The following is a 144179-nucleotide window of genomic DNA, read 5'->3' as shown; positions in this document are numbered from 1 at the left end:
GCAGGTTGTAATTCAAGAGGAGCTAAAAAAGCTTAATGCTGCTAGTGCTTTCATTGAACCGTCATCCATGTCAAGTGATGAAACTGATTGTCCTATTGTGGCTGATTCTCAAACCCGTCGATTATCATCTCAGTCACAAAGAGTAGTTGAAGAGACGACTACATCTTCATTGTCAGATAGCGTACATTTGTCAAGTAGTCAACAAAGCAAAGATCAAAACCTGACCAAGACTGAGGCAAATGCGGTGCCCTCGTGTACTGCTCTGCCCATGGATGTATTAAGCCCCCCTAGCATGCAGAGAGTTGTAGTCGAACACATTGTGCGAGCTACTGATGCTGTTTCAACTCAGTATGTTCCAGTGCGCTTGAGGTCATTTTCAGGGAAAATTCCCCGACCAGCTAATGAACCCGACTTTGATACCTGGAGGGGAAGCGTAGATTTTTTGCTTGATGACCCATCCATTTCTGACTTGTCTCGAACCAAGAAAATACTGGACAGCCTTTTGCCGCCTGCGGCTGATGTTGTAAAGCACGTTGGCCCTCAAGCATCTCCAGTGGTATATTTAGAGCTGTTAGAGTCCGTCTATGGGTCAGTTGAAGATGGCGACGAGTTGTTGGCAAAATTTATGACATTGTTGCAAAACCAAGGTGAGAAACCCTCTAATTACTTGCATCGGCTGCAAGTCATGTTAAGCGCGGCAGTGCGTAGGCAAGGCATTCCAGAAGCAGAGCGTGACCGCAGTTTATTAAAGCAGTTTTGTAGAGGGTGTTGGGATAACCGTTTACTTGCAAATTTGCGTCTTGAAGAAAGAAAGAGCAACCCCCCTTCATTTGCTGAGTTAGTAGTGTCTGTTAGGGCTGAGGAGAACAAGCAAACTTCCAAGGAGGAGCGAATGCAGAGCCATTTAGGGATGAGTAGACTTAGCTCACACCCTTTTAAGGCAAAAGCTACCGTACATCAGTTGTCCCCTAATGCTAACGAGTTTAGAGGTGAAGAGATCGCTCAAATGGAGCAGGTAAAAAGAACAATGTCAGGCATTCAATCACAGTTAACTTCTCAGAAGACTTCAAGTTCTAAGAAGGAGCGGGCTGATTCCCAGGAAGCAGCAGAGTTCTCAAAATTAAGAGCAGAAGTAAAAGAGTTGAGAGTGCAAGTCCAGGCTATAGAGTCCGCTGTGCCTAAAACAAAATTTTGCACTGACTCGAGTACTTCAGAACTTGCAGAGCTAAGGAAGCAAGTAGCTGCATTAAAAGCTCAAATGGTTACGATTGAAGCACAGAAAAGTCCAACACAAAACCAGTTAGGGTCCCGTGGAAATTTTGAAAAGGCGTGGCCCAGACCATTTGAGTCAAATGAGAGTGCAGCAGGTTTGCCCCGACCTCGTCCAGGGTACTGTTTTCGCTGCGGCGAAGATGGGCACATGGTTGCCCAGTGTGAAAATGACCCAGACCCTTCCAAAGTAGCCAGGAAACGGTGTTTGTTGAGAGAGAAACAAGCCCAATGGGACTTGCAGAACCAGGGGAAATCGCAGCAGGTAAACTCCAGGCCGTTTTTGCAGAAGGGCATGTAGAAAACGGCTCTGAGTTTCAATGCCCTAAAAAGAGCAGGGAAACCTTTGACATTTCTTCAAAAGGCAGAATGTTTAGAAGGTTGCCAAAAGGATTAATTGGGACAAAATGCACTGCCCAGTTGTGCATTAACGGGATAGATGTAAATTGTTTATTAGACACTGGGTCCCAAGTGACCACAATTCCATCCTCATTCCACAAGGCACATTTAGCAGATCATCCAGTGAAGCCGTTAGATGCCTTGTTGGAGGTAGAGGGGGCCAATGGGCAGTCTGTACCCTATTTAGGGTATGTAGAACTTACTTTGACCTTCCCTAAAGAATTTCTAGGATTAGAGGCTGAAATTGACACTCTAGCTTTAGTGGTTCCTGACTTGGTGGGAGTGCAACAGATTTTAGTTGGAACAAACTCTTTGGATACCTTGTATGACACTCATGCTCAAGGAGGAGACATTGAGCTCAAACCATCTTTCAATGGGTATCGAGCTGTGCTTAAGGTTCTGAGCGCCAGGCATGAGGAGAGATGTGCAGAGACTTTAGGGCATGTAACTTTGGGTGGAGAAAATGCTGAGATGGTGCCTGCGGGTGGTAGTACAGTGTTTGATGGTGTTGTTTATCTGAACAGCTGCCTACCCGAGAACTTAGCAGTCATTGGGCCATCTGAATCATCTAACTTACCTGGTGGTTTGGTCATTGCCAGTGGTTTACACACCCTTCCCAGCAGACGTTCCGTTAGTGTGCCTGTATTGGTTAGAAATGAAACCCATGCCGACATCGTGATTCCTCCTAAGACAGTGTTAGCTGAAATGTATTCGGTTCAGAGGGTGATTGAGGCACCTCAGGACATTTACTCCCCACAAGCCAGAGCAGAATCGCAAGAAACGCAAATACACATTGATTTCGGTAACTCACCTTTGCCTACGGAATGGAAGAGTCGGATTTCTGCCTTGTTGAGTGCAATGCCTGAAGTTTTCGCTTTGCATGATATGGATTATGGTCATACTGACAAGGTGAAACATCGCATTAGACTCAGTGATGAGACTCCTTTCAAACATAGACCCAGACCAATTCATCCTCATGATGTCAATGCAGTTAGGAAGCACTTGCAGGAGTTGTTAGATGCTGGAGTGATTAGGGAGTCTGAATCGCCTTTTGCTTCTCCCATCGTTGTAGTAAAAAAAAAAGATAACTCTGTACGGCTTTGTATCGATTTCAGGAAGTTAAACGCGCAGACCATTAAGGACGCTTATGCCCTTCCAAATCTTGAGGAAGCGTTTTCGGTTCTTATGGGCTCCAAATGGTTTTCTGTTCTCGACCTGAAATCTGGATACTATCAGATTGAGATGGACGAGCAGGATAAGGAAAAGACGGCCTTTGTGTGTCCCCTGGGGTTCTGGGAGTTTAACCGGATGCCCCAGGGTATAACAAATGCCCCAAGTACTTTTCAGCGGCTCATGGAGCGTTGCATGGGGAACTTAAATCGAAGTGAGGTTCTGGTCTTCATCGACGACTTGATTGTGTTTTCTGAGACCCTTGAAGAGCATGAACGCCGTCTACTACAAGTCCTTAATCGGTTGAAAGAGTACGGCTTAAAACTTTCTCCCGAGAAGTGCAGTTTTTTTCAGACATCTGTACGGTATCTGGGTCATGTTGTGTCCCAACATGGTGTGAGTACTGACCCAAATAAAATAGAAGCCGTAAAAACCTGGCCAAGACCACAGAATCTTAGAGAGTTGAAATCCTTTTTAGGATTTGCAGGGTATTACCGTAGATTCGTACAGGACTTCTCCAAGATCGTTAGACCCCTAAATAGTCTCACAGCCGGGTATCCCCCAGTTAGGAGGAAAACTAAGTGTAAAGAGGTAAATCGGCCCTACTTTAACCCAAAAGAGCCGTTGGGGGATAGATGGACTGTTGAATGTCAAGAAGCGTTTGAAACCACTGTGAACAGATTGACAACCGCTCCAATTCTGGGTTATGCTGATCCAAGGCTACCTTATCTATTGCACACTGATGCCAGCACCACCGGGCTCGGTGCTGCTTTGTATCAAGAGCAGGAAGGCCAGCTTAGGGTCATTGCGTATGCAAGTCGAGGTTTGACTCGCAGTGAAGCAAAGTATCCAGCTCATAAGCTAGAGTTTTTGGCGCTTAAGTGGGCGGTTACCGTTAAGTTTAGTGACTATTTGTATGGGAGCGAATTCACAGTAGTGACCGATAGTAATCCCTTAACGTATGTCCTAACTTCAGCAAAACTCGATGCCACAAGTTACCGGTGGTTGTCCAGTCTGTCTACTTTCAATTTCAAAATCCAGTATCGAGCAGGTACCCAGAATCAGGACGCAGACGGATTGTCTCGACGTCCGAATGGTCAGCTCAGAGATGATTTGGAGTCCCAGAAGGAACGGGAACGCATAAGACAGTTCACCTTAAACCATTTAGGTGAGGCCGAACAGGGACAGCAGGTTATGCTTCCTGAGGTAGTGAGAGCTATATGTGAGCGGAATCAGATTCACCAACCTTCTCCTGTAGCTTTGGTTGAGTCCTTAGTTGTGACTGCAGATGTGTTACCTCAGGCGTTTATGGATGAGTGCGACCATGGGTTACCTGCCATTCCTAGATTGTCTGAGGATGACTTGATGCGTAGACAGAGAGAGGACCCTGAAATAAGAGAGGTCATTGAATGTCTAGAGTCTAACGAAAAACCACACAGTGTGAAAGGGAAGCCGTTGGAAATGGTTTTGTGGTTTAAGGAATGGAATAAGTTTGAACTGAGAAACGGATTGTTGTATCGTAAGCGTCTGGACCAAGGAAAAGTGCAAAGACAGCTAGCATTGCCTAAAAATCTCAGGGAGATGGTACTTACCTGTTTGCATGATGATATGGGCCACCTAGGTGTGGAAAGGACCCTTGATCTTCTTCGTTCCCGGTTTTACTGGCCACGAATGGCAAATGCCGTGGAAAGAAAGATCAGGACTTGTGAGCGTTGTGTCAGAAGAAAGTCTCCTGTACAGAAAGCTGCTCCACTAGTAAACATACAGACAAGCAGGCCATTAGAGTTGGTCTGTATGGACTTCCTGTCAGTTGAACCCGACCGCAGCAACACTAAGGATATTTTGGTCATCACGGATCACTTTGCGAAGTATGCTGTCGCTATTCCCACTCGAAATCAGAAAGCTCAGACAGTTGCTAAGTGCCTCTGGGACCAATTTTTAGTACATTATGGGTTTCCAGAGAAGCTACACAGTGATCAAGGGCCAGATTTTGAGTCCCATACCATCCGGGAATTGTGTAAGATCGCTGGCATTCGCAAAGTAAGAACGACGTCGTACCACCCTAGGGGAAACCCAGTAGAGAGATTTAATAGAACCTTGCTGCAGATGTTGGGTACTCTAGAGAACAAACAGAAAGCTCACTGGAAAGAGTATGTCAAACCCCTAGTGCACGCGTACAATTGCACCAGAAATGATGTTACCGGCTACTCTCCTTATGAGCTCATGTTTGGAAGGCAGCCTCGGTTGCCAATGGACATTGCGTTTGGCATCTTGAACGACGAATCTTGTCAATCCCACTCAAAGTATGTAACCTCTCTAAAGAATAGGCTAGAAGAAAGCTACAAATTGGCTTTGGAAAACAGTATGAAAATAGCTGAACGGAATAAAAAGAGGTTTGACAGAAATGTAGTGGTTTCCAGTTTGGAAGTGGGTGATAGGGTTTTAGTTAGGAATGTCAGGTTGAGAGGCAAACAGAAACTGGCAGACAAATGGGAATCAGATGTTTATTTGGTGTTGAAGAAAGCAAAAGATGTTCCTGTGTACACCCTTTGTCCGGAAGGGAAAGAGGGTCCTGTCCGTACGCTGCACCGAGACCTGCTCTTACCCTGTGGGTTCTTACCTGGTGTGGAGGCAGATGAGACAATTTTACCCAAAGTGCGTCAAAGACGTCGAGCAAGGTCTCAGTTGGGTATGGAAAATGCTAATGAGAAGGGAAATTCAAACGATGAAGAGAGTTCTGAGAATGAGTCTAATTGTTTTTTACCCAGAGATGTAGTAGAAGTGGTTACACGTTACATACCACCTGAAAGTTCTTCCTATAATTTGGGGAATTTCCAAATCACAGACACTGTTGAAGTTGAATCGGCAGGAACCAGTCAGACAAATGTTGATTCCCTGAAAGAAAAACAGTTTGAGGTTAGTGAGGTAAACGAACAAGTGTGTGACGTGAATGAGAACTTGCCTGTAAGTGATGGAGTGAAATCTGAGAATATGGATGTTGATCCTGGAGAAGATAGAGCAGATGACACTGTAATAGTGTCTGGGGAGGATGATTGTATTAACCATGGGTTGGTGAATAAGTCGCTGGAGGATGTAATCCCGAGTCTATTTGAAGATCTGAGGGTTGTTCAGGATGAGGGAAATTGTCCTAGACCTGGTATAGTTCCTGAAGAGGGTATGTCAGAGGAAGATGACCCCCAGTCTGATGGTGTTAGACGTTCCTCAAGGCAAACCAAACCCCCAAAGAAGTTTCATTATCCTCAATTAGGAAATCCTTTAATTTCAGTAGTCCAGTCCTTATTACAAGGACTAAGTAATGCTTTTGATCAATCCGAAGAAAATTCAAATTTGATCTGGGGTAATTGTGTCATGGTACCGGGTGACCCTTTGTCAGTGTTGACAACACAGCCGTATGCATGCCCGAGGACGTGCATAAGATCAACAGGGGGAGGGTGTAACCCAGGTTAAAAAACCAGTATTAACAAAAAATTAGAAAATTCAAATCCTATATATATCCTATATAAATTCTCTTTTCATTTCATAAATTATTTTCATGCGTTTTAAAATAGCCAATTAAAATTAGTTTTATTTGGGAGGATTGACCAATGAGAGTGCATTTCTGTTTTCCATATTACGCACGCAGTTAGAGACCGCGTTCTTTTTGATTGCAATCGCAGACGAGAGCAGACGTCAGTTGAATCTCTCCAAAGAAATTTGAGAGATAAGTTATCTTCTTTGAGAAACTTGATGTGAATTACATGTATATTGTTCCAGAGACGATGTAGTGGAAGAGAAGTAAATTTGATATGAAAGAGATCGAGAAAAAGAGTTAAATTGATTTTATACCGTGTGACGCAGTTACGGAGAAACCGCATATGTGACGCAGTTACGGAGAAGCAGCCGTTGTAACACAGCGCGTTCACAAATTGAGGTTTATTTATTGAGAAACAGAGACTTGTAATACGAATATATTTTTGAGTGAGGAAGAGAAAAGGATTTTTCTGAAGTTGTAACCGTTCTTCAAACCTAAAAAAAGGTTTATATTCAAGCTCATCTGGTCTTGGTCAGGTTTTTTTGTTTTGTTTTGTATTCTCTCTGTTTTCTTCTTGTCTTTTTCTGATTTTAATTTTTCATCGTCGTCGAGTGTGTGCTGAATTGAGTTGATGCTGCTGTGAGATCGAATCTTTCCGGATTGGAGTTCCTGGATTTTGTCTTAACTCTCATGTTCGCGGAGGGAGTCGGGACTGGCGAGCCGCACGAGTCTAACAACGAGTATTGATCGATTGCCTGAAACTGACATTATTGTTCCCGAACTGGATGGTAGGAAATTGAACTAACAGCTCTCACACTTTTCACTGTTACTGGGAGGAATTTCATTCACGAGGAGAAACGGACAAAATCATTGTTATTACCCATTTCAGCCATAACTTCAGAGACTGCACAACTCATGTCGAAATTGAAAGGTTAAATTCCTAAAAAAAAAAAAAAGAATTTAAATGTGAATTTATTAATTATTTGTTTTATTTTGTGTTGCTTTATCAAAGGTAATTGTTTTTTTTTGTTGTCCATTCTTTTATTTTGTTTTAAAAAATTAGAAGATAAGAGAAGAATTTCAAAAGGAATCAGATTAGGTGTTTAGATTAAATTCTAAATTTTATTTTATGTTTATTTTATTTTCCAAAAGAACCACTGAAATATGAGTGAAACCTAAGAAGTTTTAAACAAAAGTGTTTAAAGAAATTAATTTGTTGAGACGCACACTTCATTGTATTTTATTTACTTTTCTACACTGTTAGAAAAATCTGTAGAAATTACAGTATTACTGGCAGCTACTTGCCAGTAACTTACTGTAGATTTAAATTGATGTTATTTACTGGCAATAATTTGTTTAAAATTAAATGAACATTAAACATTAACAAGTCTTTATCTTTACAGAATAAAACTAAAATAACATCCTCATGCAAAGCATTCTGGGAACCAAAATCTGAAGGAAAAAAACAGAAAAAGGTTGATGAAGATTTCTGGTTCCCAGAATGCTTTGCATTAGATTGTTATTTTATAATTTTATTCTTTAAAGACAAAGACTTGTTAATGTATAATGTTCATTTAACTTTGAACAAACTGTTGCCAGTAAATAACATAAATTTAAATCTACAGTAAGTTACTGGCAAACAGCTGCAAAACTACAGCAAATTTTTTACAGTGTATTTCCTGTATTTTATTTTATCTATCTCTGTTTTTCTTGAATATCTGAAATTCTTGAATACAAATTTTTTTCATTATACTAAATCAGTCACAACTTAAACCTTGTGTGAGTGACTCATTATTGTTGGGACATCCTATTCTCTACAGGCGAATTCTAGGCTTCTGATTTGACTGGTCCATACGCAGACATTGTCTGTATCAAATTTAGTGAAGGGTTACACAAGGCAAGCAGGCTAGTTTTCGGGGTGTTATGGACAATTAAAAATGTGAATATTCACGTTGCACTAGCGGTGGACTTTCAGCGAGTTTATTTAAACATTTATTTTTTAAAGAGCCGTTTGTGAGTCAAAAGAGCCGGCTCTTTCAGTGAGCTGAGTGAAACGAGCCACCGCGGTCAAGTGAGCCGTCATCTGGAAACGCTCGGTCAAGCCAGCCGCCGCCTAGATGTTGATGTTCGTCTATTTGTGGAATTACGGTACGGAAACATGGAGGTGCCAAAAAGCTGAGAAAGATCTGTATTTCAGCGGTTATTCTCCGAATTGACCGAACATCAAGTGCAACCTATTGAACTATTTTCAGTTTAACTATTTTCGCAGATATTTTACTGTGGAGTTTTAATGAAAATAAAGGCAAAGTCTGTCAAAATACATTATTACATTTGCTCATGTCTTGCATTTTGTACTGCTGTTATTAAAATTCCTATATTGACATGCCATTTTCAATAGTTTCTTTTTCTGGATGACCATCACTCTGTCCACATCAATTTTCAAAGGGTTTTACTTTGGCGTTTTAGAGAAAAATAAAGGCAAAGTCTGTCAAAATGCATTATTACATTTCTCATTTTTTGTATTTTGTACTGCAATTATTAAAATTCCTACAGATTTGACATGCCATTTTCAATATTTTCTTTTTCTGGATGACCATCACTCTGTCCACATCAATTTTCAAAGGGTTTTACTGTGGACTTTTAGAGAAAAATAAAAAATAAAAACGTATTTTCGGTCCATATCAATATTTACTGTAGAGTTTGAGGAAATTACAGAAAGACCATAAAATGAAATACAAAAACAGTCTACAATATTGATATCTACAAGTTGTTACAAGAAAAGTTTAAATGGTTGAGGTTATTATGGTCAATGATGTTCAACGAATTTCATTGTTTAATATAGTTGGACAAGTTGGAAAAAGTGCAATTTGTAATAGTCAAAAAAGACAAAAATGAGAAGTGCTTAAGAAAGTTTATTAGAAAAAAATAGGAATAAAAAAAAAAACTAATTGCTACACAAACAGCAGTCCCAGGATGTGTTTTTTGCTTCTTCTAGCTGTACTGTGTTCATCTGCACACACTGTGCATGGTACCACCTTGTACAGCTGTCACACTGTATCTGGAGAGGGACAAATAGAACACTTAACTTGCAAAATAAAGACTTTCATTCAAACACAGATTTTCTGCACAAAAGCTATTTTCAAGTCTCCCAAGTTTACTAATAGTTCGCCAACTGTTACACTACTGTCACACAGTTTTCCATTTATTATTTAGATTACTTGGCAATCTGCAATAATAGTTCTTAAAATGAGCTTGACAGCTGCCAGAGGGCAAGTGCAAGGAAAAGAGCAAGGTGTAGAGATAGATGCATCATTTTGGCTTTTGACAAATCTTAAATGACAAATCTTGATGATCTCAAAGACTGCAATGTACTGTGAAGCACTGATAAAAATCAATAACATGTATAAACACTAACTCCATTGACAACTCTAGCAAATCAACATAATCCCTGAAATCTCTGAACTGTGCAATTATGTTTGTATATGCACATCATTACCAATCTCTCTATACCCTTGTTTCCTAACTAATGTCCACTTTCTGTTCAAGCCACAATATGCAAATACAAAACAACCAATTATAAACACCTTACCCAGTCAGTCATGGAAGGCCCCGGACTTGGTGCTTTAGACGCGGAACACATGGAGCAGTTTCTCTGTGCATTGAACACTAATGGAAATGGAAATTTTAGACTAAGTATTTAAATATGGCAATCGGAACACATATGAAAAAACCTGCTACCTGATGCTTGAAGTATTTGCAGTGCCAAAGCCTTGCGTTCCCGGACCATGTCTTTTTTAGAGGTCCCAAAATCCATGTTTGGCAATTGAGGAAATGCTTCCATGACTGCCTTTGCCATCTAAAAAAAAGGGAAAAAGAAAATAAAGACTGGATAAATATGTTGGCTAATCATTTAAATACTGTAAATAGCTCTTAACCAAATATGGGGATAGGCTATGCACAAACTGACTCAAAATATAAATGCTAATTGATTCATATCATTGTCAGAATACAAGTATTTCACTAAAATAATTATTGTACCATTAAGACGATCACACCACAGCTAAAACCATCCTGTTGAAATGGGTGTTTCATAACAGCTCCTTTGAACTGAATATTCACCCAGTCTCTTGTTCGGTGGTGGATCGTCCTGGTTTGAAAGTATTCACTGTGTGACAATAAGATGTAACATTATAAATGTTAATATACAATTATTCATAAATCTACATTGTATAGTTTTTTTAAATACTGCCAACTACCCATACCATTTCTGAACAGGATGTCCATTTCATAAATTGTATGAAAATTATATGGTTCAGATGATCACACAGCATTTTGAAATGGAAGAGTTTGTATGGTCACCAATGGAGCCTGGATATGTTATTTAGTGGAAAGTTTGGTACTGTGCCCAAACAAAAGCTTACTGAAAGCTTATTTTTTAGATATCAACCTAAAATGTGGATTACAAATTTTCTTGAATAGAATAAAGATTTAAGAAGATTTTTTTTAACTGGTCCTAAATATTACACAAGGAGGAGAAGAGGAGGGATGCTGAAAGAGTTTATATGCTGTTGGAATGTGATAGGTTGGATTAAATGACTCCTCCTGAACTTTATCTGCAGTCGCTACCACTGCTACGAGTATCTATCCAGTGTTTAGGGCTGGTTTTCAATAATTGTAACTCTGTTTTGACCATTGTCTCTATAGTTAAACTTTTACTGTACACTCTGCCCATCTCTCTACAGTCCTTTAATGCCTGCACTAGAATTTAGACAATCATATAGTGCATCCCATCTCGGTTTATGGATAATAGCTGAAATTGCATAAGTACCAGAACTTATGGGCAGCAAGTTCTGAATCCGACTGCTCTGCAGAGTTTGGCATTGGATCAATGAAATAGACACAGCTTTCTGCTGCATTGATGTACTGTAACCACAAGAAAAATTACATTATTTAATACATACACAACAACAGAAACAATGTGAATGTACATAAATATAAATTGTTAAATAAACAAACCAGAAACTTCCAGTGCAATTCTCCAACATTAACAAACGATACAACAGCCTTGTAATCATCAAAGTTAACCTGTTGCACATAAAAATTACTTCAATAATATATCACAGAAATGACTTAAATATTTATTCACATTTAAATTATTATGAAACACGTCCCCATTTGAACCTCTCCCAAATAGAAACAAGATGTACCTTTGACAAACTTTGTCGTCTTACTTCTGTTCTATCCCCAGTGAGGATCACATTGGCTGTGTAGTGGTTCATCATGTATATGGTTTTATCCAAACCAAGTTCATTAATAGTGTGATGCATGAGACATTCGATGATCTAACATGTTTAAAATTCAATCAGAGAGAAACATCAGAATTCATTACATAAGCCTATTTTAAATAAAACATTTGTTTTAGCTTGGACTGAGAGCTTGAGTCGGGCTGCAAGGACAACCCTTTCATGCTCAAGTGACATTATTTTGTAATGGCTCATTCTGGCTTAGACCAATTTTATAATTGTTGGCATTTGCATTAAAACTTTCCCAGTTGACAAATATTTAATGATTTAAATTTATCTTAGGGCAACATAAGTCAAGTCAAGTCAAGTTTATTTATATAGCGCTTTTCACAATACAGATTGTATCAAAGCAGCTTCACAGTGATAAATTAAAATTATACATCAATGTTTGTTTCTAGTGGAAAACGTCCACGTTCGGTAATGCTGATCAATAGTATCGTTGATTGATTAATTAAATTAAATATCCCCAAATATCACACGCATAACACTTCTATTACATCAATGTGTTAAGTTAATTAGAAATAACTGCAACTGTGTTCAATGGAACTACATTTGTCCATTTTAAGTGTATTTTAATGATAATGCTGCTGTATTGTTTGGCCTACATACCTCGCCTGTGAACCATCTGTGAGGTTTAAGTGACCGGAACTCACTGTGGTGGACTATATAACTGTTCCCTCTTATTTGAGAGGGAATCACAGAAATTACCACTTCCGTGTCTTTTTTTCTCCACAAGGCTTTTATCTGAAGGTCAAGAAGACAATACATTTATTTACTCAAGATGTGTGCATGTATCTGACAATTACGGTTACATAAACAGCTACATAAATGTGCTGTGATGTAATGTTGGATTTACTGTCACACAAACCTGCAATACTGTATTTAATAAAAAAGTATCTTCTAAAAGTTTACAGTTTAAATAAACTTATTTAAAAGTTTACAAACTTTTAGAAGCTGACAATACATTTATTTTATTAAGATCACCTGTGATGGAGCATCATTGATGGTACCCTTTGTGTCCTCCTGATGTTCCGTCATAGTGGATGTGGATGTGGATGGAGCATCACATGTGACTATGTCTTGTGAATTCTATTTATAATGGTAAATCAATTTTTTTAAGTGATAAACTTTTAGAGTATTCTACATCACACATCTGAACAATTACTCACTGACCTGACAATACATTTATTTTATTAATATCACCTGTGATGGAGGATCATTGTTGGTACCCTTTGTGTCCTCCTGATGTTCAGTCATGGTCACATGTGATGATCCATCCACATCCACTATGTCTTGTGAATTCTATTAATAAAAATGGAAAGATTAATGTGCCCTTTCTATTGCATATTTTCACATCACAGAAAAATAAATTATAAAAAAAATAAAATAATGTACTATAGATCTTGAATGCAAAACTTGAATGTAAAATACGGAAGAATGAAACCATTTAAGAGTGTATATAACAATATAATGACTATATCTAATTTTACCATAATAAAGCATGCATATAATACTTATATTAATATTATATTTTATTAAAGAGTTTAACTAAAATAACCTGTGTTTGGATTACTTCAGGTTGTCCATGAAGTAATGGAGTGGAGAGTGGTGAGTTCTCTCTTCTTTTCTGTTAAAAAAAGATTTGAGGTGAAATTAACTAAGCATGACTGCAAACAAAATACTGTATAACAAACAACATCTGTTGAGGCTATTGTTGTCTGACCGTTACTTCAGTAATTTTATATTCTAAAAAGAATAAAAGACAAAATTAGAATGTGCCTAAAATCATAATGTGTTTATGTATGTCAGCATCATTACAGCTTTTAATAATTACCTTAAATGAGAGGTCCATCACTAATGGTGAAACGTACACCCCTTTACGCTTCCGGCTTTTCTTCCACACCTCCATTTCCACTTTATGTGACTGGGAAAATATATATTTTGTCAAACACAAACCCACATATTTGGACATTTTCAATATATCTGTAATATGCAAATGTAATATGCTGTAGTATACAAGCATATCGGTGATCAGGGTAAACTGCAAAGTTAAGTGCTTTCACTGAACTAATGTTAAGTAGCATACTTTCTTTCTGCATCTTTCCACATCTGCATACTCGAGGATCAGTGCATCGTGCATCTTTTTGTAGATGGTCACAAAGTCATCCAGTCTTTTTAACCTCCTCCTCTGGAAACGGATTTTCTTCAGGTCCCATTGACTCTTCTCCATAATGCCTTGGGTGCGGTTGTCTTGAGTGAAGTTCTGAAAATTTAAGGTACACCTTATCTGTTCACAATTTAAGTCCAAAAATAAAGCTATGGCTACACATTTCGGATGTTTCTTTCAGCAATTTACCTGTTTTTTTGACTGGCTAACTTTGTTGTAGACTTTACTGAGTTGCTGGTACACAGGGCCTGTCCCGTGACGTCCTAGATCCCCTAAAACCATTTAAACCTTGTAAAGAACTTGACAAAAATGCTATATTGAATAATTAGTTCTTAACTCAAAGACTTAAACCAAACCTACCTAGCATCATTCCAGACCAAAGGGTGGCATGTGGCAGAAAATATTTGGCCAAACTGGACATGAAAGTTGGTGCATAATAAATGTTGCATTTACCATTAAGGTCTAGCAATGCACCATTTATTGTTCCCCGGAAATGAGTCATGAGGGGTGTGGTACCGACATCATGCTGAAAAGCAATATTCATATGTCAGAAAAATTTCAAATGTTTATATCAGAATGCATTATTAATAATTTATTCTGTTTAACACCAATCTCACTCAGCTCTGCCTGTCTGACCTGAATTGAGATGCATGATATGTCCTGGAGAGGTGTTGAGTTTAGTTTATCGATAGTTCATATACAGAAATCAAACTTTAACCCTTTTGTCCACTCTGCTGCAGCCATAAGATTTTTCAGCCAGAGGGTTCACTGCACTAACCAATAATACCAAGCAGGTCTGGTTGGTTTTTATTATACAGTATACTAAATTATTTACAAATGTGAGGCCATGTGCTGATTTATTTCTATTATTAACATTTAATACCTTGTAGTCTTCAGCAATGATGTTTTCCTCATCCAGATCAAATGTCTGCCTTTGCTGCAAAAGCAACTGCAGATGTTTGTAATGCTTTGCAACATTTGGTCCATTGCAGGGACTGCAAAAGAGGACTGCTGAACTATGAAGCACCTCGTCCATCTCTCTCAGCGTTGTACAACATGCAAGAAGACCAAATATATGCATTGCCAGCTTGTAGTGTTGGGGACTTCTACAAAGAAAGCAATCAAAAACAAAGATTACTATAATCATACATTTAAATTCAAACTGAATATAAAGTAATCATACTAAATAATATATATATATGTACTGTTTCTTGCAAAGATCCTTGGCATTCTTCATTATGTGACTTAAACATCTATGAAGAATGGGGAGGTCAAATGTGTCTGCAGGATATTGCCCACTGATGAGCAGAAAGTACTTTTGCAAAAGATCCTCCAGACCTGTTCTGCAGAATGCAATGGAAATGGACTGCATGAGCACAAGGGAGCCATCACATGTGATCATAGCCGGCCTTTTGTTTGCCCCATTACCATACATTCTGACAAGATCTGTCTGAAAAGCCTGGAGGAAGTAGGTCACAGATGATGTTGTGTGGTAACATGTCACATAGGTGGCCACAGGTAAAGGTGATGCACCCTTGGAGGGATTTCTTACCACCAGTTCATACACATAGTGGGGGGGACTTTGTGCTCTTTCTTTTGGAATGATACTCCCTGTGGCGTCCAGGTACACTATGTCCTCCTTGCATCTTTTGTAGAAGACAGAGAGGGTCTTCTTTGACCAGAGCATTATTCCTTTTGGGTGCATCATTACCCTCTGCAACACATCATTGTCTGTGCCATGTTGTTCGTCAATAATAGTTTTTAAGCTTGTAAGCTCATCAGAATGACGTCGGGTTTTTTTCCTTTCACTCCACGCAATGTTCTTCAGGACTTCTTTGGATGGAGCATCATCCCTGCAGCCTGAATCAATGACCATTGGAGGAATTTTTTGTATTGACTCCAAATACAAACTCCGAGGTAACTTGGTTGCAAGGACTTCTGCTGCTGATTGTCGTGCACCTGCGCGCACTGGTCTTCTGCGCAGTTCTTTGGTGTTGTGGTACACATCACCTCCAGAGAAAACCACTACTGCTTTTAGTGTGTGTTCATCTGCAACTTCCACATGTACAGTGACTGGGCAATCTTTGAATCGGCAGTAGGCCATACATGTAAAAACTGGTGCCAGTGTCTGTGACCGCAGGGTTTTCACACTGTGTCTCTTAAAACCAAAGCTGCAGTAGGGATGAACAGACTTGATGCCCTTGGCAATGACATTAGTCCACTGAAGACCTTGAAAACGTCTGCCTTTCTGGTCTTTTCTTAATTTTTGCCACTCTTTTTGTTCAATGAAAAAGAAACAAGGCTGACATGGCAAAGAACATGTGAAGTATGTGTAACCCGCACAAGGTTACTGGAGTGCAACCCTCTATTCCGCCAGAGGGTGGCGCGTACACCCCCCAGTGAATCTTTTAATAATAAACAATACACCTTTCATCTGGTGAAGACGCTGCTAGAAAGCAACAAGGACTGGTTGAAAGTTGAGAGAGAATTAAGCCGCATGTCTTTGCGAGCTCCTCGAGAAATCTCCGATTGGTTTTTGAAAGGGATAAACCATCTGAATCTGACCCTGGTGGTCAGTGGCGAGCCAACCGCAGAAGTGAACGAACCAAGAGCCTGGTGTGGCCAGCCGTGGCATCTTTGGAACCATCATCATCCTGTGCCTTCATTTGAAACTCAGATAAGAACACACGTAAACCTACCCGGGTAGTGAAAAGAGCATACACACTCCAAGAAACACACACACACCAAGAACTTCCATGGACTCTTCCATTTTGTTTGAGTTGTTTATTTTGGGATTTTATTGTGCACTGTGCACTCAGGAAGCCGGCTTAGATAGGCAGGGAATGTAAATAACTGTCTTTAATTTTGTATAATACATTTCTCAAATTTACCTGTTTTGTGTTGTCTGTTCTCTGCTGACCTTTTACTATTTCAGGCTCCGTAGTCGTACCTAGACCTTCTGATAATAGCCAGCTTTAATTCATAGCTACTTAATTTAGTTATCGGTTACACTGACCTGAGACGTGGGTTACAATTGGCGAGCCAGCCAGGAGTCTGGTTATGTGTTAGCAGTGAACCACATTACACGTGTGTGAAACTATTTTCTAGTGTGTGAGCTCTTTGTTATCTTTTTATAGATCACTCTTTACTAAACATGGAGTTCATAGCAAGCTCAGGTATCAAAGTCCCCAATGCAGTAATGGTGAGTGGTTTGCTTGAATCACCAGAAGATGAGGAGATCATAGACTTCCTCAAGAAGTATGGCTCCATGAGACTTGTCCCAGTTACTGACATTAACTCAGAGTTCTATAAAAACCTGATTATTGAGTATAAAGATGGTGTTGCCATTGAAACCTTAGCCCCTCTTCTGCCCTACACACATGAACTTAAGGACCGTCCAGATGTAAAGTACTATGTTCAAGCTCTGGCAAGTGTGTACACCACTAAAATTGGCTGCAGTGTTACCAAAGCCTACCTCGATGAAATAAAGAAGTTAGCGAAACTGAGTGGACGAGGCTTCGAAGAGGTGCTGAAAGACATGATGTCAGAGATCAGTGAGACAATCGAAACTGATGGCAGTGGTGATAATGAGTTTGGAGCCAGACAGCTCAGCACGCCTCTTGACACCTTTGAACCCACACACCCCCAGCTGCTCCCAGATTCTTCTCGGGAAAGGTTCATACATAGTGGTGCTGAGCCATGCCCACCGGCTGATGTGAAGCGAAGTCTGTCCATTGTGGAGAGCGACCTGAATCCACCTGAAATTCAAAAGGTCATTGTTGAGCACATTGTGAGGAGAGATGAATTAAACACACATTCACACTTTCCCATCAAGCTTCGTTCATTCTCAGGCAAGCTCCCCAGGCCCAATAGTGAGACAGACTACGACACATGGCGTTCACATGTTGAGCTTCTCAGGAAAGACCCCACCCTGTCTAATCTTCAGAAATCGCGGAAAATATTTGAAAGTTTGCTCTCACCTGCAGCAGACATTGTCAAAAGATTGAGCCCTGAAGCTACTCCTGAAACCTACCTTCAACTGCTGGACGCAGCCTTTGGAACTGTTGAGGACGGCGAGGAGCTTTACGCCCAATTTATGAATACTCTTCAGGATCCCGGTGAAAAGGCCTCTGCTTACCTCTGCCGCCTTCAAGCTGCCCTGAACCTTGCTGTTAAGAGAGGAGGAGCTGCTGCTGGAGAAGCAGATAGACACATCCTCAAACAGTTTTGTCGCGGGTGTTGGGACAACCCTTTGCTCTCTGACCTCAACCTCGAAGATAAGAAAATTCACCCACCAGCATTTTCAGAGCTCCTGTTATTAATCCGCACTGAGGAGGATAGGCAGGCAGCTAAAGCTACACGTATGAAGAAGCACCTTGGCTCACACCGGCAGCGGGCTATGGCAAGTTCTCAGAGTGCATGCGTCTGCAGTCAACAAGCAGCATTCCAGCCTGAGTCCGATCCATTGACAGAGCTTAAACAGCAGGTGGCGTCTCTGCAGAGCCAACTCACCACGCTGATGTCTAAGAAAGTTAAGAAAGCCCCGAAGACGAAGGGGAACACTGAGCATCCATCAGGTGGGCCAGCATCTAAACTTGACCCTAGAGCACCAAGTTGGAAACCTACCAACTTAAAGACAAGCACCCAGCCGAGACCTTGGTATTGCTTCAACTGCGGCGAGGACGGTCACATCTCCTCAGCTTGCAGTAACAATCCAAACCCCACTCTCGTCAATGAAAAAAGAGATCAATTGAGAGAAAAGCGGCGCCTCTGGGAGGCTAAAGAACACTCACCAGATTGTAAGGATTTTTAGATGGAGTCTCAGTTGCAGGGCAAACTGAGGCTGAAGCAGTTCACCAACGCCCTGCTAAAGATAAAAGTGATGCCAAGCCCAAGTTCAGTGCTGCTTTGAACCAATCTAATGTTAGAAAACACCCCTTCAGAGTCCCGAAAAAACTTATAGGCACAAAAACTACAGGCCTAGTTACCATCCAGGGCAAACAGTTTAACTGTCTCCTGGACACAGGTTCGCAAGTAACCACAGTCACCAAGTCCTTCTATGACGAATACCTACCTGAGCAACAGATCGAACCACTCTATAACCTTCTTGAAGTTGAAGGGGCCAATGGTCAATCTGTGCCCTATCTTGGATATGTCAAAGTCACAATCACCTTCCCAAAACAGTTTCTTGGAGCTGAATATGAAGTCCCAACATTGGCCTTGGTTGTTCCAGACAGCGGCACTTCAGGGTACAAGATACTGGTTGGTACAAACACACTCGATGTAGCGTATGGTATGTGCAGAGAGAAAAGTCCAGCAAGCCACCATCCTGCCCCAAACGGCTACAGGACGGTGCTGAAAGTACTTCAACTGCGACAGGAACAAAGTTATGACAGTAACATCGGACTGGTGAGGATGCAAGGCAGAGACAGAAAACTCATTCCAGCTGGAGGAACAGTTGTTCTGGAGGGAGTGGCATCAGTTAAAGAGTTCCATACTGAGAGGTCTGCAATCATGGAGTATCCTTCATCCTCTTCTCTGCCTGGGGGGCTGCTAGTAAAGTCCTGTCTCGTTGATCTACCAGGCAGACTACCAGTTGTGGTCTCAAATGAGTCGGAACACAACATTATTATCCCAGCTAAGTGTGTGATTGCTGAGCTCAGTGCAATCCAGGCCATTCAGTCTCACAAACAGAGCGTGACCAATCCATCTGAACCCGAACGCTCCAAGGCAGCTGACCTAGCCTTTGACTTTGGTGAGTCCCCGGTCCCTCCAGAATGGAAAGACAGAATTACTCGAAAATTAAATAGCATGCCTGAGGTCTTCGCCCAGAACGACACTGACTTTGGAAGGACAGACAAAGTCAAGCATCACATCAAACTGTCCGATGAAACACCATTCAAACTCAGAGCTCGGCCGCTTCACCCACACGACGTAGAAGCTGTTCGTCAACATCTTCAAGAGCTTCTCGATGCTGGGGTGATCCGTGAAAGTGAGTCTCCATTCTCCTCTCCAATCGTTGTAGTCAGGAAGAAGAATGGCCAGGTACGCCTCTGTATTGACTACAGGAAACTTAACCTGCAGACGGTGAAAGACGCCTATGCACTTCCGAGGCTGGATGACAGCTTCACAGCACTCTCCGGTTCCAAGTGGTTCAGCGTCCTCGATCTAAAGTCTGGCTACTATCAGATCGAAGTTAACGAGGTTGACAAGCCAAAGACTGCCTTCGTATGCCCACTTGGTTTCTGGGAGTTTAATCGCATGCCTCAGGGAGTGACAAACGCCCCTAGTACCTTCCAGAGACTGATGGAAAAGTGCATGGGAGACATGAATTTGAAGGAAGTTGTCGTTTTCCTGGATGACTTGATAGTCTTCTCAAAAACTTTAGAAGATCATGAAGCCAGACTCACCAAGGTCCTCAACCGCCTGAAGGAGTATGGGCTCAAGCTGTCCCCGGAAAAATGCAGATTCTTTCAGTCCTCAGTCCGGTACTTGGGGCATGTGGTCTCAGAGCAGGGGCTGGAGACCGACCCGGAAAAGATTGCAGCACTAAAGACCTGGCCAGTCCCTCAGCATCTAAAAGAGTTGAAAGCCTTCCTCGGATTCTGTGGGTATTATAGGAAGTTCATTAAAGGCTATTCAAGTATTATGAAACCCCTGAACGACTTAACATCTGGTTACCCACCTCTAAGGAAGCACCCAAAGTCCAAGGAAAGGAGTGGCCAATACTACCACCCCAAAGAACCATTTCTGAACCGTTGGACTCCCGCCTGTCAACAGGCATTTGAGATAATCATCGGCAAGCTGACAACGTCCCCAGTTCTGGCCTTCGCAAATCCTGCACTCCCTTACATCCTTCACACCGATGCAAGTTCCACCGGCCTCGGAGCGGCCTTATATCAGGAGCAGGAGGGACAGCTGCGTGTCATCGCCTATGCAAGCAGAGGGTTATCACGTAGTGAGTCCCGTTATCCAGCTCACAAGCTTGAGTTTTTAGCGCTGAAATGGTCTGTAACGGAGAAGTTCAGTGACTACCTCTATGGCAATCAGTTCACAGTAGTCACTGACAGCAATCCCCTTACCTACATACTTACCTCAGCCAAACTCGATGCAACCAGCTACAGGTGGTTAGCTGCTCTCTCTACCTTCTCCTTTAAGCTCCAGTACCGCCCCGGAAAGCAAAATGGAGATGCTGACGCACTATCGCGACGTCCCCATGGAGACCTGCGTGATGACCCCTCATCTCGAAAAGAGTGGGACAGGATCCGCCAGTTCACACAACACCATCTATCAGATCCAGATAACATTAATGCTGTGGATCAGGGGGTTGTTCATGCCATCTGTGAGAGACAACTTATTTATTGTACCAATGATGGAATGGGCGGAGATGGAAGTATTTCCATCGTCGAGAGCCTTGCCATCTCTGGAGATGCTGTACCTGACAGCTTTGAGCAGGAAGATGAGCTTGGAGGGCTTCCCATCATCCCACACTTATCAGAGGCAGATCTCAGAGACAAACAGAGAGCTGACCAGTGCATTAAACATCTCATCTCCCAGATTGAGCGTGGCGAGAAACCACCACCCACTGTGAGAGCTTTGCTTCCAGACCTACCTCTGTTGTTGAGAGAGTTGACCAGGCTTGAACTGCGGAATGGCATCCTCTATAGAACACGCCAAGAAGAAGGCCAAACACAGTACCAGCTAGTCTTACCTGAAGAACTTCGTGAGACAGTCTTAATGAGCCTGCATGACAACATGGGTCATATGGGAAAAGACCGCACGCTGGACTTGGCCAGAGCCAGATTCTACTGGCCGAGGATGGCCTCTGACATTGAGAGGAAAGTCAAGATGTGTAACAGGTGTGTGCTCAGGAAAACCTTACCTGAGAGGGCAGCACCTTTAGTGAACATCATGACAACAAGACCGCTTGAACTGGTCTGCATGGACTTCTTGTCCATTGAACCGGACAGAAGTAACACGAAGGACATTCTCGTGATCACAGATCACTTCACAAAATACGCAGTGGCTATTCCAACACCAAACCAAAAGGCTCAAACGGTTGCAAAGTGCTTATGGGACAATTTCATCGTCCATTATGGTATTCCAGAGAAACTGCACAGCGACCAAGGTCCTGATTTTGAGTCGCGGCTAATTAAACAACTGTGTGGAGTTGCAGGCATACAGAAAATTCGAACAACTCCGTACCACCCAAGAGGCAACCCGGTGGAACGTTTTAACCGCACTCTGTTAGACATGCTTGGCACTCTGGAAAACCAGGATAAGTCACACTGGAAGGACTTCGTGAAGCCTTTGGTCCACGCGTACAATTGTACCAGAAGTGAAGTGACTGGGTTCACACCGTATGAGTTAATGTTCGGACGCCAGCCACGCCTGCCAGTCGACCTTGCATTCGGCTTACCTGTCAAAGAAGAACAACAGAAGTCACACTCCCAGTACGTAAAGCACCTCAAATCCCACCTTGAGGAGAGCTACAAAATAGCTACAAGGAGTGCTGCTAAGGTAGCTGAAAAGAACAAAACAAGGTTTGACAAGCGTGTGACTCCTTCTGCTCTGGACATTGGAGACAGAGTACTTGTCAGGAACGTACGCATTCGTGGAAAGCACAAGCTCGCTGATAAATGGGAGTCCACCGTCCATGTGGTAGTGAGGAAAGCTGGAGACCTCCCTGTCTATACAGTAAAACCAGAGACCGGAGAAGGCCCATGGCGCACGCTGCATCGAGACCTCTTGCTCCCATGTGGGTTCCTCCATGTAACACCAGAAGAACAACCCAAACCACTTGAGCGCCGCAAGACACGCCAGACCATTCAAAGTGACCCAAGAGAAGTTGATCAGTCTTCAGATGAGGATGATATCATTCCTGTTACCTGGTCCCAAAAAGAACCAGTTCCAGAGGTAACCAGATATATTGTCTCGCGAGATGTTCCAAGACACCATGGTTCAAGCCATTCTAAAGAGAATCTGACGACAAACCTCAACAGGGTGACTGATGATGCTCCAGCAAATTCGAATAGCCTACTTGATGTTACTCCAGTCAACCAAGTAACACTGAACCTGAACTTACCTGGAAATGATCCTGTGGAAATAAAAGACCTACCTGGAAATGAACCTGTGGAAAGAGAGACAGACTCACCTGGAAATGACGACCTTGTGAACGGCTCAGATGAGGACTATCCTGAACAACTTCCAGTCCTCTCCGACATGCCAGAATGTGATGAGACAAATGTCCTTGAAAATGAAGGAGAAGATGAGATTAAGGAGACAGTGGAACAACCAGATACTGATGACCTGATCAGGAGATCTGAGAGGAACCGTCAGCCACCTAGGCGGCTGGACTACACTGAACTGGGAACCCCCTTAGTCACAGTGGTGAAATCACTCTTTCAAGGGCTGACTACTGTGTGGGACGACATCATGAGTGAGATTGATGCGTCAGCTCATCCCCCTGTTCTGTCCCCTCCGGTGATAACCGTTTGAACATTGCCATGCACAGGGACGTGCATAAGTTTGGAGGGGAGAGTGTAACCCGCACAAGGTTACTGGAGTGCAACCCTCTATTCCGCCAGAGGGTGGCGCGTACACCCCCCAGTGAATCTTTTAATAATAAACAATACACCTTTCATCTGGTGAAGACGCTGCTAGAAAGCAACAAGGACTGGTTGAAAGTTGAGAGAGAATTAAGCCGCATGTCTTTGCGAGCTCCTCGAGAAATCTCCGATTGGTTTTTGAAAGGGATAAACCATCTGAATCTGACCCTGGTGGTCAGTGGCGAGCCAACCGCAGAAGTGAACGAACCAAGAGCCTGGTGTGGCCAGCCGTGGCATCTTTGGAACCATCATCATCCTGTGCCTTCATTTGAAACTCAGATAAGAACACACGTAAACCTACCCGGGTAGTGAAAAGAGCATACACACTCCAAGAAACACACACACACCAAGAACTTCCATGGACTCTTCCATTTTGTTTGAGTTGTTTATTTTGGGATTTTATTGTGCACTGTGCACTCAGGAAGCCAGCTTAGATAGGCAGGGAATGTAAATAACTGTCTTTAATTTTGTATAATACATTTCTCAAATTTACCTGTTTTGTGTTGTCTGTTCTCTGCTGACCTTTTACTATTTCAGGCTCCGTAGTCGTACCTAGACCTTCTGATAATAGCCAGCTTTAATTCATAGCTACTTAATTTAGTTATCGGTTACACTGACCTGAGACGTGGGTTACATATGCATCTTCTTCACTGCTGTTAGTAGAGCTACGAAGTGATTTCTCTGATCCCTCACAAATCTGTAATATAGGAAAAGAATAGGAAAATTCATTAAAAAGAGGTTACAAAATGGTAGATATACTTTTAATATATTAAGCTTACTTCTTCACTAGCTTACAAATATGTTCACATGACAAACTTAAGTTCATGTTTTGAAATTTATAATCAATTTAGAAAATGAATAAACATTTCACCATGTTAAAAACGCAAAAACATTCCCCTGGGAATAATTATTATTAAATAATTATTTTTCTAAAATACCATTTAGCTTTATGATTATTACTGTTCTTTAGATAGTTTTATATTTCTCACATTACAATTAATCTGCAATGGATAAATAACTTCGATCTGGCATGTCAAAGTATTTGTTTAATTACATTTGTCATTGTATAATGATTTGAATATTAGTTACATTTAATAGAAAAAGTACCATTAACCTTTTCACTTGTGGTAGCACAATTTGATGCCAAGTCACTGTCTGAAGAACTATCAGCCTTAGTCTCCCACAGGTCCTGAAAAGAGTGAGAGGGATTTATTTCTAAAATCTCTGTTAGACAAAATACACAATATGGAAAACAAATTAAAGATAAAAAGTCACCAGTTCAAGAGATGCACATTCAGCCTCTTCAATATGGTATGGAGGCAAATGATGATTTCCAACATCCTTGGCACCCTACACATTTTCCCCCCAAAAAATAAAAAAAATACAAATGCAAACCAAATACTCAAAAAGAATATCAATATAACTAAAACAACCTGTGTAGGGTGGACCTCAGGGTGGACCGCAGGGTGAACCGCAGGGTGGACCGCAGGGTGGACCTCAGGGTGGACCGCAGGGTGGACCTCAGGGTGGACCGCAGGGTGAACCGCAGGGTGGACCGCAGGGTGGACCGCAGGGTGGACCTCAGGGTGGACCGCAGGGTGGACCTCAGGGTGGACCGCAGGGTGGACCGCAGGGTGGACCGCAGGGTGGACCGCAGGGTGGACCTCAGGGTGGACCGCAGGGTGGACCTCAGGGTGGACCGCAGGGTGGACCGCAGGGTGGACCTCAGGGTGGACCTCAGGGTGGACCGCAGGGTGGACCTCAGGGTGGACCGCAGGGTGGACCGCAGGGTGGACCTCAGGGTGGACCTCAGGGTGAACCTCAGGGTGGACCGCAGGGTGGACCGCAGGGTGGACCTCAGGGTGGACCTCAGGGTGGACCTCAGGGTGGACCGCAGGGTGGACCGCAGGGTGGACCTCAGGGTGGACCTCAGGGTGGACCTCAGGGTGGACCGCAGGGTGGACCTCAGGGTGGACCTCAGGGTGAACCGCAGGGTGGACCTCAGGGTGGACCTCAGGGTGGACCTCAGGGTGGACCTCAGGGTGGACCTCAGGGTGGACCGCAGGGTGGACCGCAGGGTGGACCGCAGGGTGGACCTCAGGGTGAACCGCAGGGTGGACCGCAGGGTGGACCTCAGGGTGGACCGCAGGGTGGACCGCAGGGTGGACCTCAGGGTGAACCGCAGGGTGGACCGCAGGGTGAACCGCAGGGTGGACCTCAGGGTGGACCGCAGGGTGGACCGCAGGGTGGACCGCAGGGTGGACCTCAAGGTGAACCGCAGGGTGGACCTCAGGGTGGACCTCAGGGTGGACCTCAGGGTGGACCGCAGGGTGGACCGCAGGGTGGACCGCAGGGTGGACCGCAGGGTGGACCTCAGGGTGGACCTCAGGGTGGACCTCAGGGTGAACCGCAGGGTGGACCTCAGGGTGGACCGCAGGGTGGACCTCAGGGTGGACCTCAGGGTGGACCTCAGGGTGGACCTCAGGGTGGACCTCAGGGTGGACCGCAGGGTGGACCGCAGGGTGGACCGCAGGGTGGACCGCAGGGTGGACCTAAGGGTGGACCTCAGGGTGGACCTCAGGGTGGACCGAGCTCTCTCTTTTCTGTTTAAGAAAAAAAAAATAGTGTGAACATTTTTTTTTTACTAAGAATGACTACAAAATAGACTCCTACAATTATAATACGAGATCAGACAAAAGAAAAGCAAACTAAAGATAAAAAGTCACCAATTCAAGAGATGAACATTCCGTCTCTTTGTTTTGCCTTTGAGACAAATTTGTTTTGCCTTTGTCTCCAACATCCTGGGCACCCTACATATTTGGGGGAAAAGGATACTGTATGTATCAATACATCTCATTTCCAAAAACTGAAAAATGCACAGGCAATACCATTAACAACTGCAATGTTAAACAATGCTATTAAAACCAAAACTCGAGAGGATAAATGAAAATGAATCAACACCAGAGTGTCAGCAAATAATTGTCAAAAGTTACAATCGGTGTTAGCATGTAAACTTGCACTCTCCCATCAAACATTTTTAATATTAACCATTATTTTTAAAACGAAAATTACTTTTTATATTTAATCTGACATTTCCAAAGTAATCACTTTGTCAAAAGTCAAATGGCTTTTAAACGAATGGCTAAATATGGATTTGTGGAGTTGTGATCTGATGGCATTCTATTACTTCTGTTTTAATAACAGTGCAATTGTAAACTGCACAACTAAAGACTCATATTTCAACGTGGCATATATGTAGGCCTAAATGTATAATATAAAAAAAAGAAAAGAAAGAAAAGAAAATGGACATGGAAAAGTGTTCTCTCGCCAATATGTGACAATAGTGATGCTTCACAAGAACCAATAATAATGCTGAAATGCTCTGCAGGTTGATTCTAGTCAACCTAATGACAAATTACCTTTAGAAGAAGCAGGGATGCCTGAATTTTTTTGCGATTTGCAAGTGTATTTGGCACTTGCAAATCTTTGCATACATTGTCCCAAAAGCCAGCAGCTTTATGAACACTGTAGTTCTTAATAGTAGTCCCAGGTACTGCAAATTTATCTACACTTGTTGCAATTTCCTGTAGATTTTTAGAAGTTCTCCTTGCCTTTGAAATCAAACAAAATAATTATTATATGACTCTATGCCTTTAAGCAACAAATGTATGTGTGACAAACAGTTGATACAATATTTAAGGGAAAATGCACATTTTGTGTGAGTTTACTGTAACACTTGCCTTTCCAAATGTGGTGAAAGTGCAGAATCTGGAATCAAAATATATGCACATTTAAATAAATTATAAATATACTTTCAGTTAGAAAGTTTGCCTCCATGAGATAAAGTGCAGTTTTACCTTTGTGCTGTCCAAAACTAATAGTTTAAATTCACAGTAAACAGCAGAATACGTTAAAGATGTAGGCTAATAATGTATCACGATTAGGTTCATAATTATATAATTTTTTCGAATTGTATCATTCTTTTCTAAACGAAAATTACAGGGAAATTTACAACGAAAATGTTGTAGCCTATTTTTTTTGTGAAGTGAAGTCAAGTGAACTCCAAAAAGCCATTACATTTAAGGAAATAAAGCAGTTTTGTGTCGCTTATTTTAGTTTTAGTCTTAATTAACAGCTTATTTCACCTACACTGTAAAAAAATCTTTTGTTGACTTAACTCATTATTTTTTGTTATCTTTTTGCATGGATTTTTTTGAGTTTTACTAACTTATTTATAAAAGTGTACCTGACAAATTTGGGTAAGTTTACCTGACAAGTTTTAAAGTACAATGAACTGATTTAATTTAGTTAAGTAAACTTCGAATTTAAGTTCAGTCAACTAAAGCTAAGTTTTCTAAACTACATCCAATAAGTTCAGCAAACTAAAGATTAGTTTTCTAAACTACACCCAATTAGTTCAGTCAACTAAAGATTAGTTTTCTAAACTACACCCAATAAGTTCAGCCAACTAAAGTGGTGTTTTAAAAACTGCAGCAGTACCAAATAATGAATTACTACTAGAACATTAATTTGTAAAATACATTTGATTTAAAAAAATATGTAAAATTGACGATCACTGATACAATTTACAATAAGTTAATTAGTTAAGTCACCTTTATTTATATAGCACTTTTTACAATACAGATTGTATCAAAGCAGCACAGTGATAACATGAAAATAATACAACAAAGTTTGTTTCTAGGAGAAAATTGCGTCATCTTTCACCTTAAGTAAGGCAAATCAATAATATTGTTGAATATTAAATGTCCCTAACTAAGCAAGCCAAAAGCCAAGGCAACAGTGGCAAGGAACCAAAACTCCATCAGGTGACAGAATGGAGAAAAAAAACCTTGGGAGAACCCAGGCTCAGTCACTCAGTTCACCTCTGGGCAAAGAACGAACAGTGTATGATTATGATTCAGGCAGCATTACAGGTCAGAAGTCAGATTGGATCAGAACATTCAGAATATTATCCAGTTTCATCTGACTGGAAGTCGGAGTCACGCCGGTATGGAGACGAGTTTGTTGAGGATCAGTGCTGATGGCTGTAGTGTCGATGAGGCCTTCACAGGGCTGATGAGGCTGGCACTTCAGGGATGCGTTGTGGACGTGTCCAGGCGCAGGTCCACCACCTGATCTGGATACGGCCCGGATCCGGCTGACTTCAGTAAACCTTGGAATAAACAAAAAGACTAACATTAGCGTAGATGCCATTCTTCTTATGATGTAACAAGAACATCAGGTGTTATATACAATTCAATTTTTTTTTGCAATGAACTGCAATGAAATTGCAGAAAACAACCTTGTGAAAAGGTGTTTTACACCTGTCTCAATGCATGTCTTGTGGATTAATCTGTTACATTAAACAAGATCAACCCACAGCATTCAATATAGAAACATCCTTTGTTCCAAAAGATACCGTTTAAACATTGTTTAACACATTAAAGACCTATGAATTGGCTTAAATGCCATTTTAATATCAACTAAGTTACCAATTATTTATGCTCTCAAGCTTCAACAAATTCATCAATTAAACTAAACACTCTAAAATGCCACTCCCACAACATACCAACACATGAAACATCCTGTTCACAACATTCCTTTCAAAAAGAAACTATGAAAAGCATTAAAGGTGTTGTTCCAACCCTGTAAGACTTTCGTTCATCTTCGGAACACAAATTAAGATATTTTTGATGAAATCTGAGAGCTGGCTCACTCCTTCATAGACTGCTGGGTAATCGATATTTGCCAGCCCAGAAAAAATTGTAAAAACATTGTTACAATAGTCCAAGTGACTACAGTGGCTCAACCTTAAGTTTATCAAGCAACGAGAATACTTCGTAAAAAAAAGAAAAGAAAAAATACTTTTTTCAACTATTCTTTTTCTTCTGTGTGGGCCTCAAAATTAGTTCACGAGAGCGCCACAACCATTTCCAATATCAATAAAAACAGTAACATTTAAAAGTACAGATATAATAAGTTACTTATTTTACACACATCAATTCAAATTGATAGTTAATTTTAATGATTGCCAAAGATTGCAGTGAAAACTCACCTGTATCTGGTGCTCTGCAACTTATGTAGTGACTGAGGTAATAAATCCGGTTGGTGAACAAGCTTTTAGTCAACTTGACGGAACCTGTGAGTCAACACGAGGAAATACAATGAGCGAATCTTCTATGTGCAAAACACTCTGATTTGAAATACACTCAATAATCTTAAATTTGTGACAATATCATGACTAATTCACCCTATTATCAAGATTTCTTAAAACATGAACATAAGCGTGATGACATGGCGCAAGATCCAAACTACGAATAGAAATAATGAAAACATTCAAACCACAGACGTATTAATTGTACGTATCACCCATATCGATTCAATATGACATTTACTTTTGTAATTCAAAGATTGTGGTCAAAACTTACGTATATCTGGCGCTCTGCAACTGAGTTGAATTGAAGTGACTGAGGTAAAAAAGAAAGAAAAAAAGACTCATATTAGCTTGTGCAAAAATGGCATTATAAGACCCCTTTAAATTTGTGACAACATTGTGAATAATTCACCCTATTATCAAGATTTCTTAAAACATGAACAAAAGCGCATTGAAATGGCGCGAGGCAAAATCCAAACACTGAATAGTAATAATGAAAACCGTGACAATTTAAACCACAGACGTATTACTTGCTATTTATTAGGGGTGGGCGATATAGCCTCAAAATTATATCACGATATTTCAAGAATATTTGCGATAATGATATTTATGACGATATAGAAAAAAAAAGTTGACAATTTTTTTTATTACATTTATCTCACCTAAATGTTTGCTCACTCATTGTGTTTTTACAATTGTTTTACAAAAAAGTAGCAAAAAATATATACAAAATAATAAAGATACAAATAAAGAGAAAAGTTTTTGGGTAGGTCTAACACTAGTATTCAGAAATGCTACAGAAACTGTATAAGGTAATCAAATGTAAAATAACACTGATAGTCCTGACTAAATTAAATGCATAGGATATTAATTCTGATTCCTTACAATGAAAGCTATCTTTTGTTGTTTTGACGACAATGACAGACACATATGGCTGCTGTGCTGTCACTTTTAGAGCTAGTGCCCGGATCCATTACTGTTTTCATGATGCTGCTGACTGTCACATTGTCACACGCGTTTTATGCTAATTCCAGACATAACCGACTGTTTATGAATATACTAACCACGACCGGCATTTTTACACAATTTTGCGTGTTCACGATATAATCCGTGAAAAGGAACTTTTGTTACTCGCGAGCTGTTCGTGAGACGGCTTTACTGTATACATGTATACATGTATACATGTATGCACGCAGAGTAAACAGAGCGCGCGAGAGTACTGAATAGTTTAAAATCGCAAATGTTTAAACTGATAAGACTTAAAAAAAAAGTGAAAATGATAAACTTTAGTTACGATGCAAGTGACCGTCATGTCCTGACTGCTAAACACGAGTGTGGTATCGACGCTTGACTTGTGCAACCCATTTTGAGAGCGAGAGAGAGAAGACGCGGCACTGGTTGATAATATTGCATCTTGGAGAAACTCACACGGTTGGTAATACTGCGTCTTGGAGAACGTTTAAAAATTATTGATTTGATCGTCATTGGAGGCTGACTTGCTGCTCTCACGCTCAGACAGGTGTTGTTGTTGTGCGTGCTAGGGAACGTAATGTGCCATACGTCATTGCGTCGCTATATCAGTGATATCGCGATATGACGCTTTTTTATCATGTAAAAATTTATACTGGTATTATCGTGGACGGTATGATATGGCACAGCCCTACTATTTATATCACCCATAACGATTCAATTTGACAATAACTTTTTTTTTAATTCAAAGATTGTGGTGAAGACTTACCTATATCTGGTAGAGCTCTGCAACTGAGATGAAACTGAGGTAAAAGAAAAAATCCTGTTTGGTCCGGTTGGTGAACAAGCAGCTTTTAATCGACTTGACTGAAGCTTGAACACAAGGAAGTAAAAAAATCAGTGAATCGTCTATGTGCTCAAATCCATCCATGATGGATTGAATCTGACCATGAATAAAACTGCTAGACAATTTTTTAGTGTAATTTAATTAATCTGTGCTCATAATTGTAAATAACAGGTTAGAGTGATATAATAATAAAAATGTAACAATACAAAGCAATTTTGTTAGTTGGACAGCAACAAGAATGGAAATAAAGCAAGTCAAAGTGCTTTCTTGCCGTTTCATTAACTAAATAAAATACAAGATAACTTGGGAAACTAAATGGTATTCAAACAAAAACTATTTTTGTGTGTGTTACCTGATGAATGACTGTTCTTTGAAGAGCAGCAGTATTTGAGAAGAATGGCAGCATTTACCAACTGGCCTGAAAACAATCATATAACTTGCACAGTACATTACATCATAATAAAACTAAGTTCATGGTAGATTTCTACACTTACTAGAACATTAAAACAAACAAATGGAGTGATACACTGCACTTTAACAAATATGATATATTTTTAAGTACATAGCTAAAACCTTTTCGGCCTTGTCTGCCTCACATCAATCAAAAGTCAGCTTCCTTCAGTGCTGTTTCTGAAGCCTCTGAGGACAGTTGAGAAGAAAGTGTCTAACTTACTAATTTGTCAAAGGAGAATACGTTAACAACTCAAGCACACTAGCTAATTAATTAACAGTTAATTAATTAATAAACGTGAATATTTAACTAATGACTAACTTAGAAATGTGTGTAGTTACAGTTGCAGATGCTAAGTTAAGTAACATCAGTTAGCAGTTAACGTACCTAACTAAGTTAGACTAAGATAGCTAGACTTATTTTACAACATAAACACACTCAATTTAAATCAACACCAAATCTTATGTTTTGGTAAATACTCTATTTAAAAAGGTTTCATGAATTTGCACTTACCCTCGTCTGATATAGGCTAAACGTCTGAAAACACTGGACGATGTCAGCGTACGCAGTAACGAAGGCAGTGGGCTATAAAATACGGTTCAGATAAAATATGGCATTGAAAAACTTTGCCGTTGTTTTATGGTAAACATGTTATTTACAATGATTTTATGAATTCAAACTTACCTTCGTCTGATGTAAATCTCACAGAAAATACCGGACGTTATCAGCGCGCAAGATTTGAATGGAGCAGGAGCGGGAATTAACGGCTCGAAAACAATGTCGGTCTAGAAAATACAGTAAAAATAAAAACGTTAGAACATTGAACAAATGTTGACGTTATGTTCTGGCAAACATGTTATTTAAAATAGTTTTATGAATTCACACTTACCATACGTTTTCTCAGAAAATACCGGACGCTCTCTGCGGCTGCGCGCGCAAGAACTGCAGTGAGTCAGCGGGGGAGGGGGAGAAGAGGCTCGAGAGTCGGTTCAAAAAAAGATTCCATTTACAGCCTGCGTCAGTCTTGTGTTTATATACTGTCTATGGTCTTGCGTATTTTATAGGCTACGTGATGGACGGGCCGGCTCCGTTTTAACCCCGAAATTACTGTTTTTATGAAGTGTCAGTGCCTCTGGCCTGCTGCCTGCATCAGCAATTCACGATTAACAAAAAAACTACTGCCTTGTGCATCGACCAATCAGCGTGTTGTCAAGGCAGAATTTCAGGCACAATCATATTAAACAGACACATAGGGAATCATTTAAATTACTTGACATTTTGAGTGCATAACACTTAAAATCTTAATCTGAAAGATTTTTGCTGCCAGATGAGTTCATTAAAATCCAATGTTTAATTTTTGATGCAAAAACTTGTAAGTAATGTTAAGTTATGACAACTTGATTTCTTTATTAACGACGACATTGGGGTTTACAGTGTAATGTTTTTAATGTACACACTAATAAAATTGAAGTTTAGGTTTTTATGCAGTCTACCAGACAGCAAGATATATAGATAAATTAAGTTTAGTTTACTAAGTTTAGTTTACAAATTTACTTCTAATAAAGCATTAGAGTATAATTGAAGTAAAACCAGCAGAAAATTTAGTGCAGTTGTTTCAACTTACATTTATAAGTTAAAATAACAATTATACTTGTTAATTCAACAGAAAATCTAGTGCAGTTGTTTAAACATACATTTTTGAGTTAAAATAACAATTTAAGTCATTCATTCAACTTTCAGTCTAGTTGAGGACAAGAAAACTTACAATTTTTTGTTGTCTGGACAATCTAGTTATCTCTACTCACAAAAATAAGTTGAAATAACTAAATTGCAAAAATATTTTTTACAGTGTACTTATTAACTGAGATAATGTAATACATATGAAAGGTTATACAGATTTAAATTATATGTTTATTATTTACATATTAAATACAACATGCTCACATCAATGCATTTAATTATTAAAGGGACAAACATATTTAGATAAATCAAATTTAAACGCGAATGCATTTTTCATCCGTTAGTTATCACTGTCAGTCTTAAATTTCGTGAGTGATAATTTAGCAGAATCAAGGAACAAATAAAAAAATATATATTTATGAAAATCATAAATGGATTGCAGGCTACAGAGAAAAACGTTTCTTTTTAAATCACTGAAGTTGTCAATCATTTAAATACAACCACTGAGGATGGCTACACAATGAAAGTCTTATTTACATAATGTGTCCATAATATTTTGTTGCTTGATAAAATCTGAGTTTAATGTCGTTCTAATAATCCCCACTTTAAAAAAAAAAGTAATTCTATCAACTTAAAAAAGCCGTAACACGGCGGTTTTGCTTGACTACCATCTGTAAAATGACAATTAATTCATAATAATGAATATCTATAAATAATTATATTTAAATGATTTAACACATACCCATAAAAAATGTGTATATAAAAATATATAATTATAAAAAAAAATTTACAATTATTATACAGTTATTGTTTTAGTATGATAAAATAGATAGGCTATTATAAATACAATCATTCCGATAATTAAAATTCTTATAGATATAAATTGATAAAACGGTTCAAAAAGTGTCTTTTATACCACACATCAGCCTATCATTGTCCGACTTGTACATTGGTTCATCACAGCATTTTAGATTGTTTGGTTGATTGATTGAATGCTGACCTGTGTGCACTCATCCTTGAAAATCAAGTGAAAACTGGAATGGGCCTATCGAAAACAAATCCTGCAAAACAATGAATGAATAAATCAAGACACTAAAAAAACATTAACTGTGGACTTGTGTATAAATAACCTACACAACTCCACACACTGCTGCATAAATAATTACTTTTTTTCTCATTTTTTTCTTATTTTTTTTCTATCAAAAGAACATTCTGTTTTTTTGTTTTTTTTTTCTAATCCTTAGCTTAAACTGGATTTAAAACATTGTCTGATCATTGTGCAAGCACTGCAATTGCACATAATCATAAAATTATGAAAGTACACTGTTAAATGTCGCTGTAGATTTAGCAGCACAGTACTGTAATAACCTACAGTACAATACTGCATTTCTATATTACAGTAAAGTACCGTCATTTGCATTGTATTGTGGGTAATTTTGTTTGAGCGGGAACATTTTACAGTACATTTTAGTGTTGCTGTAACCTAGCTGTAACCTGGCTGTAAAATGCCTGGCAATAATACAGGGTTGCTGTAAACAGAGAGAGCGCGCGCCTGACTGACGTCAGACTCAACTGCAGGCAGATCGCAGCAGATCACTCGCTGGATGAATGGATCTCACTCTGCGGATATCTGGAAATTTGGTAAGTTAATTTTGAATTTTATAATAAGGTTTTAGGATTTTACACTATAGTGTACAAATGACAGTGGAAGTTTAGCCAGCGACGGTTGCAAAAACACCGTTAGTTAGATCTGCTCTTTCACCCCGCTGCTTGTCTCGACCGTCTCGACATTTTCAAATCTAACTCGAGATTTGAACAGTGAATTAACATTACCTTACGGTTTATTTCGACCAAAACAGACTTGGTGATTGTTGGAACGGTGGAAGGACAAATCGAGGTGGTTAATTAACGTTATGTGTTATACAATCGTCTGCGAGATAAAAATTACTGCATTTGACGTTAACGTTACGTTTGAAGGATCTTATGATAACAAAAATGTCTAACGTTAACTGTTATCTGTAAGGATCCTTTCCATAACATCCGAGCCCATCAGTGGTAAAAACAAGCACTTATAATAGACATAACGTACGTTATTTTGCTCAAAATGCTATATTTGCAGTCCGTTTCTCGGATGGCGAACTTGATGGTTTTATGATTTTACGAACTTTTATGATAAATACTGGACCAAATTTATTAAGTCGTTTAGACAGAAAAACACGTGAAAACACGGGTTAAAAATACTGCACTTTCCTTTGCAACGCAAAATGGGTGATTTGGTCTAAGAGAGTTTGGCTATTGGTACCAGTTTAGCCTTTTATTTCATTTCTATTATTTAGGCTGGAGACCCATTTCTGTAGCATTGTGATTTGTAATGACAAATACTGATTACTATAATAATTAAAAATATAAATAAAGGTGTAAATTGATCAATAAAAAAAACTATCAGAGTTAATAATGATCTATTAGGCAACAAAGACAAGTAAAATGCATGCCCAAAAAGCAAGTTAGAATATTTAGAGAGGTCAAGTGAAGCTTAAAGTGAAGCTTATTTTTGTTAACCTAGATGTATTGTAAGCAGATGTATGAAATATATGTCCTCAACAAGAAACATAACAGTTAACTGAATAATATGTATTTTGATTTCTTACAGCTGTACGTGTGGGACGTGGGAATTTTATTTGCAGCCTGGGAAGGAGTTTTCTGTAAGTATTAGCCATGTTAATACAATGTTTTAAACTTAAAGTTTTAAAATCTAAAGGTTACATTTTTATTTTTATTTTTTTAATTGGCTGTTTTTTTAATTTTTGTTATTTCTACAAAATTTTATTTTACAATTGATCTCTTACACTGTCTGCTCATCTTTATTGGTGCTGTGGATAACAGGATTTGTCATACGTGTTTTTGTGTGTCATGTCTTTTTCAGTTTTGGTCACCGCCAGGTTCCAGTACCACCTCAAAGTCCCAACCAAATTTTAAAGTGTGTCCATCTACAGCTGCAAGTCATGCAGTTTCTCAACCTCTCACGCCGACTTTTTGGAACTTCAGCTTATTCACCGTATCCCCCAGAGTTAGATAAGTGAAGTCCATACATACCCTTTTCATCTCCGTGCGTGCTGTAACTCTGTCTGACGCACCCACCGCTAGCCTAGCTTAACACAAAGACTGGAGGTAAATGTCTCCAGCTAGCATACTGCTCCCAATAAGTGACAAAACAACGGCAACATTTTCCTATTTACATGTTGTGATTTGTATAGTCGTCACAGCGTGTACAAATAACAAGGTCACATGAGACACAACCATCTTCTAACCGTACACATACTGAGAAATATATTCTCGTAGGCGAATGACTACTACTTGGGCGGAGTGATTAGCGCAACACTCTGAGCGAACTATCTGCTCCTCACCACAGGTGCTGCGAGTAAATCACTCCGCAGAAGTAGCAGTGCTTCGCCTTCTGAGAATATAGTTCCCAGTATGTGTACAGTTGGAAGATGGTTGTGTCTCATGTGTCCTTGTTATTTGTACACGCTGTGACTTTACAAATCACAACATGTAAATAGGAAAATGTTGGCGTTATTTTGTCACTTATTGCGAGCAGTATGCTAGCTGGAGCCTAGCTTAGCACAAAGACTGGAGGTAAACTACGGTGGCCGAGAAGGGTCACAACACATACAAACGCCACAACAACTTCATATTCAGAAAACAACTTCGTCGATTTCACATCACGTACGCTGCAAATATTCACAGCACGAGCAAATAGGGAAACGAACTGCAAACTGCAAAGACACAACGGAAATGTTTCCAGGGGGGCCTTGATCAGTGACGGACCCGCATCCATCTGGTTGTCCTCGCGCTATCTGAATGTGCGCTTTTGTTGTCTATGTCTACAAGAGCAAGAGGTAAGTGTTTCTCTTTTATTATGACAGACTTGTAGACAACAAAAGCGCACATTCAGATAGCGCGAGGACAACCAGATGGATGCGGGTCCGTCACTGATCAAGGCCCCCCTGGAAACATTTCCGTTGTGTCTTTGCAGTTTGCAGTTCGTTTCCCTATTTGCTCGTGCTGTGAATATTTGCAGCGTACGTGATGTGAAATCGACGAAGTTGTTTTCTGAATATGAAGTTGTTGTGGCGTTTGTATGTGTTGTGACCCTTCTCGGCCACCGTAGTTTACCTCCAGTCTTTGTGCTAAGCTAGGCTCCAGCTAGCATACTGCTCGCAATAAGTGACAAAATAACGCCAACATTTTCCTATTTACATGTTGTGATTTGTAAAGTCACAGCGTGTACAAATAACAAGGACACATGAGACACAACCATCTTCCAACTGTACACATACTGGGAACTATATTCTCAGAAGGCGAAGCACTGCTACTTCTGCGGAGTGATTTACTCGCAGCACCTGTGGTGAGGAGCAGAGAGTTCGCTCAGAGTGTTGCGCTAATCACTCCGCCCAAGTAGTAGTCATTCGCCTACGAGAATATAGTTCTCAGTATGTGTACGGTTAGAAGATGGTTGTGTCTCATGTGACCTTGTTATTTGTACACGCTGTGACTATACAAATCACAACATGTAAATAGGAAAATGTTGCCGTTGTTTTGTCACTTATTGGGAGCAGTATGCTAGCTGGAGACATTTACCTCCAGTCTTTGTGTTAAGCTAGGCTAGCGGTGGGTGCGTCAGACAGAGTTACAGCACGCACGGAGATGAAAAGGGTATGTATGGACTTCACTTATCTAACTCTGGGGGATACGGTGAATAAGCTGAAGTTCCAAAAAGTCGGCGTGAGAGGTTGAGAAACTGCATGACTTGCAGCTGTAGCTGGACACACTTTAAAATTTGGTTGGGACTTTGAGGTGGTACTGGAACCTGGCGGTGACCAAAACTGAAAAAGACATGACACACAAAAACACGTATGACAAATCCTGTTATCCACAGCACCAATAAAGATGAGCAGACAGTGTAAGAGATCAATTGTAAAATAAAATTTTGTAGAAATAACAAAAATTAAAAAAACAGCCAATTAAAAATAAAAATGTAACCTTTAGATTTTAAAACTTTAAGTTTAAAACATTGTATTAACATGGCTAATACTTACAGAAAACTCCTTCCCAGGCTGCAAATAAAATTCCCACGTCCCACACGTACAGCTGTAAGAAATCAAAATACATATTATTCAGTTAACTGTTATGTTTCTTGTTGAGGACATATATTTCATACATCTGCTTACAATACATCTAGGTTAACAAAAATAAGCTTCACTTTAAACTTCACTTGACCTCTCTAAATATTCTAACTTGCTTTTTGGGCATGCATTTTACTTGTCTTTATTGCCTAATAGATCATTATTAACTCTGATAGTTTTTTTATTGATCAATTTACACCTTTATTTATATTTTTAATTATTATAGTAATCATTATTTGTCATTACAAATCACAATGCTACAGAAATGGGTCTCCAGCCTAAATAATAGAAATGAAATAAAAGGCTAAACTGGTACCAATAGCCAAACTCTCTTAGACCAAATCACCCATTTTGCGTTGCAAAGGAAAGTGCAGTATTTTTAACCCGTGTTTTCACGTGTTTTTGTGTCTAAACGACTTAATAAATTTGGTCCAGTATTTATCATAAAAGTGATAAAATCATAAAACCATCAAGTTCGCCATCCGAGAAACGGACTGCAAATATAGCATTTTGAGCAAAATAACGTACGTTATGTCTATTATAAGTGCTTGTTTTTACCACTGATGGGCTCGGATGTTATGGAAAGGATCCTTACAGATTGAGATAACAGTTAACGTTAACGTTAGACATTTTTGTTATCATAAGATCCTTCAAACGTAACGTTAACGTCAAATGCAGTAATTTTTATCTCGCAGACGATTGTATAACACATTTAACGTTAATTAACCACCTCGATTTGTCCTTCCACCGTTCCAACAATCACCAAGTCTGTTTTGGTCGAAATAAACCGTAAGGTAATGTTAATTCACTGTTCAAATCTCGAGTTAGATTTGAAAATGTCGAGACGGTCGAGACAAGCAGCGGGGTGAAAGAGCAGATCTAACTAACGGTGTTTTTGCAACCGTCGCTGGCTAAACTTCCACTGTCATTTGTACACTATAGTGTAAAATCCTAAAACCTTATTATAAAATTCAAAATTAACTTACCAAATTTCCAGATATCCGCAGAGTGAGATCCATTCATCCAGCGAGTGATCTGCTGCGATCTGCCTGCAGTTGAGTCTGACGTCAGTCGGGCGGCGCACGCTCTCTCTGTTTACAGCAACCCTGTATTATTGCCAGGCATTTTACAGCCAGGTTACAGCTAGGTTACAGCAACACTAAAATGTACTGTAAAATGTTCCCGCTCAAACAAAATTACCCACAATACAATGCAAATGACGGTACTTTACTGTAATATAAAAATGCAGTATTGTACTGTAGGTTATTACAGTACTGTGCTGCTAAATCTACAGCGACATTTAACAGTGAAAGGAGTTAAACTTGCAATTAGGCCTACCAGAGATCCTGAACACAAGCAAACACTGCTTAAAAAATAGCCTACATTGTGTGCTATTTATAAAGTCTGTTCAGAATGAACTAATTACACTGTATAGAGCATGTAATTGACAACAGCAATGATTACAGCAATCATCAGTAGCCAATGACAAAAGTTTTGCCTCAGCTAATGATGATTGATTGTCAGCCCCTCCTTATTTGCATGTTGCCCAACTTTAAGTTATGTCCTTTGCTTTATTTGCATTTTCCACAATCATTCATTTTATGTGATATAGGCCTAATACTTTATTAAAATGTATTTACACATAGTCATTGTATTAAGGCAAGGATAAGTATTCACATATTTACTTAAGCTGTTTATTTGTGTATATTTTTCTATTTTTTAGCGCAATTTTCCACCGGACAAATTGCGATTGTTAACTCATGATTTCTGTTCTGTGCGTCTGTGCGCACCAATCTTACACTTCTATCTTCTCCTCAACCCACCTAGAGACTTCGGGTTTTCGGCATTATGTTAAGAAAGGTCTAATCTCGGGAACACACAAAAAAAAATCCAGGAAAAGATTTTTTAGATCTCTTAGTGTTGTGATCCCATGAGGTGAGAAAATTGCGCTAAAACACTCACCGAGTTTTTATTACATGTTTTGTTGTGAAATATATTGTTTTTTCAAGCGTTATTATAGACGTTTTTGTTTTAGAGCTCTTAAACATTAATACAAAGTTTTTGCCTTTTTTTTTTTGCCTTATAAAAATAGAAATAGTAGTTTCTATTAAGTTTACCCATCTTCTCCATACAAATCTCAAATTTAATTAATTAACATTTACAATTAAACATCTTTAACATTGACTGACCTCCTTAATTTAAATTTGATTAACACATTGAAGAGAAATGTTGTGAATGTGGCTATATCCTAGTTTTTATTTATAAAAATTATAATTTGTTAACAGACTTTGCCTTTATTTTTCTCTAAAACTCCACAGTAAAACCCTTTGAAAATTGATGTGGACAGAGTGATGGTCATCCAGAAAAAGAAACTATTGAAAATGGCATGTCAAATCTGTAGGAATTTTAATAATTGCAGTACAAAATACAAAAAATGAGCAATGTAATAATGCATTTTGACAGACTTTGCCTTTAATTTTTCTCTAAAAGTCCACAGTAAAACCCTTTGAAAATTGATGTGGACAGAGTGATGGTCATCCAGAAAAAGAAAATATTGAAAATGGCATGTCAAATCTGTAGGAATTTTAATAATTGCAGTACAAAATACAAAAAATGAGCAATGTAATAATGCATTTTGACAGACTTTGCCTTTATTTTTCTCTAAAACGCCAAAGTAAAACCCTTTGAAAATTGATGTGGACAGAGTGATGGTCATCCAGAAAAAGAAACTATTGAAAATGGCATGTCAATATAGGAATTTTAATAACAGCAGTACAAAATGCAAGACATGAGCAAATGTAATAATGTATTTTGACAGACTTTGCCTTTATTTTCTTTAAAACTCCACAGTAAAATATCTGCGAAAATAGTTAAACTGAAAATAGTTCAATAGGTTGCACTTGATGTTCGGTCAATTCGGAGAATAACCGCTGAAATACAGATCTTTCTCAGCTTTTTGGCACCTCCATGTTTCCGTACCGTAATTCCACAAATAGACGAACATCAACATCTAGGCGGCGGCTGGCTTGACCGAGCGTTTCCAGATGACGGCTCACTTGACCGCGGTAAACGAGCCGGCTCACGAAAAAGAGCCGAAATACTTATTAGGTGGCCAGTGTTTCACTTTCCCTCCAATAATATATTGTTTTAATATCGCGGCGACGTATGTGTGATTACTGGGAACATAATAAAGAAACCTGGACTCGGTCGACTCGAGACCAAAAGCCATATTTAGCAAGACCAGTGGCCGAGACCGAGACAAGTCCGAGTCCGAATACCAGCGAGTCCGAGACAAGTCCGAGACCAAAGAAAAGCGGTCTCGAGTCCGGACTCGAGTACTACAGCCCTAGCCGAATCTGTGCTGGTTTGTATTGGCCGGCTCCAGTTTTCCGTTTGTTTCGCCTCCAGCTAGCGCCGTGACGTAACTGTGACGTCGGCGCAAAAGGGGTCTATAGAGCTGGTAAGTCCCGCCCCTTCCGTAAAACCCCACTGGACCTCAAAGTTGAAAAACCGTCAATGCAAGTGAATGGGAGAAAATAATTGTTTTCTGGTCCCGTTTGAATTGTGCCATGAATGTGAACATATGTTGTCTGTGAATTTTTTATGTAACTTTTCATGTTACGAGTTTGACAGTATACGGTATGATTCTTCGGCTAGCAGTTGTGGAAAAGACATAACGAGAAAGACTACATGTCGCCTATGTGACGTCACCCCATAAAGTTGACTTACCCGTGGTTTTCGCCAACCTCAACGATTTTGTCCTCTCCCTGAAAGAAGGCGATGAAGTGCATCAAAGACACATGTTTAGCGGGATCCGTGAGCTAGTGTCCGTGTGCTAGTGTGTTGACGTTTCAAACGCGTCGAGAGTTGTAGTCCACAGTGCTCTCACACAAAGTCTAACCGTATCAAACTTCTACCCGCTAAATTCTAGCATTCTTTACACGAAAAGTTATTTAAAAAATTCACAGACAACATATGTTTACATTCATGGCAAAATTCAAACGGGACCAGAAAATAATTATTTTCTCCCATTCACTTGCATTGACGATTTTTCAACTTTGAGGTCCAGCGGGGTTAGCGGAAGGGGCGGGACTTACCAGCTCTATAGAGAGCCTAAGTCCCTCCCCTTCCGGTCGACCACCATGGGACCTTATTTCGGAAAAATATTGTATGGTAGTCAATGGCGAGAGACAACAAATATTTTGATCTCGTTTGAATTGTGCCCTGATTTACACATATGATGTTTGTCAATTTAAAAGATACATTTTAAAGTCAAGAAAGTCACAGCTTGATGTAAAACTGTTGAGGTATAAGACTGTGAAAATACGTAATTACAAAGACTACAAACCCAGAAGGCGCACATGCGACGTCATACCCTTTCTCTCAATGAATGAAGCTAACTTTACTGAAGCTAACGGCTGTCATTTTTTCTATAGTCTTACATTATAATCGTAACGTTACGCCGTCATGCCTGAGTGTTTTGAGCCAGAATACACACATACGAGCAACGGATCTTGTGACGTACATAGTGCGAGACGAGAGATGTAGTTCATTGAGCGATTTTCACATAAAACTAAACGTTACTTTTCTGTTTTATGACAAACTGCGACTTTCTTGACTTTCATAATTACCTTTTAAATTGACAAACATCATATGTGTAGTTCAGGGCACAGTTCAGACGGAATAAAAAGATAAGTTATCTCTCGCCATTGACTTCCATACATATTTTTTCCGAACTAAGGTCCCATGAGCCGGAAGCGGAGGGGCGGGACTTAGGCTCTCTATAAGTAAGACGTGTACGACAACAGAACCCGTATGGACCTTGTCACGTCGCGCTGGATTGTGTGTGTTAAATGCTCTCCTACTTGTTGCTTTGGATAAAAAGCATCTGCTGCCTAATGCCTAAATTTTATAAATGAGACGTAACAGATTATTCCCATCAGGTACGCAACGTCATAAGACGTTGATATTTGGTTAAATTTCGGTTGCGACGTCGGTTGACCAAAATAATGTTAAAACTTTGTAAATACATTGATTTAGGTTTTATTGATATATTTAATAAAATGTATGTTGTATAAAACTAGGGGGAAAATGCCCTTTATAAAGGTACAAAAAAAATGATTGTTTTTAAACAGTGATGTAATGAAACATTGACAATTTAAGTTTGAAGGGAGTAAAGCCTCTGTTTATGCTACTAATTAAGGAAATGTAATTTTGCCAAAAGAAGAACTTTTATTTGAAATAAATGTTCATTTTAAATCAGCCTTCTTCAGTGTGATATGTTACCATATTATCATGCTTAACACTGAGAATTTGAATAATTGTAATGTGATGATCAGATGCAGAAAACTAAATCAAAGAATATCATATTTTGGGCGGTTGACAGGTGGATTATTTATTTGTAACAGTGGATTTGGGTGACTCAAAGTGCACCGGATTAATGAATTTATCTCTAAAATGTACAAAATTTTCTTACGGGGGGGCATGCCCCCGGACCCCCCTAGAGGTAACCAGCTCCACCCACAAAAATAATGTGGGAATTTGATCATCTAAAATAAAATACACATTTTCATTATCACCTCCGCCTCATAACCAGGAAAAACCCTGTTATGAACATCACCTTTGGGTCACATCCTATGGTCACATACAGCTTTTGTCCCCCCCACTTTTAGAATGGCTGCTACGCCCCTGTTGAGCACTTAATTTACACATTAATTGGTTGTGGTGGTTAACCTGCAACTTACACTTTAAGGGGCGGTAATATAAGTAATATTATAATATTATAATAAGATCCCCTTGAAGTTTGTGGAGAGCGTCATTAAAATTAAATGAAGTACATTTGTGCATCACCACATTTTCAATGACTTTCAAACGACCCGTCAGATGAATCAATCTCTCTAATTCCTTCCTTTCCGCGAGCTACTCTGCTCTGATTGGCCAGACAGCTCAGTCTGTTGTGATTGGCCTACCGTGTCGAAAACAAAAACTCCAATTGCCATAACAACGTCAGCTCCGCGTGTCCTGAGACTTCCTACACCGTAAACTAAACACAGTAACGAACAATTACGTCGATTTTACCATATCAATGTGACGCGAGTCCGATAATGAAACATTGGAAGAACTATCCATTCAACCCGAACCTCCGTCGCAAGCACGACTCGAGCAGGACTCAGTGTTTCTCAGTGATACGCTACTCAGTTTGGGGTACATTATATGAGATGTTGCAACTGTAATTCCTCTCATCAGCATTAACAAGTGCATGTACATCAACAAACCGATTATTTTACTTGTACTAATTTATTTACCGAGTATTTTTTGTAATATATTTCGGTGAACACTTGGAAACAGTTTCAATAACATGTAGAGTGGCCACATAAGGGGAAGTATATTTATAGTAGATCGACCTATAAGAGTGATTGGCTGATCATTTTGTTTTATATGCCTTCTCTTGTGTCTGTATTTTCTCCCTATGCGTTCCGAGCGAGACGGGTTGTCACGTGATTACACGTCACCCAAACAGGAACTGAGAGGGTGTTTTTAAATATATAGGATCGGCATACCGGTGTCCTGACATTCCATCCTACCCGTCAGATTGTCCTACCAGGGCTTACTGCGCATATCAATATTGCGTCAATTTCGTCACGCTGAACAACACGCCCATAATTTTTTACTACTTGCGTGAGAACTTCTTCATCTGAGGTAAGTTTTTTACTATTTATGATCATTTTAGCTAGCACCATTGATCATTTTTCATGAAAACGTTAGGCTAGATATGGGCGGGGCATATGATTTGATTGTTTTAGTGTAAAATATAAACACACACAGACGATATGGGCGGGGCATATGATTTGATTGTTTTAGTGTAAAATATAAACACACACAATTATGCCAAAATGTCCGTTTTGTCGAGTGTCCCCATAAGATCAGTCTTAAATGAATTAAATAAAGTATCAAATGAGCGTAAAGAGTGTGAGGCGTGTGAGATCCGCGTATCTGCGGCAGGTCTTAAAGTGACAGCAGTTTTCATTCATAAATATAGGCCATTAAACAAATATTGAAAATATACTCTTTGTTGTTTCTGCATTCATTTGGAGATCGACTGTGAAATGATTACATTATAAAATATATTAAATTTAACTGTAATGTTTGTAATTACGATTAATCACATAAAAAATGCCCCATTGATTTACAGCACTATATCTATTTGTGCTTTTTTTTTTCTTTCTTGCATTTTTTGACAGCTATGGAAGATAAGTGGGAAGCATTGTATAATCTTCTGTCAGTGGGATCGTACCCATCAGGGTATGATAAGTCCAAAAGGCAGAACATTCGAAGATATGCACTCAAATTCAACTTAAAGGGTAGTTATTTTAACTTTAAATTTCAATTATGTTTATTCTATTATTCATTTGTTGCCATCTTGATTTTCTTTTCCAACAATGAAATGTCCTTTTAATCTACTTTGGTCATAGTCATGTTTTCTCTTTAATGTAGATGAAATGCTTTTTTATGGAGGGAAAAGAGTGATCAAAACCAAAGAGGAAGCCAGGATGCTCTTTGAAGAATTCCATTCCTCTCCCATTGGTGGGCACACAGGGATTGGTAAAACACGTGCTGCCATCTGTGCCAGATTTTACTGGCATGGCATGTCAGTTGACATTGAAAATTGGGTATGTGTTATTTATTTTATATAGTTATTTTAATATATATATATATATATATTTATTTATTTATTTTTATTTTGTATTTATATATACAACAATTTCTGAAAGGTATTGGAATGTGATCAGTGTCAAAAAGTGGGAAAGCCTTTGACTGCTGTGCAGACCTTACAGTGCATTGAGGTAAATAAGTGCAGTAACATACAGCATACATATACTAAACCTACTTTATACATGCTAAACTTACTTTACTTTTTGTTTTACTTGATAGGTTTCTGCTGTTTGGGAGCTTGTTGGCATTGATCTAACTGGACCATTACCTGAAACTGCAGATGGCTTTAAATACATCCTCACAGCCACAGACTATTTCTCTAAGTGGGTTGAGGCTTTTCCTTTAAAAACCAAGACAGCAGCTGAAGTTGGAAGACATCTCTGTTCCATCATTTATAGACATGGCTGTCCCCAGAGAATTCTCTCAGATCAGGGAATGGAATTTGTAAATGATGTAAGTGTATTTAAAATGATCAGTATTAAAGTGATATAGGTTTAGCCTCAATGTCTTTGTTTTTAGATTTTCAAGAGTTGTTATATTTTCCTTTGCACATACAGTACATGTATTCACCAATTTACTCACAGTGATTTTTTTCCTTTATTTTTTAAGCTTAACCACAGGCTTTGTGAAATGTTGTGCATCAAAAGAAGTGTGACAGCAGCCTATCATCCTCAAACTAATGGCCTGGATGAAAAGACCAACGACAACATTAAACGGTAAGTTTTATTATTGTATGTACCTAGGTCAGGTTAAGTACAAAGTTAAGGCACCCCCACCCCCCATGATATTTTCACCCATCTTCCGCTTCAAGGCACCAAATAAGTTATAAATGCGTTCCTAAAAAGGCTTTCATACGCCAAGTTTATAAGCCTTTTAAAAAAAAAAACTTTCCCCCTTATGTGTCATTTTAGAGCCCTCAAGAAATTGGTTAACGACCAGCAGAATGACTGGGATGTCTATCTGGATGCCACCTTGTTTTCTTTAAGATCCAAGGTCCACACCACCACAAAACACTCCCCTTTTCTTTTAATGTATGGGAGAGAGGCAGTGTTCCCTGCAGAGATTCCTGTTGAAATGCCGGTGAGTGTGCTTATGGAGTCATTAATTTCAGCAATTTTGTCATACAAGCCTATGTCAGAAGAATTGTGCTTAAAGTAAATTTAGCCTTGAAATCATTTCCAATGGGTACTGTAGTAGAGATGCAAAACTTTTATTATTATTTTTACAAAACTAATCATACAGTAAATATTGTTTTTATTATTGGTACGCTGTATTGATTAACTGTATTCAATTTTAACATCTGTTATAAAACCTTTGATCTTAAACTGGTAATGATCATAATTTTCGACCTTGTTCCACAACAGACAATAAGGGTCACTAATATTCCTTACAGTTTGTTATAATAGTAAACAACCATGTTTTTAGCAAAGGACCTCTTCTCATGCTACCATGGGCTTTTCATTACATACATGCACATGTGAAATTTTAAATAGGTAAAAATTGAATTTATATTGCTTCAATTATATTGCCTTGTTTTTTAGCTTTCCACCATCAGTCTCCCTGTGGAATCAAGTTTTAGTGATTATGTAGTTTCCGATAAAAAAAAGAGAGATGAGGCCAAAAAACAGGCAGAAGAAAACATTGGTAAATCACAGGAGAAACAGAAGGAAGATTATGCTAAAAAGGTCCAGAAGAAGTACAAAGACTTGATTTACAATGTTGGTGATGAGGTTCTTCTGGTGAATATGAGGAAGCGTGGAAGAAAAGGAGGAAGGATTGAACCTGACTTCTCAGGACCCTACATCATTGAGAGACTCAGTGGCAAACTTGTCACTTTAATCAAACCTGGAGGGATTACTTTAAAAACTAAATATAGCATTAGTCACATTAAACCTTACAGAAGAAGCCAAACTGGAAAGGTGCTTGATGACTGTTCTGGTATCTCAGTCTCCAGTGGGTCTACGGAGAGTAACAGTTCTTGCAAGATGCCTCCTTGCACTGTTGCCCCTACACTCAGCCCTCAGCATTCCATGACCAAGGTAAATGATTCTGAGAAGCTCCAAGAAGATTCAGCGTTACAAAGACTTTCTGTTATTCAAGTTGCCCCTAAAATTCTTGACCAAACAAATGGGTACATCAAGGAGGTAAAATTAACCCCAACAGACGAAGAGCCAGCAATAAAGTTCCCATCAGATGTAAACCAAATCTCAGAGGAACAAGGTTTTATATTTACAGAGATCTCAGTTCACCCATAGTTGCCAGTTTGGCCTACCTGACCAGTTTGGTCTTGTTGTTATGGTTGCTTGCAGTGTTTAAATCATGGTGGCCATTTTGACCTGTTGGTCACAGGTCACCGTTATTTATAGGAAGTGGACATAATAACCAATAGATCATAAAAAAGACACAGCCCCATTAAAAAAAAAAAAAGTTATATATACAGTATATATATATATATATAGATAGATAGATAGATAGATAGATAGATAGATAGATACTATAAATAGTTTTTAAGTTATATCCACTTCCTCTAGCTGTCCTGTACACTTTTGATATGATGACTGTTTGCAAGGGCGTAGGTTTGCATATGGATAGTAGGGACATGTTCCTACCAATATTTTGGGAGGACAGAATTGTCCTTCCTATTACTTCAGTGAACTCGATCACATTATTTTTCATATTATATACTACCGATGTGGGGGTAGGGGGTGGATTGTTGTCTATTCTAACGTAAAGACCAAACCTACGGCCTTGACTGTTTGGCACGTTCATTTTGCCAAGTTCATTTTATGTTGGCTCGTTGGCCCTGTAAAGTTGATTAATTAGAAAAATTATTGACAACACTAACTTTGTCTTTCTTTTTCAGTAATGAAGGTCTGGGCTGCAAATGTCACTGGTCAGGTTGAAGCAGTTGTTGGGCCATATAAGCTCTATGACTCTTCTTTTCACTCACTGCAAGGGACCGAGTGGCTTTCCGATGAAGTAAGTTATTTATTCTTATGCTGGGTGGCCTTTCTTTACAATCGGCCAGTTGTCTAAATTACTTGTAAACCCAGAACATGATTTTGGGTCACCATGATTTTAAGAGTCACCGTTTTTTTCTCTCACAAAAACAAAGTTTAGTTTGTTTATATTCATGTTTATTTTTCATAATTTAGGTCATTGATGCATACCTGCACCTGGTCATTGAAAAACAACATGTATGTATAGAATGTCTACTTATTTAGGAACACTCATTTATTTTTATATACTTACAAAATGTTTTTTTTTTTTTTTTTCTCAGAACCACGTACACCAGCTTTGTGCAGTTGTTGCACGTTCGTTGTTTGCTGGACAGTTCAGATGCCTAGGGAAGGTAATTTAGCTTTTCATAAAGTAATAAAGTAGATATTATTTACGTGTTTTGGAACCATCACAAACTTATTAAACATTTTTCACAGATGAAGTTTCCCATTGAGGACATTTGGCTGTGCCCTGTGAACGTTGGAGCACATTGGATTCTTGTGGTGCGTGTGTATTTTTCATTTCATTTTAAGTACATTGCAAGTGAGATTAGAGAATTATTATTTTTTTTTCTTCTTCTTTAGTGATCTTGGGCTATTGTCCAATAGAATACTCGTATTTTTAAAAAAAAAAGCTAGATGGTGGGGGAGTTCGAGTTAACTAACCAACAGAGCAATTCAAGTTGTTTTGTTTTGTTTGTGATATATTTCAAAAAAAATTGTCATGTTATGTTTAAATAAGTTTAAGAAATGTCTTGCAGGGTCAAACACGGCAAGTTTTAAAGTTGTGAGCAGAGAAATAGGCTACACACGCACATAGGCTATATATATTCTCTGACAAAGGCAAAGAGCCTTTGTTATCTGTATCTCCTATTGGGACAGGGCCTTATATTCACCTGCAAATAACTAATTCACTGTGTTGACACTTACCTCATCTCTCTCTCTCAAAGTCTGTCACATCCTAACAATTTTGTCCATAATCTGCAGACATTCTTTAATGCTTTAGGTCAATAATTTAAAGGTTTATTTATTCCATTTACATAAGAAGTATTTCAGAGATTGATAGTGTCTATACCAAGCAGCTTCCTGTAGTTGTTAGTGGTGATCTAAAAATATTTAATAATAACCTTATTTATGATTACATGACATTATATTCTAGATTATCAACATGCCTGAAAAAACACTCCTTCTGATTGACCCAATGGGAAATGAACGTTCCTACGAACATAAAATTCTACGGAACTGGAGGTAACCTTGTTAGAACTGTTATTCTTTTTTTTTTTATTCTGTTCAATTCTAAACAGTACAAATGTCTCAACGACATCTAGGAATTTTTTAAAACTGAGGTGTGATGAGCAAACAGAACAGTGGCAAATTACGGACCTTGAAGCACGACCCGCAGAGGGATTCCAGCAGTTGTGGAGTTTTGGTATTGAATGTATGTGTTCATATATTTGCACAAGTGGCTTCAGATCTGGAAATGTTGTAATGAATTGAATTAAATCATCTGTCAATTAATGTTTCAGTTTGCTGAACAATACCTGCTGACAGGAACGATCAGCAATGTTCAGACTATGCCTGAAGCGGTCAGCTCAGCACGCATGAAAGTAGCCTGCACACTTCTTGGGTGTCGAGGTGAGTGCTGTTTTAATTCTGTAATAATACCGTAGTAATATTGTATTGTACAGTATGTCATGTAGTACACCTCTGTAGATGCTATCTTCACTCTGAAAATTGTATTTAATCAAGAATATCCAAATATACAGAGGGGATAGAGAAGAAAATCATAGAGTAGAAAATAACTTGAAGGATGCAAAAAGTAATGCAAGAATGATTTAATGTAATTTCAGAACAGTTCTGACATAGTATTTTTCATGGCGTTTATGTTGACATTTAGTACACTATGATATGATTGCCCAATTAATTCATATTTATCTTATTAATGTTAACAAATTTATAGGTAATGCAGAGGAGTACTGTGTGCTTTACAGCATGCTGGAAGACGACCCCAACGAAAGCATGATTGAAATGGTATACAACTTATAATACACACACCCAAAAAGCAATAGTTTAACTTTATGTGCTATGTTTTTTTGTGTGTGTGTAGAATTTTGTTATTTAAATGATAAATCTTTTTTTTTGTTATTTAAATCTTTTCAGATTTTTAGATTCTATATTGTTTTAGATGTACTAATTTACAAATATATTCATCTCTTTTATTTTCAGGTACAGTGTGAGAGCTGCAATAGATGGGCACATTTTAAATGTTGCAACTTCAACAGCCTAAATGTGTTCATGTGCAAAAAATGTGTGGTTTAGTTTGAGTGTGTTTGCATTGATAACAGTCTGCAGCACAATGTGGTCTTATTTAGTTCATATTTATATTAATAACTAATTTTATTATTTTACTTGTTTTGTATTGTGCCTCTGTTGCAGGATTTTGAATTGTTGAAATTAATTTGATTAATTATCTCTTTTCTATATTGTTCTGCTTGATTATAAATTATCTCAATAACTAATCTTATTTCATAATTTTACATAATCACTTTACATTATCATCTGTTTTTGGGTAAGTTTGTAACATCTGTCCAGGGACTACAGATTAAAAACTTACAAATCATCCCAACTGTTTATTTCATACTGGTAGGACAATCTAATGGGGGTATTTTGCACTGTAAAATCATCCTACCTGTTTATTTCATACTGGTAGGACAATCTTATGGGGTATTTTGCACTGTAAAATCATCCTACCTGTTTATTTCATACTGGTAGGACAATCTTATGGGGTATTTTGCACTGTAAAATCATCCTACCCGTTTATTTCATACTGGTAGGACAATCTTAAGATGGTATTTTGCACTGTAAAATCATCCTACCCGTTTATTTCATACTGGTAGGACAATCTTAAGATGGTATTTTGCACTGTAAAATCATCCTACCTGTTTATTTCATACTGGTAGGACAATCTTATGGGGTATTTTGCACTGTAAAATCATCCTACCTGTTTATTTCATACTGGTAGGACAATCTAATGGGGTATTTTGCACTGTAAAATCATCCTACCCGTTTATTTCATACTGGTAGGACAATCTAATGGGGTATTTTGCACTGTAAAATCATCCTACCCGTTTATTTCATACTGGTAGGACAATCTTAAGATGGTATTTTGCACTGTAAAATCATCCTACCTGTTTATTTCATACTGGTAGGACAATATAATGGGGTATTTTGCCCTGTAAAATCATCCTACCCGTTTATTTCATACTGGTAGGACAATCTAATGGGGTATTTTGCACTGTAAAATCATCCTACCTGTTTATTTCATACTGGTAGGACAATCTAATGGGGTATTTTGCACTGTAAAATCATCCTACCCGTTTATTTCATACTGGTAGGACAATCTTAAGATGGTATTTTGCACTGTAAAATCATCCTACCTGTTTATTTCATACTGGTAGGACAATCTTATGGGGTATTTTGCACTGTAAAATCATCCTACCTGTTTATTTCATACTGGTAGGACAATCTAATGGGGTATTTTGCACTGTAAAATCATCCTACCCGTTTATTTCATACTGGTAGGACAATCTAATGGGGTATTTTGCACTGTAAAATCATCCTACCCGTTTATTTCATACTGGTAGGACAATCTTAAGATGGTATTTTGCACTGTAAAATCATCCTACCTGTTTATTTCATACTGGTAGGACAATATAATGGGGTATTTTGCCCTGTAAAATCATCCTACCCGTTTATTTCATACTGGTAGGACAATCTAATGGGGTATTTTGCACTGTAAAATCATCCTACCTGTTTATTTCATACTGGTAGGACAATCTTATGGGGTATTTTGCACTGTAAAATCATCCTACCCGTTTATTTCATACTGGTAGGACAATCTAATGGGGTATTTTGCACTGTAAAATCATCCTACCTGTTTATTTCATACTGGTAGGACAATCTAATGGGGTATTTTGCACTGTAAAATCATCCTACCCGTTTATTTCATACTGGTAGGACAATCTAATGGGGTATTTTGCACTGTAAAATCATCCTACCTGTTTATTTCATACTGGTAGGACAATCTTATGGGGTATTTTGCACTGTAAAATCATCCTACCCGTTTATTTCATACTGGTAGGACAATCTAATGGGGTATTTTGCACTGTAAAATCATCCTACCCGTTTATTTCATACTGGTAGGACAATCTAATGGGGTATTTTGCACTGTAAAATCATCCTACCCGTTTATTTCATACTGGTAGGACAATCTAATGGGGTATTTTGCACTGTAAAATCATCCTACCTGTTTATTTCATACTGGTAGGACAATCTAATGGGGTATTTTGCACTGTAAAATCATCCTACCTGTTTATTTCAAACTGGTAGGACAATCTAATGGGGTATTTTGCACTGTAAAATCATCCTACCTGTTTATTTCATACTGGTAGGACAATCTAATGGGGTATTTTGCACTGTAAAATCATCCTACCTGTTTATTTCATACTGGTAGGACAATCTAATGGGGTATTTTGCACTGTAAAATCATCCTACCTGTTTATTTCATACTGGTAGGACAATCTAATGGGGTATTTTGCACTGTAAAATCATCCTACCTGTTTATTTCATACTGGTAGGACAATCTAATGGGGTATTTTGCACTGTAAAATCATCCTACCCGTTTATTTCATACTGGTAGGACAATCTAATGGGGTATTTTGCACTGTAAAATCATCCTACCCGTTTATTTCATACTGGTAGGACAATCTAATGGGGTATTTTGCACTGTAAAATCATCCTACCTGTTTATTTCATACTGGTAGGACAGTCTTATGGGGTATTTTGCACTGTAAAATCATCCTACCTGTTTATTTCATACTGGTAGGACAATCTAATGGGGTATTTTGCACTGTAAAATCATCCTACCTGTTTATTTCATACTGGTAGGACAATCTAATGGGGTATTTTGCACTGTAAAATCATCCTACCTGTTTATTTCATACTGGTAGGACAGTCTTATGGGGTATTTTGCACTGTAAAATCATCCTACCTGTTTATTTCATACTGGTAGGACAATCTAATGGGGTATTTTGCACTGTAAAATCATCCTACCTGTTTATTTCATACTGGTAGGACAATCTAATGGGGTATTTTGCACTGTAAAATCATCCTACCTGTTTATTTCATACTGGTAGGACAGTCTTATGGGGTATTTTGCACTGTAAAATCATCCTACCCGTTTATTTCATACTGGTAGGACAATCTAATGGGGGTATTTTGCACTGTAAAATCATCCTACCCGTTTATTTCATACTGGTAGGACAATCTAATGGGGTATTTTGCACTGTAAAATCATCCTACCCGTTTATTTCATACTGGTAGGACAATCTAATGGGGTATTTTGCACTGTAAAATCATCCTACCCGTTTATTTCATACTGGTAGGACAATCTAATGGGGTATTTTGCACTGTAAAATCATCCTACCCGTTTATTTCATACTGGTAGGACAATATAATGGGGTATTTTGCACTGTAAAATCATCCTACCCGTTTATTTCATACTGGTAGGACAATATAATGGGGTATTTTGCACTGTAAAATCATCCTACCTGTTTATTTCATACTGGTAGGACAGTCTTATGGGGTATTTTGCACTGTAAAATCATCCTACCCGTTTATTTCATACTGGTAGGACAATCTAATGGGGTATTTTGCACTGTAAAATCATCCTACCTGTTTATTTCATACTGGTAGGACAATCTAATGGGGTATTTTGCACTGTAAAATCATCCTACCTGTTTATTTCATACTGGTAGGACAATCTAATGGGGGTATTTTGCACTGTAAAATCATCCTACCTGTTTATTTCATACTGGTAGGACAATATAATGGGGTATTTTGCACTGTAAAATCATCCTACCTGTTTATTTCATACTGGTAGGACAATCTAATGGGGTATTTTGCACTGTAAAATCATCCTACCCGTTTATTTCATACTGGTAGGACAGTCTTATGGGGTATTTTGCACTGTAAAATCATCCTACCTGTTTATTTCATACTGGTAGGACAGTCTTATGGGGTATTTTGCACTGTAAAATCATCCTACCTGTTTATTTCATACTGGTAGGACAGTCTAATGGGGTATTTTGCACTGTAAAATCATCCTACCTGTTTATTTCATACTGGTAGGACAATCTAATGGGGTATTTTGCACTGTAAAATCATCCTACTCGTTTATTTCATACTGGTAGGACAGTCTTATGGGGTATTTTGCACTGTAAAATCATCCTACCCGTTTATTTCATACTGGTAGGACAATCTAATGGGGTATTTTGCACTGTAAAATCATCCTACTCGTTTATTTCATACTGGTAGGACAGTCTTATGGGGTATTTTGCACTGTAAAATCATCCTACCTGTTTATTTCATACTGGTAGGACAATATAATGGGGTATTTTGCACTGTAAAATCATCCTACCTGTTTATTTCATACTGGTAGGACAGTCTTATGGGGTATTTTGCACTGTAAAATCATCCTACCCGTTTATTTCATACTGGTAGGACAATCTAATGGGGTATTTTGCACTGTAAAATCATCCTACTCGTTTATTTCATACTGGTAGGACAATCTAATGGGGTATTTTGCACTGTAAAATCATCCTACTCGTTTATTTCATACTTGTAGGACAGTCTTATGGGGTATTTTGCACTGTAAAATCATCCTACCTGTTTATTTCATACTTGTAGGACAGTCTTATGGGGTATTTTGCACTGTAAAATCATCCTACCCGTTTATTTCATACTGGTAGGACAATCTTATGGGGTATTTTGCACTGTAAAATCATCCTACCCGTTTATTTCATACTGGTAGGACAATCTAATGGGGTATTTTGCACTGTAAAATCATCCTACCTGTTTATTTCATACTGGTAGGACAATCTAATGGGGTATTTTGCACTGTAAAATCATCCTACCTGTTTATTTCATACTGGTAGGACAATCTTAAGATGGTATTTTGCACTGTAAAATCATCCTACTCGTTTATTTCATACTGGTAGGACAATCTTAAGATGGTATTTTGCACTGTAAAATCATCCTACCCGTTTATTTCATACTGGTAGGACAATCTAATGGGGTATTTTGCACTAAAATCATCCTACCTGTTTATTTCATACTGGTAGGACAATCTTAAGATGGTATTTTGCACTGTAAAATCATCCTACCTGTTTATTTCATACTGGTAGGACAATATAATGGGGTATTTTGCACTGTAAAATCATCCTACCTGTTTATTTCATACTGGTAGGACAATCTAATGGGGTATTTTGCACTGTAAAATCATCCTACCTGTTTATTTCATACTGGTAGGACAATATAATGGGGTATTTTGCACTGTAAAATCATCCTACTCGTTTATTACATACTGGTAGGACAATCTAATGGGGTATTTTGCACTGTAAAATCATCCTACTCGTTTATTACATACTGGTAGGACAATCTTAAGATGGTATTTTGCACTGTAAAATCATCCTACCTGTTTATTTCATACTGGTAGGACAGTCTAATGGGGTATTTTGCACTGTAAAATCATCCTACCTGTTTATTTCATACTGGTAGGACAATCTAATGGGGTATTTTGCACTGTAAAATCATCCTACTCGTTTATTTCATACTGGTAGGACAATCTAATGGGGTATTTTGCACTGTAAAATCATCCTACCTGTTTATTTCATACTGGTAGGACAGTCTAATGGGGTATTTTGCACTGTAAAATCATCCTACCTGTTTATTTCATACTGGTAGGACAATCTAATGGGGTATTTTGCACTGTAAAATCATCCTACCTGTTTATTTCATACTGGTAGGACAATCTAATGGGGTATTTTGCACTGTAAAATCATCCTACTCGTTTATTTCATACTGGTAGGACAGTCTTATGGGGTATTTTGCACTGTAAAATCATCCTACCCGTTTATTTCATACTGGTAGGACAATCTAATGGGGTATTTTGCACTGTAAAATCATCCTACTCGTTTATTTCATACTGGTAGGACAGTCTTATGGGGTATTTTGCACTGTAAAATCATCCTACCTGTTTATTTCATACTGGTAGGACAATATAATGGGGTATTTTGCACTGTAAAATCATCCTACCTGTTTATTTCATACTGGTAGGACAGTCTTATGGGGTATTTTGCACTGTAAAATCATCCTACCCGTTTATTTCATACTGGTAGGACAATCTAATGGGGTATTTTGCACTGTAAAATCATCCTACTCGTTTATTTCATACTGGTAGGACAATCTAATGGGGTATTTTGCACTGTAAAATCATCCTACTCGTTTATTTCATACTGGTAGGACAGTCTTATGGGGTATTTTGCACTGTAAAATCATCCTACCTGTTTATTTCATACTTGTAGGACAGTCTTATGGGGTATTTTGCACTGTAAAATCATCCTACCCGTTTATTTCATACTGGTAGGACAATCTTATGGGGTATTTTGCACTGTAAAATCATCCTACCTGTTTATTTCATACTGGTAGGACAATCTAATGGGGTATTTTGCACTGTAAAATCATCCTACCTGTTTATTTCATACTGGTAGGACAATCTAATGGGGTATTTTGCACTGTAAAATCATCCTACCTGTTTATTTCATACTGGTAGGACAATCTTAAGATGGTATTTTGCACTGTAAAATCATCCTACTCGTTTATTTCATACTGGTAGGACAATCTTAAGATGGTATTTTGCACTGTAAAATCATCCTACCTGTTTATTTCATACTGGTAGGACAATATAATGGGGTATTTTGCACTGTAAAATCATCCTACCTGTTTATTTCATACTGGTAGGACAATCTAATGGGGTATTTTGCACTGTAAAATCATCCTACTCGTTTATTACATACTGGTAGGACAATCTTAAGATGGTATTTTGCACTGTAAAATCATCCTACTCGTTTATTTCATACTGGTAGGACAATCTTATGGGGTATTTTGTACCGTAAATTCATCCTATCCGTTTATTTCATACTGGTAGGACAATCTTATGGGGTATTTTGTACCGTAAATTCATCCTATCCGTTTATTTCATAGGACAATCTGACGACAACGTTACTTTCCACTGTAACATCACCCTACCATAGCCTAATAAAAATCTTTGGCAAAGTTACACTGAATTATTTTATGTAGTCACAGACGCGAAGCAGAAACGCGCAGTAGGATTTTACGACGAGGTAGGATGAACCGATAGATATGGCTATAATTTTGCGCTACGGTAGGAAAATCTGACAAGGTAGGACAGATCGACAGAACACCGGCGATCGGGAGCGCGCTCATTCATTCACGATACAGACACGATCGTAGTGGATTACCTGTCTTTTTTTGCCTGGCTGTTTTTGGAGCTTGGACTGCCGATCCTTTGTGGAGTATACCCAGCAAGCAATTTTGCGTCTAATAGACGTCTAATAGCCGTCTAAACACAGCCCAGACGTCTAGGCTAAAACGAGGCTAATTTTGGGCTGTCAGTGAAAATCTAAGACGTCTAACCATAGCCCAAGAATAGACTAGTCATCAATTACACTACATATACATGTAATAGACAACAAAATGAGGCATAAGGATTCTTTTCACTCAAATATAACAGGTTCTCATAAATGAAAATCCATCCAAACTAATTGAATATAAAGGATTTATTTAGAACAATTATATTAACAACTTAGACAACATTCAAACATAAAAATTAACAAATAAAATATTGGAAAATTTGTAAAACAACTTAAGATACTAAATTTTTAAGAATGAATTATTAGCTTTATATCCAAAACCACCACCCCCATCTCTCCCTGGTGCTTGTTTAAAATGACCAGAAATTGCATTTTTTATTTCCCATTCAGTCGCCGAAGGAAAGTTGGTCATCACTGCGTCTGCCAAATGAGAAAAAGAAAAAAATTATTGCTCAAGAAAAGCATTGTTGACAATCATTTTTAACTAATTACAGTCATTCACTTTTGCTAGGATGCACACTAGAGCTGGCCAATATAGAGTTAACGGAATATAGATTGAGACTATATAATTTATATCAATATTATTAATAAATTAATATCAATAATTAAACATTTTTGCCTGCATAATGGTGATGCACTAATTATATATATATATATATATATATATATATATATATACACACACATATATTTTAGGGGTGTAACGATACACGTATTGAACCATTCTGTACGAGGCTTTCGGTTCGATTTCAGTACGTATTTTTAAACAGAACTGTTCGTTAGACAATTTTTCCTGCTGACCAAAATTTTTTAATTACAAATGTAGGCACGTCAAAAAGCGCGCTCAATGTAAGAGAAATCATAACAAATCGTGCTCTTTCAGGTAGTGACCATATAGACCTGCATTATATGACTGACAGACAAGAACAGTTTGACCTAAAAATATCAAAATTGAAACTACTTCAGAAACAAAGACACCTACATCTTGGATGCCCTTAAGGTAAGCTAAAACATGCCAAAATTTAATTTCAAAGTGAACTATCCCTATAAATCATTCTTTATCACTTACTCATATAGGCCTAACTCTAATGAACATAAAAAGATACTTATAGGGGTAGTTCACTAAAAAAAAAATCATGTAAGCATTTACTCACTTTCACTTGGTTCCAAACATGTATGGCTTTCTTCTGTTGAACACACACAAAAAAATATATATTTTGAAGAATGTTGGTAACAAGACATTTAATGGTAGTCATTGACAAGTGTTCTGTATATTCAATTGCTGTACTTTGTTGACCGATTGCTGGATAATTTGCAATAAACAGTGTCTTGAAATCGAATAAAGTGGATTACATCACTCCAGTTCTGAGGTTTTTACACTGGCTATCTGTCTGTCAAAGAACTCATATCAAAATACTACAGCTGGTTATTAAATTAATTAACATTTTAAGGCCAAAGTAAATTTCTAATCTTCTGATGCATTATGAACCATCCAGAGCAGACCTCTCAGGTCATCTGGGACAGTAGCCACTAGCCAGCTACTTTTATATCAAATTTATAAGTCAAAATTAAAAAAAAAAAAGTCAAAAGAAAACATGGAGAAGCAGCATTCAGTTTTTATGCACCATATATCTGAAACAAATTCACTGAAAACTGAATGTATGCTGCATATTTGAATTCTTTTAAATAAAGTTTAAAGACTTTACTGTTTGCCACTACCTTTTATTAATTGGAAAGGAAAAAAAAAAATTTATAATTTCTTTTCATGTTGCACTATGTTGCTGTTAAGTTTTATGTAAAGTATACTTTGAAAATTTGCATTAAATCAAAAACTATTATTTCTTACTCCAATCTAAAAACAAAAATATATTGGTATCTTTAATAGTAATAAAAAATAGTAATGATAAGTTTCATAGTTTCATGCTTACCACCTTGAATTTAGATACATTTTAGATTAAGGGCACAGTTGCAATAACACGTGCAAGTAACGTTAACTTGTTGGAGAAAAATAGTACTCTGCATTGGTAATGTTAAAATGTCACGGTTTCTACACATTATAACAACTAACTAATTTAAACAATGAACATAACAAAAATAACACGCATACTTACAAGACCGAAGTAGAAATTTGAAGGTTTTCAGAGTGTTGCTCGCCCGTTGCTCTCCGACAGCTGCCTCGTGTAAAATAAAATTCTTCTTCTTCTTTTTTGTTTTTAACGGCGGTTGGCAACCAGCTTTTGGTGCATTACCGCCACCTTCTGCTCCGGAGTGTGAATCAGACAATAGGCTTACAATCTAGTTTCCACATAAAAAAAAAAAAAAAAAAAAAAAAATTAACTCCTAGACACAATCATTCATTACCCAACACACTTTCCCATATCCCTGTCTATCCTCATAATCTATTAAACAAACCTGTTTCCCTTAAAGGGGTCATGAACTGGATTGTTTTATTATTTTATAATGTTGCCTGGGGTGCCCTTATAATGTTAGTATGATTTTTACATCAAAAATTGTCATAATTTATAAATAAAAGCCATTTTTCCAAGCCTGATTTCTGCCTCAGATTTGAACGCTCCGTTTTAAGGGGCGTGTCTGCTGTGAGACTGCAGTGCAATCGCCCACTGCTGTGATTGGCTGACATGCTTGCATATGAAATAGCTAGTATTACATGAACTCTCTCGAAAACTTTTACTTCGTTTTTACTATTACAGCTATCGAGATAACAAATCGTGAAAAGTATCGTTTAAAGCATTATATTTAAATCTATTCCATCACATGAAAGGTTGCAGCATGATGAGCACTGAGCAGATGACAGACAGTCTGTTGATCGCGTGAATAAAGATCTTATCATTGCAACGCAATTTTTGCACTCTCACAAATGCTTACACCAAATCACAATGCAAACACGATGTGAATACACAGTAAGAGCTTCGTTGTGTAGTGTAACAGTGTCATTATTTCATCACGAGTTTGGTAAGTGTCCAGATAAGCTCTCGCGGCTCGCGCTGTGCTGTTTGATTGACAGCTTGGGCGAATGGAAAGGGATCGTTCTTTGATCGCTTTCTGTACGTTAATTTAATAACAGTTTAAAAAAGATTATTTTCATAATACTACGAGAAATTATGTGAAGTTGATCGTTTAGTCACTGATGCATAAACAGTATTGAACGATTTTAAGAGAAAGATATCTGAACTTGAATAATTACACATCAGAAATCACTGATCGCAGATCAGGCATTAGAGTACACATGGTTACTTACATGTTGCTGGCAGATCCGTGTCGGGAAATTGTGATCGACTCACTGATTTAATAAAGTTTAACCATGCTGGAATCCTAAGGAAGCTTAATGCAGACTGTCTTCTTCCACAAACAGGCGCTGCACAATATTTTGTAAACCGCATGTTTATTGCTTGGAAGTAGCTCGATCCGGTTTAGCAATCATCATGTCGTCCTATGTTATTTAGCATGTTTGGGCGAATCGGTGGGCGGGGCTAAACAGGCCGTGTTGAAGTAGGCGTTGATCTTCTTTTGTGGAGGCGGTGTTTTATCCTCTTTGACGTCATTGTTCCCCACTTTGAAAAATGAGTCGTTTGCTGAGCCTGATGTCTATAAAAGCTTTTATTGGACTAACAAGGTAGTTTTCAGTTCTGAAACTTACAGGATATTATTATAGTATGATGATCTCTTATATGTCAAAAGCTCAAGGAAAATTTGATTTCTCAGTTCATCACCCCTTTAAGAAAGTTAACAATATCCTAACCTGTGCTCTGTCACCTATGCTCAACACTCCTTCTAACGTTAATTCCTGAACCCCTAATTCCCTCAAATTATTCTCCATTATCACTCTCTGTTCCTCATACCTCCTACATCTTATAATTATGTGCTCCACTGACTCCTCTTCCTGACACCACTCACACAAGCCTGTCTCGTGTTTTCCTAACATTTTCAGTGATTTGTTTAGCGCACTGTGCCCCAACCTTAACCTTGTCATTACAGTTTCCTCTCTCCTGTGCCCACCACCTAACCTATTTATTTTTACACTCTTTTGAATTTGATATAAATGCCTTCCTTTCTCCTCTCTGTCCCACCTTTCTTGCCACATTTGGTTAGTTTTTTTCCCAGATAATACTTTTGACCTCTGCTTTACTTATTTTAATTTGCATTTCTATATTTCCCTTCTTTAAAGCCTTCTTTGCCAATTCATCCACCAGCTCATTCCCTTTCACCCCTACATGTGCTGGAACCCACATAAATTGAACATGTCCTCCTTGATTTGCTATCCTTGTAACTGATTAAAGGACTTCATATAACACATCCTGACGGCTTTTTGAGTGAAAAGACCTTAAACTCATTAGGACTGAGGATGAATCGGATAATATCAGCACCTTTTCTTGTCTTGTTTTTTCCACCCACCTTAAAGCAACTAATACTGCTGCCATTTCCACTGTGTAAACTCCTAAAAAATCTGATGTTCTTCTATTAATTCCTATTCCTTTAGCAGGTATTGCCACCCCATAACCTGTCACCCCTGTCTCAGGTTTCTTAGAACCATCTGTATATATATGTATGAAATCTTTAATAATCTTTATTTATTTGGCGCTTGAATTCACTTACCAAATCTATTTGATCTTTCCCTTTCCTTTTTAACTCTAACAAATACCAGTCAATATCAGGCCAAACAAGTACCCATGGAGCCACCATTGGATATACAACTGCAGGGCTCATCTTCATATCAAACACTCCAAACTCTATTGCTACCTCATTGCCTACTCGACCAAAATTATCTCCGTTATATCTTGCATTCTCCCATGTCTCCTGCAACACTACTTTTGTGGGGTGGAAATCATTATGTCCCTGCAGATTAGCCCAATAGTTTGTCATCAGCTGCCTCCTTCTTAATGCTAACGGCATTTCTCCCATTTCTACCTGCAGTGCGGGTACTGGTGAAGTTTTAAAAGCACCACTACACACTCTTAATGCCTGTGCCTGAATCACATCTAGTTTCTTTAATAAAGATTTGGCTGCTGACCCATAAGCTACACTGCCATAATCCAACACAGATCTTATCAGTGCCACATATATTGTTTTTAATGCAGAGCAACTAGCTCCCCATTCCCTACCTGTCAAACATCTCATCACATTAATTACTTTTTTGCATTTCCCTTCTATTTTCTTTATATGATCTGCCCATGTTAACCGTGAATCCAAAACAACTCCCAAAAATTTGAATGTTCCAACCCTTTCTAATTCTTTCCCATACATATTTAACTTCATCCCTTCCTTAATTTGTTTCCTGGAGAAAAAGACTGTTTGTGTTTTTTCTATTGAGAACTTAAAGGAGCTGTATGTAAGAAATCTATTTCAATTAATCATAAAATGGCCCTGATGTGTCACTAGACATTAAGAAATCATGTTCATTTCAAATACTTATATCACTGACAACAGTAGTATGGCTAGGATATTGTCATTTAAAAAGTGGACTTGCAGCCCTCAACTGATGTTGATGTTGTCATTTTGTGTTTTGGCCTGAGCGCCTCCCTCCACCTATCGACCAATCACGAAGTCAGTAGTGCTTCGGGATCCGGGTTGCCAGCTTTGCTCTAACCTAACCTACCCTAACTCTAGTCGGATAAAAATGTCTAACGTTACTAAATCAAAAAGACCTCGTTATAATTCAGAAATTCGTTGTGACAAAGTCCGAAATAAAACCAGAATTTGTATAGGAGATGCTTTTGAAAGATGGAGACGGCTGAAAACGGAGAAGAATTTGAACACAGACGCCAACGTTGCTAATTTTCTCCTAGACAGGTAAGATTCATCTATGCTTGGCTAACTTGTACTGGATGTCAATGGACATTTCATATATTCATGACAGTCGAACAAAGTTATGCATGTTCAAGCAACGTAACGTTAGCTCACATGGACGTATGCATTTGCAATGCATTATAGGAGCCCGTTTCTCTGTCATTATGCTGAGACGCTGATGAAAACATTAGCACGCCCATTATGGCAATTTGAAACGTAATTGAGACAAGCCTAACTTTACCTCAGAAAAAATTATTCGTCATTCGTTCTTCACGTATATCGTGGACTAAGTTACACATGCTGCAAGTTGACCTGTATGACCATTGCTAATGTAATTTATTAGTTACTCTAACAATATTTTCTGATGGGACTGAAAACAACCCTGTGATAGCCATTGGTGATATTGAATTTGTCCCGTGTTATAATTTCTGTGGCAAATGTTTATTCTGTTTTTAGCCTACTTATGACAAAAACTTTAGCACTTGTAAATCAAGGTTTTTTTTTTTCGTATTGAAAATTAAGGAAGTATTATTTTGTTGTTTAAGTCTATATGTTTTTTTGTTTTCTTTTACTATTATCCTTTTTTTTCTCAGATTTTTTTTGAATTGTAATTGTATTTATATGTTCAAAATAAAGAAATCAAATCAAATTAAATATCAAATCAAAAACGCTTATCTCTTCAGCTATTATGGCCCCAGCACCTCAACAATTAGTAATTTTTTAAAATAAGTAATTACTCATCAAAATATCTCTCATAAAGCATAAACACAATTAACAGAAAAAAAAAACTTACTGTGTACGTCTCGTCGTCACTTGCCATTGGAAGCTCATTGAAGCAGCCTACGTTTCTGCTGAATCCTGCAGCTTATCTGGCAACCTCGAGTCAGGGGGGAGGGGGAGGGGATACACGGCTCTACAGTATTTTTAAAGTGATTGCAGTACCAGTTTTGTCCACAATCCTACATACGGTACCTTTAAACCCCCAATCATATCCCCACTCCACCACCTCATCAATTGCTCCTTGTACTTTCCTGATTGCATGCTCCATATTCCTTCCCCTTTTCCACAACGCCCCATCATCCGCAAACAGTGACCTCCCTATATCCATTGGCACCTTAGTAAAGACATCATCAATCATGATGATAAAAAGTAGCGGACTTATCACACTGCCCTGAGGTGTTCCATTGCCCACATCGAACTGACTTGATATGTCTGACCCTATTTGTACTTCAATTTTTCTTCCAAACAAAAAATTCTTTATCCAATTAAAAACTCTTCCCCCTACACCCATCAAGTGCAACTTTATCAACAATCCTTCCTTCCACATCATGTCATATGCTTTTTCTATATCAAAAAACACTGTAATGACTGATTCCTTATTTGCCTGAGCCTTTCTTATTTCATTTTCTAGTCTTATAACCGAATCCATGGTACTCCTCCCTTTCCTAAAACCACTTTGATAGTTTGCTAGTTTTCCATTTTTTTCTAGTATATATGATAACCTTTCTGTTATCATCCTTTCCATAATTTTGCATACATTTGATGTTAATGCTATTGGCCTATAACTTGTGGGTTTAGAAGGATCCTTGCCTGGTTTCCTTATTGGAATGACTACTGCCTCTTTCCATGCATTCGGTAATCTTCCCTCCTCCCACACTCTGTTATAAAGGTGCAGCAACTTTAAAAGTGCTTCTTTCCCTAGATGTTTTAGCATCACATAGCATATCTGATCTTTTCCTGGAGATGTTGGTTTAGCTTTATTTATTGCTCTCATCAACTCTGCCATATTAAAAGGTTCATCAATTTTATCATCAGTTTTTTCCCTCCATTCTAACACACCAGGATGCTGATTCATTGTGCTTTCCTTCCTCATTTTGCATACTTCTGACAAGTTATCTGAACTATGAATTTTTACAAATGTTTTTGCCATTATCTCTGCCTTATCCTTATTGGAGATTGCCGTACCTTCCTCAGTAATTATAACTGGGATTTCCCATTCCCTCCTTACTCCTCCCATCCTTTTTATCATTCCCCAAACCTCACCCACAGGTGTTGTTCTTCCTATTTCATTGCAATACTTCCTCCAACTTGCCCTTTTAGCTTGCCGCACTGTTCTTCTCACATTAGCCTGTGCCTTTTTATACTGAATCAAATCCTGCATGTTATGGGTGTTTTTAACTAGTTTAAATGCTCTATTCCTGTTTTTAACAGCTTGACGACACTCTTCTGTCCACCATGGTACTAGTTTTTTATTCCTCCATTGTTTACTCCTGGGAATAGATCCACCTGCTGCCATAATAATTGCTGATGTTATTTGTTTGTTTGTTTCGTCTATATTGCCAGAAATGTCTACCCTTGATAATGACTCCTCACTTAATTGCTGGAATTTTACCCAATCCGCTCTTCTAAAACCCCATTTTGGTATTCCTTCACCTGGTCTTATTTCCACTCGCTCTCCCACTGTGCATGACACTGGGTAGTGATCGCTGCCCACTGTAGTATCGCTCCAAACATGCCAGTTATACTTATTCCAGCCAAGGGATTAGACACTAGTGTAATATCTAATGCCGATTCATTTCCTGTTGTTATGCTTATTCTTGTTCCTCTTCCGTCATTCATACACACTAATTCCTTATCATCCATCAAATCTTCTATTACCCTTCCATTTACATCTGTATGTGAACCCCCCCATACTGTACTGTGAGCATTAAAATCTGCACACCATATTACTTTGTTTCTATTATTTCCTTGTATCCTTAATAACTTATCTACTTCCAACCTTTTGCAAGGATTATAGTAGTTTATTATAACCACTTCCTCCCCTCTTTCCCACACTACTACCACAATGTATTCTAAATCCTCTCCCTTTTCCAGTACCCTATATGGAACATCTTGCTTAATAAATGTAGCACATCCTCCTCCTCCCCGTCCCCCATTTTCTCTATCATTTCTTATCCCTATAAATCCATGAATCACAAACTCTAAATTTGGCTTTAACCAAGTTTCCTGGATACACACTACATCTGGATTTATTTTCCTGTCTTTAATGAAATGTTTGAATTCCTGACCATTGGCCAGTAAACTTCTTGCATTCCATTGTAAGATGATAACCATTAATATTAACCAATACATGGTGCTTCCTGGCTTGACTGATTGGTGAGGTTCTCCCTCACTTCTTCCCACGTCAGTCCCACTAGTCCTAAATGATTTACTGCTGCTTTGACAACCAGCTGTATTTTATCATTTTTTGATTTAACTTCAGCTGTACTGTTTATCACTCCTGCAATAAACGTCACTAAGTCCTTTTTGTCCACATAAATCTTGTCACTAGTTCTTTGTTGTTGTTCTTCCACCCCCAACTCTGCTTGTTCTATGGTAATATTATTGCGTACTCTTGACACTCTTGCTGCTTCTGCATAAGTGATCCTTTTTTCAACTCTTATTTTCTGGATTTTATTTTCCTGTCTCATCACCTCACATCCTCCATATGCCACATTATGGCTTCCTCCACAATTACAACATTTTGGTTGCACTCCTGTTCCACACTTTCCGTAGTCATGCTCGCCCCCACATCTAGCACATCTCTTCTTCTCTTTACAGTTATTGGCTATGTGTCCAAACCTCTGACAGTTAAAACACCTCAATGGTTTTGGTACATACATTCTCACTGGGTAGCTCATATAACCAAGGTATACCTTTTTTGGCATATTTCCCCCCTCAAATTCAATCAATACCGTTTCACTATCCTTTTTCACTCCATCTCTTGTTGTTTTTAATCTTTGTGCATTCACTATTTCCCCCCCTTTAAGATGTCTCTTAAGTTCTTCCATTCCTACATTCATTGGTACCCCTGTGATCACTCCTTTGCATCCTCCACCATTTTGTTCTCCCACCCTTCGTGTGTTTATCACTTTCAGTTTTCCAATTTCTTTTACTTTGATTGCTTTCTCAAACTGATCTTCATTTGCACAATTGACCAACAAATTTCCATCATTTAGGACCTTAGCATATAAGATCTCCCCTATCTTGCTTGCCAGATGCTTTGTTAATACAAACGGGTTGATTATCTTCATGTTTTCTTGATCTTTTTCATTGAATCTTATTATGACTACAAAATTCTCATGAATTTCTTTCTTATTTTGCTCATGTTCTTCTTCCTCACTTTCTGAAATCTCATCATTTTCATTCCTTATTCTTTTATTCCCTTTTACCTGACTAACTCTCTTTTTTGAAACCTCTCCCTTCAATATTCCCTCATTTCCTTCTTCTTTTCCTTCACTATAATCCATTTCCGCCCACCTACCTACGTCTGATCCATTCACGAAGCAGTCGTGCTCAACCGCTCCTAAAACAGAATTTCCAATGTTTTTTGAATTTCCCGCTTTCAGTCGATTACTATTTTCCTCGATCACGTCCTGCTGATGTCGCCGCCATCCAGTCTCGACGATCATATCCCGACCTCCAGCCCGTAAAATAAAATTGAAAATGGAGGAAATGTGTATCGCGAGATCTGGCTAAAGTGATCTAGTCGCGCAATGCCAGTAGTCCCAGTAGTCATGTCTCAGTAGTGTTTCGATTGTGCCATCTAGCGGTTGAGAAATGCAATTGCATTTGATTTAATTTGAAATGATAGACAGCCATATCGTAGATTGTGTATGAATGTTATGTTTATGTGTGACAGCAAACATTAAGCTGTGTGAGCGAAAACATTTAAAAGACTAATATTCTTATACTAGCTCGCTGGTCTGAATCAGGGCTATAGCCAAGCCGTACGTAGACCAGATTGCTTTGATTTCGCCAGGTGGGCTAAAGCAGACCGCATATAGCCCGTCCAATTCAGAGCTAAATCGTGACAACAGATCGACCATGTCGTAAAATGTCACATTGAACCTTGTAGATATCATTACCAATGCGAACATGATGGAATATCAACCATTTCATGCACTGCCTGGCAAAAAAACTAGGCTACAATTAATCAGTTTTGACTAAAAGTGGGCAACAATAGCCGGGTCTGAATACGAGCTAAATCGTGGCTACGCACAGCCTACACATAGAACATATAAAATAAAGCAAACCAAACAACTTGTAATCACAGTAGACTTTGCTTACATGATGGAATATCATACATCTCACAAGTTATTTTGGAAAAAAATACATTTATCCAGATTAAATGTTATTTGGGCTAAAAGTGGGTTACACATAGCCGGACTATATCGGGTCTATATTTAACCCAGACGTTGAAAAGACGGCTATTGCTTGCTGGGTATCCTTTCTTTGGAGTGTGGATTACTCATCCGGGGAACTTTAAACAGCTGGAGACACACAGATTCTGTTCACGGATTCACCATCCTTGCCGGTGAGGCTGATCTGACTACATAGTACACGCAGGACTGAGAGACTTCCACGCACACACACACACACACACACACACACACACACACACGCACCTTTATTCACGAGTGTGCAATTGGTTTACTGGGTTTATACTGTTGTCTTATAAATACACTTTGGGCTTTTTTGCTATTCTATTTGTCTTATTTTGTGTTTATTACTCCTCCATTCTTTTTGATTTATTCCAACTGGACTACGGTTCTCCTTTTATGGTGTAAACTCCTCTTAGTTGCTTAGGGGAGTGTTACAAACAGTGCATGTATACAATGTATACATTAGCCGAGCTCTAGCATGAATGACTGATGTAACAAAAACGTTTGTTAAACAAATCTTGCTCCATGCTTTATCTTTCTTCAAAGTAGTGAGAACGAATGACATTTATTGACACAGTTTTAGGTAATCGTGGCCCACAGCTGATTAGCATAAGTATTTCAGTAAGACAGTGATAACGTTAGCCAGTAAGCAGGAGACCTACACAATATAAAACTAAAACTCAAAACTAAGTATTTGAACGCCATCTGTTAAGAGCAAGCGGTTTGTGAATCCTACATTGAACTCCGAGATTTGAGAAGAAGTCGTCAGTAAAATAAAGGGAACACAGCAAAAGTTTAGGATTATACTTCTGTATGCACCGAACAGTGACGTATGTACAGTGACTTTCCGGGACCAATACATACTGTTACACCCCTAAACTTTCCCAGCAAGCAATAGCCGTCTTTTCAACGTCTGGGTTAAATATAGACCCAATATAGTCCGGCTATGCGTAACCCACTTTTAGCCCAAATAACATTTAATCTGGATAAATGTATTTTTTTCCAAAATAACTTGTGAGATGTATGATATTCCATCATGTAAGCAAAGTCTACTGTGATTACAAGTTGTTTGGTTTGCTTTATTTTACATGTTATATGTGTAGGCTGTGCGTAGCCACGATTTAGCTCATATTCAGACCCGGCTATTGTAGCCCACTTTTAGTCAAAACTGATTAATTGTAGTTTTTTGCCAGGCAGTGCATGAAATGGTTGATATTGCATCATGTTCGCATTGGTAATGATATCTACAAGGTTCAATGTGTCATTTCAAGACATGGTCGATCTGTAGTCACGATTTAGCTCTGAATTGGACGGGCTATATGCGGTCTGCTTTAGCCCACCTGGCGAAATCAAAGCAATCTGGTCTACGTACGGCTTGGCTATAGCCCTGATTCAGACCAGCGAGCTAGTATAAGAATATTAGTCTTAAAAATGTTTTCGCTCACACAGCTTAATGTTTGCTGTCACACATAAACATAACATTCATACACAATCTACGATATGGCTGTCTATTATGGGATCAAATTCCCGCCAAATATATAGCGGTCACGTATAAAAAAATAATAAGCGTGAATCAAAAATTTAAAAACACATGTAAAAATATATTGCACAAACTGAAAAAAAGAATGCAAAATGATAAGAATAGCAAACAACGTGGTCACGGATCAAAATATAATAAGCGTGAATAAAGAAATAACAAGCATGAATAAAAACTTTAAACACATTAAAAGTTATTTTGCACAAAACTTAAACTTATGGTCATGCTTTGTTAAAAAGTATGGTTTTATTACTGTGTACTTTGTGCTTTCTTGCATTTTCTGCTCATATTTTACTCTTTTGTACGCTTGTGATGTTTTTCTCTTCGCTCTTCTTTCTATGTTCTGCGCTTGCTCTTCCAAATGTTGCAGTTCGAGTTTCATGTAAATTAGGGCGGGCTTAAGCGTCACCATTGGTCCACTAGTTCTAGATTGACAGATACTCCTCTAGCCAATCAATCGAAGAGGGGAGTTGACGTCACACTAATGCGACTCGTGGTACAAGCTGTTTATGTTTGTACAATTTCTTCAATCCCATTATAATATACTAAAATGTTATTTTCTAATACTTTTATATACTGTTCAATTTCTTATTTGTGCTTTGATATGTGCATTTATTAAATTAATTATTTTCGCTTGGCATACCAGCGTGATTACGTCACCGCACACTTCAGTGGGTGGTGCGCGCCCGTGAAGCACTTCATTCTGAGTAAATATAACAACAAAGAAGCACTGCTGCACTCTCTTTTATTTCATTTTTCTTTAATCATTATACTCTTTTTCAGGAGTGCTACACTTACAAGGGAAGACGGCAGTTCAATTTAACTTTACAAAGACTTTCAAGCAGTAAAGCTATCTGAACTCTGGACATAAATAATTAAATTCATTTTTTTTTTAGATACATGAGAATGTTAATGTGCACACTGGTAATTGGTGTTAAACAATATTACTTGGCTCATGATGCCAATATGTTAAGGCTGCTGTTAGCGAAACATCCTGCAATTATGAAACACTACAATTCGTCGCAAAAACTAAGTTAAAAACGGCCATTGTCTGAAGACTTTAGGACTTTGACCTGTCACCGCTACGCATTGCCTACCTTTTTTTTATCAACCTCGCCAAATTTGACAAGATTATTGAAAATGATTGTGTTACAGAGAAGATATAGAGAAACCAGTTGAATTTAATACAGTGGTTTATTACAAACTTACTGTGTTTACTTACATAGCTACATAATTGCATATTACTTTAGAATTAATGTTTTAAATATAGCTTAAAATTTGAATACAGTAACATCTCCATCAGCGATAGGTAACGTTGTTTCTAGAGTGCCGCTGTCCTGCAGAGTTTAGCGTCAACTCCGATTAAAAACCTCACCTGTCTTAAATATCCTAAAGACGATGATTAGCTGGTTCAGGTGTGTTTGATTAGGGTTGAAGGAGCTAAACTCTGCACCCAGGAGTCAGGACCGACATTACACATCCTTGTTATTGATTAAATATGATTTTAAATATGAAAGTAAAACGGCCAGTAGGTGGTGGTGGCTGCTTGGAGAAGATCGACGTTCGCGGTGCCAGGTCCAGTGCATTAGAGGTGAATGATGGATCATCAGACAGGCATAACTGTAACAGGTCGTTGTTAGGATGACGAATTTAACTATACCATATTGCCAGGTATACGTATACCGGCAACAGTTTGAGTTGCAGGCACACATGCAGTTTAAAGGTGTCCTGTTGATGGTCGTCTTCCCCTGTATAACAAGTAAGCATCAGTAGCCACGAGTCGCATTGGTGTGACGTCAACTCCCCTCTTCGATTGATTGGCTAGAGGAGTATCTGTCAATCTAGAACTAGTGGACCAATGGTGACGCTTAAGCCCGCCCTAATTTACATGAAACTCGAACTGCAACATTTGGAAGAGCAAGCGCAGAACATAGAAAGAAGAGCGAAGAGAAAAACATCACAAGCGTACAAAAGAGTAAAATATGAGCAGAAAATGCAAGAAAGCACAAAGTACACAGTAATAAAACCATACTTTTTAACAAAGCATGACCATAAGTTTAAGTTTTGTGCAAAATAACTTTTAATGTGTTTAAAGTTTTTATTCATGCTTGTTATTTCTTTATTCACGCTTATTATATTTTGATCCGTGACCACGTTGTTTGCTATTCTGATCATTTTGCATTCTTTTTTTCAGTTTGTGCAATATATTTTTACATGTGTTTTTAAATTTTTGATTTACGCTTATTATTTTTTTATACGCGACCGCTATATATTTGGCGGGAATTTGATCCCATAGTCTATCATTTCAAATTAAATCAAATGCAATTGCATTTCTCAACCGCTAGATGGCACAATCGAAACACTACTGAGACATGACTACTGGGACTACTGGCATTGCGCGACTAGATCACTTTAGCCAGATCTCGCGATACACATTTCCTCCATTTTCAATTTTATTTTACACGAGGCAGCTGTCGGAGAGCAACGGGCGAGCGACACTCTGAAAACCTTCAAATTTCTACTTCGATTTTGTAAGTATGCGTGTTATTTTTGTTATGTTTATTGTTTAAAGTAGTTAGTTTTTATAATGTGTAGACCGTGACATTTTAACATTACCAAATGCAGAGTAAGCCTACTATTTTTCTCCAACAAGTTAACGTTACCTGCACGTGTTATTGCAACTGTGCCCTTAATCTAAAATGTATCTAAATTCAAGGTGGTAAGCATGAAACTATGAAACTTATTTTATTTTCTAAAATGAGAAGTTTCATGAAACTATGAAACTTATCATTTTATTATTAAAGATACTAATATATTTTTGTTTTTATATTAGATTAGAGTAAGTAATAATAGTTTTTGATTTAATGCAAATTTTCAAAGTACTTTACATAAAACTTAACAGCAACATATGCAACATGAAAAGAAATTATAAAAAAAATATTTGTTCCTTTCCAATTAATAAAAGGTAGTGGCAAACAGTAAAGTCTTTAAACTTGATTTAAAAGTTTTCAAATATGCAGCATACATTCAGTTTTCAGTGAATTTGTTTCAGATATATGGTGCATAAAAACTGAATGCTGCTTCTCCATGTTTTCTTTTGACTTTGGGGATATAAAAGTAGCTGGCTAGTGGCTACTGTCCCAGATGACCTGAGAGGTCTGCTCTGGATGGTTCATAATGCATCAGAAGATTAGAAATTTACTTTGGCCTTAAAATGTTAATTTAATAACTAACTGTAGTATTTTGATATGAATTCTTTGACAGACAGATAGCCAGTGTGAAAACATCAGAACTGGAGTGATGTAATCCACTTTCGACACTATCGCAAATTATCCAGCAATCAGTCAACAAACTACAGCAATTGAATATACAGAACACTTGTCACTGACTACCATTAAATGTCTTGTTACCAACATTATTCATAATATATATTTTTTGTGTGTGTTCAACAGAAGAAAGCCATACAGGTTTGGAACCAAGTGAAAGTGAGTAAATGATTACATGATTTTTTTTTTCTTTTTAAGTGAACTACCCCTATAAGTATCTTTTTATGTTTATTAGAGTTATATGAGTAAGTGATAAAGAATGATTTATAGGGATAGTTTGCTTTGAAATTAAATTTTGGTATGTTTTAGCTTACCTTAAGGGCATCCAATATGTAGGTGTCTTTGTTTCCGCAGTAGTTTTAATTTTGATATTTTAGGGTCAAACCGTTCTTGTCAGTCAGTCATATAATGCAGGTCTATATATGGTCACTACCTGAAAGAGCATGATTGTTGTCACGATTTGTTATGATTTCTCTTACATTAAGAGCAGGCTTTTTGACGTGCCTACATTTGTAATTAAAAAATTTTGGTTAGAAGGAAAAATTGTCTAATGAACAGTTCTGTTTAAAAATCCATACTGAAATCGAACCAAAAGCCTCGTACAGAATCGTTCAATACGTGTATCGTTACACCCCTAATATATATATATATATATATATATATATATATATATATATATATATATATATATATATATATATATATAATTAGTGCATCACCATTATGCAGGCAAAAAATTTCAATTATTGATATTAATTTATTAATAATATTGATATAAATTATATAGTCTCAATCTATATTCCGTTAACTCTATATTGGCCAGCTCTAGTGTGCAACCTAGCAAAAGTGAATGACTGTAATTAGTTAAAAATGATTGTCAACAATGCTTTTCTTGAGCAATAATATTTTTCTTTTTCTCATTTGGCAGACGCAGTGATGACCAACTTTCCTTCGGCGACTGAATGGGAAATAAAAAATTTAATTTCTGGTCTTTTAAAACAAGCATCAGGGAGAGCAGGGAGTGGTGGTTATGAATATAAAGCTAACAATTAATTTTAAAAAATTTTAGTATCTTAAGTCGTTTTACAAATTTTCCACTATTTTATGTTCATTTTTATGTTTGAATGTTGTCTAAGTTGTTAATATAATTGTTCTAAATAAATCCTTTATATTCAATTAGTTTGGATGGATTTTCCTTTATGAGAACCTGTTATATTTGAGTGAAAATCCTTATGCCTCATTTTGTTGTCTATTACATGTATATGTAGTGTAATTGATGTCTATTCTTGGGCTATGGTTAGACGTCTATTAGATTTTCACTGACAGCCCAAAATTAGCCTGATTTTAGCCTAGACGTCTAGGCTATGTTTAGACGTCTATTAGACGCAAAATTGTTTGCTGGGTTATTTTATGAGTTTAACTATTACAGTATGTACTTACATCAAAAAAGTAATTTTTAGGTAGAATGTACTTATTGGGCCCTATTTTAATGATCTGAAACGCAAGTATCAAGCGCAAAACGCAAGTAACTTTGTGGGCGGGTCTTGGGCGCTGTTGCTATTATACCGGGATAAATGACTCTTGCTCCCGACGCAAATCTAAAATGGGTTGGTCTGAAGTAGCTTCATTATTCATAGGTGTGGTTTGGGCGTAACGTTAAATAAACCAATCAGAACGACATCTCACATTCCCTTTAAGAGCAGGCGTGCTTGTTCTATGTCGGATTGCAATTATAACAGCGGATTTGCCAGACGCACGCCAGGAGCGGTTCACAGCCGAGGAGACCGACGTTCTCGTCAGGGCCGTAAAACACGGAGAAGTGACATTGGGGATGGGAGAAACCCACCCACCAAATTAAAGGAGAACTCCGGCCAATTTTTAAGTTAATCTTGATCGTTAGACCTTTGTGAGTACTGTCTATAGAAAAAAAAAAACGAACCGGATCGGTGCTTGCAACACGGAGATACTACAGCTAATGTCCAGAGCTCCCACTCGGCTATAACGGCAGTTATGGGGGCATATACATAAAGGGTGTCTTTGTGCCTCTTAACAGACACAAAATGCAATTAAAATGTCTGTCCAACATGAACAGGGCCCTTACATGACAACAAGATGCGTTTAGCAACTTAGCCATTGTTTAAATTCACCTAAATAGTGTTTTAGACGGCTAGCTGTAGTCTCGCGCTGAAGTCCCATGGGAACTCAGTTGTTGCCGGAAAAAGGTAAACAACAGTGTGCAGGTGGGAGGAGCGTTGTGTGTGTGAAGAGTGATATAAATAAGTGATATAAATATAAATACAAATAAGACTACAAAAACATGTATTACTGCACATCTCTCCTCAAGCCGCGTGTGCACAAATGGAAGGATAAATAAAGTTTACATTACCTCCACAGTGGTTGCACGCGTCTTCGTCCACGGAATGGCATTTTTCTTCAACCGGCCCCGCTGTGTTGTGTCTGTGTAGTCATCTTTTTCAAAGTATTCGCTGCAAATCTTTAGCGCGTAGTACTCTTATGGGAGTTTGCACATCAAGCTGAAGTACAACTAGCCATAACTGCAGAATATCGAGGTCATGGAAAGGAAGACGATGAAAATGTAAATTCTTGGATTTTCGCATTCTGTTGTCACAATTCGGAACGGCACAAACGCGAACCATTTCTTCTTCACTTGTGAACAACTCCGATCATCACTCTTCACACACTCGACGCTCCTCCCACCTGCACACTGTTGTTTACCTTTTTCCGGCTACAACGGAGTTCCCATGGGACTTCAGCGCGATACAGCTAGTCGTCTAAAACACTATTTAGGTGAATTTAAACAATGGCTAAGTTGCTAAACGCATCTTGTTGTCATGTAAGGGCCCTGTTCATGTTGGAAAGACATTTTAATTGCATTTTGTGTCTGTTAACAGGCACAAAGACACCCTTTATGTATATGCCCCCATAACTGCCGTTATAGCTGAGTGGGAGCTCTGGACATTAGCTGTAGTATCTCCGTGTTGCAAGCACCGATCCGGTTCGTTTTTTTTTTCTATAGACAGGACTCACATAGGTCTAATGATCAAGATTAACTTAAAAATTGGCCGGAGTTCTCCTTTAACTTTGGTTAAACAAGCATATAATAATTTGGGTAAATGTGTAAGCTACATTTATGCTTTCATAATTATCTATCTATCTATCTATCTATCTATCTATCTATATTGTAATAATGTATGATTTGCAAAAATGAAAACTGCTGCTTCTGTGTAGATGAGAGAATCAAAGTGTATGCGCGTTGTGCACACGCTACATTAATTATGGCCAAGCATGCGCCCTTAAAATAGCATTTGAATAACATGCGCAACGCGCCACTGACTTTAAACTAGCTTTTTCCTGATTAGTGGCGGAATTCGTACGTCGTAGTGACCGGATGATAGGGAACCTCTAGACAGTGCTGGGAGATCCAGAGAGAGCGCATTTGAATTTGCTGCAGTATTACGAATGTATAATTAACAGCGGGAATGACGGCTACATTCATATTGACCCTTTTTCAGTTAGTAAACATGGTGAGGTTTTTTAATGGACGGAGCTTAGGTGGAGGCAAAAAGATTCCCCTGGCCACTTTTCCCAAAATATCTGTGTGAAAGGGGCTTTCGTGGGACTTTAAGTTTGTGCAATTTGTCCCGATGCAGCACCACCCACGAATTTGTCACGGTAGACGTATTCTCTGTTCCTTTTAGTCTCGTGTTTATGTTGTTGTGTGAGCGCGTGTGTAGTGGGTGTGAGTGTATGACATCACCTGATCCGCTCCAGCTGATCATCATCACTTCACCAGCTGCAAGCAATTCACCCTTCTATAAATACTCACCGTTGTTGTATCATCCTTGTCAGATCGTTTGTTGATGTCCTCCGTGTTGGTGTTCCGGTGTCCGTTCCTGCCTTGTGTTCCTGTTCCCGTTCTCCGTGGATTTGTCGTCTTCTCACCGTCACCGTCACAGCACTTCATCACGGATCCTGACCATCTTGTCCCTGCGTCACCATTTCACATCTGCTTGTACTGTTGACTGTGTCGTCCTAATAAATATACTTGCACTTGCTTCCGGTCTCATCTAGTGATTATGACAGAACGATCTGACCACGGAATGGAAGCAGCGAGCGCGTCTTCTGGATCATTGGAAGAGTTCATTCATCACAGTATACGAAGAATGGATTCGCAACAACAAGAGATCGGCGACACGGGTCGCGCAGTACAAGCCCTGGTGACGCAGGTGTCCGAGCTCACCCAGCAGATCCATCGCCTACAGATTCCCGCTGCGCCGCCCACACCGGCTGTTCCTCCCGCTACACCTGCCAGACCTTCCCAGTCCGAGCCTCATCTACCCACACCGGAGACCTATTCAGGTGAACCAGCTTTTTGTAGAGCATTCTTGACGCGTTGTTCTATGCACTTTGCTCTTCAACCACAGACTTTCAGTACTGAAACGGCCAAGGTGGCGTTTGTTATCACATTGCTGACTGGGAAGGCGGCACTCTGGGGAACGGCGGTGTGGGAGAATCAACATCCATGCTGCGCCTCGTTCCAGACCCTCTCCGCCGAGATGAAGAAGGTTTTTGACTGGGCACTTTCAGGAAGAGAGGCTGCCAGGACATTGGCGGATCTTCGTCAAGGTGAAAGATCAGTTTCTGATTTTTCTATCGAATTCCGGACCCTGGCGGCGGAGTGCGGCTGGAACGAGGAGGCGCAGTGGGATATGTTCCTGCATGGGTTGGCTGACCACGTCCAAAAGGAGATCTACGCCTTGGATCTACCTACCACACTGAACGGGTTGATCGACTTAGCTCTGCGGGTGGACGCTCGGCTATCCAGGATCGAACGCCGAGTCCCGTCCACCCGTACCTTCGGAGGGGTCGACGGTTCAAGATCCAACGGCAGGGACGTGGTCAGCCCAGTCTACGATCCCGAGCCCATGCAGGTGGGTCGAGCTCGGCTTTCCCGGGAGGAGAGGGAGAGGCGGAGGTCCCAGGGCCTCTGCCTATATTGTGGAGGAGCGGGACATTTTTCTTACAACTGCCCAGTAAAAGGCCAAGCCCGATAGTAAACTTGAGGCTACTATCGGGTGGGATCTCCGCCAGGAAGACCTCATCAGCTGTTACATCTACCTCCACGCTCCTCCCGGTAAGACTAAGATGGTCAGTCCACCAGCACGACTGTCGAGCACTTCTGGATTCTGGGGCTGAAGGTAATTTTATGGACCATTCATTCGCACAACAGTTACAGATTCCCCTCAAACCCCTCACTCACAGAATCGCAGTTCACGCTCTTAATGGACAGACACTTCCCACCATTTCCTTATCCACTGAAGAATTAACCCTCATCACTTCTGGTAACCACTCTGAGACTATTTCTTTTTACATCATGGATTCACCTCTGGCACCCGTCGTCCTCGGACATCCCTGGCTCATTCAACACAACCCTCGAGTGGACTGGCATCATAGAGTCGTGCTGGAGTGGAGCAAGGAATGTCATAAGTCTTGTCTCGTGTCTGCTTGTTCGTCTGTGCCTGTTTCTGTTTTTCAGGAGGAAACAGGGGATTTGTCTAACGTGCCCGCGGAGTATCTGGACCTGAAGGAAGTGTTCAGTAAGTCTCGTGCTGCTTCTCTTCCTCCGCATCGTCCCTATGACTGTGCGATAGATCTACTGCCAGGTAAGTCTCCGCCTAAAGGCAAGTTATATTCACTCTCTATTCCGGAGAGGGAGGCTATGGAGAAATACATTTCTGATTCTCTAGCAACCAAGTTCATCCGTCCTTCCTCTTCTCCAGCGGGGGCGGGGTTCTTTTTTGTGGGGAAGAAGGACGGTTCTCTGCGACCTTGTATTGACTACCGGGGGTTGAATAACATCACGGTAAAGAATACTTATCCTTTGCCGTTGATGTCTTCAGCCTTCGAGAGGTTGCAGGGAGCGTCCATCTTCACTAAATTGGACTTGCGCAACGCTTATCATTTGGTTCGCATTAGGGAGGGGGATGAGTGGAAAACTGCCTTTAACACCCCTAGGGGGCACTTTGAATATTTGGTCATGCCCTTCGGGCTGTCCAACTCCCCGGCAGTTTTCCAAGCACTGGTCAATGATGTGTTGCGAGATATGATCGATCAGTTCATATATGTCTACCTGGACGACATATTGATTTTTTCTTCTTCTCTCCAGGAACATGTGCAACACGTCCGACGAGTGCTTCTGAGGTTGCTAGAGAATGGGCTTTTTGTCAAGGCGGAGAAATGCGAATTCCATGCACAGTCAGTTCCTTTCCTGGGATACATCGTGTCGTCTGAGGGGATGCGGATGGACCCTGAGAAGATCAAGGCTGTGATAGATTGGCCAAGCCCGGATTCTCGCAAGGCCCTGCAGAGGTTTCTGGGGTTCGCCAACTTCTATCGGCGTTTTATTCGCAATTTCAGCCAACTAGTCGCACCTCTGACCGCCTTGACCTCCCCCAGAACGACGTTCAGGTGGTCTAACACAGCCGAGGCTGTGTTTACCAAACTGAAGGGCCGCTTTGTTTCAGCCCCCATTCTTGTCGCCCCTGATCCATCACGTCAGTTCGTGGTGGAGGTCGACGCGTCAGAGGTGGGAGTAGGTGCAGTGTTGTCCCAACGCTCCCCTGTAGACGACAAGGTGCATCCATGCGCGTTTTTTTCTCATCGGTTGTCCCCGGCAGAACGTAATTACGACATTGGCAACAGAGAGTTGTTGGCAGTTAAGCTAGCGTTGGAGGAATGGCGCCACTGGTTAGAAGGGTCAGGGGTACCTTTTATCGTCTGGACTGATCACAAGAATTTAGAGTATATTCGCACGGCTAAGAGACTGAACTCCAGGCAGGCTCGGTGGGCACTTTTTTTCGGTCGTTTCGATTTTTCTATTTCGTACCGCCCGGGTTCTAAGAACATCAAACCCGACTCTCTATCTCGCATATTTGATTTTTCCGCACGCCCGACTACTCCCGAGTGCATTTTGCCCGAAACTCTAGTCGTTTCCACACTCTCATGGGAGATCGAATCGAGGGTCCAGAAGGCCTTAGAAGGGGTAACGCCTCCGCCCGGGTGTCCACCGAACCGCTTATTCGTGCCGGAGGGATTACGGTCCGACGTTATCCAGTGGGGTCATGGTTCCAACGTGGCATGCCATCCAGGAGTAAATCGAACTACCTTTTTAGTCAAGCAACGATTCTGGTGGCCACGTATGGCTCGCGACATTCACGATTTTGTTTTGGCTTGCTCGGTTTGTGCCACTGGTAAGACTTCCAATCGACCTCCTGATGGGTTACTTCAACCGCTGTCGGTTCCTTCGAGACCCTGGTCCCATATCGCTCTAGATTTTATTACCGCCCTCCCACCCTCTCAAGGGAACACGGTCGTTTTGACTGTGGTGGACCGGTTCTCGAAGGCAGCCCATTTTGTCCCCTTACCCAAATTACCCTCAGCTAAGGAGACAGCGGTGGCCGTCGTAGACCACGTCTTTCGCTTACATGGCCTCCCGATTGACGTGGTCTCTGACAGGGGACCCCAGTTTGTGTCCAAATTTTGGCGAGAGTTTTGTAGATTACTGGGGGCGACGGTTAGTCCGTCCTCAGGGTTTCATCCCCAGAGCAATGGTCAGACCGAGAGAGCCAACCAAGATTTGGAAAGGGTGTTGCGATGTTTGGTGTCCAAGAATCCTTCCTCATGGAGCCAACAACTCTCTATGGTGGAGTACGCTCACAACACGTTGCCAGTGTCGGCCACGGGCCTTTCTCCATTTGAGTGTAGTGTAGGTTACCAGCCACCTATTTTTCCCAGTCTGGAATCCGAGGTTGCGGTTCCCTCCGCTCACGCCTTTGTCCAGAGGTGTCATCGTACTTGGACTAGAGCCCGTGAGACTCTACTCCAAGTGGGAGCGCGCACCAAGGCCAAGGCCGATCGCCACAGGTCGAAGCCTCCCGTATACGTCGTGGGTCAAAAAGTGTGGCTTTCTACTAAGAACATTCCTTTGCGTACCGTCTCTAATAAGCTTGCACCTAAATTTATTGGCCCGTTTACTGTCACCAAGATCATTAGTCCGGTGGCAGTCCGCCTCAAATTGCCTCCCGCGTACAGGAGGATTCATCCCGCCTTCCATGTGTCTAAAATTAAACCAGTGTTTCATTCTCACATTAATCCGCCTGTCCCGGTTCCTCCCCCACCGCGACTCGTAGATGGGGAGACCACTTATTCGGTTAATCGTATTCTGGACTCTAGGCGGAGGGGACGCGGATTTCAGTACTTGGTGGACTGGGAAGGTTACGGTCCGGAGGAGAGAAGTTGGGTACCTGCTAGAGACATCCTGGATCACTCCCTTATCGATGATTTCAATCGACAGGTAGGGGGGCCTGGGAACGCCAGGAGGCGTTCTTAGGAGGAGGGGTACTGTCACGGTAGACGTATTCTCTGTTCCTTTTAGTCTCGTGTTTATGTTGTTGTGTGAGCGCGTGTGTAGTGGGTGTGAGTGTATGACATCACCTGATCCGCTCCAGCTGATCATCATCACTTCACCAGCTGCAAGCAATTCACCCTTCTATAAATACTCACCGTTGTTGTATCATCCTTGTCAGATCGTTTGTTGATGTCCTCCGTGTTGGTGTTCCGGTGTCCGTTCCTGCCTTGTGTTCCTGTTCCCGTTCTCCGTGGATTTGTCGTCTTCTCACCGTCACCGTCACAGCACTTCATCACGGATCCTGACCATCTTGTCCCTGCGTCACCATTTCACATCTGCTTGTACTGTTGACTGTGTCGTCCTAATAAATATACTTGCACTTGCTTCCGGTCTCATCTAGTGATTATGACAGAATTACACAACACTGGTCTGGGACATTCTCTTTCAATACTGACTGCCTCTTTTGTGGCACACCAGCTGAGGTTGGGAAAAGGAGAAAGAGGCCATGGGAATCTGAGGTTTACCAAATCAGGACGATTGATATCAAGGAGACACTTTTGGGAACATATGACGAACGAGGTGATGAATGGTCAGAAACTGTGAAAGTACGAATTCTGTATGCATATTTACATTTAGTCATTTAGCAGACGCTTTTGTCCAAAGCGACTTACAAATTAGGACTAAATTAAGCGAGTCATTGTGAAGAGGCAAAAAACAACGCAAGAAGTGTTCAAAATACGAAGTTCAGGCATTGTTCAGAGTAGCATAAGCCCAATAAGCGAGGATATAAAGGAAAAGGAAAGTTTTTTTTATTTTTTATTATTTTTATTATGAGGTTAAGTGCTCACGGAAGAGGAGGGTTTTCAGTTGTCTTTTGAATGTTGCCAGGGATTCTGCATTCCGGATGAGGGTGGGGAGAGCGTTCCACCAGCATGGAACTGTGAATGAGAATGTTCTGGAAAGTGATTTTGTGGCTCTCTGTGATGGAACCACAAGACGTCGCTCGTTGACCGATCGTAGGCTTCTGGTAGGGATGTAGACTTGTAGGAGAGAGTGAAAGTAGGAGGGAGCTGAGCCTGTGATAGATCTGTAAGCAAGCATCAATGTCTTGAACTTGATGCGAGCAGTGAGTGGTAGCCAGTGCAAAGTGATGAAAAGAGGAGTGACGTGGGCCCTTTTGGGCTCGTTGAAGACAAGACGAGCTGCAGCATTCTGAATCATTTGTAGAGGTTTAGTTGCACATGATGGAAGTCCAGCCAGAAGAGCATTGCAGTAGTCAAGCCTAGAAATGACCAGGGCCTGGACGAGGAGTTGTGTTTCATGCTCAGTTAGGAAAGGCCTGATCTTCCTGATGCTGTGCAGTGCAAACCTGCATGATCGAGCTGTCTTTGAAATATGATCTGTGAAGGTCAGCTGGTCATCCAATATCACTCCAAGATTTCTGACCGACCTTGATGGGGTGATTGATGATGAATCTAGCTGGATAGTGAAGTCTACATGATCTACATGCAGCAGATGCGGTACATCACCAGACTTGCAGTGTGAATTTTCGTACAAAGAAGCAAATACCAGCAGCATATAAATCAGACACTGAACAAGAGTCAAAGACGATGAAGACTGGTTGCCCTCAACACGATGAGAGGACAGCAGCCTTCTTGGTGGTGGCAAAGTATATTGAAGAAAACAATGATGAGCAGATCACCAAAAAGGATCTAATTGACCTTATGCAGCAGAAGCTTGCACACAGTAAAAATGAAGCATATAGTTATAGTTATATGAAGAAAAGGCTGGAAGAACACTTCGGAGAGAAGATCATATACACTCAGATGGATGGAAAACCAAACGTGATTACCATGAGGACAACAGCTAAGATGGTGCTGCAAGACTACTATGACACACAGAAGAAGGAAACAAACACAAATGAAGAGAAGATCAAGCTTGTAAAGGCAGCAGAAAAGCTCATTAAACAAGATATCAAAGATATCAAGCTATCTAATGAATCTTACCCAAATGTTGATGACATAGAATCTCCGGAGGCTGCCGTCAGAATTCTTCCACATACTCTTCGCTTGCTGCTGTAAGCACTATTTGTTGGGACCCGCTACTCAAGCCAGAGTAGCGGCAATTGGACAAGCACTGATGCAGGCAACCAGACATAGAGCGATGTTAGCACCACTTCAGTTTGGATTGGGCGTACAACTATATCACCACTTTGCCTCACGGTTCCTCATTGACACTCTTCATCATCTTGGGTTTTGCTGCTCATATGAGGAGGTGCACCAATTTGATCGAAATAAAGCCAGGTTCTATGGAGCTAACATTCCTGACCTATTAACGCAGTTTGTCCAATATGTTGCCGATAATGTCGACCATAAAATCCGCACACTTGATGGGCTTGGTACATTACATGGTATGGGGATGATTGCCACCATTACCCCTGGAATTACATCAAGGAAGACAATCCCCAGGTTGAAGGCTACTTCCTTGGATGTGGCACCTGTTGGAAGGGTAGATGCACGATACTTCAGAGAGGAAAGGCACAACTTCACAGCAATAACCTACCAGAAACTTCAGAGCCTTCAGTTCCAGAATAGCTGTGAAAACCTTGATGTCCTGTGGAAGTCATCCATCCTCTTCAGGTCTCCCAGACCAGCATGGTCAGGAATGATGCAGTTTGTCCATAAAGGTGACCACTCTGGCAAGTCAAGCGTTATGTTCCTGCCCATGATTGATCTGAATCCATGTGATAGAACATGCATATTCTCGACCCTGACATATGATAGTCAACATGAGCAACGTCACAATGTCACCCCAGTAATCACCTTTGATCAGCCTCTTTTGTGGAAGGCTCTCATTATCGTCAACTCTCAGCCAATGGAAAGTGATCTGAGACAAATCGTCTTACGTTTGGGTGGCTTCCATGCAGAGATGAGCTTCCTTGGTTGTATCGAACACCAGATGGTGTCATCTGGACTCCAAGAAGTACTGGAGTTGATCTATGCCCCAAACGCAGTAATCCACATGATGTCTGGTAAAGCTGTTGCACGAGGAGTTCGTGCACACTCAATTGTCGATGCGTCCCTCAATGCAATGATTCTGGCAGATGTTTTCAATCCTAATCTACCACAGCAATCTGTAATAACAGACAAGAGTAAGGAAGGACAGTCAGAGTCAGCCAAAGCAGTTACAGATGGAGACCAATCCTCAGGTAACAAAGGTGAGCAAAGATGCAGATGTGTATGAAGCTTTGGAGATATATGATAATTTGATGGATGGAACAATATCAGCTGAAGAGGCCAGTCAGTCTGATGTTCTCATGAGAATCAAATGCCACCTTCAGAAGCACATCGAGTCCACCAGGAAGACCTCAAGAACCTCAGCTCTAGCACAGTACATGGATATGCAAGACATCCTATGAAAGTACGTAAGTGCAGAGCGCACCGGAAACTGGCCATTACTTCTGCAGGCTATCCACGACATGCTACCCTATCTGGCAGCATCAGGACACAATCTGTACACCAAATCTGCTAGGGTGTATCTTCAGCAGCTGCAAAACCTCCACAGCACACACCCAGGAGTCCAACAACGTTTCGAGGAAGGGTTCCATGTGATCCGTCGGAGCGACTGCCTTTGGGCAGGTGTCTCACCTGACCTGATCATTGAGCAGGTTCTCATGAGGAGTTTAAAAACCAGTGGTGGGCTTACACGAGGGTGAGGGATGACGGAACAACAATGTCTGTTGTGGCTGCTATCCATGCCAACTTGTGGAGAAGTAAACAAGGCAATGGAAGGATTCAAAGGGGTCAACTACAACACTGGAGAGCAGAATAAAGACATGACCAAAGCAAGGCAAGCCTGTGACTGGAAGGATACACTAATAGTTCTCAGTTATCTACAGGAGTGAAATCCATTCAGCAGTGACCCAAGTCTGAGGAACATTGCCACCGGGGAGCATGCTCTTTTCAACGTCAACGTTGATACTGCATGGTCTGTTGGCACTGCAATCCTGAAGTTAATGGATGGACGAACACCTGGTGACTATACTTTCAAGAGGAAGGATCAAGCTGTTACTCTTGGCATGAGGTCTTCTGTGAGGATTGATGGAAATGAAATTCAAGTTGATCCACAGCTTCTCTTCCAGAGACTGGGGATAGTGGCACAGAAATGTGATCTACTCGAGTCAGCCCTCAAGTACGAGCAATGTAGCTATCCTCCATCTCTATTTGATTCCTCCCTTCTACTTCACGAAGCAAAGAAGCCTGCCCTTGCTGATGCCATCTGGAAACTTGTTGGGCCAGATGTTCCAGCAGAAAATGTGGTTGAAGGATATGACACACCGGAGATGGTCAAAAGGGAGGATTGGTGCTACAGTGACATTTACATCCGACATGACGCTCACAATGAAGAAGGAAGAGTTCTTGGCAAACAGGCAGAACAAACAGCAATTCCTTTCCATGCTAAGTGGAGAGCTACAGAAGACAAACTGTGAGACCTACCATGCCTCAGGAGATGCTGATCTGTTGATTGTGCAGAAAGCTGTGCAGTGTGCTACCAACAAGAAAACTGTGCAAATAGGGGATGACACTGATCTCTTAGTCCTTCTATGCTACCATGCGAGCATGGATTCCCATGGTCTGTTCCTCTGTAGTGAGTTAAGGAAGAACACAAAGAAGCCTCACATTTGGAACATCAAGGCTACAAAAGAACGGCTCAGCCCAGACATATGTAAGCATATCTTGTTCTTGCACGCAGTTCTGGGATGTGACACTACATCTCGCCTTCATGGGATCGGGAAGGGAGCATCGCTCAAGAAATTCAATGAAAGTGACATGTTTCGAGAGCAAGCCAAGGTGTTCTATGAACATTCAGCTTCTACAGATGATGTAGCAGAAGCAGGAGAGAAAGCTATGGTGATTCTTTACAATGGAAGATCTACAGACACCCCTTGACTCCCTCCGATATCATTGGTTCTGTGAGAAGGTGGCATCCAGTTCTACTTACATTCAGCCACAGGTCTTACCACCAACATCAGGAGCAGCAAAGTACCACAGCCTGCGAGTGTACTTACAAGTACAAGAATGGAAGGGATCAACATCTGGTACATTTCAATTTTACTGAAACTCTGATTTCTGTTATAGTTCTATGTTTATTGTAATTTTGTATCTTGTGTACTTCATTGCTGCTGTAACAATATCAGTATCTCCTGCATGGGGGTTAATAAAGTGTATTTTATCTTACAAATGGACTTTGTCCTATGGAGTGGGGTTGGCACAAGTGTGGCGAGGGATTTGTGCCAATTAAAACAACCCTACCTCCTGCTCCTGAGCTCCTCATGAAGGTCATTAGGTGCAGCTGCCAGTCTGACTGCACCACTCTGAGATGCAGTTGTGAAAAAACAATATAGAATGCACCCCGGCCTGTGGACACTGCAGGGAGTGAGCTGCACAAACTCAATGCAGATGGCCTGTGACGAGAATGAAGATGAGATTCTCTAGTGGTGCATTGTGTACGTAATTCGATTTTTTGATCCAGCCACTTTTTATTTTACCTACCTTTTGTCTTCTGCATTCTCCTTACCCTTGTCTCCCACGGACCCAGCCCCCAAACCCCAAACCCCAAACCCCATCTCTGCAATAATGATTAAAAAAGGCTGGTTTCTAAAGTACTTCTTCTTGCCTCTATGTATTAATGCTCATGGCTAGCCTAAATGGGTTCCATTCAGACCTTAACATTAAGTATTGTACTGTTATATGTCAACAAGATTCAACAATAAATTTTCACCTGGCTTTACCCAATGTTTAGATCTGTTGTGGTATTTATGCAAATCAGCACATACGTATTATGCACCGTTTGTCCATGTTAACAAACAATTAAAAAAAACTTGTAATACATTTTTGTCTTGATGTAAGTAATCAACTCAGTAATTTTCATGGTGATATCTAAAGGTTAAAAATGTTACCCTGTTCACGTATGAATAGGCTATATTTGGGTCTTTTTCGAAACTTCCCCCTAATGGGATTCTTCTGGACTTTTTTTCCCTTACTCAGGACATATTGAGGATACAAAACCAGTTGAGTTTGCTTCTGTTGCAATTTGTTCAAGGTTGACCCCCATTTTGGCTTAAAATGACTGGACTAGTGTGCAACTATATGTTACATTTATATTGTATTTTCTTGTATATTCTAATATTTGTAGCACACCCTTTTTTGTTGTTGTTAATAAAAAAGATGTAGTTTCTGTGAAGTTAGTTTAAAAAATAAGGTATTTGTGCACATATTAAAAATAAGGAATTTGTGCATATATTTTAGCATGCGTCAATTTTTAAAATAACTTCACGGAAACTACATATTTTATTTTAGATAGTTAAAATTGTATTTTAACAAATTTGACAATTATAAGCTGACCAGTCAAATAGGACATAAGGCATAAAGTTATAAAACGGCTTGTGATATGTCATAAACTATCATGACTTAGCTTTTCTCTCTCTCTCTCTCTCTCTCTCTCTCTCTCTCTCTCTCTCTCTCTCTCTCTCTCTCTCTCATTCATTCGAAAGAAATGAAAATACACACGCTTGTCTGAAAAGATTTATCTACTCTGTTAATGGTTAGTGATATCAGCATACTCACAATTCGTATAGACGTGCGTCTTAGTAAGTTTGCAAACTCATGAGCCCTTTGTCCCGATGCAGGACCACCCACAAATTACATAACACTTAACAGTCCACATAAAACAGCCTGTACAATTCACTGCACACACAGCAGCAAAGCGTTTTGAACAGAAGTGTAGCTTTAAATTGTAAAAATGTCTGAGAAAGTTGTGTTGCATTACTGCAATGGAAGAGGGAAAATGGAGTCGATCCGATGGCTTTTGGCCACAGCTGGAGTCGAGGTTTGTTGCTCTGGAAAACTTTCCCACGTCTATGCAAAAAATGCTGTTGCAAAAATTGGAGCGCGACTGACACTTTACATATAACCTTTTCCGAATGCTGTGCAATAAATGTAGTTTGTTTGCATGTGACAATCACAAACAACTGCTTTAGAAATTTAATGTGTGCATTGTAATGTGATCTCGAGATCAATGCGTTTTTTCGCCTGGACTTTATTTTGTTCTTGTGTTCACAGTTTGAGGAGGTGTTTTTTACCAAGAGGGAGCAGTATTTAAAACTGGTGAATGGTAAGTTCAGTAAATTCCTCATCAGTCATCTCTTGTTGTTTTATGAATATATTATTGTATGATATATTATATTAATATTATATATTAATGTGATTCCTGTGTTTATTGTAGATGGAGTCATGATGTTTCAGCAGGTGCCTTTGGTGGAAATAGATGGGATGCAGCTTGTGCAGTCAAAGGCTATCCTGAATTACATCGCTGGAAAATACAACCTCTACGGAAAAGACCTTAAAGAACGAGCTTTGTAAATATCGACTTTTAATGCAAATTGTTCCGTAACTGTTATGAAACTAGACTGAAACAAGTTTCCTTGTTTTTCACCACACCTAAGCAATTATCACTGTATTTTTGTCTTGAAGGATTGACATGTATTCAGAGGGCACTAGTGATCTAATGGATCTTATTATGATTTATTATTTTACACCTGAAAACAAGCAGAAAAATCTCAGTAATATAGAGCAAAAGGCAAAAGAGCGCTTCCTTCCTGTATTTGAAAAGGTACTGATAGCTCTGACTATTCATTCCTCCCATTTTGAAGCATTTACTATCCATAAAATCATGCTGTTTTTGATATGACTTTTTTAGGGTCTTGCAAACTCTCATTTCCTGGTGGGAAACCAGTTGAGCCGCGCTGACGTTCATCTTCTGGAAGCTTCTCTGATGCTGCAGGAGTTATTCCCTACAATACTGTCAACCTTTCCCAAAATCCAGGTGATCTGTTCAATGCTTTCCCACACAGACCATCAACCGCAAAATTGGACTTAACAATACCATTTTTGGTCACACTTTATTAGGGGTGTAACGGTACACAGAAGTCATGGTTCGGTACAGACCCCGGGTTTGGGGTCGCGGTTCGATATGAATTCCCCACAACAGGAAAAAGCAACAAATCCCCCCCCCCCCAATCATTTATTATATTTATAAAATGTCAAATTTGTCCCTTTTTGGGTGTGAGTGAAAACACTCCATTTTTGTTAGTGTCCCTTTAAATGCAAGTGAGCTGCTGCTCCCTGCCTCCGTTCAGAACAGGGCCGATCCTTTACACAAGCTTCAGAAACTCCGGCAATAACAAAACACGCAAAAAATCGCGCTCACCCAACATCTCAGAAATTACAAGTAGCGAGTGCAGCCTTAAAGAGATTCGGGAACAGGTTGCCACTTTTAGACTCACCTGGACGCTTCTGAATTTATGTAGTTATTGTGGAGTTACAATGATTCATCTCATGTTTAACTTTTACACAAATTGACACAGTCCCGTGCTGTGAAAGCTGTGACATTTTTTGGTCATACAGTGTTCAGTTCTTGTCTGTGCATCAACGACAGAACAGTTTGCATGCTTTGCTTGAACTTTTGCCATTGCGTTAGAACTGGTTACACTGTTGTCCAAAACCAAATGGTGGCGCTGTGGGTGGAAACGTGCAGATTAAGGGGCGGTAATATTATAATAAGTAATATTATAATATTATAATAAGATCCCCTTGAAGTTTGTGGAGCGTGTCATTAAAATTAAATGAAGTTCAAAACGTAGGTTTCATTTCCTCATAATATACATTTGTCGAATGCGCATGCGTCGCGTCTGAACGCGTTGTTGTCTTTGGAGCTCTATCGATTTGATTTATAATTCTTGATTTTACTCTTTAAACTTACTTACAACAAACATTTTCTACTTTTCCTCACTGAGAAGCACTACTGCTCAAACCTCATAGTTACAACGCGGACTGTTGAGCAGACGTGTCTCAAGCCTGTTAGTGATTCTACGCTGGATACTCTTATAGGTTACTCCCGGGGATCACGGCTGAACGCGTCTTCTCAACACTCACTTACAAACATTTTTCACCTATTGTGCGTCTACTCTACACCCGTACCACTTAAAAGACGGATTATATCTAAGACGCTTGTCAGAAATTAGTATTAATTGATAGCATCACTGGTAGTGTCGTTGCTAACTTACTGTCCATCTGTTAAAATGGCGAATATATCAGATGCAAGTAGTCTACCTTTTGGTGCAGGTGAGGACACATTTGAGCTGCACGCACTGCAGTCTGAGCTGGAAGCTGTTGAGAAACAGATCCACGACCTTTTAGTGAGACAGGCCGAGCTGAGAGACCGGCGTTTGGCTCTTGAAACATCACGCGCTGATGCTCACAAATCAGAGATTAATGTTACTAACCCGCTGACTCCGACCTCGTCTACTCCGTGCGTTACTCGGCATCGGTTCCGAGCGCCAAGGTCGCGATCAGCCATGGTCTCGTTCACTCCGGCTCCAACACGCCACCACGAAGCCTGGATGGTTCCGCAGCGGAAGACGCGAGTCAGGTCTAGACCAAGACCCTCTCCGACCCTCCCGGTTTTCGAGTTATCCACACAAAACCGCTTCTCCCCTCTTCGCGAAACAGAACGCGATGCTGTGATCATCGGTGATTCCATTGTTCGGCACGTCCATGCTACATCAGGTAAAAATAAGGTGCACAGTCACTGCTTTCCTGGTGCTCGTGTTTCTGAAATCGCTGCTCGCGTTCCCGAGATTCTGAACGATAACGAGCACGTCGGAACTTTGGTATTGCACGCGGGAGTGAACGACATCAGGCTGCGCCAGACGGAAGTTCTGAAGAAAGACTTCAGGAATCTGATCGATACGGTACGCAGCACATCGCCTGATATAACGATCATTGTGTCAGGACCGCTTCCCACGTACCGTCTAGGACATGACAAGTTTAGTAGATTATTCGCGCTAAATGAATGGTTAACGTCATGGTGCAATGAGCAGAAACTGCTCTTTGTAAATAATTGGAATCTGTTTTGGGAGCGTCCTAGGCTATACCGTGCTGATGGCTTACACCCAAACAGATTCGGATCGGATCTTCTGTCAGATAACATCTCCAAAATGTTAAATACCTTTTGACTAGTAACCAAAAGTCCAAATCATAGTCTCTGCTGCACCAAATTAACTGATATAAATACTAGTGTAGAACATTGCATAGAAACTGTGTCTATTCCTCGTTTAGTGCGATCAAATAATAAATCTACTGCAGGATCTAGGAAAAATCTAATTGTTATTAAAACAGAAAATGTTGCTATTAGTAAACAAAAACAATTTCTAAAGCTAGGTCTTTTAAACATTAGATCACTCACACCTAAGGCAGTTATTGTAAATGAAATAGTCACAGATAATAGCATAGATGTACTTTGCCTTACTGAAACCTGGCTTAAACCAAATGATTATTTCGGTCTAAATGAGTCTACTCCATCAGGATACTCCTATAAGCACGAGCCCCGTCTGATTGGTCGTGGCGGCGGTATTGCAACTATCTATAGAGATATTCTCAATGTTACTCAGAAAACGGGTTATAAGTTTATTTCATTTGAAGTACTTGTACTAAATGTTACGCTCTTAGATGAAAAACATCCCTATTATCTTTAGCCTTGGCTACCGTATATAGACCACCAGGGCCTTACGCTGATTTCCTAAAAGAATTTGCAAATTTTCTCTCAGATCTATTGGTCAATGTCGATAAAATATTAATTGTTGGAGATTTTAACATACACGTAGATAATCAAAATGATACGTTAGGGGCTGCGTTTATAGACTTATTAAACTCCTTTGGGGTTAAGCAAAACGTTACCGGACCAACTCATCGTTTTAATCATACACTCGATTTAATTATATCACATGGAACCGATCCAACCGATATAGATATCATTCCACAAAGTGACGATGTCACTGATCATTACATGGTAACTTGCATATTACGTACCCCGGTAATATATCATGCTGCGCCGCGTTATCGATTAGGCAGAACAATCCTTCCATCCACCATAGATAATTTTTCAAATTGCTTATCGGATCTGTCTCAGCTGCTGCCTGAACCTAAACAAACCGATGAACTAGACGAACTAACCAGCACTATGAGCACCGTTCTCTCTGGAAAATGGGATATTGTTGCACCTATGAGACTAAAAAAGGTCAGAGAGAAAATTAAAGCACCATGGTACAACAATACTACTCGTGTTCTAAAGAGAGAAACCCGTAATTTAGAGCGTAAATGGAAACAAACTAATTTAGAGGTTTTTAGAATCGCTTGGAAAGACAGTACGTCACGCTATAAAAAGGCCCTAAAAGCGGCCAGGGCTGAGCATCTCCGCAAACTAATAGAAAATAACCAAAACAATCCTAGGTTCTTATTTAACACCGTGGCTAGACTAACAAATAAACAAGCGTCACCTGAACAAAATATTCCGTTACAGTTTAGTAGTAATGATTTCATGAATTTTTTCACTGAGAAAATAGAAAGCATCAGAACCACAATTGTAAACGTTCAATCTTCAATCGCGCCTTATAATTCAGCCTCGATTATCACCCCGCAAGAACAATTACAGTGCTTTACAACTATAGAACAAAAAGAGTTAAATAAATTTATCATTTCCTCTAAAACAACAACATGTTTATTAGATCCCATACCAACTAAACTATTGAAAGAAGTGTTACCTATAGTGGAAGAGCCTCTCCTCAATATTATTAACTCGTCTTTATCTTTAGGTTATGTTCCAAGAACATTTAAATTGGCAGTTATAAAACCTCTCATTAAGAAACCACAATTAGACCCAAATAACCTAGCAAATTATAGACCCATTTCAAATCTTCCTTTTATGTCCAAAATATTAGAAAAAGTTGTGTCTGCCCAACTGGGCTCTTTCTTGCAAGAAAATGACACCTATGAAAAGTTTCAGTCTGGGTTCAGGCCGCATCATAGCACTGAAACTGCGCTCGTTAAAATCACAAATGATTTACTCTTAGCTTCTGACCAAGGCTGTATCTCAATACTAGTTTTACTTGATCTTAGTGCTGCGTTCGATACTATAGATCACACAATACTCTTAGATCGGCTACAAAACTATACCGGTGTTCAAGGACAAGCATTAAGCTGGTTCAGATCATACCTATCTGACCGCTACCATTTTGTCTATTTAAACGGAGAAAAATCTATCATAACTCCAGTAAACTATGGAGTGCCGCAGGGATCTGTGTTAGGCCCTCTATTATTCTCAATATATATGCTGCCACTTGGAAATATTATAAGGAAACATGGAATTAGTTTCCATTGTTATGCTGATGACACTCAACTATATATTTCATCACGGCCGGATGAAAACGCTAAATTATCCAAATTGACAGAGTGTGTTAAAGATATAAAAGATTGGATGACGCACAATTTTCTTTTATTAAATCCAGATAAGACAGAGGTAATACTTATCGGTTCAAAAAACCGCCCACAAAACCTCTTACAATACAACTTTAACATAGTAGGGTGTCCTGTTACTTTATCTTCTACAGTAAAGGACCTGGGTGTTATATTAGATTGTAACTTGTCTTTTGAAAATCATATTTCATATGTTACAAAAACAGCATTTTTTCACCTTAGAAATATTGCTAAATTACGTAACATGCTATCTGTTTCTGATGCAGAAAAGCTAGTTCATGCATTCATGACCTCGAGACTAGATTACTGTAATGCTTTATTAGCTGGTTGTCCTGCATCCTCAATAAACAAGCTACAGTTAGTCCAAAATGCCGCCGCTAGAGTTCTTACTAGATCAAGAAAGTTTGACCATATAACACCAATTTTATCATCACTACATTGGTTACCTATAAAGTTCCGTATTAATTACAAGGTATTGCTACTGACTTATAAAGCCCTAAACGGCTTAGCTCCAGTTTATTTAACGGATCTTCTATCTCCCTATAATCCATCGCGCTCTTTAAGATCACTAAATTCGAGGCTTCTGGTCATACCTAGGATATCCAGATCCACCAAAGGAGGGAGAGCATTTTCACATTTAGCTCCAAAACTCTGTAATAGCCTTCCTGATACTGTTCGTTGCTCAGATTCGCTCTCCCAGTTTAAAACTAGATTAAAGACGCATCTCTTCAGCCAGGCATTCATATAATATTTTAATCTTACAGTTAAATCCGGTCTCTACTTCATAAACGCCAGAGGAGAACTGGCCCCCGACTGAGCCTGGGTTCTCCCAAGGTTTTTTTTCCCCCATTAGGTCACCTAATGGAGTTTTTCGGTTCCTTGCCACTGTTGCCTTTGGCTTGCTCAGTTGGGGATGCTTAAATTGATTAATCGATTCACCAGTGCTATTGATCTGCATTACCAAACGTGGATGTTTTACACCAGAAACAAACACTGATGTACTATTTTATTTAATACTGTGAAGCTGCTTTGATACAATCTGTATTGTGAAAAGCGCTATATAAATAAAGTTGACTTGACTTGACTTGAATTTGTGCATCACCACATTTTCAGTGATTCTCAAACGACCCGTCAGATGAATCAATCTCTCTAATTCCTTCCTTTCCGCGAGCTACTCTGCTCTGATTGGCCAGACAGCTCAGTCTGTTGTGATTGGCCTACCGTGTCGAAAACAAAAACTCCAATTGCCATAACAACGTCAGCTCCGCGTGTCCTGAGACTTCCTACACCGTAAACTAAACACAGTAACGAACAATTACGTCGATTTTACCATATCAATGTGACGCGAGTCCGATAATGAAACATTGGAAGAACTATCCATTCAACCCGAACCTCCGTCGCAAGCACGACTCGAGCAGGACTCAGTGTTTCTCAGTGATACGCTACTCAGTTTGGGGTACATTATATGAGATGTTGCAACTGTAATTCCTCTCATCAGCATTAACAAGTGCATGTACATCAACAAACCGATTATTTTACTTGTACTAATTTATTTACCAAATATTTTTCTAATATATTGCGGTGAACACATTGAAACTGTTTCAATAACAGTGCATGTATACAATGTATACATTAGTCGAGCTCTAGCGTGAATGACTGATGTAACAAAAACATTGGTAAAAACAAATCTTGCTCCATGCTATCCTCAAAGTAGTGAGAACGACAGACATTTATAGACACAGTTTTAGGTAATCGTGGCCCACAGCTGATTAGCATAAGTATTTCAGTAAGACAGTGATAACGTGAGTTAGCCAGTAAGCAGGAGACCTACACAATATAAAACTAAAACTCAAAACTAAGTATTTGAACGCCATCTGTTAAGAGCAAGCGGTTTGTGAATCCTACATTGAACTCCGAGATTTGAGAAGAAGTCGTCAGTAAAATAAAGGGAACACAGCAAAAGTTTAGGATTATACTGCTGTATGCACCGAACAGTGACGTATGTACAGTGACTTTCCGGGACCAATACATACTGTTACACCCCTAAACTTTATATTATGTGTCTTTAACTATTACAGTATGTACTTACATCAAAAAAGTATTTTTTAGGTAGAATTGTGTTGATGTATTGAAAACACTTGTCCTGATATCGAGGTGGACAGTTATAAATATTATTAATTACAGCTGTAATTACATGTTGGTATTTTTATATATAATTGCAATGTAAAAACATGTATGTACACAATAAGTGCAAATGATTCATTAAAGGTTTGTACATAGAAGTTAAAGATGCTTAATTTAAAGTGGGACCCCATTTTTTCAACAACAACAACAACAACAACAACAAAAAATTGGTAGGCCATTACAATATATATCACAAAATACCCTTTGTCTGTATCTTCAAACATTGGCATATGAACAAACAGTCAGAATAGAGTGATGTTAAGTTTCATTAAACATTCATTCAACATTCATTTATATTTAATACAAATAAGAAAACACAGTACTGATTGTTGAATATACAGTTGTGAGTGAGAGAGTAATCTGTTCCAGTTTAGTGAAGCAGTTAGTCGACTAAGCAATTCTCTCATTTCTGAATCAAACCTATAATTGCTGTGATCGGCCTAATACATCTTTATTTTTTTAATTTAGCATTATAATTATGAAATTGATATAATTATACAATTTTATATCGCAGGCGTTCCAGGAAAAAATGAAGGCCTTACCAAGAATCAGCAAATTCCTGCAGCCTGGCAGTGCAAGAAAGCCTCCGCCTGATGAGGCGTATGTGGAAACTGTGAAGGAGGTGTTTAGCCACGTCTTTAAGTAGAAAAACCAAACAATTCTTCGAAACATTTACATGATATTAAAACTAATTTACAAGCTTCTTAATTAAAACTGAGATGCTAAAATGGACAGATTTAATTGGAATATACAAAATACAGTTTGGATAAAGTGATAGTATTGTGAAATAAACATTGCAGCTGTTCAGTACATGTTGTCAGGAAGTGTGTGTGTCTGTTCATGAGCTTATAGAAGATCAAAATTCAGAAAACCATCAGGAGGCTGAAATAAGAACAAAGACCATTAGAATAAACTCTCAGACAGATCATCATCATGCCACATCTGCACTGGTGATTTAACAAGTACAATCATGGTCAGAATTATTGCCACCCTTGGTAAATATGAACAAAGAAGTGAAAATAAATCTGTATGGTTAATCCCTTTGATCTTTTATTAAAAAAAAAAAATCACAAAAATCTTTCATTGAAGTAAAAGAATCGAAAATGTGTGGAAAAATCTTTATGAAATAAATGTTTTTCTCCAAGACACTTTGCCTACGATGAATGGTTCCCTTTTTATTATATACTCTGGGTCTTCTCCTATAATGCCTGATGAGTTTGGAGAACACCCGATAGACACTAGGCTGTTACCAATAAAATTTTATAATTTACATTGAAAAATTATAACTGTATTAAATTAGATTATTTTAAATATTTTTGAATATACAAATAAGGAATGTTGAAAAGAATGATACTTTATGAAACTAGCGTTTTGTCATTCAACGTTGACACTCGCTTGAGAAGTTGAAGTCGTTCTCTATCTCCGTTGCTTCTAGCCACGGTGGTTAAAAATGGTACGGTCCACAATAGGGGTGTCTGAAATTAAACATTAAACTACATTACATTAAAATGTTCCTACAGTGAAAATAGGAGTTGACTTGTATTGTAACTGTAATTATATTTTTTCACAAATTATCTGACCCCCCCAAAACTGATATTTCTGTCCTCTGGGTCTTCATTGGGGGGTATAGTACCCCCCAGTACCCCCTGTAATTCGAACTATGTAACCGAGTGCATTCCTTATCCATATGGTTCACGTGTACTGCAACGCTAGACGCATTGGTGACCCAGTCAAATCGCGCCGTGCCATAACTGCAGAACATCTATCGGTCTATGGCCTGTGAGCAGCTGCATCAACTCTGGGAGCATGACTGATTCCTCCAGAAAGGGGCCACCAGAAGGACTGCGTGTCTGTCCTCCCTGATCTGTCTGATGAACTGAGGGAGCAGCGCGACTGGGGAAAGGCATATAAGGGAAGGCTGGGCCATTTGTGGGCCAGCGCATCCCTGTCCTTTGAGAAATATATTGGGTAGTGAGAGTTGTCTTCTGAGGCAAAGAGGTTGACCTCTGCCCTCCTGAAGACATTCCAGATCATGTGAACCCTCTGGGGATGGAGTGCCCACTCTTCTGAGGTCTCGTGACCCCGGGACAGCATGATATTGTCATGATCCACACTAGGAAACACAGGAGAAGATCCAAATGCAGTAAGTATCTTTAATGAGGGAAATTCATTACTCAAAATCCAGTCCAGGCAGAGATCATAACCAGGGTAGCAATCAAACATAAACATAAACAAAACAACGGGCAATAACAGACTTAGAAACAGAACTCAGAAGTGCCGTGATAATTACAAGGACTCCGTGACACATACTAAAACAGACAGGGTTATATACACAGGGAAATGACAATGCTAATGGGGAATAGGCTGAGTGCAATGATTAGTGACAAGGATCGTGGGGAATGTAGTTCAGAATGTGACAGACACCGTGGGGAAGGAGGACATCTAGTGGTGACCCAGGGAACTCAAACCAGACACTGTGACATAACCCCCCCTCTACGGAGCGGCTACCAGACGCTCCAAGACATGACAGACAAAACAAGAGTCCAGGCGGGAGGTGGACTGGTGGAGGATCAGGGGGAGGGATGGGGGGCCAGGTCCATGGAGGGAAACGGGGACAGGGAGTGACAGTTCATCTGGCGGCCAGGGCGGAGACGACAGTCCATCGGGCGACCAGGGTGAAACAGACGACTCATCGGGCGGCCAGGGCGAAGCAGACTTTCCCTCGAGTGGCCAGGGCGGAGCAGGTCGTGCAGGCGGCCAGGGCTGAAACGACAGTCCATCGGACGGCCAGGGCGGAGACTCTACCTCGGGCGACCAGGGCGGAGACTTTCCCTCGGGCGGCCACGGCGGAGACTCTACCTCGGGCGACCAGTGACGATCATGTGACGTGAACACTCTCGGCGGCCATCTTATCCGAAGACCCAGGCTCGGCAGGCGTGACGTGAACACTCTCGGCGGCCATCTTATCCGAAGACCCAGGCTCGGCAGGCGTGACGTGAACAGGCTCGGCGGCGGCCATCTTGTCCGAAGACAAAGGCTCGGCAGACGTGACGTGAACAATCTCTGTGGCGGCCATCTTGTCTGAAGACACAGGCTCGGCAGACGTGACGTGAACAGGCTCGGCGGCGGCCATCTTGTCCGAAGACACAGGCTCGGCAGACGTGACGTGAACAGGCTCGGCAGACATGACGTGAACAGTCTTTGTGGCGGCCATCTTGTCCGAAGACACAGGCTCAGGAACAGTCTCTGGCTGGGCGGAACTCGAGTGCTTCCTCCAAGCGTGCAGAACCGCCAATGCGTAAAACCCAAAGACAGCTCTCCTGGCCGTGGCAGGACTGATGGTGGGCTGCTCCAGGACGACCTCCGGGACGACCGTGGGCTGCTCGGGCACTGCCTCCGGGACGACAGCGGACTGCTCTGGCACGGCCTCCGGGACGACATGCTTCCTCCATGCATGTAGAACTGCCAATGCGTGGAACAGGAAGACAGCTCTCTTGGCCGTGGCAGGACTGATGGTTGGCTGCTCCAGGACGACCTCCGGGACGACAGCGGGCTGCTCGGGCACTGCCTCCGGGACGACAGCGGGCTGCTCGGTCACTGCCTCCGGGACAACAGCGTGCTGCACGGGCACGACCTCTGGGATGATAGCGGGCTGCGCAGGCACAACCTCTGGGGTGAGATCAGTCTCCGGACTGGCAGACTTGCGTCTCCTACCCCCTCTCCGTCTACGACGGCGAGACGGTGGCTCCGACCCGTCCCTCACCAAACCAGAGTCGAAGGGGGGCCATGGTGGAGAGTGGTGTTGGATTCCCTCTCGACCAACCACTGCTCTGCGACCTCCCCGGGTCCCACGAAAAATGACCAGACGGGTTCCCTCAAAACGCTCTCTGCTCTCCCGCTCGATGGATGGGGCAGAGAAGTTGGCGAACATACCGCTGGATCTTTGTGTGTGACGGAGTCCTTCTGTCACGATCCACACTAGGAAACACAGGAAAAGATCCAAATGCAGTAAGTATCTTTAATGAGGGAAATTCGTTACTCAAAATCCAGTCCAGGCAGAGGTCATAACCAGGGTAGCAATCAAACATAAACATAAACCTAAACAAAACAACAGGCAATAACAGACTTAGATACAGAACTCAGAAGTGGCATGATAATTACAAGGACTTCATGACACATACTAAAACAGACAGGGTTATATACACAGTGAAATGACAATGCTAATGGGGAATAGGCTGAGTGCAATGATTAGTGACAAGGGACAGCTGAGTGCAATGAAGAAACAAGGATCGTGGGGAATGTAGTTCAGAATGTGACAGACACCGTGGGGAAGGAGGACACCTAGTGGTGACCCAGGGAACTCAAACCAGACACTGTGACAGATATAGCAAGATATAGTTATATAAATCGTTCTCCATATTAAAGAACAGCAGAGTTCACACCACAACTATAACGATAAAGATATTGGGAACAATATGCGCTCGGATCCGCACCAAAACAATCGCTCCGAGACCGCCTGAACGAGGTGGTCTCGGCCTGATTGCAAACGAACTCTGGGGAGGTTCGCTTGAGGTGTGAAAGCAATCTGACCCAAAGGACCAAAGTGCAGTAGTGAGCTCGGGACCCCAGTCTGCGCAGTAGTGAGCAGGAAGTAAAGCTGCGATATCAAGGTCCCGCCCTCACTCTCCCAGAAACTGTTACTGCAGAACAACTCATTATGTCAGTGTGAAATAAACAGTTATGGACCATAGACTGTAAAAAAATATGGACGTAGTGTCCGTGACGTCACCCGTAGGTTTCTGAAGAGCATTTTTGAAGCCTAAAGTGGGCGGAGCCGGCCGTCGCCATCTTGGCCTTGCGTCACTCCCGGATAACAGAAAATGGACAAACAGGCGGGGCGTGAGTGGAGCTGAGGAGCCTGGCCTGGCTATCTGAAATCACCTAGCTCGACGTGATCGAGTTAGCTGATGATGTAAAGCCAATTAAACGTTCCAATTTTTGCCCTTCGAAATATTATAATAGTTAAAAGACATGGCTACAAGTGAGACTGTGTATTACTTCGAGAGTGTTTGTGTGTGACAGTGATTTATGTGCATACATGTCCGTCACTTTCATGGTCCGTCAGCGCGGCATCGCTCAAGTTCGTAGAGAGCTTATTCAGTCCATTTTAAATTCTGATGTTGCCGTCTCTCAAATGGGTTATGGTTTAACCGTTAAACCATAGATATATTGCCTTTGAAGTGCAAGTAAATGCGCTAGAAAATCCGCGCTCATTCACGGACGGAGAAAGCACCGACGCCCGCATGATTTCATCTGACGGTAACCTACATAAGCATATTATAATCCATCTGTTCCATGGGAGCAGAACGAACGAGCATTTATTGACGTTTTAAATTTGAAAACCCCAAAAAGCAACGAAATTGTCAGACATCCATTAGTGCATGTTCACAGAGGAAAACAACTGAAATACAGCGCTGGTTGTTCTCTCGAACGATAACGACGTAATCCAAAGACGTGAGCTTTGTAACGTTACCCAAGTATTAAAATTGTATGAAATGATAATCCCGAAAAAAAGCACAAACACTGCAGAGATGGCAAGTTCAGCAGCTAACATTGCTGAGGTGAAGTGAGTGACGGCTAGTAACAGCAGACAAACGGCTAGCACTGACAGCGGCAATCCATCTGTCACTCAAGTGGCTTGGCCACACCCTTAAATTTAAATATTAATCAACTAAACGGACAAGTTATAAAATAATTCACCCCCCTCACAGTTGTTATGAAGGGCAAAATTAGCTGTATAGACCAAATCCACATACAGACACCAGGCTTTAAACACGTTTTTTTTTCTGCTGTAAAGTTGGTCATTTTAACATGGGGGATATACAGATTTGACTCACTTCTGACAACAGCCTCAAGCGGCCAGTCAACGAATTACAGTTTAACTCACTTCCGTGTTGGTTTCAAGAGAGAGACGGGGAGGTTGCCGCTTGTTATGGACATGTAGAAATTAAAGCTGAAGCTCCAATTTCCTCCCGAAAATCACTAAAAAAGTCTGTTGGTGCCTAAGTGACTACTTCGTTTAGAGAAGCTGTCAATCATGACGCCACATTCCCGTTTTTATAGCATCAAATAACTAAATAAAGACCAAACTTATTTAAAAAAAACGAACACTTAAATTTACATCAGCGTGAAAAAAACTACATAAAAATGACAGAAAACATCTTCAAAAAAATAATAATTTGAAGTGTAATTTGATTGTTTAGTTTCCATTGCGTTCATTAGACTTCATGGGGAGGCGGGGTTTATGACCTATACTGGGACCAGCCACCGGGGGGGGGGCGATCGAGACGCTTTGGCTTCACTTTTCAGCACTTGTGCGGCTTGGTCTCGACAGTTACAAATAAAGCCACAATAAGCTCATGGAGCGAACTTGTCAACCATCTTAATAGATGACGCAGAGGAAACGTTGATCAATAAGATGACAGTAATTGGTCATAAGAGTCCGAAATTCTTAAAAAATAAATACGGCCTCATGGTCAATCACGTTTACACACTGCCCCCGAAAGTTTCGTCCGTCATAAAAAATATTAGCGTCGGGTTCAATTTTCTGCGTTTTTCACATCCGTAACAGGCCCTTTGAGAGGTATTTTGACAATTCATTGCCACCGAATGACGAATACTAAAAAACACATACGAAAATTTTGGACTCAGTGTGCAAGGACCTTAACTCGCATGTGACTTGTGTGAACACATTTTGGTACGTTTTGAAAGGTTGCTTTGTGAAAGCTAACTGTTCCAAGAAGAAAATTCAACATTGTAACAAATTAAGTCCCTGTTTTGGAACAAAACAAATGATCTATAGGTGTGAAAGCGACCTAAAATATAATTTGTATTGACAAAATAAAGGTTTATATGCGCCAAAATATGTGCTTAGTGGAACACTTAGTGGTGATGCGCTAGTTTATGATCGAACCAGGGAAAAACAATGCACGAGCGAGAGAGAAATCGCAGATCATAAGCAAACTTAAAGGGCCCATATTATGCTATTTTAAAGTTTCCTAATGTTGTTTTGGAGTCTCCTACAACAAGTTTACATGCATAAAGGTAAAAAAACTGTTTCATTTTCTCATAATATACATTTGCACATCACCAGATTTTAAAAGATTCTCAAACGACTCGTCAGATGAATCAATCTCTCTAAATCCTTCCTTTCCGTGAGCTACTCTGCTCTGATTGGCCAGACGGCTCAGTCTGTTGTGATTGGTTTACCATGTACAGCGCGTCGAAAACAAAAACTCACATTGCCATAACGTCAGCTCTGCGTGTCCTGAGGCTTCCTACACTGTATAAACTAAACACAGTAACGAACATTCATTGGATGAACTAGTTATTTAACCCGAACCTCCATCGCAAGGACGACTCGAGCAGGACTCAGTGTTTCTCAGTGACGTTACTCAGTTTGAGGTTCATGAGATGTTGCAACTGTAATTCCTCACCATCAGCATTAACAAGTGCATGCCCATAAACCGATTGTTTTACTTGTAGCCTACTAATTTATTTACAGAGTATTTTTTTTTCTAATATATTACGGTGAACACGTGGAAACTCTAGCGTGAATGACTGATGTAACATTAACATTGGTAAAACAAATCTTGTATGGCAAGCCGTTTTAGCTTAAATTGTACCCAGCGTTAATCGTCGTAATTGTATTTTTACTAGTGAAAATTAAATTTGAGAGCTCTACAATTCAATTCTTAGTAGTAGCAATTACAATTAGAGAGCTCTACAAATTAATTTTTACTAGTCATGTCTCCATTGACTTCCATTCATTTTTAATTACGGAGCTCTACAACTGAATTGTTACTTTTAAAAAACGAATTAAAGATATGTATAATTGCCGAGCTCTGTAATTGAATTAAAGAGGTCTGCAATTGCATTCTTACTAGTAACAATTCAATGGTAGAGCTCTGTAATTAAAAATGAATGGAAGTCAATGGGGACATATGACTAGTAAAAATTCATTTGTAGAGCTCTCTAACTGGAATTGTTACTAGTAAGAATTGAAATAGAGAGCTCTGTAAATGTAATTCTTACTAGTAATAATGCAATTACGACGAGTAATGCTGGGTACAATTTGAGCTAAAACGGCTTGCTATAATCTTGCTCCATGCTCAATCTTTACCCAAACTAGTGAGAACGACAGACAATCTACATTAGACACAGTTTTAGGTAATCGTGGCCCACAGCTGATTAGCTGAAGTATTTCAGTTAGACCGTAATAATGTGAGTTAGCCAGTTAGCAGGAGACCTACACAATATAAAACTCAAAACTAAGTATTTGAACACCATCTTTCAAGAGCAAGCGGTTTGTGAATCCTGCATTGAACTCCGAGATTTGAGAAGTCTTCGTCAGTGAAATAAAGGGAACACAGTAAAAGTTTAGGATTATACTGCTGTCATATCATGGTAAAGATTAACTTTGATTCTTCACATGCTCATCCTTGGGCAGTGAAAACTGGCTTTACCTTCACATTATAGAGCACAGCGCCATCTTCTCGACATGATGCTGCTGTCCAGTGTCCACACGATCAGCTGCAGGTTTGAGGTTTAAGTTTTCCCTTGTGTCAGTGGCTTATGACTCGTTTGAAAAACAATTCTTTCATTGACTCAGAGTCGACTCTTACTTTTGAAAGACAATAATTTAATATACGGTGCACTTTCAGATTTAAAACTTTGCAGGATGTTTTCATTCACTTAGAGCTATGTTATATACATAAAAGGTCATTTTCAAAAATCCATAATAGGGGCCCTTTAAGACGCTGTGGAGACGTTCACACGTCACATCGATGTCACGTGTCTTTACTGGATCTTTATTGTGAACTTTTCCCGAAATACCTGTGTGAAAGGGGCTTTAGTGGGACTTTAAGTTTGTGCTATTTGTCCCGATGCAGCACCACCCACGAGTTACACAACACGGAACAGCCCACATATAGCAGCCTGTACACTCCACCGCACACACAGCAGCAACGCGTTCTGGACTGAATTAAGTGTCGCTTTATTTTGTGAAAATGTCTGAGAAAGTTGTGTTGCATTACTTCAATGGAAGAGGAGTAATGGAGTCGATCCGATGGCTTTTGGCCGCCGCTGGAGTCGAGGTTTGTTGCTCTGGAAAACTTTTCCACGTCTATGCAAAAAAAAAAAAAAAAAATGCAGTTGCATAAAGTGGAGCGCGATTGACACTTCACATATAAACTTTTCCGAATGCTGTGCAATAAATGTAGTTTGTTTGCATATGACAATCACTAAACAAATGCTTTAGAAATTGAATGTGTGCATTGTAACGTGATCTCGAGATCAATGCTTTTTCGCCTGGACTTTATTTTGTTCTTGTGTTCACAGTTTGAGGAGGTGTTTTTGACCAAGAGGGAGCAGTATGAAAAACTGGTGAATGGTAAGTTCAGTAAATTCCTCATCAGTCATCTCTTGTTGTTTTATGAATATTTTATTGTATGATATATTATATTAATATGACATATTAATGTGATTCCTGTGTTTATTGTAGACGGAGCCCTGATGTTTCAGCAGGTGCCTTTGGTGGAAATAGATGGGATGCAGCTTGTGCAGTCAAAGGCTATCCTGAATTACATCGCTGGAAAATACAACCTCTACGGAAAAGACCTTAAAGAACGAGCTTTGTAAATATCGACTTTTAATGCAAATTGTTCCGTAATTGTTATGAAACTAGACTGAAACAAGTTTCCTTGTTTTTCCACCACACCTAAGCAATTATCACTGTATTTTTGTCTTGAAGGATTGACATGTATTCAGAGGGCACTAGAGATCTAATGGATCTTATTATGATGTCTCCTTTTACACCACCTGAAAACAAGCAGAAAAATCTCAGTAATATAGAGCAAAAGGCAAAAGAGCGCTTCCTTCCTGTGTATGAAAAGGTACTGATAGCTCTGACTATTCATTCCTCCCATTTTGAAGCATTTACTATCCATAAAATCATGCTGTTTTTGATATGACTTTTTTAGGGTCTTGCAAACTCTCATTTCCTGGTGGGAAACCAGTTGAGCCGCGCTGACGTTCATCTTCTGGAAGCTTCTCTGATGCTGCAGGAGTTATTCCCTACAATACTGTCAACCTTTCCCAAAATCCAGGTGATCTGTTCAATGCTTTCCCACACAGACCATCAACCGCAAAATTGGACTTAACAATATCATTTTTGGTCACAGTTTATATTAGGTGTCTTTAACTACTATGTATTTGCATCAAAAAAGTAATTATTAGGTACAGTGATCTTATTGTGTTAATGTATTGAAAACACTTGTGCTGATATTGATGCAGATACAGGTAAGATTAAGGGTGGGTGAAGAGGTCAACAGTGTATTAATTATATATGTCATTAATTACAGCTGTAATTAAATGCAGGCATTTTTAAATATAAGTACAACATACTGTAAAAACATGTATGTAACACTGCATCAAATGATTCATTAGAAGGTTAGCATATAGTAGTTAAAGACACTTCATATAAAGTGGAACCCCATGTTTCAACATAAGTTTTAGTAGGCTATTAAAATAACTCTTTTTGTGAACATGTCTGTGTCTTTAGACGTTGGCAGTCAGAATAGAGTGATGTTAAGTCTCATTAAACATTCAAAATGTATATTTAACACAAATAAAAAAAACACAGTACTGATTGTCAGATACACAGTAATAAGTTTAGTGAGTTGCCTGACGATAATTCCGGTGATCTGTCTCTTTTTTAGCAGCATGATTATGAATTTTATATAACTTTTTCATTTGTTTCGCAGGCGTTTCAGGAAAAAATGAAGGCCTTACCAAGAATCAGCAAATTCCTGCAGCCTGGCAGTGCAAGAAAGCCTCCGCCTGATGAGGCGTACGTGAAAAATGTGAAGGAGGTGTTGAGCCACCTCTTTTAAGTAGAAGATAACTAATTTACGAGCTTCTTTATTAAAACTGAGACGCTAACATGGACAGATTTATTTGGAATGTACAAGATACAATTATAATAATGTGAAATCGACATTGCAGCTGTTCAGTGCAAGTTGTCTGGAAGGTCCTAGTGATCACTTAGAAGATCAGAATTCGGAAAACCATCAGGAGGCTGAAATAAGAACAGACCATCAGAACAAACTCTCAGACAGATCATGTATTTGCTCTAGTAATAATACTGATCTTAATTACTATGGAGCATATAAATAAAAGACAATATTCAATCAGTCTTCCTTGTGTTCATTTGGTCAAAAACAGTGTGGGGAAAACATGACTTGAAACATGTATCATTTGTCATTTCTTGCATAAATGTAAAAAAAAAAAAAAAAAAAAAAAAAAAAGTAAAATGTGAAGTTCATACAGAAACTGTAAAATGAAATTCCAGGACTTTTCAGGCACTACTTTTGGGGGGATTTCGAGGACTAAACTAAGAGATTTCACTTATCAGACAATATCTTCATTATCTTTCTAATTCTAAAAAAGGTAAACAGATAAATGAACTATATACTAATAAAACAAAATGGCACAGATAAAGTGCAGCACATGCACTGACTGCGGCAGCTTTAACCAGTGAAAGGATACGAAAAAGATATTCTCTCTATCCTTATTCAAACTGACTTTTCCCCCGTGAATATATGATTTTGCATGAAAATATTGTTTCACCTATGTCATATAGGCTACATTGTATTTCAATGATTCGAGACTTTTCATGCATAAAAGTTTTCAAGGGTTTTTCATTTTGATACTTCTGAACACAAGAATATAGTATATTTGTAACTGTGAAAGAGTTATCAATGCCACAACCTCACAAACTTTACCTCAATCCTGCCATGATCCCTGCAGGCATTAACTTCCCAGACTTCCTGAATCTCATTCCCATCACAACTGTAAGTACGCCAGCAGACACTATACAAAAAAAAAATCAATGAAAGAGAAAGTTCAAAGCTGACATTTGCTGAGTATTTCTAAAGCAGGGTGGATCTTTATACTTACTCAAAGAGGTCCAGTAATCCTGCGGATCATTTGATATCCGAAAGGCTCCGTATGCAGACACACTTCCAAAGAAGAGTCCAGCGATTAATGATACCACACTTCCTGTAGAAGTCAAGCACTAGATGCAATATCTCTATATTATCTTCAATATTTAGCTGCACATGTTCAATTTGAAAGGTGCATGAAAACAACATCACATTTCATACCTTTTCTTTTATATCCCATAAATCCCCCCAGAGCAAGAGCTGCAGCATAAGCGAAACCCCACCAGTCCACTGCCATCTTCTGCTGGAGAAATGAGCATTTACATATCATGCACCAGGACTGAATAATAACATCATTCAAGAACACATTGCAGATGAAATGAAGCTACATGACTAATCAAAAACATAGTCAGCGAAATCATTACCAAATATCGCGGGTGAACAGCAAGTATGTATGATTTAATAGCTGGAAATGAGTTGTGCAAGTGCTGTAGGGCAGCTGTGCTGATAAGCAGAGTCTAAAATCTATGCTGAAGTTCGTAACAAGGAACTGACGTCACGATGACGCGTGAACAAGGAAGCGCGCCAAATCAGACACCGCACATTAATCTTGGCAAAATTCTTCACATATAGACAGATTTATCAAAACAAACTGTTCTCTTTTGTACTATACTATACACGCGTGGCGCGCGCGTTAATTCTCAAATTAGTATTTGGTTCCTAATCTAATAAAACAAGCGGTGTGACTATAAGGAATGATCACCTCAGAAATGTAAATGCATGCAGGTGCGAATGGGTCAAACGGAGCTTAAAATGATTTTTGAAGCACCTGCTGATATGCAACGAAAACTTAAAATCACCATGAAATCAAAATAGACAATTCTTTTTTTTTTAAATGATGGAATATTGCAGTATTTATTATGATTTATTTATCCGTGCACATCATTGTTTTTTTTTTGTTCATGTGCCTCGAAATCTTGAATTAAAGTAGCGCCTTCTCTTCTCGGTGCGAGGGCGGGGCAACCTGCCACTCACATGATATCAACCAATAGCAAACCACAACTATCCAATGAATTCCCCACGTAAAAATAAAGCCCCGCCCTACATTTGTTCTTGTTCGTGAATTAAGCTGTTTCACTCAAATATTTATGTCTATAGTTTGACTCTAAATTGAACATATGCACGGTTACTTCCTGGTTTTCGCTTGGCATTTACAGTTGTAGCCTATTTATATTTCAATGCAGTTATCACACATGATAATATATATAGAATTTGCAATATAGAATTTAATTGAATGGGAACATTGGAATAAGAAACACAGTGTTTGTAATTAACATGCACACGCAACATTTTTCCATTCAAATGTTATTTTTAATGTGATGACTAAAAACATTATTTGAGATTGTCTCCATTTGTAAAACGGGATGTTTCAAGATGTAGGAAATCCAACATTTAGATAGAAAACACTTTTATTTGAAAGACATGAATTACCACTATAACTCGGCAGAGGAGCATTTATTGGCTCATATTAGCTGTTTCCTGTAGTATTTTTTTCACGCGTTTTGCTTTTGAATAAATATGAAACATCGCTAGGTCACTATAAAAAAACATCACTATAAAATCACTATGTTTAAAAATAAATGTTGTCAAGGTGAAGTACAGTATGAAGTACTCAAAGTCTCATGAAAAACAATAAAGCGAACACAGTGCTCTTTTTTATGACATCTTACATTTGAATAACTAAATTTATGCTAAGCTTAACTATTTAAGTGACTATATTCTGATTATAAACTAAGTATTACACTATTAATGCTGTTAAAGCTTCCTCAGGACATTGAAGATAACAACACACCAATGACATGTCACCGGAAGTTTTCCAGCTGGCTTATATTATTGCAGAAGCTCTTAAAGTCCGCGTGAACCGGAAGTTGCAAACGACTTTTCTCCAGTGTTGTGACGTATTTCCCAGTGAAACGGAATATTGAACAGAGGGCAGGGTTTTACTGTAGCGTTCCTCCTCTCCATCTCTGCTCATAACAGACTAACGGTTTGAGGGGAGTGGTTAAGCGTTTCCCAACCCAAGTCCTCAAACCTACATCATCAGAGAAGGGACGCCATTCCAGACCGGAAGTAACTTTTCAGACTTTGATTAAAGATTACGACGGCAAACCATTTTTTTCTGTGTTTTAACTTGCACGGATTAATTGTTCACCACAAGACTAGTAATATGCGCTAACAAAGTAAATAGGGTCAATTTTGATTTCAGTTGGACTTTAAGAACATTCCATATGGTCAATTAACATTGAAAATTCATGTCAACATTGAACAGAAATGCAGCAAAGCACTAAACCTATGTTTAGTAAGTCAAGAATGGGGGCAAACATCCATTATACTCTTCTTTGGTCTGTTGTTGACTATGGGTGTAGTAGTATATGGATATATGGATCTGCATCACTTTAGAGGTCAGATTTTATTCAGATGAATTACAGGTGCAATAAAACAACTCCAGTTTCAGCAATGCAAGTTGAGCCAGGAGAGTCTCCAATAGACATAAGACGTCAAAAATGATATAGCTTACTGGATCAGTGTACAAGGGCATAAAACAGATCAATAATAGAAGAAAAACAACAGTAATAGAGTTAAGGGACAATAAACTTAGCAGGAATATGTTTTGCATGGATAAATAATCAGCAGTCAGTTTCCCCAATAATACCTCCTTGGTTATTTAGTCAACCTGACGTATAAAGTTTTTCTTTTAAATCCACTAAGAATAATGGACTTAAAGGGATGGTTCACCAAAAAAAAAAAAAAAACGTTGTCATCTCTACATGTTGTTCCAAACCTAAATGAGTTTCTCCTTCTGTTGAACACAAAATGAGATATTTTAAAGAATGTTGTTAATCCAACAGTTGATGGTATAGCCATTGACTTCCATAGTAGAAAAACAAATACTAAAGAAGTGGCTGCTGTTAACTGGCTACCAGCATTCTTCAGTAGACTGTAGTCTCATCTATAGACTGTATAACACAGGTCTCATCCTGTATACAGACTGAAATCACTTCACACTCACTCACGGGAGGGGGCGGTAAGCGCCTAAAGCTGGTGTGCGACCCGCCATTAAACCCACAGAAGAAGAAGCCGTTCCGTTCCTATGGTTCTTCCTTCACAAACATACACGAATCCCGCGGGGGGGTTGTAAGACTTTCATAACGACACATCATTTACCAGTTTATTTACTTTATAACGCTTAAAATAAACGTTAGGTTGTTTTTTTTTTAACCCCAGCCACTGGGTTACACATATTGGGTCACCGCTGGGTTAATTTTACATTGTTGGGTTATTTTTAGTAACAACCCAGCTTTTGGGTTAAACACTCTTCCCGCTGCGACGGTTCGAATGTTAACGGTCGAGTGACAGTCAACAATATACATGAATGTAAAAGGTAAGTCATATCGTTTTATGATGTATAACTCTTATAACATTAGGTATTGTGTATTGAAACGTTACATTTTGCATCATTAAGTTGTAAGTCAGTTTTGTTGTCCTCTATCGATTGTATTATCACAGTTAGCTCGCTAGCAGTAATAGAGTAATTAGTAAAAAAGACTAGCGAAACAATTTAGATGTATTACTTAACGTTAACAATAATAATGCCTGCTTACGTGTATGTCGATAAACTATAAGTAGGTCAGTATAGCATTCCGCCATATTTACTATATTCCGGACTGCTATTTTTTCTGTACTGATGCCACTACAATTTATATATTGTCATGACTCATGCATGTAACTTAACTGTATTAAAAATGTATTACAGAAGAGGAACAGCCTATTATAGTCATTTTTCTTATAAAACTACGGCTGTTTTTGCATTTATAATGTGTTGTACTAAATGTGTGTAGGCCTACTTGTGTTTTAGAGAAATGGATTCCTATGTGAAGGAAAGACTACAACAGTGGAACCTCTGCCATTTAATTGAAACATTTCAAGGTAAGCTAGTTATATTAGTGATAAATGGGTCATTGACAAGTAAAGCTTAAAAAAAAAAGTGTTTTAAAAAATATATTTTCAAAACAGATATAATGCATATTTTTGAGTCATGATTAGGGTTGCCAACTTATGGAAAGGAAAATAAGGGACAATCGTGGTTCTTTATAGGAAAATAAGGGACACTCAAAATATTTGTACTGCACCACACAGTGCATGCCAATTTAGCTTCTGTAGTTAAAATGTGTACAAAAGATGTATAAAAGGTTCTCAGACAAACACATTTGGGTCATTTCGTGGAAAAATCAAACAAATTTCAGAAACTTTCCTGGCTCAAATTTTATTTTTTGTTAAAATATTCTGAAGAAAGACAAACGTAAACGGAGAAGAAAGCCATAGTAGTCTACATGTGATGGATGTATATTTACTGAGTAATTTACAGGTTTGTAAAATGGGTCAAAATTACAATTTTCACCTGAGATTTGGTGTCAGATTACAGGGGGGTTAAAATGACCTTAGAAAGTATCATTGTTTTACTTTTAAACAGAGATTGTTAGGTCTATTTAGCTAAATCGGTTGACTTTAGCCATCTTTGTTTCATTATAGCTATGCCAACGGTGAGATTTTAAAAATGGGAAAAAGCAGTACTTTTGTTTTTTGCCCAAAGTTTGCATGACTTTAACTCATATTAAAATATCTTAATATCCTTTTAGATTCTAATGCTTAACACACTTTTCTTTTGGTTTCTTAATTTTTAAGGCCGAATATGGTTAAATAAATAGTCCCAATATATAGGGATGTTAATGTGGCTCCATGAGTAAATTAGTACATATTTTCAATGGTCGCACATTTTCTGAAGAAAAAATAATGTTGAAACTAGAAATATATCTTGTTTTTTGTTTTTTCTATTTTCTGTTAACACAATTGAACATTACTGAGTGCCATAAATAGTATTTTTCCAAAGTTTGTGTGCCTGTAACTCTAAAAGTAATAAAGATATCTTAAATATCCCTCTATACTCTCATTCTTTTGTAATCTTCATTTTAAAGGCCCTATATGATTCAATCCCAGATATAATGTGGCTCCATGTTCAAATTGTTGAATTTTACCCATTTTCTATATCCCTTAAACAGGCAAGAGTAGAAAATGATAAGCAACAAATAATTTCATGTCATTTTTTTATATCATCTGGACTTAAGTAAATCATATCCAAAAGAATTTTTGAAAAATGTTATGTATTTTGGATTTTATGAGTTGTGACTCCCAGATCACATTGCCTGTTTAGGGTATTAAAAAAAGGACAAAATCTATATATTGCATGTTTAAAACAATTATATCCTATACTTCAAGTCATATAATGTTGACATATTATATATATCATTGGAAAGCTTACAAACTCATTCAGCCTCAGATTCAGCCTGTGAAAACCGTTTTGAAATCGGACCTTGCGTTACCATAAAAATGGTAAAACATTTTTTGGTAAAATGGTAAAAAAAATTGGATTTAGGTCAGGCTGACTAATTGATCACTGATAACTTGAAGCAAATCATGTGACCAGCATACTCAAGACAGACAGGCTGTATCAGTTTAACCTGTACATTTTATAATTTGTAAAAAAAAAAAAAACTCAGAATACAAAGATTGTAACAAAAATGAATACAAAGTTAATCCTTTTTTATACCCAAAAGTGGCAATGTGACTCTGGTGTAACATATATTTCAAAACATGCTAAATAACAACATGAACAACATTTTTATAAATTTTCTTTTTCAGCACCTTAAGACAATGTTCATAATTAATGTTAGCAGTGTTAGTATGATTTTTTCAAAAGAAAAGTAAGTTTGATATATATTTTCTTATCTCAAAATCTGAATGTCCTGCACCACTGGCAGCCATGTTGGATTTAGGTCAGGCTGACTAATAAATCACAAAAACTTTTGATGAATAAATCATTCTTACGCCCCAAAAAAGACGACAAAAACTATGTTACACCCAGATCACATTGCCAGTTTTAGGGATATATAGCTACACCAACAGATATTACTGTATCATATTCAAAACGATAAACATAAAAGTTTTTTTTTTTTTTTTTTTTTCAGGTAAAGAGAACTTAGATGATTAGTATGGGCTGCTTTTGGTGCTTGAGATTGTATTGGTTATTTTGTGTTTCAATAACGAGGTCAAACCAAGTAGCCTACGGTAGCTTACAAGTTACTTGAATGTAAAATATTTTTCTCTATTTAACATTAACTTACAATAGTGAAAGATTTTTGATAACGCCTTCCCTCAGGTAGATTGCATGTTTTCTTGCGTTTCTTTTAACTAAAAGAAATGGTTAATTCTCAATTTAGAGCATATGCCTGAAAATACGGGACAAACTGCGTTCCGTATGGCTTTTATACGGGGCGCTTCATTGATGTCTTAAATACGGGACGATTCCGTATTATACGGAACGGTTGGCAACCCTAGTCATGAACAATGTTTAAACAAGTTTAAGTTAAAAACATTTCATTAGGGTAATTAAAATAACAAAACAAAAAAATATGTATTATTTAAATGTACTAAAAATGATTTCAAACCAAATAGGTTTTATAGGACAAAGTGATGTATGTCATGCATTTATCAAATTATTTTAAAAGGGAAATAATGCACTAGGACACAAAATCTGTTATTTTTCTTGTTCATCTCAACACAGAGGAAGGAGTGGATGAGGAAAGTTTCAAGCTTCTGGATGACGCCAGCATTGCCGCTCTAATTCCAAGAATTGGTTTCCGGGTTAAATTCAAGAAATATCATTCAGAACTTCTGGGAGTAAGTTCACACTCACTAAACCATGATAGCTTTTTTGATCACATGTTTCAAGTGCAGTCATTCAGGTTTGGGGAAAACCAAAATAACTTTTTGCACATCCAAATTTGATGACATTAAAGGGTTAGTTCACCCAAAAATGAAAATTCTGTCAGTAATTACTCACCCTCATGTTGTTCCAACCGCGTAAGACGTTCGTTCATCTTCGGAACACAAATTAAGATATTTTTGATGAAATCTGAGCCATATCTGAATCCTCCATAGGCTGCTATTGTGTCCGAAACTTGCTGGCCCAGAAAAGTTATTAAAGAGATCGTTAATATAGTCCAAGTGACTCCAGTGGCTCAATCTTAAGTATATCAAGCGACGAGAATACTTTTTGTGCGCAAAAACAAACAAAAATAACGACTTTATTCCACTTTTCATTTCCTTCTCTCTGGGCCTCGTAGTGTTTTTGCGCTGCGCGTCTGTGTTGCACGTCATCACGCATCACACACATGACCGGCGTCGGCCAATAGTGAGCCTACGTGGTGACGTGTAACACGGACGCGCTGCGCAAAAACACTACGCGAACCAACTAGAGGCCCAGAGAGAAGGAAATGAATAGTGGAATAAAGTCGTTATTTTTGTTTGTTTTTGCGCACAAAAAGTATTCTCGTCGCTTGATATACATAAGATTGAGCCACTGGAGTCACTTGGACTATATTAACGATCTCTTTAATAACTTTTCTGGGCCAGCAAGTTTCGGACACAATAGCAGCCTATGGAGGATTCAGATATGGCTCAGATTTCATCAAAAATATCTTAATTTGTGTTCCGAAGATGAACGAAGGTCTTACGCGGTTGGAACAACATGAGGGTGAGTAATTACTGACAGAATTTTCATTTTTGGGTGAACTAACCCTTTAACACAATGTTATAAAAATGCAGAACATTCAGTTTCTTATGGTCATAGAGGAGACACATATTAAAATATGTCAAACAGCCACCATCCACAACTGATAATTTGCACAATCAACATATTCCAACACAGTCACCAATTAATTACATGGCGGGGCCGAAATTAACTTTTTGGCTCACCTGCCACGGGGACTGGTAGATGAAAAAATCCACCAGCCAAGCATATTTTTTACCGGCCAAAATAATAAACAGCCTTTTTTTGTCACATATACATTCATTTCAGTACATTTAATTGAGATAATAAGGTATTATGTTTAGGGTTGCAAAATTTTTGGAATTTTCAAAGATGGAAACTTTCCATGGGAATTAATGGAAATTTAAGGGAATTAACAGGAATTTATGGGAATAAACGGGAATAAACTGGGAATTTTCAAAGTTGAGGGTTGGCTCTTCATAGGGAACTTAAATATAGTTGAGTAAAGTATATTTTAGCATAATCTTGACTAAAACAAACAGATGCCATTCAAATACACTTGAATATCCATGCCATTCCTCAATCACATGCATATAGCACACTGCTTACTGCATGGCTATTGAGACCACACCCCCTACTGGCACTGTGCATGCCTCCATCACATGTACAGAAGCCCAAAGCACAAGACTATTGAAGGTAGGGCTGGGTTTCGATTCAAATTTCAAGAATCGATTCGATTCCGATTCTCAAGATCTTGAATCGATTATCATTATTCGATTCAATCCGATCTGATCCGATCTTCGATATTTAGATACAGTGCTATGCATAAGTTTAGACACCCATGCTAAAGTTGACTAAAAAGAGGGAAAAAAAATCATCTTTTGGAAACTGAACTTAATGCCTTAATTTAAAAAATTAGGAAAAATCCAACCTTTAAGGACACCAATTGTCTTTGTGAATGAATAATGTATCGTAAATAAATAAATGTTCTTCCTTAAAATACAGGGTGCATAAGTTTGGACACCCCTATGTTAAATTCCCATAGAGGCAGGCAGATTTTTATTTTTATTTTATTTTTTTATTTTTATTTTTTAGGATACTATGCATCCTGATAAAGTTCCCTTGGCCTTTGTAATTAAAATAGCCCCACATCATCACATAGCCTTCACCATACCTAGAGATTGGCATGGGGTACTTCCATAAGATCATCTCTCAATGCAAATCAAACTAGCTTTTAGGCTAACTGAAATAAAACCATGCCAATCTCTAGGTTATGGTGAAGGGTATGTGATGATGTGGGGCTATTTTAATTCCAGAGGCCAAGGGAACTTTATCAGGATGCATAGTATCCTAAAAAAAAATGTAAAAAAAATACTTAAAAATAAAAATCTGCCTGCCTCTATGGGAATTTAACATAGGGGTGTCCAAACTTATGCACCCTGTATTTTAAGGAAGAACATTTATTTATTTACGATACATTATTCATTCACAAAGAAAATTGGTTTCCTTAAAGGTTGGATTTTTCCTAATTTTTTAAATTAAGGCATTAAGTTCAGTTTCCAAAAGATTTCCAAAGATATGATTTCCAAACTTATGCATAGCACTGTAAGTGTTTTTGAAAAAAGCATTTTTTTCCAGCTGTTACCTGAATTACAGGACTGTAGTTATGCAACATATTGATACTATTATTATAGACATTCAACTGCAAATTAATGGAGTATTGATGGTTGTAAAGAACAATCCCCCTTCCAGAGTGTTGATACAACTGCTTTCACAAACTGGCACTGGTGTAGACGACAGAGGACGCAGAGGTATATCAGCAGCAGTAGACCGATTATTTAGACGCGAACCTGATGTATTATTAAAAATGACATTAAGAATTTTCCAAAAAGCTCCTACAGTTCATATGCAAATGCACCTTTATTTTTTATTTTAATGATCAACATTTAGAACACATTTGTTCTAAGCCAGTGCAAATGTAAACAGATTGTTGGTTACTGGCTTCACAGTAAACAGACAACATTACACAGAATGTAAATAAAATTTGAACTTACAAAAGCTTTAAAAAGCTTTTTTAGAAGCTTTTGTCAAGCTCGTTCTCTGCATTGCTTCTGACAGGGTTCTTGCAGGTTTCAGTAAGTCAAATTTAAGACCTTTTTAAGACATTTTAAGACCATAAAGATTGAAATTTAAGACCTACACGACGCATTACCAAATAAATATTCAAATCAAATAATTCATTTTATTTAAATGAATTCAGTAATTGAAAGAGCATTAATTTAATTTACAGATAAATCACATTAGTAACCTTCCACACCCAACAACGCATGTCAGAGAAAAGAACAGAATCAGATATAATTTATAGAACATTGTACTTTGCATATTCTACTGTAAAAAACATAATTAGTTGATTTTAGTTGATCATAACTAAAGATGAAATGGCATGAACATTTAATTTCGTGATTATAGTGATAAAAATGATCATGGTTATCACAGAATCCTGTTCAAAAAGTATTAATACTACACAATGAAATCAATTCACCAAAGTTTTATGTCACAAACCAGCAAATAACAAATAAATTTAGCATCAATATGCACTTTTTGTTTACATAAACATTAAAAAAATACCATTAAAAATGAACATTTTTAAAATGTCTTGCATACTAACATGTATAAGTTAAAATAAAGGTTTGACAAAGAAGGTTTTATAAAAAGATAAACCTCACATATTTCATTTTTTATAAAAAGAATGAGTCAAAAAAGATAAATTACTGACATTTACAATGCACTTTAGCTTATCTTTTATTATTAATAGTAAAATTCGGTCCGATTTTCCCGTGGCGTCTGTCGTTGCTACGCAACAAAGCACTGCGCTCTCCACAACGACAAAGAAGTTTTAGTAGCTAATGGATTTCCACCACGGAAAAACGCTTGCTGTAGCTCTGCTACAAGATTTATTTACGGAGAAGAGAAAAACACCCGTAGTGTTTGGGTGCACTAGAGCTCCGCACTCCCCTGCACTAGAGCTCCGCTTTGTAGGCTACGACTCGATATTTTTTTGCTACTTTGTAATAACTTTCTGCGGCCAGCGTTTCTGGAAATAAACGAGGGTAAACCCTTTTTAAGACCTGACTAAATGAAATTTAAGACCGCGGTTGAAAATCTGGCCGTTTTTAAGACATTTTAAGGCCTTAAATTTAAAGTTCAGAATTTTAGACTTAAGACCCCGCGGGAACCCTGTTCTGAACCCGAAATGGTGCCAGATCGCAGCTTTGAGCGTTTCTGGAGTTTTCAAAGCAACCGCTTGCTTAACGTTACTGACCGCCGTTTGTTTTTTTAATGTCCTTCCTTCCACCTCGCGCGCATGCGTGAATTCAATGACGCGGCAAGTTAAAGTTCACGGGGAAAATGTAGGCCTATTATTAAATCGATCCTCTGAGTTACGGATCGATCTTTAGAAATTAATATGAAAATCGATTCAGAATTGGTGAATCGATTTTTTTCAACACAGCCCTAATTGAAGGCACACATTTGAGCCTGTGGACTAAACAAAGTGAAGTAAGTTTTGATGATATTATGGGGAAATTTATTTATTAAATGTTTAAATTGCAAATATCACATACAAATGTATTCATCTAGTAGATAGCAAGCTGATAAGTTAGGTGCTAAATAAGCTAGCATAACTTTATTTACCACATAAGGAGGGCTGGGCGCTATGCCGGTATCGTTACCGCGGAAGAAAATGTCAACCGTAACAGATTTTTTTATTCCGTGTATACGCGACATGTAAATAAGTAGGCGTGGTTAACTCACGTGCAGCGTGCGTGAGGCTGAGACACTGATATTTGTCAAAGAAACATGAAGAATGACCAAGAGGATCCACAAAAGGAATTACGTTTTCAAAATTAACGTGATATTTTCGGGGGGGAAGGCGCAGAAGTCAACTAGAGCAGTGCAGCACACTGAAAGTTTAGAGAGACGCACATGCTCGCAACGGGGCTTACTTGACTACAAGTTCATATATCAATATTCTAACGAATAGAAATAACCTTAAATAATGTATCTATCCGTCTCTTATGTGTACAGTTACTTTCAGAGTGGATGCGCAAGCGGTTGCCGTGGTAATGAATATTTCCAAAATTCCCCAGCTTAACTTCCCATGGAAATTTTCACGGAAATTTTCCGCCCCTTTGCAACCCTAATTATGTTGAATACAAACATAAAAAATTGTCCAGAGCAAAATTTGAAATGTATAATCAAAAAAATCTATATATATTGATCAAAATGTGATCAACTTTATTTGTAAAGCACTTATAGAAACTGTTGACCAAAAGTGCTGTACAGAGTGTGTTACCTTTAGCATACTGGCGACACACAGAACAACTCATCACGACAGCGTCAGAATCATATTGTAGCCAGCCTCTTGAAACTCTGTTATCTCCAAACTCTCAAAATCTCTTTTTTTATGTAATTCGTCGCCCTTTTCGCCTGTGGGTTTTCGTTTCAAAGGTTGGCTCACTCCTGGTAAATGACGCCACATAACAGCTAATAAGCGGCAGCTAGCTGCAGACCGGAAGTTAGCTGCTGTACTAGCTAGCAACAGACCGTCTCTAGTCTCGCGGCACTGTTTACCTTACGGCCCCCGAGACTTGGACTTGGAGCGCTAGAGACGTTCTGTGGCTAGCTAACCTCGTCCCCAGATTAGTGACTGGCAAACACAACAACTCTGAGCCATCATGCCAGATATTTTATAACATTACAAAATGCAATTGTAATAAACATTTTATTACATTACTATTTTGGTATGAACATTCACCCGCCAGTGTGGCGGATAGCCTTTTGAGATTTACTCGCCAAACGGAAAATCTACCCGCGTTTGGCGCTTGGCGGGTGTTAATTTCAGACCCTGTTACATGGTGAGGCAAACCGCTTCTGTGATCACTGATATTGTAAATAGCTTGCTGACCATGACAATAGCTCTTTTGCATCGACTTGCTCACTCAGATCATCCCTAATGTCAGTACCATAAACAATCAGTCTGAGAGAGCAGCTGCACTACTACTAAAACAGGGTTTTTCATTTAGTCAGAGATTTTGCAGTTTCCATGCATTTCATGTCAAGCGTTTGGATGCAGTTACTGGCAGCGAGAGACAGATGGCAGTCCAGGACAACTTTCAACATGTTCTTAAAAATAAATGCTAGAATGCTAGTGCCCTCGAATGACCAGCCACCTGTGTTCTACATAACTCTCCATTCTGCTTGTCCTGTGTGACACACAGGCACCAAATGATGCTGTGCTTTCTGCTGTTTACAGGCAGGTTGTTTAAGAAGGAAACTGAGATATGTTGTTGTCCCTGACCAAGTTTTGGAAGCACTTAGGTGTCTGTCAGTGAACTGTATGTTTTTCACCCATTACATTAGGGGTGGGCGATATGATCAAAATCTTATATAAAAAATATCATGATTATCACAATTTTCAATATAATTAAAAAAACTAGCCTAATACTAGGGCTGGGCGATATGGCCAAAATAAAATATCACGATAATTTTTTTTTATATCAGTCGATATCGATAATTATCACAATAAAAGTCAAATCTTTATTTCTTTCAAGTTTAAAGGCAGATTTTTGCTCCTAAGTGAAAGTTGTAGAAACCAGAGTGTTAACTGGTTTTAAACTACTCTTTATTGTCAGAACATATCAGGACAAACACTTGCCAAACTGGTGAACATTTCACAAACCTGAGGTAGAACATTCAAACATGTGTCATTTTTCCTTAACAAAATAAATATCTTTATTGGACAATTAATTTCTTTGTTTCTGCATGTGCTAATTTTTATTTGGTAAAATGTAATATTCTGTTTGAGTTTTATTAAACTTAACCATTGGTCATCCAGTATCATGCATTTAGATCATGACAACCACAGATGAAACCAGGCATAGCCTGTAGCACCTCACTCTCATGGCAAAATGTAACTTTATGGTTTCTATGGTATTTGTATGAAAAACAGTAGCCTAAATACATTATTAAATACTGTAATTATATTCCATCAGTCCTTTAATACATCGTCTACACTAATAATATAATACAATTCAATATGTATATCCCACATTTCATTGTGCAGTTAATATTACTAGGCTAACGTCACAGTAAATCCACGATAAATGATGGGAATTTGTAGACGGAAAAGCCTTCTGACTGTATTGTTGCGCACAGTGTTTCTCCTGTTTGTCAGCGCTGTTTCATCTGCCTTTAAACTGGTTTAAATCACTGAGACAATGTGTCGTTCGCTGAATTCAAGCGCTTCTCACTGGATCTCGCGGCCGAGACCGATCAGAGTAAACCCATCTCCTCTAGTGAGCTCGCGCCGCGCTGCCGTTTGGACTTTGAGCCGAGCGGATAAATGGTCCGTGTGGCGCGCGGTTCATATGAGTTTCGTTCCGCTTTTGCCGCATAAACATTATCGAACATTTATCGAACTCTTGATATCGTTTTATCGAGAAAAATTATATCGCGATAATTATCGTTATCGTTTTATCGCCCAGCCCTACCTTATACTAGCCTGAAAAAAACTCTGCTTACTGAAGACAAGTGAACACTGATAGAGAAAGAGCAAAGAAAACAAACTACAATAGAACATATTAGATGCATGAAAAGACATACCTGACAAACTTCAAGAACTAGAAATACTACATAAAAAGTAGTAGGCTAATTAGGGATGGGACGATTACCGGTTTCATGATAAACCACGATAAAATGTACTGACGGTTAGTAATATCGTTTAAAATTTAATTATCATTAAAACCGTGTTTGATTATCGCGATTTAGATCCTGTTCAGCCAGCAACAGTCTGACGCAGCCGCAGGCGCGATGTTATTTTTTTATTCAAGAAGGAATTGCGGAAGGCAGTGACCGTGCTCGGGAGATTTTTCAGCCTTTTAAAAGAACCAATTCTGATGTGTGGTCATATTTTGGCTTTAACAAAAGTCCTGAGGGAAACTTAATCGAGGATAGTCACCCTGTCAGCAGAACATGCACAAGAAAAAGGCGCTGCAATAACTTCAGATCTGCCGAGTCGTCTTGTGTGACCATCACCGACTGTTGTATAGCGAACGCAAGGCAAGTTAACTTTGACCTCAATACCAAAACTACGTCTGGGAAATAATTGGGCATGAAATGTTGTTTTAAGTTGAACTATTTTATATCAATAAACGTGAAACTGGCTTCCGCAAAGAAAAGTTCGCAGCAAGTGGCTTAGCCATTTTAGACATTTAAGGGATAATAATTTATATTCATTATACACTTAGGCCTATTACACCGTTTTTTTTTTTGTTTGTTTTTTACCACATAGGCTAATTACGGGGACATTGAATTGAGATTAATGTTTTCTTACCTTTTTATAAATCATGTAGGCCTACAGCGTACAAAGCAATCGTTCAGATAAGATGATCACAACAATATTATCAAACTCTGTAAACATTAAATCAACTCTGATTTATTAATTTTCAATACAATTAAAAACGGAGACGCAAGACGGAAATTGTATTTGAATGAAACGAGAGAGCGCGTCCATTGTGATACATGTTGTAACGTCTGTCAGAGAGTTTGAAGTCTGCCCAGATGAAGAATACATGACAGTGCAAATGAACTGGTAGTTCCACGAGACTTTTATAGATGTTTTCTCTCAGTTAAGCACACATACATGTCGAAGAGCGAATGTTAAAAGGGAAAAGAAAACACTCTAAAACACGCGACAAATCAAAGTGGAAGTAAACACATTATAATAAAACAACGGTCAGCAGTAGAACGGTCATCTTCCTCTTTGCGCGAGTATTCTCACTCTCACTGTGCGTGCGCGCTCACATAAAAACAGCATGCATACAATAACGTACGCCATAGAAGTAGTTATCTTAAAGGCACATTAACATTCATGTCATGAACACTACTTAACACTAGGTGGCCGTTACAATGCATGTGCGCGGTCTTATAATGCGTTGCTATTGATTCATTATAAGGAAGGAAATGCTTTAAAAAGTGCATAGAGCTGCTTGTTTTATTTGTTGTTTGTTGATTTTCAAATATAAAACTTGTTGAAATGTCTTCAGTGTGAGCATCAACTCTTTTTGAACACTTTCATCTCGTTTTAACAAAACCGTGATAATATTGATAATCGCGATAATTTTGGTCACTATTATCGTGATATTAAATTTCCATACCGTCCCATCCCTAAGGCTAATCAAATGTATAAAAACTGCATAGTCTTTACTGTGTAAATATATATTTATTCTTATTAAAGTTACTAAAGTGATTCAGTCAAGACATTTTCTCTTTATTTAGTTTGATTAACATTAATAAACATGTTTATTAATGAAGGACAGAAGGTCAATTTCGAAGCCGTCACTTTAAGACCGACTTCACGGATCCATTATACTCGTGTGTTTTTTTTCTCAACTGTTTACGTTCACTTTAAGACATTAATTACTGTTTACTTGCAAACACATGGTCACTTTGACGCATATTAAGTATGTGTATTTAACCGTTCAATCCCACTTTGTAGCACGTCTCTCAGACAGTGCTGAGAAACAGAGGGCGAACTGAAATGAGTTCTGCTTCAATGATAAAAAATCTGTTTTTAAACCGCAGTGCTTAACTGCACTGCTTAACCAATGCTTAGCTGCACTGAAGAATCTTCATTTTATAGCTGATAATGTCTGATATTTACATTCTTTTTCCCCTTTTAAACAGTCTCTGGGCCATAGCTCTGTCAACAATCAATCATGTCCCAGTCAATCACCTCTGAGGAATGACCCACCAACCCCAGCACAGATAGTACTGGAAAGCTGCCAAACAAGAACGAGCAACTCAACCTTTGTAATAGCACGTCTTTTGATACACTTGAAATTAAATTTTATGCTGTTTTTTTTTATTATGTTTAAGAACAAATTTTATGTTTTTCTTTTCACAGGATATACGAGAAATACTGAGCAATTCTGGCGGATCAGCGTTATTAGCATCTTTAGACAGAGACGGGCACCTAAGCCTCAAGGAGCGATGTCAGATGGTGCGGTTGTTGGTTTCTCATTTGATGGAAAGGTTTGGGGAAAAGTGAGTAGAGGTATTATTAAATGATAAAATCACTTGACCAGTGGAGATGAATTAAAAAACTGGCCTATATGAACGATTCAAATGCTTGTTTGTATTGCATGTTAGCCTGGTTAAAACCAGACCATTCTCAGTAGTAACTGAGATATAGTCTGGCAAAGCTCCTTTAATAATTCATTTCCAAAGGGGCGTCACCAACGGACGTCGCTCAAATGCCTCTGGGCACAGTTGGATAGACCTAAAACTCCTAAAACCAATCAGAGATCGTCATGTGTAAAGCCATATGCTGCGTCCCAATTCGCCTATGTTACACTCTATTTTTTTACAGTCTATGGTTACACTATGCCATATGTACTCTTTTTGTGAAGAAAATGTATTTACTTTTGAATGTGTAGCAAAAAAGTAGGCAACTTTGGGACATACTACTTCGTCATCTTTATCGGATGGATCTGTCGCGTGCATCCCGTCATGTAAACTGCCCTGTCAATCATCTTGTCACAGTTAAAAAAAAATCCTCTATTAAATCTAATTTAATTTCCTACTGTTTCAGGGAGAGAAATGTAGTAGCGCGTTCATCTGCCAGTGGGTCTTTCATGGAGACTGTCCTCATGTGTTTGCAATTTGAATATAATAATGCATTTAAAAGTTGGTGCGCTTCACCAACGGACGTCGCTCAAATGCCTCTGGATAGGCTAACGTTAGACCTAAAACCAATCAGAGCGATCGTCATGTGTAAAGCCCGCCTCAACATTTTTGATTGGTGCCTTGATTTCTCGGCATGGGGAAATGGACTTGAATGAGCTCTTTGCCAGACTTACTTGCAGAGCAAATCTAAATTTGTCGGAAGTTGTCTGGGTTTTCCCAGGCTAATTGCATGTTTCTTTGTATAGCCCAACAGCTGAGACCAAAAAGGAGATGGCTTTGGCAATAACTGCCCAGTTTCCTTGTCTGAAAAGCAATGAGGGATACGGATATGTAAGTTCTGCTGACACATTCTGATTAAAAGATAATCAAGGGCTGATAAAGAGACTTAGTAACAGTGATTTATTTATATGTTTTGTTGCAGGAGGTATGGTATACACCTTGTCGTTATCGTCACCCTGCAACCGGGTATCTAGAAGAAAGACTCCGCAACGTGAGGAAACGTCTGAGGAAACAGCCATCCCAGAATTCCTCTTCCCAAACCAGTTTTCCACTGCCAGGTACAAACTAGGGATGGATGATACAATAAAGCAAAGGTACAAATAAAATAAACTGTTTTTCAGGTAGGTCTAACATTAGTTTTCAGGAACATAAATTGAATAAATTAATCAAATGTAAAATAGCATTTCATATTTGACTATAAATTAAAGATTAATCCTTATTAAAGTTACAAAAGCTATTCAATTAAGAGCATTGAGTGATTTTATTTTATTTAGTTAACATTAAAAACATAGACGGCAGGAATATTAGGTTGTTGTCACTTTAAGACATAATGCACTGATACTGTTACACATGCGTTGTCTTTCTCAGCTGTTTATGTTCTCTTAAGACATACTTAAGGTTTGCTAGGATACTCGCCAAGACTGGCATGTCAACACAGTTTTTGTGTGAATTTGTTTTTGCGCTTAAAGGTGTGTGTAAATTATGTTATCTCCAGATGCTGCCACCTTCATTAGGCAAAGTTTACAGACTGCCTCATTAATGTTTGCAGATTTCATATTAGCATTGGGTTTAAATCCAGAATATTGCCAAATAGGCACTTTTACATTTAGCTTTGAAAACAAATCTTCGCCATCGTCTAGTCAATCAGCTCGCCTCACTCTCGTCATGTGACTCCTGCTGCTGATGTGTGATTCCGACTCTCACTCTCTGTTATCTTGCATTAATAAGCCTCTACTATCTTTCCTGCTTGTGGTTACCAGATGTTCATGATTTTATGTTAATGTGTTTTAACTTCAATAGAGTCAGAGTTGTCTTCGACTGACATTCACACAATGCTTGAGTGGCTGAAGAACAATAGAGGCCCTCACAGCCAAGCCATGGAGTTCATGGGACAAACGGCACCTCATCGAGCTGCATGGATTCGATCCTCTGGAACGGAAACCATAGAAGAAATCGATGGAGAATATCCCAAACTTCACGACTTTCCTGGAATGGTGAGTATGATGATGTGCAGGATAGGGAATTTTCTGATGGGTTTTAGTCTAGATTTAAACTTGCAGAGTGTGTCTGCTTCCCGAACAGTGCTAGGAAGACTATTCCAAAGTTTAGGTGCTAAATAGGAAAAAGATTTACCAGTCTGCAGTTGGTTTTGATATTCTAGGTATTATAAACTGGACAGAATTTTGAGGACTATAAACATGAAGGACGATAATGCATTAAAGGGGATCTATTATGCCCCTTTTCACAAGATGTAAAATAAGTCTCTGATGTCCCCAGAGTGTGTATGTGAAGTTTAAGCTCAAAATACCCAACAGATAACTTTTTTACAGCATGTTTAAATCGTCACTTTTTGGGCCTGAGAAAAACTCACCGTTTTTAGTGTGTCCCCTTTAAATGCAAATAAGCTGCTGCTGCACGGCACAGGGGGCGGAGCCTCGCGAGCTCGCGCTCAGTGTCAGAACAATCTCATCTCACGGAAAGATGATATCAAAACAGAAACTCACAGTAACGGTGTTCATTTCGACCCGGAGTCGGACAATAATGCCTACAGAGTCAGAGTGCTGTATGGAGATGGAACAGGTATAGTTTCATTTAATTACGGTTAGGGATGCGCCGATCCGATATTCAGTATCGATCAGACGAAGCCGATCCAAATCCGATATTGTGCGTATTACTATTCTGTCATTGTTAGGCCCCACAAAAGGCACAAATGTATTATAAAGCACTATAAAGTTTTCGTGCACTATATTATAAGTGTTCAGAAGCCATTTAATAGTCTAATATGAGGTAGAAATGAATATTTAAGTCGTTAAATTCAAGTTCACGTAAACTCTTTCCTCCGCTGCAGCTGTCAATCATTCTCCAGCATTCAAACAGCGCGTTCGGTTACGTCAGTCTACGCGATGAAACTCTCAACAAGATGATTCAATGTTAATATTATTGTACTTGATCTGTAGATAAAGTTCTATGGTTTCGCATAAAATGACTATCTTGCTGGTCTGTATTGCTGTACCTTAATCATGTTACTTTCTACCGGGTGTCTGTTGGATCTCAATGGAGTAGAGCACTATGACTGTTCTTCACACGCACAGTAACTGAAATTTAAAACTGTTAAAAGAAAAGGCTGAATAAACTATTGCAAAGATAGATACTGTATAATACACTACGCATCAATATGTATTTCCTCAGTGCTTTGAACTGTTTTTAATGTGGACTCGACGCGCTGCGCGCTGTGACTCGTGTTGCTTCGAGCGCATCATTCTGCACACGGGTTGTGCATAAGCACTTTGTGCCGCACTGTATTGGAGCCTTTCATATTATAATACTTTTGCGCAATGAAAGATTATTAATAGACTTTCTTGTTCTGCCCTATCTTTCATATGTTGCTGCTTCAGCTGCGCTATAAAAAAAAAAATCTTAATTTTATAGTAGGCTAGCCTACATTTTAAAAATCTTTTTGATCTTGTTTTTCATGAATGTATTTTACAACAATACAAATTGCAATGTCTAAAGTTTTACCAGATTTATTACTACACTTGTGATTTTTCTAGAATAAATTTTACAGATGAATTATCCACTAATCTAGTTTATAATAGCATGTTTGTCATAGATTATGATCATACATTTTTTATTTGTTTTTCTTTATAACTAAGTTGTCTAGTCTGTATTAAGTAGATTGTGTTTAACACAAAATAGTGATTATCAGTTCAACACACAGAGTTACAGAAATTCTACTTGATTTAAAAAAAAACTGCACTGGTATCGGATCGGTATTGGTATCGGTCGATACTCAGAATTTTTGGGATCGGATCGGATCGGTTCTGAAAAAACTGGTATCGGGGCATCCCTAATTACGGTTATAACCTATTTGTTATTGCTTGTATCCACTATTAATACAAGCCTGCTGTAGGACGCCATCCGAATGATGGCCAAAACTATACTGATGAGTTTAATGAGTTTATTGTACATCACACAAAAGATGAAGCGTCAGTTTTACTCCAGAAAATCACCGTAAGAGCTCAGTAAACACAGTATAAGAAGTGCGTAAGTACATAAACAAAATTAAGTAGAGTTTAGGGAGCATTCTCTTCGAATACAAAATGAATCCACCTCGTCATCAGCGGCTAGCTCAGATTTCGGGAGTAAATAAGAGAGAGAGCTATGTGATTTAATACATCCAGCCACACAACACCTTCAATGCTTGGGAGACATCTCATCAGTGCAGCAATGGCGGATGTGTACAACTCGCTGTGAACTCGATCAGGGCGGGTCTATGTTAAAACGGCAGTGTCTGTCAACACTCGTGGGCGGGGCCTGTGGCTGTTGTGATGTCACGCCAGCCCCATGGCTGAAACAGGTCGTTGGGAGACACTGCTTATGATTTATGGGGATTCAAAAAAAAGGAGTGAGTGGATTTTTATCACTATAGGGTGGTTGTGTACACACACTGCCAACACACATTTATGTCCAAACAGCATGCAAAAGTGAATTTTGCATAATAGGTCCCCTTTAAGAGCTTGCTCAAGTACTGGGAAGCTAAACCATTTAGTGCTTTGTAAGTAATTTGCAAGTTTTCAAAATGTATACAGTGTTTAATTGGGAGCCAGTGCAGTGTTGACAGAACCGGGCTAATATGGTCATACTTCCTGGTTCTGGTAAGAACTCGAGCTGCTGCGTTTTGGACCAGCTGTAGTTTGTTTATTATGCGTGCAGGGCAACCACCCAGAAGAGCATTACAATAATCTAGCCTTGAGGTCATGAACGCATGAAATAACGTTTCTGCATTTGTCTCTGAGAGCATATGCCGTATTTTTAAGATGGAAGAATGCGGTTTTACAGATGCTAGAAATGTGGCTTTCAAATGAAAGATTGGTATCAAAGAGCACACCCCCCACACACACACACCCAGGTTCCTAACCGACGACGAAGACTTGACAGAGCAGCCATCAAGTATTAGACAGTATTCTAGGGTATTACATGCAGAGGTTTTTGGTCCAATCATTAGAAACTCTGTTTTTTTCAGAATTAAGTATCAGGAAATTACTAGTCTTCCAGTTTTTTACATCAGCAGGTAATTTTGTGAATTGGCAAGTTTCGCTGGGCACGAAGAAATCTAGAGCTGAGTATCATCAGCATAACAGTGAAAGCTAATGCCATGCTTCCAAATGATATCTCCCAAGGGTAGCATGTACAGCAACGGTCATAGTACTGAGCCTTGAGGTTTAGATCCCATCTTGGGTCAAGGTTAATGGCACAGTATATAGGCCGGGGATGACTGTTTTTATGCTCTGCACTACAGCTAGAGATACTTTAGAGATAGTTTTGTTGTATTAAGAAAAAAACTCTGTTAATGACAAAGTGAAGCTAATAATCCAGAGATGGATAACAATTCGTTTCAGTCATTACTTTGCCTACAGCATGTTGTTGTTACTGACCAGGTTTTATAAGCACTTAGTGTCAGTGAACTGCATGTTCTCACACATTAGACACTGTGGGTGGAGTAGGGTAAGAAAATACAGATGTTTGAGAATAGGAAAGGGTGAGACTAATTCTGCATAGCTGCACTGAAGAATCTTCATTACAGCTACACATCGTTGTCATTGCATTGCTGATAACGTCTGATATTTGCTTTATTTTATTTTTATTTTTAAACAGTCTCTGGGCAATAGCTCTGTCAACAATCAATCATGTCCCAATCAATCACCTCTGAGGAATGACCCACCAACCCCAGCACAGATAGTACTGGAAAGCTGCCAAACAAGAACAAGCAGCTCAACCTTTGTAATAGCACGTCTTTTGATACACTTGAACTTACATTTTGGTAATTGTTTTATTATATTTCAGAACAAATTGAATGTTCTTCTTTTCACAGGATATACGAGAAATACTGAGCAATTCTGGAGGATCAGCAATAATATCATCTTTAGACAGAGACAGGCACCTAAGCCTCAAGGAGCGACGTCAGATGGTGCGGTTGTTGGTTTCTCATTTAATGAAAAGGTTTGGGGAAACGTGAGTAGAACTATTAAATGATAAAATCACTTGACCAGTGGAGATGAATTAATAAACTTGCCTATATGAACGATTCAAATGCTTGTTTGTTTTACATGTTTCTTTGTATAGCCCAACAGCTGAGATCAAAAAGGAGATGGCTTTGGCAATAACTGCCCAGTTTCCTTGTCTGAAAAGCAATGAGGGATACGGATATGTAAGTTCTGCTGACACATTCTGATTAAAAGATAATCAAGGGCTGATAAAGAGACTTAGTCCCCACTTTATTGTGACTGTTTTATTTATATGTTTTGTTGCAGGAGGTATGGTATACACCTTGTCGTTATCGTCACCCTGCAACCGGGTATCTAGAAGAAAGACTCCGCAACGTGAGGAAACGTCTGAGAGGCCAGAAACAGCACAGCAATCCACAGCCATCCCAGAATTCCTCTTACCGATCCAGTTTTCCACTGCCAGGTTTGTGCTAGGGATGAGTGTTTATATGCAAAGGGTTTTAGTGTGCACAGAGAATGCTGTACGTTAGCTGTTTAGACAATTTGCACGGCATAAAAATTTTACTGTAAAATGAAAGGGATAGTTACCTTTACATTTATGCTTTTGGCAGATGCTTTTATCCAAATCGACTTACATTGCATTTCAAGGTACACATTTACATTCTTATCAGTTTCTGCTTTCTGTGGGAATCAAACCCATGACCTTGGCGTTGCAAGCGCTAACGCTTTACGGTTTGAGCTACAGGAAAGCTTAATTGCTTAAAACATTAACTGTTATAATGTCTATCTCCTATGCCATTCCAACTCAGTGTTATTTCATGTCTTTAGTGAAAAATGACACCAGATCTGAGGCAGAATATCTGAGCAATGATCTGTATTCCAAGTCCTCTGCAGTCATACGGTAGTTTTATTTAAGGGACACACTGAAGCTTGACTGTTAATCTTCACCTTAGTTTTCAAATATCATGTTTTTAAAATAGATTAAAATGGTTTTTATCATTTTTAATTTAGGGATTTTAACCTCAAGATGGAAAGTTATCATCTGTTTTTTAGTTTAAAATGTAATGTTTATATTTTAATCTTTTTTGCACATAGTGTATAGTAGTGCTGGGCGGTTTGACCAAAAATCCACATCACGGTTTTTTTCTAAATTAAACCGGTTTCACGGTAAATGACGGTGTTTTTTTTTTTTTTTTCAAGCATGTTGGGTGTTAACCACATTTTCTACTGAGTGAGAGAGGAAATACTGCAGTAGATTAACTTATAATGCCCTATTTTATTGTCATGAGTGAATATTATAGAAAAAATCCACACTAATATTAATAATACAGGTTTGCAAGGCTGTTTACAAAGAGGTGCCAGCAGGACGCGCTTTAGGAGCGGCAGAAATAGTTTCCTCGGTAACGGCTGTACTCAAAGCAGCAACGCTGCTTTATCAGGAAAGATAAAGAAAGATTCAATCGTAATAACAAAGAAACTTTTCTAAAGACCGTCAGTTCACTTCAGATACGTTCATACAGTATAAAAACACGTGCGCCGCGAGAAAAAAAAACACTCTCACCCCCACACGGCTGCGACACGGCTACCGGAGCTGATCGCGCCCATTCTAGTCAATGCTTGTGTTTCAGATCGAAGCTTCCCAAAAGCAGCTCTCCGCGCCGCTTCGCTAAATATAGGCGCCTAGTCTATTTTGACGCACGCGTGTGGAGGACGGAATAAAACACGCAGACGTGTGTTCTGTGTTGTAAATGAGGTGCGAGACAGTGTCGCGCAACGCCACGTTCCGATTAAAGCGACATACACCGGTATTGCGGTTTATTAAAAATTCATATCGTAACAAAAATAAACACCGGTATTCGGTATGAACCGGTAAACCGCCCAGCACTAGTGTATAGCATAGCCTAATAGATGCATTCACTACATACACAATATTGGCAAAAGTTTTGCGACGTCTGCCTTTACATGCACATGAACTTTAATGACATCCCATTCTTAATCAGTAGGGTTTAACTTTGCAGCTATAACAGCTTCAACTCTTCTGGGAAGCCTTTCCTCAAGATTTAGGAGTGTGTTTATGGGGCTTTTTGACCATTCTTCTAGAAGCTCATTAGTGAGGTAAGGCACTGATGTTGGACGAGAGGGCCTGTCTGGCAGTCTCCGCTCTAAATCATTCCCAAAGGTGTTCTGTTGGGTTAAGGTCAGGACTCTGCAGGGCAGTCAAGTTCCTCCACACCAAACTTGCTCATCCATGTCTTTATGGACCTTGCTTTGTGCACTGGTGCATAGTCATGTTGGAACAGGAACTGTTCCCACAAAGTTGGGAGCATGAAATTGTCCAAAATGTATTGGTATGCTGAAGCATTACGAGTTCCTTTCACTGGAACTAAGGTGCCAACCCATGAAAAACCACCCCACACCATAATCCCCCATCCACCAAAACGTTGGCTGTTGAGTCAATAAAAAAACCCAAGAAGACTTTGCGCCAAACAACGCCTCCTTAGATGTTCTAAAATGATTGTAAGCCAAGGGCTTTATTGCTTTTTTAAACTGTTATATTATGGGCTAAAACAGGGGTTAGTAAATGATGACATTATTTATAAAAAAAAGAAACTTGTGCCTATGGTGAGCTAGAGCAGTGGTTCTCAACTCTGGTTCTGGAGTATCCCCAACTGTACTTATTTTGGGTGTCTTCCTTATCTGACACCCATTTCCCATCTTGGAGTCTTTACTAATGTTGCATTCCATTAACCCCGGAAGTCGGAGCTGGGAATGATGTCACACCCGAGTTGATGCTTGCTCTCTCGAAATGCAAACCCACATACAACACAAAGTAGCTGTGTTTTGCACAGATAATGCTGAAGTATCATATCCACGAATAGAGGTTGTATAGTACTGTGTGCACCACTTAGGTTGAGACACAGAGAAACAGAAGTGCTAATAAACAAAATATTACTACTGTTTTACTACTGTTGATGCTCTGAGCAGTTATATTGGATTATGAATTTGGGGTTATTCCAGTTCCTCCAAGTTTCCCATTTGGAATTCTGACTTGAGGGGGCGTTCCTACCAGTTTCCCACTTCACAGTACAAATGAGACTCTCCATAACATGCTGATAATTTGAATCAGGTGTGTTTCTTTAGAGAGACAAAATGCTATGCTGGGTGAACTCTAGGGCTGCATCTAACGATTATTTTTGTTGTTGATTAATCTATCGATTATTTTTTCGATTAGTCGACTAATCTAATGATTATTTTTCCCGATTAATCTAATGGTTATATTTTGGATTAGCTGATTCATCCTTTGGCTAACTTTCCAATAAATAATAAGTACAACTTCTACCATTAGTATTTCAACCTTTTATTAAGGAATTTTCAAAAAAATACTTTGAAACTGTGACATCCTTTTGATGAAAGAAATCTTGCACACAGCTCTCCCTCTTCCTGAGAAATAAACTCACAAATAACATCAGTAACATATTTAAACATGAAATCTATGAATGCGAACAATATAAGAGCTGTAGTGCATCTGTATATTATTTTAATATGAAATCTATGAATAATGACAAATAACTGTATTTCAGAAAGGGTAGTGTATTTATGTCATTTTATTATGAAACATACGAATGCAGGAACCATTTTAAACTTTATTTTTAACTAATGGTACTATTTATCATAAAATGTAAGATGTATACATTCACAGTGTAGGCCTAATTAGGAAGTGTGTTGTTTACTATAATCTGTTATTTATTACCGTAGTTGGGAGTATGATTTACTTCATTGACTAGTCAATAGTAAATGGAAATGCACTTGTATTTATGTGCAAAAGGTTCACATACACTAGCTTACTGCCTAGGGTTTAAAAATCTAACGTTAGTCGTTTATTTTTAAAGTCTACATGTGCATACACAACTTCAAACAACTGGCAAATGCACTGAAAGCATTGTTGCAAGATTAAAGTTGATGTTATAAGTTAAAGTCCGTTTTGTTGTCACCGTAATAAAGTACATCTGCAACGTTAGCGATTAACATTAGCGTTATTACCTAGTACACCGAGAGCTTTAGCTCTAAGGAGACTTCGATGAGTTTTCATCCAAAGTCCAAAACTCACTGTAATAAATGCTAAGTAACTTACCCAGCTGGCTCGTCGTTTTGAGGTCGGAGAGTCCCAGGATGTTTTCTTTTAAGGTGCTCGTACGTACACAGCAGTTGGTATGCCATTTCAGCTTTACAGAGTGAACAAAGCACCATTTTATTTGGCCTCAGTTTACAGCATTCCCACACTATTGATGATCGTGGCCTGGATCGTGTGATAGATTCTCATTTTCACCATGCCTGGGAGCAGTATTCGGCATTATTCATGATAAACTTAAATAATGTGACGCGTCGACGTATTTTCGTATAGTTGTCTTCCCTCATTTTAATGTGTTTTACCTTCAATAGAGTCACAGTTATCTTCGACTGTCATCCAAACAATGATTGAGTGGCTGAAGAACAATAGAAGCCCTCACAGTCAAGTCATGGAGTTCATGAGACATACAGCACCTCATCGAGCTGCATGGATTCGATCACCTGGGACAAAAACCATAGAAGAAATCAATGGAGAATATCCCAGACTTCACGACTCTCCTGGAATGGTGAGTACAATTTTCTGAAGGGTTGTTTTAGCATGTAGTAGAAATCCTACATTAATTTAGAAAACAAAAATGGTTCATCTTATTCATTCTATTGTTACTTGCAATCTAGCATTATTATTGTTGTTTTTATCTAGATATTACAGGACTTTGAAGTTGTATTCCCTGACCATGCTGACCGCCTTTATGAATTTTGGGCTCCTGTCTTCACTGACCGGATTTTACTTTTTACAAAAAAAGAACCCAAAGCTTCTGACGTCCTTCCAGAAAATCTGGAAACACTGCCAATAGGTAGGACATCCTATTAAAATCACACACAGAATACCATGTTTACTATAGCTCTCTAAAATGCATTGTTCTGACTGGTTGACTGAGGTTCTAAGTGGTTGAATTTTCATAACTGCAAGTTAGGGTTAAAAGATTAGTTCACTTCAGAATAAAAATTTCCTGATGATTTACTCTCCCCCACGTCATCCAAGATGTTCATGTCTTTCTATCTTCAGTCGAAAAGAAATGAAGGTTTTTGAGGAAAACACTCCAGGATGTTTCTCCATATAGTGTCTTCAATGGGGTCCAACGGGTCGAAGGTCCAGATGTGAGTTTCAGTGCAGCTTCAAAGTCTCGACACGATCCAGCCGAGGAGTAAGAGTCTTATCTAGACAAACCATCAGTCATTTTATAACAAAAATAAACATTTATATACTTTTTTTAAGCACAAATGCTCTTCTTGCACGTCCATGACTTCACGCATTACGTAATCAGGTTGAAAGGTCACGCGGAAGAACAGACCCAGTGTTTACAAAGCAAACGTGCAAAGAATAAGTCAAACGGCATTTACAAAAAACGAAATGTCGGATGATTTTGAAGTTGCCCTTCCCTACATTTTTGAACCGGAACACGCGTGGCCTTTCAATGCGATTACATAATGCATCACAGCTAGTACAAGATGAGCATTTAAAAAAAGCATATAAATGTTTTTTTGTTTGTTTTTTTAAATGTCCGCTGGTTTGTCTAGATGAGACTCTTATTCCTCGGCTGGATCGTGTCGAGACTTTGAAGCTGCACTGAAACTCACATCTGGACCTTCAACCCGTTGAACCCCATTTAAGACACTATATGGAGAAACATCCTGGAGTGTTTTCCTCAAAAACCTTCATTTTTGAAGGTCCAGATGTGAGTTTCAGTGCAGCTTCAAAGTCTCGACACGATCCAGCCGAGGAATAAGAGTCTTATCTAGACTGTGTAACACGGACTACTGCAGCAAGCCTAAATACCCTGATATTCTCACAGCAAAGTTCTGTTTCCTTCTTCGTTTAGGGGGAAAACGAAGTTTGAAATACGTGAGCAGGGTTATACTGTTATCGAACATCTGACATTGCCCACACTGCTGAGAGCGGCGTTTAGATGAATATGTAAATATGCGCTTTACTCTCAATAACAAAATAAACACGCAACAAAATTGAGAAACTAGCAAGCATTTTAATGAAGGATAAGAAAAGCATCTGATCATTGTGTAAGGGGATTTACAGTCAAAGACCCAGAACCAGATATGATGAATGAAGTCCTGGAGTCAGAATTATAACAAATTAAACTATAAACAGGAGAGTCGTCATACGTTCTTTGTATTATCTCTCAAGGAGAGGACACTTTAGTCTAACTCAGTAAAGTAAAGCTTTAACTGAGAAATGGTCCCTTAAACTATAGACTTCAATGACCATAGTTGTCAGGGTACCCTAGAAAAGCAGATGTATGTATTGACACATTGAAGACATTTCTCAAACAAAACATCTTTCCACATTTAATTTCTGGAAGCCGGGCTAAATAAGCAAGCACTGTTTCTGCTTTCAGATATCAAACACAGACATTAGAGAATACATGAAAAGAACATTTCAGTAATCACATGGTAACTTTTATAACAAAGTAAAATCTCACAAGCCTAGAGAAGTCATTCAACACTCATATGATGTTTAGAAGGAAAAATATTGATTAGTACCTTGATTATAATCGCTCATTAGATATACTTTGAAGCAGCAGTAGATTCCAAAATCCACCCCTTCAATAGCAGCGTGGATATGCTTGTTTGCACGAGCTCTGTGATTCCACACTCTGAAAGTCATGCCACATTTATAAAATAGCACTTTATACAATAGATTGCTTAAAATCAAGCAGCTTTACCGTATTAAACATGATAAACAGTGTCAGTCTCATTTCATCTTGATTTCTACTATAAAGCGGCTCTCCAGTGTTCATGTTTTCACTCGTGGACGTCTAACTTCCACAGACTCGAGGATTTTCCACGTATTCGCAACGGGCCAATGGGAGTTCGAAGGCGTTTACCAGTCGGAGCCAACTTTTCCGGAAAGTTGTCTTTGGCAAGCTGTTTCAAACTTCCAACACGAACTCCAAACTAACTCTGTTTCGGCCTGAGTTTGTTCGAAATGACGTCACATCAGTTCGTTCTTTGATTTCGCTTGAAGTATATCGGGGCCTTCATGCATACATGGATTAACCATTCACAATAAGACCAGTAACCTGAATTAAGAAAATAAATGGGGTCAATTTTGATTTAATTTTGACTTCAACAGAGGTCTGACTAACTTTTTTTTTTTTGGGCTGTTTCTGAGTGCGTATGAAATAAGGTTGTAGAGATGACAACTGTAAGCTTAACTTTTTTCTGATGTGTTTGCTCTGTAAACTTGTCGTTCAAAGATGTTCGTGGAGAAATTGCCTTAAATTGCCTTCCTGTCATCCTGCCGTCATCGCCATATCGCACAAATGAGAAAATTGTGCGTCCAACATATGCTGAAATGAAGCGCAGCTTCATTGACATTCAACCTGTAAGTAAAAGCAACACTGCAAAATCAGCTGTATTAAATTACACTGGATCCATATTGATCCATTCCTCCTCTTTCCTTCAGGGAATGTGCTTGTTAACAGCAGGCGTCATGACTAATGTTCAATCATCACTTTAAGTAGTCCAGTCATTTTATGAAAAAAGGTTGAACAAATTGCAACAGAAGCAAACTCAACTGGTTTTGTATCCTCAATATGTCCTGAGTAAGAAAAAAAAAAGCCCTGAAGAATCCCATTAGGGGGAAGTTTAGAAAAAGACCCAAATATGGCCTATTCATACGCCGATTCATTCTTTCTCTCACGTGAATAGGGTCAACATTTTAACCTTTAGATATCACCATGAAAATTACTGAGTTGATTACTTATAACAAGACAAACAAAAAAGTTTTTTGTAATTGTTTGTTAACGTGGACAAACGGTGCATAATCTAATTACGTATGTGCTAATTTGCATAAATACCACAACAGATCTAAACATTGGGTAAAGCCAGGAGAACATGTCTTGTTGAATCTTGTTGACATATAACAGTAAAATACTTAATGTTAAGGTCTGAATGGAACCCATTTAGGCTACCCATGAGCATTAACACATAGAGGCGGGAATAAGTACTTTAAACCAGACTTTATTCATTATTATTGCAGAGATGGGGTTTGGGGCTGGGTCTGTGGGACTGTTTCTGGGGATTCACTTCTTATTTTACCTACCTTTTGTCTTCTGCATTCTCCTCACCATTGTCTCCTGTTCTTCCCTCAGACTCGTCCCCCAGAAACAGTCCCACAGACCCAGACCCAAACCCAATCTCTTAAACATTAATAAAGTCTGGTTTAAAGTGCTTCTTCCTGCCTTTATGTATTAATGCTCATGGGTAGCCTAAATGGGTTCAATTCAGACCTTAACATTAAGTATTTTACTGTTATATGTCAACAAGATTCAACAAGACATTTTCTCCTGGCTTTACCCAATGTTTAGATCTGTTGTGGTATTTATGCAAATTAGCACATACGTAATTAGATTATGCACCGTTTGTCCACGTTAACAAATAATTTAAAAAAACGTGCAATACATTTTTTGTTTGTCTTGATGCAAGTAATCAACTCAGTAATTTTCATGGTGATATCTAAAGGTTAAAATGTTTACCCTATTCACGTGAGAAAGAGAATGAATCGGCGTATGAATAGGCTATATTTGGGTCTTTTTCTAAACTTCCCCCTAATGGGATTCTTCAGGGCTTTTTTTCCTTACTCAGGACATATTGAGGATACAAAATCAGTTGAGTTTGCTTCTGTTGCAATTTGTTCAAGGTTGACCCCCATTTTGGCTTAAAGGAGAACTCCGGTCAATTTTAACATTGAGCTCATTTTTTTGTACATTTGGAGTGCTGTCAATACAGAGAACAACGAGAAAAATCAGTGTTGCCTACACCGAGTTATTCTATTTTTAAAATTTGCACCCTGTTGACTTCAATGGGGCAAGTTTTAAACCTGCTTTTAGCCTCTTAACATCCTTGATGTGTCATTACAAGTGCACAGCTAATGTGAGTGATTCCTTCTGAGTGAACACGGGTGAATCTGACTGCAGTAGATGTGAAATTCTATTTAATTCTTTCATTTAATTCTACAGCACTGCTTCAGTGTTACTTCTACACAGTGTAATTTAACACTGCTGACTTTGCTTCGATTCATTTGTAAACATGTCGTGTGTCCATGGTATATCGTCACAATGTATGTCAACTGAACTTTCTTTATTCTATTTAAGGTTGGAACTAATATGGTTCATTACCTGGACAGCGAGACGAGCCCGGATCCACATGTGTTGGTGCTTGGGGACAAAGGGAACTTCTCTGAAGTGTTTGTCATTTTCAACAGGGAGGCAATTGAACAGGAGACCTTAGTTCAAGCTGTGGATTTATGTTTCAAAATGTTTCATGTCTATGCCATAAACTATCCAAAGCCCTCTGCTCCTATTTGGGAGTTTTTGCAGCATGCCATCTTTAAAATTCCTGGAGGAATCCCTTCAACACACTGCTGCCTCCTTAAAAACTTCGTTTTTAGTGTTACTGATCATTAGTAGGTCCAGTAGTCAACAGATGCATTTGTAGTTTTATCACTATGTATTTATAACCCAATGCATACAGTGTTGTCCTTTTAATTGAAGACTACATTATCTGCTGGAGCCCCTCAGTGTTCATGCTTTATCTTTTGAAATATAGAATGAAGAACTTGTGAATAACCAAAAAATAATCTAGGGAATTCTGTATTTATCTGTAAACAACATTAAATAAATAAGCAAACAACTAAATTAGCTTAATCAATGTTCGTTCCTCTTCTTCTAAAATGAATTTCTACTTATCTTCAATGTTGAAGATCAAAATCTTTATGGAAATCACATTTGTATGACGAGAAATAATTATAATAAAAAACTACAAAATTATTCTTTCTGAAACAGACCTTATCTTTATAAATAGTGGGAAATATTTTATTCTAAGGATGTTATAGTGCTAAAAGAAAAAAATCTTTAGTGGTAATATATATTAAAAATATTTAACATACATAAATAAATCGGTCATCAAATGGAATCCATATTAACAAGATAAAAACTGTTGGCATAACATCTACATTTATCCAAGATGCTCAAGACCACACATTTATAAATGACTTTCAAGGAAATTATTTACTTTGGGTAATATTTTATTTGCTTGATTAACTTTTCAAAACCATTTTAATACATACATTTTGAAAGTCTCAGAAATGAAATAAAATACTGTATAAAAAATACTACAGGTCTAAATTGTGTTTAGTTCAAAATCAGTTTTCCTGTCTTCTAAAAGTAGGAAACGAGACCGACAGACACACACAAGACAAAATGTAATCATAGATCAAATCGTCACTTGTTTCTGAGGGTGCGTGTTCGAATGAACGTGACATTATAGGCTGAGAATAATTCAGGTTTGTGAGTATATTGGTAGTGATATATCTTTGGATGGATGTGACTTCATTCCTTTGCACGTCTTTCAGAGAACCTTCTAAAACATGAACCTGCACACACACACACACACACACACACAAAGATCACTTTTCAACAATCATTTAGAACAATTTGTGGGTAACATGATGAAAAAAAAACATGCTATCATTGATCTCGTCTATAAATTCATCTATATCTTAATGACATTCAAAATTCTTTCGTAGTCTTTTCTGCCAAGGAGTAGATAAAGTTTGCATTCTTTATGCAGCAGGTTATAAAACACAATTTTGTCAGTCCAGAATAGCACACATTTGAAACATATGGAAACATATTAAATAAGATGTTGCATCCATGTTCACTGAGATGTCCATGTTTGCCAAAGATAATGTGCAACGGCGTAACCATCTTCTAGGGCTGTAGTCAAGACCACCTTTGTCGAGTCCAAGACAAGTCCAAGACCAGGACTAGTCGAGTCCAAGTCAAGACCGAGTCCAAAAAGGTTCGAGTCCGAGTCAAGACCGAGTCCAGGACAGGAAAAAAAAAGTCTGCTAAAAAATATAGGCTAGCCTATAGAAATTAAATCATTATGTAATAATGAAATAATGAATAATTTTAATTTTATTTAAAATAATTGACTAATTCAAAGAACAACAAAAAAATAATAATTATATAGCCTAGGCCTAACACATTCGTTTCGACTGTCTGATCAGCCTTACATTCTGTTCCTGTCAATCATACACGCGATGTCAACCAATTAAACTGCATGAGGGAAGACCGAGACAACACACACACACACACACACACACAAGAGATGCGGATAAACCGCGGATCGGGCGGATGACGTGACGAAAAATAATATTTTAATTAATTTCGGGCGGGTGGCGGCTGAAGCAATCAAATGAAAAAAGTTTGCCACTAAGCAAACCTGCAAGTTATGAGCTGGGTTATTTTGTTTCGATATTAGCTATATTTTAAAACAGCCAGTCATTGCGCCTACC

General features: G+C 39.0%; 5 protein-coding genes and 1 long non-coding RNA gene across 9 annotated transcripts; 3 read left to right on the top strand and 3 right to left on the bottom strand.

The window, feature by feature from the left end:
• Positions 1-59137: 59137 nt before the first annotated feature.
• Positions 59138-61137, bottom strand: LOC308681410. The gene is made up of 3 exons (XR_014029023.1): positions 61071-61137; positions 60114-60146; positions 59138-59379 (listed from the first exon to the last, which is right to left on the bottom strand). It is a non-coding gene; the product is annotated as an uncharacterized lncRNA (long non-coding RNA).
• Positions 61138-89855: 28718 nt separating this feature from the next.
• On the top strand, positions 89856-98972 carry LOC308681409 (glutathione S-transferase 3-like). Its single transcript, XM_081350275.1, has 6 exons — positions 89856-90147; positions 90381-90432; positions 90544-90676; positions 90792-90930; positions 91018-91143; positions 98329-98972. Exons 1-6 carry the CDS (start codon positions 90061-90063, stop codon positions 98458-98460), a joined length of 669 nt encoding a protein of 222 aa, XP_081206401.1. The 5' UTR covers positions 89856-90060; the 3' UTR covers positions 98461-98972.
• A 982-nt stretch (positions 98973-99954) lies between these two features.
• On the bottom strand, positions 99955-106433 carry LOC308681405 (uncharacterized protein). The gene is made up of 2 exons (XM_081350269.1): positions 106340-106433; positions 99955-101792 (listed from the first exon to the last, which is right to left on the bottom strand). Exon 2 carries the CDS (start codon positions 101743-101745, stop codon positions 100693-100695), a length of 1053 nt encoding a protein of 350 aa, XP_081206395.1. The 5' UTR covers positions 101746-101792; positions 106340-106433; the 3' UTR covers positions 99955-100692.
• LOC308681406 (glutathione S-transferase-like) lies at positions 106375-109063 on the top strand. 2 transcript variants are annotated; one of them, XM_081350271.1, is made up of 7 exons: positions 106375-106412; positions 106766-106969; positions 107214-107265; positions 107377-107509; positions 107626-107767; positions 107855-107980; positions 108638-109063. In XM_081350271.1, exons 2-7 carry the CDS (start codon positions 106883-106885, stop codon positions 108764-108766), a joined length of 669 nt encoding a protein of 222 aa, XP_081206397.1. In that variant the 5' UTR covers positions 106375-106412; positions 106766-106882; the 3' UTR covers positions 108767-109063. The 2 variants fall into 2 exon arrangements, with proteins under 2 accessions (XP_081206397.1, XP_081206396.1); XM_081350270.1 differs by lacking the exon at positions 106375-106412 and having other exon boundaries at positions 106641-106969.
• tmem14a (transmembrane protein 14A) lies at positions 108813-110419 on the bottom strand. 2 transcript variants are annotated; one of them, XM_081350272.1, is made up of 5 exons: positions 110242-110419; positions 110039-110117; positions 109833-109934; positions 109658-109745; positions 108813-108951 (listed from the first exon to the last, which is right to left on the bottom strand). In XM_081350272.1, the coding sequence occupies exons 2-5, from the start codon at positions 110112-110114 to the stop codon at positions 108918-108920; spliced, it is 300 nt and encodes a 99-aa protein (XP_081206398.1). In that variant the 5' UTR covers positions 110115-110117; positions 110242-110419; the 3' UTR covers positions 108813-108917. The 2 variants fall into 2 exon arrangements, with proteins under 2 accessions (XP_081206398.1, XP_081206399.1); XM_081350273.1 differs by having other exon boundaries at positions 110039-110120; positions 110242-110363.
• A 2498-nt stretch (positions 110420-112917) lies between these two features.
• LOC308681382 (uncharacterized protein) lies at positions 112918-142627 on the top strand. Of its 2 annotated transcripts, none has more exons than XM_081350218.1 (16): positions 112918-113258; positions 113733-113803; positions 116496-116611; positions 126228-126353; positions 126448-126587; positions 127475-127559; positions 127651-127786; positions 128529-128722; positions 132384-132509; positions 132601-132740; positions 132852-132936; positions 133040-133196; positions 137174-137367; positions 137502-137655; positions 140074-140201; positions 141973-142627. In XM_081350218.1, the coding sequence occupies exons 2-16, from the start codon at positions 113737-113739 to the stop codon at positions 142282-142284; spliced, it is 2160 nt and encodes a 719-aa protein (XP_081206344.1). In that variant the 5' UTR covers positions 112918-113258; positions 113733-113736; the 3' UTR covers positions 142285-142627. The 2 variants fall into 2 exon arrangements, with proteins under 2 accessions (XP_081206344.1, XP_081206345.1); XM_081350219.1 differs by having other exon boundaries at positions 112928-113258; positions 113716-113803.
• The last annotated feature ends 1552 nt before the right edge of the window (positions 142628-144179 follow it).

Source organism: Scardinius erythrophthalmus (assembly GCF_964197995.2).
Source record: "Scardinius erythrophthalmus genome assembly, chromosome: 21".
Taxonomy (NCBI): domain Eukaryota; kingdom Metazoa; phylum Chordata; class Actinopteri; order Cypriniformes; family Leuciscidae; genus Scardinius; species Scardinius erythrophthalmus.
Note: the sequence above shows the minus strand (reverse complement) of the source record. Positions and strands in the feature narration are given on the sequence as shown.

What these genes read in the sequence shown, in the direction of transcription:
- LOC308681405 (XM_081350269.1), bottom strand. Translation starts at nt 101,745, where the DNA reads ATGTTCGCCAACTTCTCTGCCCCATCCATCGAGCGGGAGAGCAGAGAG.
- tmem14a (XM_081350272.1), bottom strand. Translation starts at nt 110,114, where the DNA reads ATGGCAGTGGACTGGTGGGGTTTCGCTTATGCTGCAGCTCTTGCTCTG. An exon ending in TATGGGATATAAAAGAAAAG is followed by an intron (nt 109,935 to 110,038) that starts GTATGAAATGTG and finishes TGACTTCTACAG; the next exon opens with GAAGTGTGGTATCATTAATC. An exon ending in GGGATCATGGCAGGATTGAG is followed by an intron (nt 108,952 to 109,657) that starts GTAAAGTTTGTG and finishes TTCTTATTTCAG; the next exon opens with CCTCCTGATGGTTTTCCGAA.
- LOC308681409 (XM_081350275.1), top strand. Translation starts at nt 90,061, where the DNA reads ATGTCTGAGAAAGTTGTGTTGCATTACTGCAATGGAAGAGGGAAAATG. An exon ending in GACCTTAAAGAACGAGCTTT is followed by an intron (nt 90,677 to 90,791) that starts GTAAATATCGAC and finishes TTTGTCTTGAAG; the next exon opens with GATTGACATGTATTCAGAGG. An exon ending in TCCTTCCTGTATTTGAAAAG is followed by an intron (nt 90,931 to 91,017) that starts GTACTGATAGCT and finishes TGACTTTTTTAG; the next exon opens with GGTCTTGCAAACTCTCATTT.
- LOC308681406 (XM_081350271.1), top strand. Translation starts at nt 106,883, where the DNA reads ATGTCTGAGAAAGTTGTGTTGCATTACTTCAATGGAAGAGGAGTAATG. An exon ending in TGGCCGCCGCTGGAGTCGAG is followed by an intron (nt 106,970 to 107,213) that starts GTTTGTTGCTCT and finishes TTGTGTTCACAG; the next exon opens with TTTGAGGAGGTGTTTTTGAC. An exon ending in TCCTTCCTGTGTATGAAAAG is followed by an intron (nt 107,768 to 107,854) that starts GTACTGATAGCT and finishes TGACTTTTTTAG; the next exon opens with GGTCTTGCAAACTCTCATTT.
- LOC308681382 (XM_081350218.1), top strand. Translation starts at nt 113,737, where the DNA reads ATGGATTCCTATGTGAAGGAAAGACTACAACAGTGGAACCTCTGCCAT. An exon ending in TTTAATTGAAACATTTCAAG is followed by an intron (nt 113,804 to 116,495) that starts GTAAGCTAGTTA and finishes ATCTCAACACAG; the next exon opens with AGGAAGGAGTGGATGAGGAA. An exon ending in GCAATGAGGGATACGGATAT is followed by an intron (nt 132,937 to 133,039) that starts GTAAGTTCTGCT and finishes GTTTTGTTGCAG; the next exon opens with GAGGTATGGTATACACCTTG.